Raw genomic sequence first — 144,179 nt, 5'->3', positions numbered from 1 at the left:
TGGTGCTACTTTGAAGCACAAGTGTGGTAAAAGGATAGTAACATTGTCCCTTCTCTCTTTTTCTCTCATTTTTTTATTTGGGCCTTTTCTCTTTTTTGCCTCTTTTTATTTGGGCTTCTTTGGCCTCTTTTTTTTCATCCGGAGACTCATCCCGACTTATGGGGGAATCATAGTCTCCATCATTCTTTCCTCATTGGGACAATGTTCAGATAATGATGATCATCACACTTTTATTTTTCTTACAACTCAATACTTAGAACAAAATATGACTCTATATGAATGCCTCTGGCGGTGTACCGGGCAATGCAATATGACAATGATGGAGTGTGTCATGATGAACTAGATGGTGGAAAGTTGCATGGCAATATATCTCGGAATGGCTATGGAAATGCCATAATAGGTAGGTATGGTGGCTGTTTTTAGGAAGGTATATGGTAGGTGTATGATACCGGCGAAAAGTGCGCGATATTAGAGAGTCTAGCAAAGGTGGAAGGGTGAGAGTGCGTATAATCCATGGACTCAACATTAGTCATAAAGAACTCATATACTTATTGCAAAAATCTAGAAGTTATCAAAGCAAAGTATTACGCGCATGCTCCTAGGGGGATAGGTTGGTAGGAAAAGACCATCGCTCGTCCCCGACCGCCACTCATAAGGAAGACAATCAATAAATAAATCATGCTCCGACTTCATCACATAATGGTTCACCATACGTGCATGCTACGGGAATCACAAACTTTAACACAAGTATTATTTAAATTCAGAACTACTCAACTAGCATGACTTTAATATTATCACCTCCATATCTCAAAACAATTATCATGCTTCAATATTTTCTTAGTATTCAACACACTCAAAAGAAAGTTTCACAAATCTTGAATACGAAGCATATTATTATTAAGCAAATTACCATGCTATTAAGAGACTCTCAAAATAATTTAAGTGAAGGATGAGAGATCAATAGTTTCTTTAAAACAAATCCACCACCGTGCTCTAAAAGATCTAAGTGAAGCACATAGACCAAAATTATAGCGCTCAAAAGATATAAGTGAAGCACATAGAGCAAAACTACATGGCTCAAAAGATATAAGTGAAGCACATAGAGTATTCTATCAAATTTTAATTCATGTATGGCTCTCTCAAAAGGTGTGTACAGAAAGGATGATTGTGGCATACTAAGACACAAAGACACAAATAATACAAGACGCTCCGAGCAAAACACATATCATGTTGGTGAATAAAAATATAGCTCCAAGTTAATTACCAATGGAATTGGACGAAAGAGGGGATGCCTTCCGGGGCATCCCCAAGCTTTGACTTCTTGGTGTCCTTGGATTATCTTGGGGGTGTCATGGGCATCCCATGCTTAGGCTCTTGCCACTCCTTGTTCCATGATCCATCAAAAGAATTCACCCAAAACTTGAAAACTTCACAACACAGAACTCAAAATAGAAAACTCGTGAGCTCCGTTAGCGAAAGAAAACAAAAGACCACTTCAAGTTACTGTAATGAACTAATTCTTTATTTATATTGGTGTTAAACCTACTCTATTCCAACTTCTCTATTGATTATAAACTATTTTACTAGCCATAGATTCATCAAAATAAGTAAACAACACATGAAAAACAGAATCTGTCAAAAACAGAACGGTCTGTAGTAATCTGTAGCTAGCGCAAGATCTGGAACCCCAAAAATTCTAAATAAATTGATGGACGTGAGAAATTTATCTATTAATTATCTCCAAAAAGAATTAACTAAATAGCACTCTTCAAATAAAAATGACAGCAGTTCTCGTGAGCGCTAAAGTTTCTATTTTTTACAGCAAGTTCAACAAGACTTTCCCCAAGTCTTCCCAGCGGTTCTACTTGGCACAAACACTAATTAAACAAAAAAAACGAAACCAAAATAGAGGATAAATAATTTATTTATTACTAAGCAGGAGCAAAAAGAAATGAGTAAAAATAAAATTGGGTTGCCTGCCAACAAGCGCTATCGTTTAACGCCCCTAGCTAGGCATAAAATCGTGGATAGATCTAGGTATTGCCATCTTTGGTAGGCAATCCATAAGTGGCTCTCATGATAGTTTCATATGGTAATTTTATTTTATTTCTAGGAAAGTGTTCCATGCCCTTTTTTTAATGGAAATTGAAATCTAATATTCCCTTCCTTCATATCAATAATCGCACCAACCGTTCTAAGGAATGGTCTACCAAGAATAATAGGGCAAGAAGGATTGCAATCTATATCAAGAACAATGAAATCTACGGGCACATAATTCCTATTTGCAACAATAATAACATCATTAAACCTTCCCATAGGTTTCTTAATAGTGGAATCCTCAAGATACAAGTTTAGAGAGCAATCATCAAAATTACGGAAATCTAGCAAATCACACAAAGTCTTGGGAATAGTAGAGACACTAGCACCCAAATGACACAAAGCATAAAATTCATGATCTTTAATTTTAATTTTAATAGTTGGTTCCCACTAATCATAGAGTTTTCTAGGGATAGAAACAAGGAAATACAATCAATTAAAGAACAACTTTCATAATTAAATTCCTTGAAATCCAATATAGTGGGTTTAGCAACATCTAGATTTTTATTTCTTTCAATGCCACTTTCATCAATTTCATCATTAAGATCTAAATACTCCAAATTTTTAGAATGCCTTCTAGGTAAAGGAAGATCATATTCAGTTTCATCAAGATTCATATTCCAAAATAAAGATTTAATAGGGGACACATCAATAACTTTTAGATCTTCATCTTGATTTTCATAGGAATCCGGTTTAGCAGCCATCTTATTAACTAAGGTGGCTTGCATATCCGAAATTTCAGCAGTCATCTTTTCTAGACGAGCAATTTGGGATCTTATAACATCAAATTCTTTAGACATATCATCTAGCTCTTTATTCATATAACTCATAAAACTTTTTTGTTCCTTAAGCTCGTTTCTAAAGAAATTACTACACTCAAATTGCAAAACCATAAACTTCCTGACGTTGGTTTCGATCTCCTCTAACCTTTTAAGGTGAAGATCACCAAATCTCGGTTGAGCCATCGCGACAAACAAGCAAACTAGCACACAAGCAAACAAGAGCAAGCGGGCATAAGAGGCAAATAGCGAGGGAGGATAGAGAGAGAGAGAGGGCGAATAAAATGGCAAGGGTGAATTGGGGGGAGAGGAAAACGAGAGGCAAATGGAAAATAATGTAATGTGAGAGATAGGGATTGTGATCGGTACTTGGTATGTTGACTTTTTGCGTAGACTCTCCGGCAACGGCGCCAGAAATCCTTATTGCTACGTCTTGAGCTTGCGTTGGTTTTCCCCGAAGACGAAGGGATGATGCAGCAGAGTAGCGTAAGTATTTCCCTCAGTTTTTGAGAACCAAGGTATCAATCTAGTAGGAGGCCACGCTCAAGTCCCTCGTACCTGCACAAAACGATAGCTACTCGCAACCAACGCGATTAGGGGTTGTCAATCCCTTCACGGTCACCTACGAGAGTGAGATCTGATAGATATAATATTTTTGGTATTTTTGGTATAAAGATGCAAAGTAAAAGGTAAAGGAAAAGTAAAAAGCAAAGCAAGATTAAAGTAATGGAGATTGATATGGTGAGAATAGACCCGGGGGCCATAGGTTTCACTAGTGGCTTCTCTCAAGAGCATAAGTATTCTATGGTGGGTGAACAAATTACTCTTGAGCAATTGACAGAATTGAGCATAGTTATGAGAATATCTAGGCATGATCATGTATATAGGCATCACGTCCGTGACAAGTAGATCGAAACGGTTCTGCATCTACTACTATTACTCCACTCATCGACCGCTATCCAGCATCCATCTAGAGTATTAAGTTAAAAACAGAGTAACGCCTTAAGCAAGATGACATGATGTAGAGAGATAGATTCATGCAATATGAAATAAACCCCATCTTGTTATCCTCGATGGCAACGATGCAATACGTGCCTTGCTGCCCCTTCTGTCACTGGAAAGGACACCGCAAGATCGAACCCAAAGCTAAGCACTTCTCCCATGGCAAGAACTACCAATCTAGTTGGCCAAACCAAACAGATAATTCAAAGAGACTTGCAAAGATAAACAATCATACATAAAAGAATTCAGAGAAGATTCAAATATTATTCATAGATAGACTTGATCATAAACCCACAATTCATCGGTCTCAACAAACACACCGCAAAAAGAAGATTACATCGAATAGATCTCCACAAGAGAGGGGGAGAACTTTGTATTGAGATTCAAAGAGAGAGAAGAAGCCATCTAGCTACTAACTATGGACCTGAAGGTCTGAGGTAAACTACTCACACTTCATCGAAGAGGCTATGATGATGTAGAAGCCCTCCGTGATGACGGCCCTCTTCCGGCGGAGCTTCGGAACAGGCCCCAAGATGGGACCTCGTGGATACAGAAAGTTGCGGCGGTGGAATTATGTTTTTGGCTCCTGTTCTGATCGTTTGGGGTACGTAGGTATATATAGGAGGAAGGAGTACGCCGGAGGAGCACCGAGGGGCCCATAAGGCAGGGGGCGCCCCCACCCTTGTGACCGCCTCTTTTGTTCCGTGGAGCAGGGTCCAAGTCTCCTGGATCACGTTCGGTGAGAAAATCACGTTCCCGAAGGTTTTATTCCGTTTGGACTCCGTTTGATATTCCATTTCTTCGAACCACTGAAATAGGGAAAAACAGCAATTCTGGGCTGGGCCTCCGATTAATAGGTTAGTCCCAAAAATAATATAAATGTGGGAAATAAAGCCCAATATAGTCCAAAACAATAGATAATATAGCATGGAGCAATCAAAAATTATAGATACGTTGGAGACGTATCAGGAAGATATGAGAAGGTGTTCCCCAACTACTGCCCTTTGGCCCTCAAGTCCAATATGAGGTCTTGGCTGATGCACCTACCAGAAAATTCCATTTTGTCATGGGCTGACCCGTGCCACGAGTTCATTGGAGCCTTCACCGGCGGTCAACAGGAACCCGATAGGCCCACCGATTTGCAGATTCTCCAGCAGAAAGAAGGAGAAACTGTCCGTAAGTATTTACAGAGACTCAGAAAAGTTCATAGGAGTAGCCCAAATATCCATCCGGCAGCTGAAATAGTTGCCTTCCAGTCCAATGTGAGCAACCGTCGTATCCGTTCCAAGATGAACATGCGGTTGCCCAAGACTGTGAAGGAGCTTTACACACTAGTGGATCAGTGCGCTCAGATGGAGGAGGGAAGGAAGTTACCTGGAGAGGAAGATTGCACTAATGTTGATTCAGAGGATGAGGATGAATCAACAAGTCTAAAAAAGAGTAATAAGCGCAATAAGAAGCAGAGATGTTAAGCAGTGATGACTGCTGACGGTTCTGGTACACCTAGTACCGGCAAGAAGGCCAAAGCTAAGGCCCCTGGCAAGGAAGCTGTCGTGTGCACTGACTGTCGGGAAGCCACTGCCGCTGAGAAAGCCAGGAAGGGTGATGGCCCGTACTGCAAGATTCATCAGACCAAGGGCCATGAGCTTCAAGAGTGTTACCAAGTTGAACAGCTTGTCAAGAAGCAGAAAGCAGAGTATGAGAAGCGAGATAAGGAAAAAGGTCAAAATGTTGCTGGTGGTAAGAGCCAAGGTTGTGAAGTAAACCGCCCCAGCAAGCCCTTTCAGGACCAAGGAAAGACCGCCAGAGGTTGGGAGAAAGAAACTTGTGATGATGAGAGTAATGGAGGTGATCAAGAGGATACCAGTGAGCAGGAGTTTCAATAGGCCACAGATTCCCTGCGCATTGACGGAGGTGCGTCTCTGCATGCTTCTCACCACGAGCTCAAACGGTGGCCGCGAGAACTCAATGCCGTGGAGCTAGCACTAGAGGCCTGGAAGCCACTCATATGGTCCCGTACACCCATCATCTTCGACAAGGAGGACCATCCTAGCCGAACCACTATGGTAGGATGTTTGCCATTGTTGATCTCTCCAATAGTCCGCAACCTCAAGGTCACAATGATGCTGGTGGACGGCAGGGCCGGGTAGAATCTGATTTCCCCGGCAGTCATCAGCAAGCTTCAGATAGGAGAAGAAGAGCTAGAGGTTACCGGCATGTTTCAAGGAGTTAATCCCGGCAGGAGCCATCCCAAGGGAAAGATCACATTGTCGGTAACGTTTGGGGGAGAAGTAAACTACTTGACTGATAGGATTGTGTTTGATGTGCTTGACCTCCCATACAATGGGATTCTTGGACGCCCGGCTCTGGATAAGTTCATGGGGCATCCCACTATGCTTACAACACATTGAAGATGCCTGGGCCACTGGCAGTCATCACTATCCCATCAGATGAGTAGGATGCAATCATTTGTATGGACAAGATGTACCGGGACACGGTCATGGCAGATGCAGCGGCCGCCCCCGCCAAGGAAAGTAAAGGGAAGAAGAGAGACTATCGAGACTCCGGCAAAGAGTCCAGGAAGCATGCCCCCACTGAGTCACGACACCCATTGACGACGTGCCGGAGTGTTCTAACAACAAGAGATCCAGGGTCGCTGCACCCGAAGTGAAGAAGGTCCCAGCAGGGCTGGCTGGCATTGATGGTACTTCTACTATCAGCGCCACCCTCAATAACAAATAGGAAAGCGCGCTCGTTGCCTTCCTGCGGGCGAATGTCGATGTGTTTTCCTGGCAACCATCTGATATCCCTAGTGTTCCCAGGGAGGTAATCGAGCACCACCTTATTGTCTGCCCGACCTATCAAGCAGAAAGTCCGGAAGCAGGCCTTGGAGAGGCAGCAGTTTATTGCAGAAGAGATCAAGAAACTTGAGGCAGCTGGTTTGGTCAGAGGATTACTGCACCCCACGTGGCTGGCAAATCTTGTGGTATTCTGGAGCGCTAAGGGGAAGTGGAGGCTTTGCATAGATTTCACAGATCTCAACAAGGCTTGACCGAAAGGCCCATTTCCCTTGCCGCGCATCGACCAGATCGTGGATTCCAGTTCAGGTTGTGATTTTCCCTCCTTTCTGGACGCATACTCTGGGTATCACCAAATCTTCATGTCCAAGGAAGATTAAGAGAAGACATCATTTATCACTCCTTGTGGTACGTACTACTTTGTCTGCATGCCATTCAGATTAAAGAGTGTCGGGTCTACTTTCGCAAGGGTATTACAGATTGGTTTTGAGCCACAGTTGCATAGAAACATAGAAGCCTACATGCATCATATCGTGATCAAGACCAAAGATAAGGCCACCCTTATTCAGGATTTGGAGGAAACATTTGCCAATCTACGCAAGATCAATTTGAGACTCAACCCGGAGAAGTGTGTATTTGGTGTTCCCTCTGGCTAGCTGCTTGGTTTCTTTGTATCCGATCGCGGGATTGAAGCCAACCCCGACAAGATCAAGGCCATCGAGCAGATCCAAGCGCCAAGGACAGTTAAGGATGTGAGGCAGTTGATAGGATGTGTTGTCGTGCTAAGCAGATTCATTTCCAAGTCTGCCGAGCGCGCCCTAGCGTTCTTCAAAATTTTGAAGAAGGCCAACCCTATGAAGTGGACCCCAGAAGAAGATGCAACTTTGCAAGAGTTGAAAGCTTATTTGTCCTCTATACCTACCTTGTTTGCTCCCAAACCCCAGGAGCCGTTGTTGCTATACTTGGCAGCGACCAACCAAGTGGTCAGTGCAGCCCTGGTAGCACAGCGGGAAGTGGATGAGGCAGAAAGTGAGCAGAGATTGGGAGAGTCAAAGAAGGATCATAACAGCAATGAGCACAGCAACGAGAGCAACCCCAAGGTCGCAGAAAGGAAGAAAGTGGTGCAGCGCCCAGTGTACTTCGTCAACTCCTTGTTATAGGGGGCTAGATCTAGGTACTCTGGCGTGCAGAATCTTTGGTCTCATCATGGCCTCAAGGAAACATTACCACTACTTCCAAGCCCATGAGATCACGGTTGTTACTCGTTTTCCGTTGCAAAGGATACTCCGAAATGCTAAGGCTACCGGCAGAATAGTGGAGTGGGCTTTGGAGTTATCCAGCTTTGGTTTGATGTTTGAGAGCACATCAACTATTCAGAGTAGGGCATTGGCAGAGTTTATTCCAGAATTGATACCAACCCCTGATGAGGAGGTGATAGAGACGGTTATCCCAGGCAAGGAATCGCCCCAAGAATGGATTATGTATTTTGATGGTGATTTTTCCCTACAAGGTGCAGGAGCTGACGTGCTTCTTGTCGCCCCCTCCGGGGAGCACTTGAAGTACGTCGTCCAAATGCATTTTTCCCGGGAAGAAGCAACCAACAATACAACTGAGTATGAAGGGCTGCTTGCCGGGCTCAGGATTGCAGCCAAATTGGGAAATAAGAACCTGATCATTTGGGGAGATTCACAGCTTGTGGTGAGACAAGTCATCAAGTATTATCAAAGTCCATTGATGGAGGTATACGTCGATGAACTGAGCAGATTGGAGTAACGCTTTGATGGATTACAAATAGAGCACGTACCCTGTGTGGAAAACAACATAGCTGATCATCTGCCAAAGGGTGTTGTGCAAAAGCTTCATGTGGAACCTGGAACTTTTGTTCTCCATATCACTGAACCCTCCGTCTCCCCAACAACAATGGCCTGGAAGAGGAAAAAGTTGGATACCAGAAAGCCTCTCCCAGTAGAGCTGTCCATTCCTGGCAGTTTCCCTACCGGAAACAACTCCTCACAGCCTGCCGAACCACCCCCCTCCAGCCAAGCCTACGGACCCCGCGAATGAGGCTGGTGCTCCCACAATAGAGGAGGTGCCGCTAGTCCTTGTTGCCGATCCCCAGGCTCCAACTTGGGCAAGGAACATTGTCCACTTTATCCAAACTGGAGAGCTTCCCGGCGACCAAGAGAAAGCTGAGAGAGTAGCCCGAAGGGCCAGTATGTATCAGTTTGTCGATGACTCTCTGTACAGAAGGAGGCCCAATGGTGTGAAATTGAAGTGTGTCTGTCAGGAAGAAGAAAAGGAACAGCTGGCTGAGATTCACAGAGGAATGTGCGGCTCCCACATTGGATCAAGGGAATTAGTTGGGAAAGTGTTCCAGCCAGGATTCTATTGGCCGACAGCCCTCCAAGATGCGGTCGAGCTAGTCACGACATGTGAAGCCTGTCAGTTCCATTCCAAGAAAACACACCTGCCTGCCCAAGCTCTTCAAACAATCCTTCTATCATGGCCATTTTTGGTTTTGGGGCTTGATATCCTCATCCCCTTCCCCCAAGGAATCGGGGGCTTTGAATTCTTGTTCATTACCATCGACAAGTTTACGAAGTGGCCGAAAGTGACTACCGTGAGAAAGGTGACTGCTCAGTCAGCTATCAAGTTCATGAAAGAATTGGTGTGTCGTTTTGGAGTTTCGGCAAGGATCATCACGACAACGGAACCTAGTTCATGTGCCACGTCCTCAGATGCAAGTTCTCATTCGCCTCTGTGGCACACCCCCGGAGCAATGGACAAGCTGAGAGGGCGAACGCTGAAGTGCTACGTGGACTCAAGACAAGAACTTCTGATATGTTGCAGAAGCATGGCAGGCGGTGGATCGAGGAGCTGCCAGTAGTTCTCTGGTCCCTCAAAACAATAGAAAATCTAGCTACCGGGCAGACGCCCTTCTCCCTGGTATACGTGGCAGAAGCAGTTATCCCCATGTAACTCATTTATGGGTCGCCTTGAGTGTGCCTATGATGAAGTAGCGCTAGATCTGCACCAGCGTGACAAAGCTATGCTACTCGAGGAGAACCATCTCTCAGATGCTACGCGTCCTGCACGCTACCAGCAAGCCATGCATTGCTATCAAAGCCGCAGGGTTCATGCCCGGTGTTTTGAGGAAGGTGACCTTGTCCTTAGGCACGTTAAGTCCGCCAAGGGTACATACAAGTTTTCACCGAAGTGGGAAGGCCCTTACCGTGTAGTATAAGTCACCAGACCTGGTGCAGTCCATCTAGAGACTAGAGATGGCACTCAGATGCAGAACTCATGGAATACTGAGCATCTCCACAAGTTCTACCCATAAGGCGCGGCTGTCGAGCCCTGTCCGGCAGCCACCCTTTTGTGCAGGCCTTGCGTCTGCTACATGTAACCCCTTATACAAAGCCGGGGTGATGACCCTGTGCAAGAGGAAATAAAGAAGCGCTGTGGGGGGGCCCCGACCGAGATTGCATGCATGCATGATCATTCCAAGATCACTTCATAAGCATTTCATGACAATTTTCATATGCATATAGATAGGATCACATCCTGCATTCATTCTCATCTACATGAAGTTGCAGGTTCCAGCCGCAAACTTGGCTTCGACAAGGAGTGAGAAGATTGCCCGGCAATGCGATCCCCGGCGAACCAAGTAGATAAGTTCCACCTCCTTTCCATTAGTGTTCTGTAAAGCTATAACTTTGCATGAGAAAACCTGGCCTCTCTTTTGAGACTTAGGTCCTCCCATCCATGACTCAAACATTGCTTCGGTCAGGATGGTCGCAGTGGCCTTTGGTAAAAAGGAGTTGGCGGGGGGCTGGTCCCTCTATCTGTTCCCCGATAGACATGCTCTCCGGCAGACAAGAAGGGTACCGGCAAGATAGCCTGCCGGGGAAAAGCTCATTTATTTGTATTTAAGAGGCATCTCACCTTTGCATGGACATACACATGCCGGGTTCCCGACAAGGTTCATCTTTTTCATTAATATGCTGACACAAGTACAAGTATTACAGAACACAGACATGGACTGGAGAGGTTACATTATTTGAATTAAAATTTGGTAATCGCCTACAGATTTAAGATTGAAAAAAGATAAGTGCCCCGTAATGCCTTTGCCCCTGTCCATCCCCTACAGGAAGAGGTTGAAGAGGCCGGCACCGGACACAGCTGGGGTTTGGCGCCTCCCCAGGATTAGGATGGAGCCGCTCCCCAGCAGGGAGGAGGAAACCGGAGGGCAGGCATGGATGGTGACGCTACCGGAGGACCAGATGGGGGAGGCGGAGTCACCGACAAAGACGACTCTTCGGAACGATCGTCCGTGTTCTTGACGCGTCGTGGGTTGCCGCTGCTGTCTACATCACTACCACCCGAAGACCCTGGCGCGACCATCAAGTCGGACGCCAAGCTCTCTGGGTCTACCCACAGAGAGCATGGTCTACCATAGGAGCCCTGACGTTAGAAATCACTGCATATCCCAGAGACATGTATGAAAGCAAGGAGCCCTCGTGCACGACGAAAGGACGGCGCCCAGGAGGACTTAGATTCGCCCCTTCTAATGACGAATCTCCTCCATGGCTCCTCCCAGCGCCGTGAAGGGAAGAAGAATAGGGAGCCATTGACTACCATGCGCCATGCCCACCTCGATCCATGACATTATGTCGTTCGCGTCCCCTCCCACTGAAGTCAAGGCCACAGGCGACCCGGCGGCAAGGGCGCCTGGGTTGCCACTCCCAGGGTCGTCGTCGCACCGCCCGAGTCCCCCTTTCAGATCTAGGGAAGGCTTCGAGATGGAGCCCGGGAGCTGGCCCCAAGCCTCTCCCATGACATGATCGGAGGAAGCAGAAGATAAGTAGAGGAGGAAGGCGAAGATGAACAACTTTGCCCACCTCCGCCCCTCCCTTTTATAGGCGGTGCGAGGAGGGTGGCTGCTCCATCAACGGGCGACCACCGCCCTCCTCCACCAATTCAAGTTGACCGAGCCCTCACCATGATGCTCTCCCGTGCCATGCGCCTCCGTTACCTACCCCACGCGATGCATGCAGCATACGTGGTCAAGGATAGGAGCATGGTGAGAAGAGTGAATTGGTCATTTCTACCCCATGCGTTAAAGTCATTCATAGGCCGTTACTGGAGCGGCCCCACCACTATTGGCTTTACACGACGCGCGGAGAAACCGGAAACCGGCCCAGAATCAAAGCTAGTGAAGAAGCAAAGAATACTTCAAGAGACTAGCCTATTCAACAACCCTCGCCTATGCACTTATTAGGCCATACCCCAACGTCGCTCAGCTGCGCGTTTGGGGCAGGCCCGGGGACTTCTGTCAGTGCAACAAACCTGGGTCTGTTGCCCAGACTATGCACAGGCGTGGGAAGTTCGAAGGACCAACATGAAGATTAGAGGGACCAAATACGAGCCAAGGAAGCCTCCCTTGCCGGGCAGGCGAGCCCGGCAAGGGGCGAGGCCACCCCCAGAAGTAGACAACCGAGGTGCCCCGGCAGGACCTGCCGGGGCTCACAGCGGCAAAACCGCCTCACCAACCACTCCACCATGACCCACGTCGTTGATCAATGTGGTGTCAAGCCGCAAAGTGATTAAGTGGCAGCCATGCACCACATGGAAGCCATTTCCTACATGAGAAACACAAAGATGACACCCGTCCTGCAACATGTCAAGAGAACAGACGCGGAGTGGGCGAGATAGCCCGGCAAGCCTTGCCGGGCAAGCAACGATGTGACGTTAAGCGGTGCATTAAATGCGCCATGTCTGGCCATAGTGTTAGGTATGATAACACTGTTTGCTATCTTATCAATGCATAATGACTATTTTTCCACCATGGTTACCCCTTGATCTATAAAATGAGGCCCATGGAAACTGTAGAAAGGGTTAGAAGGATGGCTAACTCACACCCCCGTACATGCATAGATGCTGCTGCCTGAGGCAACCGTTGCCGGGCAAGTGTACTGCACACCACGACCACCTTTTCCACCGTCAATCCACCAAAGCAGGAGTAGGGTTTTACGCCTCGCGGCGGCCCGAACCTAGGAAAATTGCCCATGTGATCTCTGTCGCGCTATCCCACGCTGGTATGCTCTTTGTGCAACGTGTCGCCCCCCTGCCGAGCCAGCAAGTGACCTCCTGGTCCCATAGGTGGTCGTGGTTTCCCATGACACCAAGTAAGGGAATGACCCGGAGCCAAGGAAGACTCGGTGGTTGTTTCCAACTCAGAGGGAGTACGAGGGTTTACTGGTTTGGTTGTAGTGTGAGGTTGCCCTCATCGGAGAATAACAGGAGGTCTGGGTGAGTACGGGGATGGCCAGGCCAGTGATGGCAGTAGGGTTGGCCGGTGAGGCCTGTGCGGCAGCACAACCGTCCATGGGAGGCAGGAGCAGTCGGCACGACCATCGCTTGTTTGAGCGGCTGGAGCAAGAACACCAGAGGTTGAAGAAGCACGGCGATCGTTGGATGGACATCGTATGGTCACCACAGCTAGAATCATTTATATTGACTAAGTTGACAAAGCCCTACGTCCGCGTCAACTTAGTAGGCCCACAAGTAAGCCTCCAAATATGGTGGGTCCCAACTAGCAGGGGGAGTATTCATTTTTTGTATGTAATAAGGAGGCACATCCTTGCGTGCGAAGTTATAGCTGGTGGGTCTAAGCTGTAAGTGGGGGAACGTTTTTTCGTGAAGTACAGAGGCCCTTCCGATGGGTCCCCGCTATCAGGTGGAGGAATCATTATTTTGCGTGTAATAAGGAGTCATTTCCTACTCGCAAAAAATGAGACACTTCCTTGCGTGTGCCTAGACCCAACTGTCAGCCTCTCCACATACATTCCTATTCCGATGGATGTGGTTCGTTGACCACGTCGCGCCGACAGCACCAAGGAGGTGGATGACGCCGAGGCCAAGTAAGGGAACGACCCGGAGGCGAGGAAGACTCGACAGTTGATTTCCGCGTGAAGGGGGTACGAGGGTTTACTGGTTCGGCTGCTGTGTGAGGCTGCCATGGCTGGAGACTAATAGGAGGTGAGGGAGTCCTGGATTAGGGGGTCTCCGGACAGCCGGACTATATCCTGTGGCCGGACTCTTGGACTATGAAGATACAAGATTGAAGACTTTGTCCCGTGTCCGGATTGAACTCTACTTGGCGTGGAAGGCAAGCTAGGCAATACAGATATGTATATCTCCTCCTTTGTAACCGACCTTGTGTAACCCTAGCCCACTCCAGTGTCTATATAAACCAGAGGGTTTAGTCCGTAGGACAACATACAATCATACCATAGGCTACCTTCTAGGGTTTAGCCTCTCCGATCTCGTGGTAGATCAACTCTTGTAATACCCATATCATCAAGAATAAATCAAGCATGACATAGGGTTTTACCTCCATCAAGAGGGCACGAACCTGGGTAAAACATCGTGTCCCCTGCCTCCTGTTACCATCCGCCTTAGACGCACATTTTGGGACCCCCTACCCGAGATCCGCCGGTTTTGACACCGACATTGGTGCTTTAATTGAGATTTCCCCTCTGTCATCGTCGTTAGGCTTGATGGCTCCTACGATCATCGATAGCGATGCAGTCCAGGGTGAGAGTTTTCTCCTCGGATAGATCTTTGTGTTCGGAGGCTTCGCACTGCGGGCCAACTCGCTTGGACATATGGAGCAAATCGAAAGTTACGCCCCTGGCCACCAGGTCAGGTTTGGAAGCTTAAACTACACGGCCGATATCCACGGAGACTTGATCTTCGCTGGATTCGAGCCCCTGCCTTGTGCGTAACATGGTCACGATGGGTACGATTTAGCTCTACCATCGGACAGTGTTCAGGAGATCGCACGGCAGCCGCTCCGACCCTCAATTCGGAGCCAGTTGCGTCGTCCATGGACGGGTGGATGGACCCTGCCACGGAGGCCTTATCCTCAGCGGCGATCGAGCCGAACATCAACCTTACCCTGCACGAGAGCCGTGTTATCAAACTGTCGGATCCTTCTCCGGCCATGGACTCCGAACCGCGTGCGCCCGTTCCTAGCGAATCGGATTGGGCACTGATCATGGAGTTTACCTCCACGGATATTTTTCAGCACTCGCCCTTTGGCGACATACTAAACTCATTAAGGTCTCTCTCCTTGTCAGGAGGATCCTGGCCGAACTATGTCCGGCAGGATTGGGATGCGGATGACGAAGAAATTCGCTACCCACCCACCACCCACTTAGTAGCCACTGTCGACGATTTAACCGACATGCTCGACTTCGACTCCCAAGACATCGACGGTATGGACGACAATGCGGGAGACGAAGAGGAACCACTGCCCACAGGACACTAGACAGCCACCTCATCATACGATATATACATGGTAGACCCACCCAAAGAAGGCAATGGTGACGAGACAGCGGAGGATGACCCCTCCAAGAAGCAACCCAAGCGCCGACGTCAGCGGCGCCGCTCTAAGTCCCGCCAAAGCAAAAGTGGTGATACCGGCACAGGAGATAATAGCACTCCGGATAGTGCCGAAGATGGCAATAATCCCCTCCAGCACGATTTAGGGCAGGAGGGTGGAGAGGCCAGCCCTCCTGAGAGAGCGACAGATGAGGAGGATCATAATTACATGCCTTCCTCTAAAGACGAGGCAAGCCTCGACGATGACGAATTCGTCATGCCAGAGGATCCCGTCGAACAAGAGCGCTTCAAGCGCCGGCTTATAGCCATAGCAAATAGCCTTAAGAAGAAGCAGCGCCAGCTTCAAGCTGATCAAGATCTTCTAGCTGATAGATGGACTGAAGTCCTAGTGGCCGAGGAATATAAACTCGAACGCCCCTCCAAGAGTTACCCAAAATGCAGGTTGCTACCCCGACTGGAGGAAGAAGCGTATGACGCGGCTGAGCAACCACCTCGTGGCCGCGATAGAGAGGTATTCAAGCCAAAAGCTTAGCCTGCACCCCGACTCCATTCAAATAAAAAGGCATCAGGAAATATGCCAGACCTACGAGACGTATTGGAGGAAAAAAAGCAAATCACGCAAGGTCGATCTACGGATCGTGGGGGCGCGCCACTACGCGAGACGATAATCGTCACACCGGATACAGTAAAAGTAAATCCGGCCGGGCCGAGCATAGCGGGCAAGACTCATTGGAGCTGCATCGCAATATAGCCCAGTACAGAGACGCCGCACACCCCTTATGCTTCACAGACGAAATAATGGATCATCAAATCCCAGAAGGTTTCAAACCCGTAAATATAGAATCATACGATGGCACAACAGATCCTGCGGTATGGATCGAGGATTTCCTCCTGCATATCCACATGGCACGCCGTGATGATCTACACGCCATTAAATACCTCCCACTCAAACTAAAAGGACCAGCTCGGCATTGGCTCAAGAGCCTGCCAGCAGAGTCCATTGGCTGTTGGGAAGATATGGAAGCCACATTCCTCGATAACTTTTAGGGCACTTATGTGCGACCACCAGATGCCGATGACTTGAGCCACATAATTCAGCAGCCAGAGGAATCGGCCAGGCAATTCTGGACACAGTTCCTAACAAAGAATAATCAAATCGTCGACACTCCGGATGCAGAGGCCCTAGCATCTTTCAAGCACAACATCCGCGACGAGTGGCTAGCCCGGCACCTTGGTCAGGAAAACCCGAAATCTATGGCAGCCCTCACGACACTCATAGCCCGCTTTTGTGCGGGAGAAGACAACTGGCTGGCTCACAGTAATAACATATCAAAGAATGATGGTACTTCGGATACCAAGGACGGCAATAGCAGGTCACGTTGCAACAAACATAAGCGCCGCATTAACAGTGATAATGCTGAGGATACGGCAGTCGATGCCGGATTCAAAGGCTCTAAACCCGGTCAGCGGAAAAAGCCATTCAAATGAAGCACTCTGGCCCGTCCAGTTTGGACCGTATACTCGATCGCTCGTGTCAAATACACGGCACCCCAGACAAGCCAGCCAACCACACCAATAGGGATTGTTGGGTGTTCAAGCAGGCCGGCAAGTTAATTGCCGAAAACAAAGATAAGGGTCCACATAGCGATGACGAGGAAGAGCCCCGGCAGCCGAACACCGGAGGATAGAAGAGGTTCCCCCCACAAGTGCTGACGGTGAACATGATATATGCAACCCACATCCCCATGAGCGAGCAGAAGCGTGCGCTCAGGGACATGTATGCATTGGAGCCAGTCGCCCCAAAGTTCAACCCATGGTCCTCCTATCCGATCACCTTCGATCGCAGGGACCACCCCACTAGTATCCGTCATGGCGGATTTGCCGCACTGGTCCTAGACCTAATCATTGACGGATTTCACACCACTCTAGTCCTTATGGATGGCGGTAGCAGTCTGAACCTGCTTTATAAGGACACAATGCGCAAAATGTGTATAGACCCCTCAAGGATCAAACCCACAAAAACGACCTTTAAAGGCGTCATACTAGGTGTAGAGGCCCATTGCACAGGCTCATTCACACTGGAAGTGGTCTTCGTATCCCCGGATAAGTTCCGAAGCAAAGAGTTAATCTTCGATATATTCCCGTTCCACAGTGGTTATCATGCACTGCTCGGGCGAACCGCATTTGCGAGATTCAATGCGGAACCACATTATGCATACCTCAAGCTCAAAATGCCAGGACCTCGGGGGGTCATTACAGTTAATGGAAACACAGAGCGCTCTCTCCGAACGGAGGAGCACACTGCGGCCCTCGCAGCGGAAGCGCAAAGCAGCATCTTAAAGCATTTAAGGACCTGGACACCTTCAAGCGCGCCCGGAGTAATCGGCAACAGGACCGCTTGGCACATTCTGAGCTCGCATAGCAATGCGGCCCCCACCCTGGTCCCAGCCAAATGGCGAAGTCCGTGCCACGAGTACATAAATACGCATTAAAAATAGTTGGGTTTTCCCGGCTCCCATGTTTGGAACCTTACAATCCGCTATATCGGCTAAGGTAGCACTGGGAGAACTACTACGATTGTGCCCCGGTTCTGCTAGGCTAAGCACCTTAGTAGAGAAAAGCTAAAACTGACTATCATGATAAGGCGAGAGACTGGTCGCTGTTCGAGAGGTTTCGAGTCCCTAAAGGCTTATGCCGCTTAGAGCGAGGAGTCGACCCTGTCTGGCTTAAGGCGTGTATCGCGCCCCGAATTCAGCCTTCCGAATACTAGGGGCTTCGTTGAAATTTAAAATTATAGAATTCTATTGCTAAGTGTGTAACACCCTCGATGCGACTATAGCTCCCACGTGTCGAGCCATGACTTAGAGACATAATCGCATTGAAGGCATATGTCGCAAGTTAGGCAATCTTCACAACATCCCATGTAATATAAATAATAAATGGGAGATAACATAGTTGGCTTACACTTGCCACGTCAATCATGAACATGAATAACATTACATCATCCAAACACTCATGGCCCGACTACGGCGCCAAAATAAAAGAGAACCCAACATGTGACAACGGTCCCAATCACCCCCAACTGGGCACCACTACTGATCATCGGGACAGGAAACATAGTAATGTTGAGAGTCCTCGTCGAACTCCCACTTGAGCTCACACGCGTCTCCTGGAGCGGAATCATCAGGCCCTGCATCTGGTGTAATAGTAATCTGTGAGCCACAGGGACTCAGCAATCTCGCACCCTCGCGATCAAGACTTTTTAAGCTTATATGTAAGGCAAGGTAAAATATGAGTGGAGCTGCGGCAAGCGACTAGCAAGTATGGTGGCTAACTTATTCGCAAAGGAGAGCGAGAAGACGAGGCAAAGCGCGAGCGAGAAACTAGAGAGCAACCTGCGCAAACATTACTCCAACACCATGTCCACTTCCCGGACACCGCCGAGAAGAGGCCATCACGGTAACACACTCAGTTGATTCATTTTTAATTAATTAAGGTTCAAGTTATCTACAACCGGACATTAACAAATTCCCATCTGCCCATAACCACGGGCACGGCTTTCTAAAGTTCAATCCCTGCAGGGGAGTCCCAACTTAGCCCATGACAAGCTCTCACGGTCAACGAAGGAATAGACCTCCTCCCAAGATGTTCCGATCAGACTCGGTATCTCGGTAATTCAAGACAACTCCGACAATGGTAAAACAAGTCCAGCAACACCGCCCGCTGTGCCGACAAATCCCGATAGGAGCTGCACATATCTCGTTCTCAGAGCACACCGGATAAGCTAAGCGTACGGGAGCCAACGTAACCCAAGTTTCCAAGGGACGGCCCCGCACGGTGCTCTAGGTTGGACCAACACTCAGAGGAGCACTGGCCCGGGGGGGTTAAAATAAGATGACCCTTGAGTCCGTGAAACCCAAGGGAAAAGGCTAGGTGGCAAATGGTAAAACCAAGGTTGGGCATTGCTGGAGGAGTTTTATTCAAGGCGGACTGTCAAGAGGTTGCCATTATAACCCAACCGCGTAAGGAACGCAAAATCCGGGAACATAACACCGATATGACGGAAACTAGGGCGGTAAGAGTGGAACAAAACACTAGGCGAGAGGCTGAGCCTTCCACCCTTTACCAAGTATATAGATGCATTAATATAACAAAGTAATATAATGATATCCCAACAAGTAAATAAATGTTCCAACAAGGAACGGGCTCCAATCTTCACCTGCAACTAGCAACGCTATAAGAGGGGCTGAGCAAAGCGGTAACATAGCCAATCAACGGTTTGCTAGGACAAGGTGGGTTAGAGGTTTGACATGGCAATTTGGGAGGCTTGCAAGCAAGTGGTAGGCATTGTAGCATTGGCATAGCAAAAGAGCGAGCAAAACTAGCATAGCAAAGATAGTAGTGATTTCGAGGGTATGATCATCTTGCCTGCACAGTTGTCAGAGTTGACTGGATCCTCAAAAGCAAACTCAACGGGCTCCTCATTAGCAAACTCGTCTCCCGGCTCTACCCAAACAAGACAAACAAGCAACAAGGATACAATTAACCACGTGCAAACTCAAACAACACGATGCAAAGATGATATGTTATGCGGGATGCGATGCGGGATGCAAAATGCAAGATATGACAGGAAATGCATGAACCTGGCCTCAACTTGGAAATACAAGTGTGCCACTGGAAAGATGAGATGAAATCGCTTGAAAACAATATAAAGATCGCCGGAATCGGAGTTACGGTTTGGAAATGGCAAGCGATTCGAAAATGACACCGGTCTGCGATTTACAGCAAGTTGGCATCTAAATGCAATGAGATGAACATGCTACAGCACCCAAACATGACAACAAAATACATGGAAGGGATGCACACAAGATGCTTAACAAAATTCTAGCACTGAGCTACGGCAAATCATCCATTAACAGGTTCAAACAAGCATGGCAAAAATGCATATGACAAACAGATCTCAGACTTAGTGAAATTAACACTTGTCTGGAATTTCAGATCAGGTAGCCCTCTTCGGAGCCACAAAACTACATGCTACAGGATCTGAACATGTCAAAGTAAAGCATGGCATGGAGCTACTCAAAGAGCTTAACAAAAGTCCCTTAGCGACCTTGAGCCAAAAGGGATCAGAAACTACAATTCCAAGCATGTGAACATAGCAAAAACATAATCAGTTTTCATACTTAGTGAAAACTGGCACATGCTGAAATATAACTCAAGTAGGCATGTCTACGAGCTCGATGCACTCACTATGGTGCAATTCATGGCAAGACAAGAATACACCCATAAAGAAGGCACAAAATACAAGATAGACATGGCAAGAGCAATAGCATAGCATGCACGGATCAACTATAACATCACCGGCAAAATTGCAAACAAGTTGACAATCTGCCCAGATTCACAAAGTAGCAAAAGTAGAGCTCGATTGACTCAAGCTACGGTGCTCCATAATTGCAAACAAAGGTATGGATGGATAGAGCACTACAATATTAACAAAATTCCCTTACTTATCATCCTCAAAAGAGGCACGGATCACTAGGAAACAACAAGAACATATGGCATCATGAGATAAACAGCTGCAGGACTTGGTGAAATTACTAAGTCCCTGAAAACAGAATTAGCAAGTGCACCACTTTGCAAGCTTGCACAAGTCACCACACACATCCTAAAAATTCATGGGTTGGACCTCTGGAGAGATGAAAAAACCCTTAACAAAACACATGTAGAACTCACGGGCATAGCATGCACACATTAATCATGGAAAAAATGACAAAAGTGCTAAACGGAGTAGCAGAGCTGATAATTAACTCAAGTAGCCCTCTTCTAACAGCATTTCGGGCATCAAGATGAGCTCAAATGAAAATTATGCAATGGAATGAAATGATGTACTATTTGAGATGAACATTTTTATATGCTATATGCACAAATCGGAGCTACGTATGCAAAGTTACGGAGCCGAGAACATGGCAACTTGTACTGAAATTTCTGGAACTTAGAAAAAAAACGAAGTCAACCTAAAATTTCAGATCTGGATCGCACGCTTCCCGAGGTGGATCCGGGCTCGCCGGCGGGCTGGTCGGCGACGATGGACGGTGGTGGACGGAGTTGGAGGGAGGAGGAGGCCGGGGCGGTGCCAGCTTGCGGGGCGGCGCCGGCTTGCGGGGCGGCGAAGTGGAGCGGCGAGGCGGCGGAGGGAGCTCGCCGTCCTCGGGTGAGCACGCGGCGGGGCGAAGGAGCTCCAGGCAGCCGGCGTTGTCTGCGGCGGCGCCGGATGGGAGGAGGACGGCGGCGGGGTCGCGAGGCGTCGGGGGCGAGGAGGCGGGCGGCGCTACGAGGGCGGCGGCGACCGGGCGACTTCGGGCCCTCGGGGGCCCCGGCTGGGCTCGCGGGCCGGCGGGGATGCGCGGCATGTGGGCGCCCGGTCGGGCGATTCCCGGGGCGCCACGTGGCGGCGTACGGCGGGGCGGACAAAGTCCGGCGGCGGGATTTTTTCCCGGCGGCACGGGGACGATTTCTAGGGTTTGAGAGGGAGGAGATCCGCGAATTTCGGGAGGGATCTATTTATAGGCATAGAGGGAGCTAGGACAGTCTAAATGAGGTGCGGTTTTTGGCCACGCGATCGTGATCGAACGCTCTAGATGATAGAGCAGAGTTAGGTGGGTTTTGGGCCAAATTGGAGGGGTGTTGGGCTGCAACACACACGAGGCCTTTTCTGTCCCTCGGTTAACCGTTGGAGTATGAAACGAAGTCCAAATGATACGAAACTTGACAGGCGGTCTACTGGTAGTAAACCAAGGCCGCTTGGCAAGTCTCGGTACAATCCGGAAAGGTTTAATCCCCACACACGAAAGAAAGCTAGAAATGGCCACCGGAGGAGAACGGAGTGCCGGAATGCAAAACGGACAACGGGGAAAATGCTCGAATGCATGAGATGAACACGTATGCCAATGCAATGCACATGATGACATGATATGAAATGCATGACAACGACAACAACACACGGAGACAAAACCCAAACCCGAGGAAATAAATATAACTTAACGCCGGAAACGGCAAGAGTTGGAGTACAAATAGGGAAAGTTATATCCGGGGTGTTACAACACTCCACCACTACGAAAGGATCTCGTCCCAAGATCTAGGACTGAAAGAACGCCAGGAACTCAGAACGGAGGTGATCCTCGCATTCCCAGGTAGCTTCATGGTCGGAATGGTGTGACCACTTGACTTTGTGAAATTTGATTGACTTGTTGCGAGTCTTGCGTTCAGTCTCTTCAAGAATAGCAACTGGGTGCTCACGATAAGAGAGATCTTCTTGGAGCCCAATGTCCTCGAAGTTGACGGTGCGGTCAGGAGTCTTGAAGCACTTTCGAAGCTGAGAGACATGTAACACATCATGAACATTTGCAAAGTTTGAAGGAAGCTCGAGTTGATAGGCGAGGTCGCCTCTCTTGCTGACAATCTTGAAAGGTCCCACGTATCTAGGGGCAAGCTTCCCTTTGATACCGAAGCGACGAGTACCTTTCATAGGAGAGACGCGGAGGTAAACATGATCTCCGATCTCAAAAGCCAAATCACGATGCTTACTATCATAGTAGCTCTTCTGGCGGGATTGGGCTGCTTTGTGGTTATCACGAATGACTTTGCACATTTCTTCTGCTTCTGTGATTAAGTCATTACCCAAAAGCTGACGTTCGCCGGTTTCAGACCAGTTGAGAGGGGTACGACACTTCCTGCCATACAGAATTTCAAATGGGGCCTTGCCCGAACTTGCATGAAAACTGTTGTTGTAGGCGAATTCAGCATAAGGAAGACAATCCTCCCACTTCATGCCGGAGGAGATCACACAAGCCCTGAGCATATCTTCAAGAATCTGGTTGACACGCTCGACTTGACCGCTTGTTTGAGGATGGAAAGCTGTGCTCAAGCGGATGTTAGTGCCCATGGCCTTCTGAAAAGAATCCCAAAACTTCGAGGTAAAGATGCTGCCACGGTCTGAAGAGATCCCTTGAGGAATACCGTGCAGAGAGACAATACGAGAGGTATAGAGTTCCGCCAATTGAGCTGCAGTGATTGACTCTTTGATAGGCAGAAAGTGAGCCACTTTGGTGAGTTTGTCGATGACAATGAATATAGCATCATTGCCACGCTTGGGCTTTGGAAACCCAGTCACGAAGTCCATTTTAATGTGGTCAAACTTCCATTCTGGAATGGCAAGAGGTTGGAGGAGACCAGCTGGCCTTTGGTGTTCTGCCTTCACTCTTCTGCAGACATCACATTCATTCACGAATTGAGCGATCTCTCGCTTCATTCGAGTCCACCAATAAGCTTGCTTAAGGTCCTGATACATCTTCGTGCTCCCAGGGTGGATGGAGAGGAGAGAATTGTGAGCCTCGTTCACGATCACTTCACGGAGGTCAGCTTTGGGTACAACAATACGATCCTCGAAGAAGAGAGTGTCCTTGTCATCAAGGCGATAGCACTTGTACTTGGACTGACTCTTGGCAATCCCAATCTTCATCTTTTTCACCATAGCATCAAGAAGCTGGGCTTGGCGAATCTGGTCTTCCAAGGTAGGAGAGACTTGAAGGTTGGCGAGGAAACCTTGAGGAACAACTTGCATATTAAGTTTGCGGAAAGCTTCACAAAGCTCGGGTTGATAAGGCTTAAGAATCAGACTGTTGCAGTAGGCTTTCCTGCTCAAAGCGTCAGCAATCACATTGGCCTTGCCTGGAGTATACTCGATACTCGGATTATACTCTTGAATCATTTCGACCCATCGAGTTTGCCTGAGGTTGAGATTAGGCTGAGTGAAGATGTACTTGAGACTCTTGTGATCAGTGAAAATGTCCACTTTTCTTCCTAATAGAAGATGTCTCCAAGTCAAAAGAGCATGCACAACTGCCGCCAACTCGAGATCATGAGTGGGGTAGTTCTTCTCATTAGGCTTCAACTGGCGAGAGGTATAAGCAACAACTTTCTTCTCTTGCATCAATACTGCGCCAAGACCTTGGAGAGAGGCATCACAAAAGACCTCGTACGGCTTGGATTCATCAGGCGGAGTCAGAACTAGAGCAGTGGTCAATTTTTCTTTCAAAGTGTTGAAAGAAATATCACACTCCGGAGACCAAACGTACTTGACGTGCTTCTGAAGAAGATTAGAGAGAGGCTTCGCGATCTTAGAAAAGTTTTCAATGAATCTTCGGCAATAGCTTGCAAGACCGAGAAAACTGCGGAGTTGCTTCACATTCTGAGGAAGTTCCCAATTCACAATTGCAGACACCTTCTCAGGATTCACGGCAATGCCCTTGGCTGAGATGATATGACCAAGATAAAGAACCTCATCGAGCCAAAACTCACACTTGGAGAACTTGGCGTAGAACTGATGTTCCCTGAGCTTATCAAGAACCAAAGGCAAGTGCTTGGCATGATCTTCCTTGTTCTTCGAGAAAACTAGAATATCGTCGAGATAGACCAAAACGAAGTCATTGGTGTAGGCGTTGAAGATGAAGTTCATCATGCGAGAGAACGTCGGAGGAGCGTTGGCGAGGCCAAAAGACATGACAGTGTATTCATATGAACCAAAGCTTGTTCTGAATGCTGTCTTGGGAATATCTTCTTCACGAATGCGAATCTGGTGATAACCCATACGGAGATCAAGCTTGGAGAATACTTGGGCACCTTTGAGTTGTTTGAAGAGCTCATTGATGTTGGGAAGTGGATATTTGTTCTTGATGGTCTTCTTGTTCACTGGACGGTAATCAACACAAAGTCGGTCCGTTCCATCCTTCTTCTTTACAAAAAGAACACCACAACCCCACGGAGAAGACCCATTTTCTCTTGAATATCGAGTTGCTTCTTCAGCTCCTTCAACTCTTCAGGTCCGAGCTTGTAAGGACGCTTGCACACAGGTTCCGTGCCAGGCTCAAGATCAATAACGAATTCAACTGGCCGGTGCAGAGGCATTCCTGGGAGCTCTTCTGGAAAGACGTCTTGATATTCACAAACGACTGGAATTTATGAGATAGCATCGAGTTCACCCTTCTCATTGAGAGAAAACAGACGGATGGTATCGTCATTCCCGGCAAAGACAATTACATCCTCAAACGAATGAGTTAATTAAATCTGCCTGGCTGCACAATCAAGCTGAGCCTTGTGCTTAGAAAGCCAATCCATCCCGTGAATAAGATCAATATCCGAGTTACCAAGAACCATTGGAGAAGCCAGAAACTTGAAATCACCCATCATGATAGAAACATCCAGGACTATTGAAGTAGCCCTCATAGACTTAGCCGGAGAAACCACTCCCATAGGTTTACCCAACATTTGTGAAACAAAGTCATGCTTGGAAACAAATGATCTTGACATGAAACAATGCGATGCACCAGTGTCAAAAAGAACTTTTGCTGGAAAAGAGTTAACTGGAAAGTTACCCATGATGACATCTGACGAGTCCTCTGCCTGAGCTGCATTCATCATGTTAACCTTGGCGTGCTTGGGGTTATGCTTGACCACAGCTGTACTTGCCGATCTGACAGGAGGAGGAGGAAGAAGACGCCTCTGGTTGAAACACTTGTTGGCATAGTGACCCTTCTGTTGGCACTTGTTGCACGTGACCTCTGAAAGCGGACGGTGATACGGAGCACTCGATCTTGGAGCTTGAGACGAAGTCTTGTTCTGAAAGCCAGGGTTGGGTGGGTGGGAAGAACCACTTCCACCTTTGCTCTTCTGCTGATACGGCTGACGGAACGGAGGAGGAGGAAGCCAATACTTCTGCTGCTTGGCCACTTCAGTAGAGGAAGAAGGAGTAACATCTCTGACTCGCTTCTTGGAAGCATCACACCTCAACTGAGCAGCCTCTTGCTTCAGTTGCATGTTGTAGAACTCATCGTACCTCAAGGGCTCAAAGAGAACAAGAGCTAACTGAATATCTTCTCTGAGACCACCCCTGAACTGATATATCATGCTCTTCTCATTAGGCACGTCCTGCTTGGCAAAGCGGGCGAGCTTCTGAAACAACTTGTTGTAGTCATAGACAGACAAAGAGCCTTGCTTCAAATTGCGGAATTCCTCACGCTTGCTTTCAACCACGCTCTGGGGAATATGATGAGCTCGAAAATCTCGACGGAAATCATCCCAAGTGATAACACGTCCACCTCTGGAGTCCTTGTACTGCTGGAACCATTCTGCAGCTTGATCTTTGAGTTGGAAGGAAGCGAACTTGACAAAGTCCTCAGGCCTGACGTTACTGCACTCGAAATGCTTGCACAGATCCACAAGCCAATCGTCAGCATCGGTTGCCTCAACACAATTGCTAAAAGTCTTTGGCCGGTTAGCAAGGAACTGGTTGAGTATAGCAAAGTGACTCTGATTGCTGCCTTGATTCCCTTGGTTGCCTTGATTGCGCTCTTGAAGAATTTGCATGATCAACTTTTGCAGGAATATCGTTAACTGGAAGGTTACCCATGATGACATCTGATGAATCCTCTGCCTGTGCTGCGTTCATCAAGTTGACCTTGGCATGCTTGGGGTTATGCTTGACCACAGCTGTACTTGCCGATCTGACATGAGGAGGAGGAGGAAGACGCCTCTAGTTGAAACACTTGTTGGCATAGTGACCCTTCTGTTGGCACTTGTTGCACGTGACCTCTGAAAGCGGACGGTGATACGGAGCACTAGATCTTGGAGCTTGAGACGAAGTCTTGTTCTGAAAGCCAGGGTTGGGTGGGTGGGAAGATCCACTGCCACCTTTGCTCTTCTGCTGATACGGCTGACAAAATGGAGGAGGAGGAAGCCAATACTTCTGCTGCTTGGCCACATGAGTAGAGGAAGAAGGAGTAACATCTCTGACTCGCTTCTTGGAAGCATCACACCTCAGTTGAGCAGCCTCTTGCTTAAATGCCATGTTGTAGAACTCATCGTACCTCAAGGGCTCAAAGAGAACAAGAGCTAGCTGAATTTCTTCTCTGAGACCACCCCGGAACTGGTATATCATGCTCTTCTCATCAGGTACGTCCTGCTTAGCAAAGCGGGCGAGCTTCTGGAACAACTTTTTGTAGTCATAGACAGACAAAGAGCCTTGCTTCAGATTGCGGAATTCCTCACGCTTGCTTTCAACCACGCTCTGAGGGATATGATGAGCTCTGAAATCTCGACGGAATTCATCCCAAGTGATAACAGGTCCACCTCTGGAATCCTTGTACTGCTGGAACCATTCTGCAGCTTGATCTTTGAGTTGGAAGGAAGCGAACTTGACAAAGTCCTCAGGCCTGACGTTACTGCACTCGAAATGCTTGCACAGATCCACGAGCCAATCGTCAGCATCGGTTGCCTCAACACAATTGCTGAAAGTCTTTGGCCCATTAGCAAGGAAATGGTTGAGTGTAGCAAAGTGATTCTGATTGTTGCCTTGATTCCCTTGGTTGCCTTGATTGCGCTCTTGAAGAATTTGCATGATCAACTGTGTGTTTGCATTGGTTGCGGCCATCATAGCTTGCCATGCCTCTGGAGGAAGTGGAGGTGGTGGCGGATCAGGATTCCGAGTCGTGCGCGTTGGAGGAGCCATCCTGGAGAGTTTGACCACCATTAGCACATTGACAGACAAATATTGAAGCTGAATCCAACAGAATGAAAATTGCAACATATAGTCTTCACATCCGAACAAAATGACCGAATGCATTTCTCTTGAAATGGTCACATATCCATAAATTGAGAAGCCACGTAGAATTAAGGTGGATAAATAAATCAACAAGGTACGGATCAAGAACGAATAATCGGTAAGAAATCCCAATCTCAAACCAATATCCGTGGAAGAAAAACTAGAGCTACAAGAATTCCCACCTATGAAACTCCCGAACCTTTCCGGTTATGCAATCAGGTGCTGGGGATACAGGGGAAGCATAATATCTCACCCAAACTAGCAAATCCTACATCCAGCTGTATCCATCCTTCAACACATAACCAAGAAACCTTCGGAAACCATCTACCTCAACCTTCGAAAAGCATCCATTATACAAGTTATGGTGATACTCCCGAACTCCCGCCCCAGTACTGGGTGGCGTCGAGGTTATCTCACCAACAAACTGCATAAAAGAGATTTTCGATGTCGGCGTACTAAACTCAGGTATTCCAGAACTGCAATGATAAAATTATGATGACAACACCTCAGAGGTCAACTCCACGGGACACTTCCACTAAACCCCTGACAGGAGGCACCAAGACAATGTTCTCATCATAAAACCATCGGAACGATTCCAAGATACCCGCGTGATCCTAAAATGTTTTTAGTGAAATTTGAGAAGAGAAGAGTCAAAACTCTACATCAGGATGCCTTACCAGAGCGATGAGGAGACTGGGAAGTAAAAAGAATTCCTAATCTCTCCGATATATAATTCCTAAATACTCAAAACATTTTTCTAGACACAACTCGGCCGCTAAAAACGATCAAGCAATGGGGCTCCTAAGGTCGGGGAAGGCTCTGATTACCAACTTGTAACACCCTCGATGCGACTATATCTCCCACGTGTCGAGGCACGACTTAGAGACATAATCGCATTGAAGGCATATGTCGGAAGTTAGGCAATCTTGGAATCGTTGTCTTACACTCGCCACGTCAATCAAGTACATAAATATCATTACATCATCCAAACACTCATGGCCCGATTACAGCGCCAAAATAAAAGATAACCCAGCAAGTGACACGGTCCTGATCACCTCCAACTGGGACCACTACTGATCATTGGGAAAGGAAACATAGTAATGTTGAGAGTCTTCGTTGAACTCCCACTTGAGCTCAAGCGCGTCTCCTGGAGCGGAATCATCAGGCCCTGCATCTGGTGTAATAGTAATCTATGAGCCACAGGGACTCAGCAATCTCGCACCCTCGCGATCAAGACTATTTAAGCTTATAGGTAAGGCAAGGTAAAATATGAGTGGAGCTGCGGCAAGCGACTAGCAAGTATGGTGGCTAACTTATTCGCAAAGGAGAGCAAGAAGACGAGGCAAAGCGCGAGCGAGAAACTAGAGAGCAACCTGCCCAAACATTACTCCAACACCATGTCCACTTCCCGGACACCACCGAGAAGAGGCCATCACGGTAACACACTCAGTTGATTCATTTTTAATTAATTAAGGTTCAAGTTATCTACAACCGGACATTAACAAATTCCCATCTGCCCATAACCGCGGGCACGGCTTTCGAAAGTTCAATCCCTGCAGGGGAGTCCCAACTTAGCCCATGACAAGCTCTCACGGTCAACAAAGGAATAGACCTCCTCCCAAGATGTTCCGATCAGACTCGGTATCTCGGTAATTCAAGACAACTCCGACAATGGTAAAACAAGTCCAGCAACACCGCCCGCTGTGCCGACAAATCCCGATAGGAGCTGCACATATCTCGTTCTCAGGGCACACCGGATAAGCTAAGTGTACAGGAGCCAACGTAACCCAAGTTGCCAAGGGACGGCCCCGCACGGTGCTCTAGGTTGGACCAACACTCAGAGGAGCACTGGCCCGGGGGGGGGGGGTTAAAATAAGATGACCCTTGAGTCCGCGAAACCCAAGGGAAAAGGCTAGGTGGCAAATGGTAAAACCAAGGTTGGGCATTGCTGGAGGAGTTTTATTCAAGGCGGACTGTCAAGGGGTTCCCATTATAACCCAACCGCGTAAGGAACGCAAAATCCGGGAACATAACACCGATATGACGGAAACTAGGGCGGCAAGAGTGGAACAAAACACTAGGCGAGAGGCCGAGCCTTCCACCCTTTACCAAGTATATAGATGCATTAAGATAACAAAGTAATATAATGATATCCCAACAAGTAAATAAATGTTCCAACAAGGAATGGGCTCCAATCTTCACCTGCAACTAGCAACGCTATAAGAGGGGCTGAGCAAAGCGGTAACATAGCCAATCAACAGTTTGCTAGGACAAGGTGGGTTAGAGGTTTGACATGGCAATTTGGGAGGCTTGCAAGCAAGTGGTAGGCATCGTAGCATTGGAATAGCAAAAGAGCGAGCAAAACTAGCATAGCAAAGATAGTAGTGATTTCGAGGGTATGATCATCTTGCCTGCACAGTTGTCAGAGTTGACTAGATCCTCAAAAGCAAACTCAACGGGCTCCTCGTTAGCAAACTTGTCTCCCGGCTCTACCCAAACAAGACAAACAAGCAACAAGGATACAATCAACCACATGCAAACTCAAACAACACGATGCAAAGATGATATGCTATGCGGGATGCGAAGTGGGATGCAAAATGCAAGATATGACAGGAAATGCATGAACCTGGCCTCAACATGGAAATCCAAGTGTGCCACTGGAAAGATGAGATGAAATCGCTTGAAAACGATATAAAGAACGCCAGAATCGGAGTTACGGTTTGGAAATGGCAAGCGATTCAAAAATGACACTAGTCTGCGATTTACAGCAAGTAGGCATCTAAATGCAATGAGATGAACATGCTACAACACCCGAACATGACAACAAAATACATGGCGGGGATGCACACAAGATGCTTAACAAAAGTCTAGCACTGAGCTACGGCCAAATCATCCATTAACAGGTTCAAACAAGCATGGCAAAAATGCATATGACAAACAGATCTCAGACTTAGTGAAATTAACACTTGTCTGGAATTTCAGATCAGGTAGCCCTCTTCGGAGCCACAAAACTACATGCTACAGGATCTGAACATGTCAAAGTAAAGCATGGCATGGAGCTACTCAAAGATATTAACAAAAGTCCCTTAGTGACCTTGAGCCAAAAGGGATCAGAAAATACAATTGCAAGCATGTGAACATAGAAAAAAGATAATCAGTTTTCATACTTAGTGAAAACTGGCACATGCTGAAATATAACTCAAGTAGGCATGTTTACGAGCTCGATGCACTCACTGCGGTGCAAGTCAAGGCAAGACAAGCATACACCCATAAAGATGGCACAAAATGCAAGCTAGACATGGCAAGAGCAATAGCATAGCATGCACGGATCAACTACAACATCACCGGAAAAATTGCAAACAAGTTGACAATCTGCCCAGATTCACAAAGTAGCAAAAGTAGAGCTCGATTGACTCAAGCTAGGGTGCTCCATAATTGCAAACAAACGCACAGATGGATAGAGCACTACAATATTAACAAAACTCCCTTACTTATCATCCTCAAAAGGGGCACGGATCACTTGGAAACAACAAGAACATATGGCATCATGAGATAAACAGCTGCAGGACTTAGTGAAATTACTAAGTCCCTGAAAACAGAATTAGCAAGTGCACCACTTTGCAAGCTTGCACAAGTCACCACACACATCCTAAAAATGCATGGGTTGCACTTCTGGAGAGATGACAAAACCCTTAACAAAACACATGTAGAACTCACGGCCATAGCATGCACACATTAATCATGGCAAAAATGACAAAAGTGCTAAACGGAGTAGCAGATCTGATAATTAACTCAAGTAGCCCTCTTCTAACAGCATTTCGGGCATCAAGATGAGCTCAAATGAAAATGATGCAATGGAATGAAATGATGTGCTCTCTTAGTTGAACATTTTGATATGCTATATGCACAAATCGGAGCTACGGATGCAAAGTTACGGAGCCGAGAACATGACAACTTATACTGAAATTTCTGGGACTTGGAAAAAAAACGAAGTCAACCTAAAATTTCAGATCTGGATCGCACGCTTCCCAAGGTGGATCCGGGCTCGCTGGCGGGCTGGTCGGCGACGATGGACGATGGTGGCCGGAGTTGGAGGGAGGAGGAGGCCGGGGCGGCGCCGGCTTGCGGGGCGGCGAACTGGAGCGGCGAGGCGGCGGAGGGAGCTCGCCGGCCTCGGGCGAGCACGCGACGGGGCGAAGGAGCTCCGGGCAGCCGGCGTTGGCTACGGCAGCGCCAGACGGGAGGAGGACGGTGGCAGGGTCGCGAGGCGTCGGGGGCGAGGAGGCGGGCGGCGCTACGAGGGCGGCGGCGACCGGGCGACTTCGGGCCCTCGGGGGCCCCGGCTGGGCTCGCGGGCCAGCAGGGATGCGCGGCGATGTGTGCGCCCGGGCGGACGAATCCCGGGGTGCCACGTGGCGGCGGGCGGCGTGGCGGACAAAGTCCGGCGGCGGGATTTTTGTCCGGCGGCGCGGGGACGATTTCTAGGGTTTGAGAGGGAGGAGATCCGCGAATTTCGGGAGGGATCTATTTATAGGCATAGAGGGAGCTAGGAGAGTCCAAATGAGGTGCGGTTTTCGGCCACGTGATCGTGATCGAACGCTCTAGATGATGGAGCAGAGTTAGGTGGGTTTTGGGCCAAATTGGAGGGGTGTTGGGCTGCAACACACACGAGGCCTTTTCGGTCCCTCGGTTAACCGTTGGAGTATCAAACGAAGTCCAAATGATACGAAACTTGACAGGCGGTCTACCGGTAGTAAACCAAGGCCGCTTGGCAAGTCTCGGTCCAATCCAGAAATGTTTAATCCCCACACACGAAAGAAATCTAGAAATGGCCACCGGAGGAGAACGGAGCGCCGGAATGCAAAACGGACAATGGGGAAAATGCTCGAATGCATGAGACGAACACGTATGCCAATGCAATGCACATGATGACATGATATGAAATGCATGAAAACGACAACAACACACAGAGACAAAACCCGAACGCGAGGAAATAAATATAACTTAACGCCGGAAACGGCAAGAGTTGGAGTACAAATAGGGAAAGTTATATCCGGGGTGTTACAAAGTGAGAGTGATAACGCATTATAGTCTGATTGCCTTGTTCATTGTGCTGAGCACCTCCGTCAAAGGACCCAACAATGGGAACAAGAGTTCTCAGGTTTATCTCGAACACCCCAGCACTCGTGGCGTGGGGGCAGAAGCCGACGACTAGCCATCTCTCAGATTTGATAAACAACCGAACAGAAGGTAATATTTGAAATTCAAACAAGCGTTGCATAGCGCATATGAACAAGTTTTCATAAATACAGGATTACACGAGAGAATTTACTCGAATATTATATCTTTCGTACACTCGTCCGCTACGAGACGAGCACCCTTCAGGACACCCTCATAGTACATCTCGGGGTGGCGATGCTCCTTGCCCTCCGGCGGCCCTTCCTTAATCAGCTTCACGGCGTCCAGCTTGGCCCATTGCACCTTCACATGGGCGAAAGCCCGGCGTGCACCTCCGACGCAGACGGACCGCTTGATGACTTCCAGCCGTGGGCAGGCATCCACAAGCCGCCTCACCAGGCCGAAGTAGCTGTTGGGAAGAGCGTCACCAGGCCACATCCGGACTATAAAGCCCTTCATGGCCTGTTCGGTCGCCTTGTGCAGCTCGACCAGTTGCTTCAGCTGGTCGCTCAGAGGCACCGGGTGTTCGGTCCCAGTATACTAATACCAGAACAACTTCTCCGTTGAGCTTCCCTCCTTGGCCTGGTAAAACTATGCGGCATCCGACACGCTGCGGGGCAAATCTGCGACTGCTCCTAGAGAGCTCTGGATTCAGGTAAGTAACAGGTTATTTACTTTCACATGCTTGCTTTTCATATAGAATGCCTTACCCGCCGCTATCTTCTTCATCGCATCAATCTCCTGGAGGGCCTTTTGGGCTTCGGCCTTGGCATTCTTTGCGCTCTCAAGGGCCGCGGCAAGCTCGGACTCTCGCGTCTTCAAGTCAAGCTCCAACGCCTCGTGCTTCATCACGAGAGCGTGGAGCTCTTACTGCACCTCGCCCACCCGTGCCTCATGCCTTTCCCGCTCGGTGCGCTCCTTGTCCGCTTTGTTTTCAGCCTCGGATAGCACTTGCCTCAGGGTCACCACCTCGGTCGTGGTCCCTGGCAAATTTACGATGATCCTATCATTTTGCAATCACATTCTCTTTATACATATCCATAGACTAGGTATTACTTACATTTGTTCTCCTCGAGCTGCCTCTTGGCAAGGCCGAGCTCGTCCTTGGACCCTTTAAGGTCTTGCTTCAGTGCGGCGACCTCCGCAATTAGTGCGGCAGAGGCCAGCAGCGAAGCCTGCATACGCATATTGACATACTTATATTGGACTCCTACGATATTGTTTGATCCTCCGTTTGGCTTTTCTTTGTGAACTCCGAACAAAGCATCAGGGGCTACTTTCTATGCGGTAATATTTTTCCCCATATTTCAAAAACTTACCTCAAAGCCTGTTAGAAGGCTGGCACAAGCTTCAGTCAGTCCGCTCTTGGCGGACTGAACCTTTTGGACCACCGCACTCGTAATAGTGCGGTGCTCTTCGTCGATGGAAGCGCTATGAAGTGCTCCCAGCAGATTGTCTGGTGCCTCTGGATGGACAGAGGTCACCGGCACAGGCGTCTTGCCCCTTATGGAAGGAGGCCGCTGGGGGTTCCGGCGCGGTGTTCGGCTGAGGGACAAACTCGGAGCCCTCGGGAGCCTTGCTCCCTCTGCTCCCGGAGTCCGGAAGGTTGCCTTGAGGCGCCTCCGGGACTGTCTCCCCTCGACCCGGTGCCTCTTGAGACAATACCTCGGCGTTGTCCGTAGGCCAAGGGGATGTGGCGGTCGGAAGTGGATCACTATCCATATCCGACGAGCCCAGGGAGCCGTCCGATGATACGTCGATACGGGCTCGTGGCGGTCTGCATAGTCATAATTCGGCGTTAGGAGAGGCAGTGCGACAAAGGTATGCTATGAGTTACTCTGGCATCCAAATACTTACGACTTTGCCAGGGGCTTGTCCCTGAGCAGCCACTCGCCTTTGCCTTCGGCGGCGGTGGTGGAGTAGTCCGGAAGGAGAGTCCTTCCCTTCTTGGACCCTTCGCCCCCCCCCCCCCGGTTGGGGCGGCCTTCCTTTTCTTGTCTCCCCCGACTGGAGGGGGAGCATCTTCATCTTCCTCCTCATCTTCGGGGGAGGAGTGCGTTGCAGAGTTATCGGACGATGAGTGTGATAACACCTGGCGTCGGGAACTCTTTCAGGTTCCCTTGGCCTTCTTGGTCTTCTCCGGCACCTTGTAAGGAGCCGAATTCAGCATCTCCGTCAGGAGAGCGTCCGCAGTGTCTTCGGACAGAGGGGCCGGACAGTTAATCTGCCCCGACGTCTCCACCCAGTCCTGTCAAAGGCATGGAGCTCAGAACCCGCACATGGGGAAATAAATATCCTACCGGATGTATAGAACTCACCGAATGCGCTTGGCGCTTCGTTCTTAGCCCGCGGTCCTCGGTGAGGGAGGGAGGGACCTCGGCGCCCTTGAACAGCACCTTCCAGACGTCCTTGTGCATCGTGTCAAAGAGCCCGCTCAGAGTCTGGTGCTGGGCCGGGTCAAACTCCCACAAGTTGAAGTCTCGTTGTTGGCACGAGAGGATCCGGCGGATGAGCATGACCTGGACTATGTTGACAAGCTTGAGCTTGTTGCCGGCCATATTCCGGATACATTTCTGGAGTCCGTCCAGCTCTACCGACGAACCCCAGGACAGGCCATTCTCTTTCCAGGAGGTGAGCCGTGTGGGGATTCCGGATCAAAACTTGGGGGCAGCCACACATTTGGCGTCGCGCGGCTCGGTGATGTAGAACCACGCCGATTTGCCACCCCTTTATGCTCTCCAAGAAGGAGCCTTCGAGCCATATAACATTGGGCATCTTGCCCACCATGGCTCCGCCGCATACTGCTTGTTGGCCTCCCACCACCCTCGGCATGATATTAAAGGTCTTTAACCACAGGCCGAAGTGGGGCCGGATGCGGAGGAAAGCCTCACACACGATGATGAACGCCGAAATGTTGAGGATGAAGTTCGGAGCCAGATCATGGAAGTCCAGCCCGTAGTAGAACATGAGACCACGGACGAAGGGATGGAGGGGAAACCCCAGTCCGCGGAGGAAAGTGGTGGAGGAAGACTACCCACTCGTGAGGTTCAAGGTAGGAATGTTCTGCCTCGCGGCGGGCAGCCGATGTGCGATGTTCACGGCTAAGTATCCGGCTCTGCACAACTTCTTGATGTGTCCCTCCGTAATGGAGGAAGCCATCTATTTGCCTCCCACTCTAGACATGATTGGAGAAGGTTGAGGGGAAGGATGTGGACTTGGGCGTGGGAGCTCGAATGCGCAAGAATGGATGAGCAAGGAGGAAGAAGGTGAGGGTAGAAAAGGTGAGACCTTGTCCCTTTATAAGGGTGGACTAAACTATGCACCTCCACTAGCCTGGTAAAACTCTCTTATCCACCAAGCGTCGTAATTGATGGCGCGGTTGGTTTACCCACGTCCGTATTGATGAGAATCACATAATAAGGGGAACACGATCTCTGCTTTGACAAGACGTGTCAAGAAACTACCTCGCGTCATGTGCGGGGCTAGTTAAAGAAAACCGGTTCAAATAATCATCGAGGCATGGCATTATGTCATGTTGCCTAAATGTGTCAGCAGATTAGATTTGTGGAAATATTATTCTCTCTACAGTGGTATGTGGAACTTATTTTGCAGGGTCGGACACTATCCTTTATTTGAACTCTTCTGTGGTATATCTGGAGGAGGAACCCGCCTTGCAATGCCGAAGACAACACTGCGCGCCTGACTCATTGTCATTGAAGCCTGATTCAGGGGCTACTGAGGGAGTCCTGGATTAGGGGGTCTCCGGACAGCCAGACTATATCCTGTGGCCGGACTGTTGGACTATGAAGATACAAGATTGAAGACTTCGTCCCGTGTCCGGATGGGACTCTACTTGGCGTGGAAGGCAAGCTAGGCAATACGGATATGTATATCTCCTCCTTTGTAACCGACCTTGTGTAACCCTAGCCCCCTCTAGTGTCTATATAAACCGGAGGGTTTAGTCCATAGGATAACATACAATCACACCATAGGCTAGCTTCTAGGGTTTAGCCTCTCCGATCTCGTGGTAGATCAACTCTTGTAATACCCATATCATCAAGAATAAATCAAGCAGGACGTAGGGTTTTACCTCCATCAAGAGGGCCCGAACCTGGGTAAAACATCGTGTCCCCTGCCTCCTGTTACCATCCGCCTTAGACGCACAGTTCAGGACCCCCTACCCGAGATCCTCCGGTTTTGACACCGACAGGAGGTCTGGGAGACTACATGGATGGCCAGGCCAGTGATGGGAGTAGGGTGGGGTGGTGAGGCCTACGCGGCAGCACAGCCCGCCATGAGAAGCAGGAGCAGGCGCCATGGCCAGCGCTGGTTTGGGCGGCTGGAGCAAGAAGACCAGAGGTTGAAGAAGAACGATGGTCATTGGATGGACATTGTACAATCACCGCAGCTAGAATCATTTATATTGACTAAGTTGACAAAGCCCTGTGTCCGCGTCAACTTAGTAGGCCCAGAAGTCAGCCTCCAAATATGGTGGGTCCCACCTAGCAGGGGGAGTATTCATTTTTTAGTGCGTAATAAGGAGGCACTTGCTTGCGTGTGAAGATATAGCTGGTTGGTCCAAGTTTAAGCGGGGGGAACATTTTTGTGCAAAATGCAGAGGCCCTTCTGGTGGTTCCCCACTATCAGGTGGAGGAATCATTATTTTGCACGTAATAAGGAGTCACTTCGTACTCGCAAAAAGGAGACACTTCCTTGCATGTAGCTGTGGACCCAGCTATCAGCCTCTCCATGTACAGTCCTGTTCCGATGGATGTCATTCATTGACCATGTCAGGCCAAGACTACCAAGGCGGCAGATGACGACGAGGCGGAGTAAGGGAATGACCTAGAGCCAAGGAAGACCCGATAGTTGTTTCCCACACGGAGTGGGTACGGGGGTTTAGTGGTTCGGCTGCAATGTGAGGCTGCCATCGCCGGAGAAAAGTAGGAGGTGTGGGTGAGTAGAGGGATGGCTAGGCCAAGGATGCAAGTAGGATGGGGCTATGAGGCCTACCCGGTAGCACAACCAGCCACGGGAGGTGGGTGCAGGCACTTGTGCCGGTGCTGGTTTGGGCAGCTGGAGCAGGAAGATCGGAGACCGAAGAAGCACGATTGTCGTTGGGACATCTAACGGTGTGACGCTGGTAGAGTCGATTGTTGACTAAGTTTCTTTTTTTTGAGAAACCTTGTGTATGCATGAACTTAGTAGGCTGCTACTTCTTGAGCTTGCATTGATTTTTCCCTTGAAGAGGAAAGGGTGCTATAGAAAAGTAGAAATAAGTATTTCCCTCAGTTAAGAACCAATGTATCAATCCATTAGGAGGCACAAGAAAGTCTCCAATCTATGCATCTGCACAAACTAACAAACACTTACACACAATGTGAAAAAGGGGTTGTCAATCCCTTCACGGTCATCAACAAGAGTGAGATCTACAAGAGATAGGTATAAAAGATAAATAAAAGAGCGACCTAAGTTAATATAAATAAATTGCAGCAAGGTATTTTTAGGTTTTTTGGTTTATAGATCTGAAAATATGTGATGGAAAATAGACCCGGTGCCATAGGTTTCACTAGAGGCTTCTCTCCTGAAGGAAAACATACAGTGGGTAAACAAATTACTGTCGAACAATTGATAAAAAAGCGCAAAGTTATGAAGATATCTAAAGAAATGATCATGAATATAGGCATCACGTCCATGACAAATGGACCGACTCCTGCCTGCATCTACTACTATTACTCCACACATCGACCGCTATCCAGCATGCATATAGAGTATTAAGTTCATAATAACGGAGTAACACCTTAAGTAAGATGACATGATGTAGAGGGATAGACTCAAGGAATATGATGAAACCCCCATGTTTTCATCCTTGATGGCGACATGCAATACGTGTCTCGCTACCCCTACTATGTCACTGGGTGAGGATACCGCAAGATTGAACCCAAAATTAAGCACCTCTCCCGTTGCAAGAAAAACTAATCTAGTTGGCCAAACCAAACCGATAATTACAAGAGAAATATAGAGATATTTAATCATGCATAAGAGAGTTCAGATAAGACCCAAATAGTATTCATAGATAATCCGATCATAAATCCACAATTCATCGGATATCGACAAACACACCGCAAAAGAATATTACATAGGATAGAACTCCAAGAACATTGATGGTCTCCAACGTATCTACAATTTTTGATTGTTCCATGCTATTATATTATCTATTTTGTATGTTTTATATGCATTAATATGCTATTTAATATTATTATTCGGACTAACTTATTAACCTAGAGCCCAGTGCCAGTTTCTCTTTTTCCTTGTTTTTGACTTTTATAGAAATGGAATATCAAATGGATTCCAAACCGAATAAAACTTTACGATGATTTTTCTTGGACCAGTAGACATCCACGGAGCTAGGAGGCCAAGTCAAAAGAGTGCCGAGGACTCCACAAGTCTCCAGGGCGTGGCCTAGGGGGTGCCCCTGGCTTGTGGGCCCCTCGGGAGTCCACTGACCTCCCTTTGAGTTCTATACATCCTCAAATATTCCATTATCAATAGAAGTGTCCACCAAAATACTTTCCTGCCACCGTAGCCTTCTATTCCCATGAGATCCCATCTTGAGGCCTTTATCGGCATCCTGCCGGAGGCGGATTCGATCACGTAGGGCATCTACATCAACTCTATTGCCCTTCCAATGAAGCGTGAGTAGTTTACCACATATCTATGGGTCCATATCTAGTAGCTGGATGGCTTCTTCTCTCTCTTTGATTCTCAGTACCATGTTCTCCTCGGTGTCCTTGGAGATCTATCCGGTGTAATCTTCTTTTGCTGTGTGTTTGTCAAGATCAATGAATTGTGGATTTATGATCAGCTTATCTATGAATATTATTTGAATCTTCTCTGAACTCTTATATGCATGATTTGATATCTTTGTATTTCTCTTCGAATTATCGGTTTGGTTTGGCCACCTAGATTGGTTTTTCTTGCAATGGGAGAGGTGCTTAGTTTTGGGTTCAATCTTGCGTGATTTCACCCAGTGACAAAGTAGGGGTAGCGAGACACGTATTGCTTGTTGCCATCAAGGGTAAGAAGATGCGGTTTTCATCATATTGCTTGATTTTATCCCTCTACATCATGTCATCTCACTTAAGGCATTACTCCGTTATTTATGAACTTAATACTCTAGATGCTTGTTGGATAGCGGTCGATGTGTGGAGTAATAGTAGTAGATGTAGGGAGGAGTCGGTCTACTTGACACAGACATGATGCCTATATTCATATTCATTGCCTTGTATATTGTCATAACTTTGCGCTTCTCTATTAATTACTCGACAGTAATTTATTCACCACCGTATTAGTTGCCTTCAAGAGAGAAGCCTCTAGTGAAACCTATGGCCCTCGGGTATATTTTCCTTCATATATTTTCAGATCTATATACCAAAAATACCTTGCTGTAATTTATTTACTTTTATGTTTTAGTAATCTTATCTATCTCTATCAGATCTCACCTTCGCAAGTGACCGTGAAGGGATTGACAACCCCTTTTTTGTGTTGGGTGCAAGTGTTTGATTGTTTGTGTAGGTGCATATATTGGGGACTTGCGTGTTTCTACTACTGGATTGTTACCTTGGTTCTTAACTTAGGGAAATACTTATCTCTACTTTGCTACATCACCCTTTCCTCTTCAAGGGAAAAAGCAACGCAAGCTCAAGAAGTAGCAGGAAGAATTTTTGGCGCCATTGTCGAGGACATCTACATGAAGCTTACCAAGTACCCATCATAAAATCTCATCACTTGCATTACATTATTTGCCATTTGCCTCTCATTTTCCACTCCCCCACTTCTAAAACGTTTTCAAAAAAATACAAAAAGATTTTCCTTTTTATTCGCCCTTCTTTCGTTCGTATTTTCGTTTGCCTTTTGTTTGCTCGTTTGCTAGATCAGTTTGTTGCCACCAAGTCTGAATCTGAGGAGATTTTAATAGAAAAAGATAGTAGTAGTCTTGAGGAAAATTTTGACGACTTTGCTAATAATGATCCTCATGAAGATCCTACTATCATGCATACTAAAAAACTCCGCATAGGTAGCGACAATATTATTGGAAAAGGCATTATTCAAGATTTCTTTACTTGTGCTGGTACGCTACCTACGTTAGGAGGATCTATTCTTCATAAAATCAATAGTCTAGCGGATGCATAACTTTGCTCATAATTGAACTCGAAAGACAGTTTGTTCAGATGCACCCTTGCATACAAAGGATTTTTTTCTAGAGTTCTGAAATATCCAGCATTCTTCTGTTAAGAAACTTGCCACTATATTTTTAGCCCATGAGTTTTGATTTATCATGAAAGAGGCTAGCAAAATTTTTGCTCATTACAAAGTAAATGGTGGTTGTCCTTGTATAGAGGAGATCTTTTTTAATCAACAAGAAATAATGAGACTGCAATCTCCCGATTTTGTTGCCTATAAGAAAATTTGAGAAAAAGAGTCCCTAGCGAGGTCTTGATTGATAAGATTTCTGAAGTTAATGATAATTTTGCTATACAAATCAATGGATTAGGGTTCATATTAAGAGATAGGCTTATGACTTTCCACCAATGGAAAGCTTACAATGATGAGTTGATTATAAATTATAGGGGCCCGAAGGAGGAACCCATTCCTCCCGCACTCGATATTAGGGATCCTTATCCTATTAAATTTAGACATTTTGATTATCTTTGCTTACTGCAAAGGAAACTTGCCACTGAAAGAAGGGGGTATGAGATGAGCGTGGATGATCTCCCTTACTATTATGACAATACCTAGATCTATGTTTTATGCCTAGGTAGGGGCGTTAAACAATAGCGCTTGTTGGGACGCAACCCAATTTTATTTTTTGTTCTTGTTTTTTGGCTCCGTTTTCAATAATTTTTCATCTAGCCTCTTGTTAGATGTGTTTTTATGTTATAATTAGTGTTCGGGCCAAGTAAGACCTTTGGGATGGCTTATAGTGTAGTTAATTTGATCTTGCTGAAAAACAGAAACTTTTGCGCCACGTAAAACAATTTTACAAAATCACAGAAGCATGCTTTTGATCTTAACTTTTTACACAAGATTTATATAAAAATTGCCCAGGGTGTCCTAATTTTTAATAATTTTTGGAGTTACATAAGTATACGAAGTTTATAGACTGCTACAGACTGTTCTGTTTTTGACACATTCTATTTTCTATGTGTTGTTTGCTTATTTTAATGAATCTATGGGTAGTATCGGTGGTATGAACCATGGAGAAGTTGGAATACAGTAGATATTACACCAATATAAATAAAGAATGAGTTCACAACAATACCAAAAAGTGGTGATTTATTTTCTTATACTAACGGATCTCATGAGTTTGCTGTTGAGTTTTGTGTTGTGAAGTTTTCAAGTATTAGGTAAAGATTTGATGGACGACGGAATAAGGAGTGGCAAGAGCCTAAGCTTGGGGATGCCCAAGGCACCCCATGGTAATATTCAAGGACAACCAAGCACCTAAGCTTGGGGATTCCCAAGGCACCCGAAGGTAATATTCAAGGACAACCAAGCATCTAAGCTTGGGGATGCCCCCGATGGCATCCCCTCTTTCGTCTTCGTCTATCGGTAAATTTACTTGAGGCTATATTTTTACTCTCCACATGATATGTGTTTTTCTTGGAGCATCTCATATGATATGAGTATTTGATTTTTAGTTTGCCACAATAATCCTTGTTGTAGACACATTTTGAGAGGGACACGCATGAATCGTGAATTTATTAGAACACTCTATGTGCTTCACTTATATCTTTTGAGCTAGGCAATTTTGCTCGAGTGCTTCACTTATATCTTTTTAGAGCACGACGATGGCTTCATTTTATAGAAATTGTTGAACTATCATGCATCACTTATATTATTTTGAGAGTCTTTCTAAACAGCATGGTAATTTTCTTTGGTTATTAATTTAGTCCTAATATGATGGGCATCCAAGAGGGATATAATAAAAGTGCGTTGAATACTTTGTGAAGTTTGATTCCTTATGATTGTTTTGAGATATAAATATGGTGATATAAGAGTGATGCTAGTGAGTAATTGTGGATTGGTAGAAATACTTGTGTTAAAGTTTCTTATTCACGTAGCATGCACGTATGGTGAACCGCTATGTGATGAAGTCGGAGCATGATTTATTTATTGATTGTCTTCCTTATGAGTGGCAGTCGGGGACAAGCTATGGTCTTTACCTACCAATCTATCCCCTAGGGGAATGCGCGTAATACTTTGTTTCAATGACTACTAGATTTTTGCAATAAGTACGTGAATTCTTTATGACTAATGCTAAGCCCATGGATTATACGCACTCTCACCATTCCACCATTGCTATCCTCTCTAGTACCACGCAAATTTCGTCGGTGCATTACACCCACCATATACCTTCCTCAAAATAGCCACCATACCTACCTATTATGGCATTTCCATAGCCATTCCAAGATATATTGCCATGCAACTTCCATAGTTTTGTTTTATTATACCACGATCCATCATTGTCATATTGCTTTGCATGATCGTAAGAGCTAGCATGATGTTTTCATGGCTTGTCCATTTTTTGATGTCATTTTCTACGCTAGACCATTGCACTTCCCGGTACACCGCCGGAGGCATTCATATAGAGTCATATTTTGTTCTAAGTATCGAGTTGTAATTCTTGAGTTGTAAGTAAATAAAAGTGTGATGATCATCATTATTAGAGGATTGTCCCATGTGAGGAAAGGATAATGCAAGCTATGGTCCCCTCACAATTTGGATTAGTCGCCGGACTATACAAAAATAAAAGAGGCCAAAGAAGCCCACCAAAAAAATGAGAGAAAAGAGAGAAGGGACAATGTTACTATCCTTTTTCCACACTTGTGCTTCAAAGTACCACCATGATATTCATGATAGAGAGTCTCCTATGTTGTCAATTTCATATACTAGTGGGAATTTTCTGTTATATAACTTGGCTTGTATATGCAATGATGGGCTTCCTCAAATTTCCCTAGGTCTTCGTGAGCAAGCGAGTTGGATGCACACCCACTTAGTTTCTTTTTGAGCGTTTATGAACTTATAGCTCTAGTGCATCAGTTGCATGTCAATCCCTACTCAGTCACATTGATAATTATTGATGGGCATCTCCATAGCCCAATTATACTCCTAGTTGATGTGAGACTGTCTCCTTCTTTTTGTCTTCTCCACAACCACCATATTCTATTCCAGTTATAGTACTTTATTCATGGCTCACACTCATGTATTGCATGGAAGTTGAAAAAGTTTGAGAACATCAAAAGTATGTAACAATTTCTTGGATTTCCATCGGGGTTGTGCATGATTTAATACTTCGTGTCATGAAGATGGAGCATAGAGAGACTATATGATTTTGTAGGGATAACTTTCTTTGGCAATGTTATTTTGAGAATACATGGTTGCTTCATTACTATGCTTGATGTGTCATTGTTTTTATCTCAATATTAAACTTTTTCTTTGAATCTTATGCATCTGAACATTCATGCCACAATAAACAAAATTACATGGATATATATGTTAGGTAGCATTGCACATCAAAAATTCCATGCTTTTCATTTACCTACTCGAGGGCGAGTAGGAATTAAGCTTGGGGATGCTTGATACGTCTCCAACGTATCTATAATTTTTTATTGTTCCATGATATTATATTATCTATTTTGGATGTTTTATATGCATTAATATGCTATTTTATATTATTTTTGGGACTAACTTATTAACATAGAGCCCAGTGCCAGTTTTTGTTTTTTTCCTTGTTTTTGAGTTTTAGAGAAAAGGAATATCAAATGGAGTCCAAACGGAATAAAACTTTATGGTGATTGTTCTTGGACCAGAAGACATCCACAGAGCTTGGAGGCCAAGTCAGAAGAGTCCCGAGGACTCCACAAGCCTCCAGGGCGCGCCCTAGGGGGGCGCCCCCTGGCTTATGGGCCCCTCGGGAGTCCACCGACCTCCATCTGAGTTTTATAAATCCTCAAATATTCCATTATCAATAGAAGCTTACACCAAAATACTTGTCCGCCGCTGTAACCTTCTGTTCCCTTGAGATCCCATCTTGGGGCCTTTTTCGGCATCCGGCCGGAGGGGGATTCCATCACGGAGGGCATCTACATCAACTCAATTGCCCTTTCGATGAAGCGCGAGTAGTTTACGAAAGACCTACGGTTCCATAGCTAGTAGCTAGATGGCTTCTTCTCTCTCTTTGATTCTCAATACCATGTTCTCCTTGATGTCCTTGGAGATCTATCTGATGTATTCTTCTTTTGTGGTGTGTTTGTCGACATTGATGAATTGTGGATTTATGATCAGCTTATCTATGAATATTATTTGAATGTTCTCTAATTCTTATATGCATGATTTGATATCTTTGTATTTCTCTTAGTATTATCGGTTTGGTTTGGCCAACTAGATTGGTTTTCTTGCAATTGGAGAGGTGCTTAGTTTTGGGTTCAATCTTGCGTGATTTCACCTAGTGACAAAGTAGGGGTAGCAAGACACGTATTGTATTGTTGTCATCAAGGGTAAAAAGATGGGGTTTTCATCATATTGCTTGAGATATCCCTCTACATCATGTCATCTTACTTAAGGCGTTACTCCGTTCTTTATGAACTTAATACTGCATGTTGGATAGCGGTCAATGTGTGGAGTAATAGTAGTAGATCCAGGCAGGAGTCACTACAAAAAAAAGACACATCAGTGACATTTTGGGCCAAAAAAAATTTTTTGTCATGCTTATGACAATTCTATGATGATAATTGTGACAAAACCTCGTACCATCTAGATGTGGTAGGATCCTACTTCCATGAGAAAAAATCATGACAGAAAATGGGCCTTTTTGTCCTGGGTAGGCCAGAGACGCAGCTGCATGACATTCTTTGGGTTGTCCATGAAGGAAAAAACCGTGGTAGAAGCAAGGGCGAGGAAAATATCAGGGAGTTCTCGGTTATGGCGGGTGGTCGGGGCCGAGCGATGCACGGTGGTTTGCGCGTTTCTCTCATACACGTACGCGCGTGTGTGTGAGGTGTTGCCCTCTAACTGAACCCGAGCGAGGTGTTCTCCTACTGAACCCAAGCGATTGCACTGCAGGCTACGCGTTACTAAACCCGAGGGATCGATCCCTAGCTATTAACTGAACCCGGTTGAGCGATTCCTTCGCTACTGCTGCTAACTGAAGCCGATCGAACCTGCTGCCTCTTGATGAACAGTGAGCATTGTTGGGGGGGGTGGATGACTAGTTCCCAGTGGGCGTTGGATGAGCAGGACCTCGTGGTAGTAGAGGCCGGTGCCGCTAGATGAACAAGACCCTGATTGAGCCGGTTGGGGGTGTATGTACTAGACCTCGTGGAGTGTTGGATGAACAGGACCCCGTGGAGGGCTGGTTGCATAGTAGCCGGTGGAGGGTTGGATGAACAGTATCCCGTGGAGGGGTGGTTGAATAGGACCCTATGGAGAGGTCTGGTTTAACAGTAGCCGGTGGAGGAGTGGTGGAGGCTGGATGAACAGGAGCCCGTGGATGAACAGTCGCAGGTGAAGGCTGGAGGAGGTCGATGATGGATGAACAGTAGCACGGGGAGGCTGGAGGAGGTTGATGGTGGAGATGAACAGTAGCCCATGGAGTCCCGTTTTGCGGTACGCCACACCCCTCCCGATGAATAGGACCCCCCTTTTCGACCGTAGCGCTCCAACAGAAGTCCGTTTCCTCCGTTTTGCGGTACGCCACACCCCTCCCGATCGATAGGACCCTGTTTCAACCGTAGGCACTCGAATACAAGTCTGTTTCCTCCATTTTGCGGTATGCCAAACCCCTCCCGATGGACAGGATCCTGTTTCGGCTGTGGCCAGCCGAACAAAAGGCCGTTTCCTCCGTTCTGCGGTACACTAGGCCTCGTTTCAATCAGTTGTTCCATCCAAGCCAGTTGACTCCCGATGAACATGACGACGCAATTTCTCCGTTCCAACCCACCCGGTTGGCTACTGATGAATAGTACTCTGTTGCTGCCTGATGTAGGGTAGGAACCCTATAGGCCGATCTTTCACGAAAGGAGCGGATCCCGTCCAAGAACGTGAAGAACACGAGGGGAAAACGAAGGAAAACACAAGAGGAAACACGAGAGAATCACTCAACCAACAAGAATAGATCACACATGTGCTAGATCCTCGAATACATACGAGAAGATACACGATCCACGGAAAACTAAGGACGATACAAAGGGTAGCTGGTTCTTCTCCGTGAGGAGGTCTTGAATCCACAAGGGGATCTTCCTGTAAAGGGGTCTTGAATCCAAGGTGGATCTTCTCCGAAGAGGGGCCGCAATCTCTCTTAAGGAGTAGATCTGATATGGATGAGCGAAGCTGTATCTCACAAATGAGCTAACACAATGCTAACCCTCAAATGGTGGAGGTGGAGGAGTATATATAGTCTAGGGCCACAAAGGGGTAAGTGAGGGCGAAGGGATACATGGGCTCGGCCAGATACACTGTGCACAGACAGGCGTTGGACATCCGACGGGTACCGGACGTCTGGTGGCTCACGAGGGTCCGGTCGTCCGGTACTTGTCGGACGTCCGGCGTTTTGGATCGGTTGACGTGGCACCGGATTTCTGGAGACAGTCGGACGTCTGGTCACTGGAGTGTGTCGAACGTCTGCGACTTGTCGGACGTCCGCTCGTTTGGCTCGGGTGCGGGATTGCCGGTCGTCCGGTCTAGGCCGGTTGTCCGGTGGGTCTTCACGCGTCGGACGTCCGGTCCCGACCGGTCGTCCGGTGGCTGGAGCTTCTTCCGTAGCTCTTCTTCTTGTTCCTCGCGCTTGGTGTCCTCGCCTTCTTGTCCATGGTCTTCCTCTTGGTTCCTGGTCATGCATAGCACACATGTTTGAGGTAGTAGCCATGTCTCACGTACGGAAAGTGATGGTTTGAAGAGGAGCAAGTTCACCTTGTGTCCAATGGTGTATAGATGAGGTCTCGTCTTATGTTCTCTTAGGGCTTGGAGGGTAGTCAGAGTGTACATGGGGATGAACGTGGGATGCTCCGCATCATCTCCCCCCTTGGGAAAGATCCGACCTCGGATCGTGATCCTCATCACCATGGAAACGGTAGTCGTGGACGGACTTGTAGTTGGACGGAGTGGAAGACGTTGCGCAATCCAAGTACTCCAAGGTGTCGCCTGAGTGGTATACATGCAAAAAGAGCAAACACAAACGACACTCGGAAGTACAATGGTTAAAGCACACAAAGTGTCCATCATGTAAGAATGAGTCCGTGCAACAAGATTGATCATGACAAGGTGCATGAAGCTTATCCAAAAGATATGGAAATGTATGCACAACATTCATGGTAGCAAAAGCAAGAATATGATGAATGCAACCACGGTGCAAAATGATGTCATAGTGAGACGGTTTATCAATAGCATGAATATGGCAATGGATGCTCAAGATGAGTATGTGATCATGCAATTGATGATAGGCAATATGATCATGATGTATGAATATGCCATCAAGAAAGATCACAACAAATTTGCTAAGGAAATGCACAAGCTCATATATCATGGATGACATGGGAATACAAGATGCAACAAGGCAATCGTAATGGGAGTCAATCCATGCATGAGATGCAAATTTGTCATGTGTGTAAGATGTCCAATGAGCATGACAAGTGTGAGCACAATCGACAAATATGGAGGTGTTGGTGTACCAATGCTCGATGTCGTGGCATGAGTGGAGGTTCGAAGGTGCATCCAATAAGTCCTCAATGCGAAGGTCCATAGAGCCAATCTTCAATGTCGGTCCTCCATCCAATAGGTGCAACATGTAGACAAGAAGAAGGAGACAACAATGAAAGAATGACCCATCCATTATGCGTATTTGAGGATGGCTCAAATGGAAGGAGTTCACTTTTAGGAGATCCTCGCAAATGTTCGTGTTGCACATCGTGTATGCCTTCACATGACCAAATTGTGTCATGACGGTATCGCCTTGTAAATCCTTTAACATGAAAGAACATGACAAACACTCGGAAAAACAAATGAGGTTAGCGGAAAACCTATCATTCGTGCGGTAAAATACCCAACAAGTGGACGCATCATGCTCATCATAAGAAAGGACAAGGGAGTATTTCATAGTATGGAGGCATATGATGTGAGAACAACCAAATAGAATAGGCGCAAGCAAGCAAGCATGCATCACAAGTAAAGTGTCCAAGTCTCCATGATCAATAAGCATAGATGCAACAATTGGAGGCGAGCGGAAATGAACAAGATGTATCATGTGAGAGGCATGAACATATATGTCATCAACCCAAGAAAGCAAGCAAGAGTGTAACATGGGTGATGCGACAAAGCAAGCAATCATATGAATCAAGGCAAGCAAGCTAGTAGTGCGAAGATGCAACATACTAGAAGGAATCATGTTAAGTATTTCATATCGGCAAATGGTAGTCATGAATAATGCACAAGACACAACACAAGCATGAAGGCAAGATATGAGCAAAATAACATCAATAGCATGATGCACATGATAAACATGGCAATAGCAACAAGGATTTCCACCAAGCATGCAAATACACATACAAGTAGCATAATGGTGAATCTTGGGTCGATGCAAGCAAGGGTCACAATTGCATGGCAAATGCATAGAAGCAAGCATAGCATGCAAAGTGAACACGGTAAAATGAGCAAGAAGCGACAAGAGGTATATAGCACATAGCCGTGTGAGAGTCAAGTGAGAGAGATGCGCATAGGCGTTGCGCTAAGAGAATGGTGGGAAGGATAGTTCACGGGATCCCAAGTCGTCTTTGCTCTCAAGAGCTCATTTCATCAACTCTTGGGATTGAGAGGTTGACGAGTATACATGAGTACCTACACAAAATAAGGACAAAAGGAAAATTGTGTTTGCGTGGTAGATGTACACATCATCCATCATGATGCGCACGTGCTTGTGTTTGTTAGCACAAAATAGCCAATGCTCAAATAAACGAGATGTGTGATATAGAAACATGTCATCCATCATGATAGGTTTGTTCTTATGTATAGCATAATGGAGACTCAAATTGTGTAATGCATCACAAGAAATACGTAGAGCATTGTTATTCATGGAATGCATATGGTGCAAGCAATTATGAGAATCATGCAATGTGTGGAATGCATCAAAATCTGCTAATATGTATGAGGAAACTATGGGGGTCTCCTCATGAGTATTAATGTAAACATCACATGGAGAATATTGACAACATTCAAAACAATGCATATTTGGAGCAATGTGATCATGGCATGGCATAGTAGATTAATTGTGCAAATCATGTAAAGGAAGCATGGCAATATCATCACATGAAAAACAAAAGCCAATGACCATCATCTCATCATCTATGCCATAAGTGCAAATGGGATTGATGTTAATGGGGCATGCATAGTTACTATGTTGAGATGGAAAAGATGCAATATGGGAGATCTCACTCATAGCATATGACAAGTTTAATGGATTGTCAAACATGATGTGACCAATAGAATTTTCACATGATATCCTATAGAGCATAGCATCACAACTAGGCAAATCAACATGCTCATCATCATATTTATCATAAATAGGTGAGTCATGACATGAAGAAGTCGCACTAGCATGAAGCATGGGAATAGGTGGATCAACATCATGCAAGCAATCATTGGTGAGATAGTCCACTAGTGGGACAAGAGAAGCACCATCACCTATGTTAACTATGGAGCATTGCTCACGTGTTGTAGGTGAGGTGTCAAAGACCAAGTCGTGGTCATCTTCATCGTGATGGAACCATGTGGGTGGTGCATCTTCTTCCACCATGGCCATCGTTGTCTCCACTGGAGGTATGGACTCGTCAAGGATAGGAATGTCGTCATGTAGGAGACCTAGCACCAAAGAAGAAGACACACTAGGAGTATAGGTTAAGTCGTTAGAAATCAAAGTGGCCTCACATGCCGTGTCAACTACCTCGCTCACTAAGTGTTGTGGCTCACTCACTCCCTCTCGGATGCTCTCACTCATATGGTTGGTGGAGTCACTCAAATGGCTCTCAACCTCACATAGGATGTGTGGCATGCTCTCAAGTGTGGGGCTAGTGGTGGTCACACTCATCCTCTCATAGGAAATGCTCTCAATGTCACGTGTGGTGGAGTCACTCATGTCACTCATGTGGTGGTGGCTCTCCTCACATGGCAATTGGGGCATCTCGTCACATGTCGTTGTCGGAGAGATGTTGGTGCAAATGTCTCCATGCTCAATCATGTCGTGGTCGTAGCCGTGGATGAAGGCCGAAGATGGCACATCATCACTCTCGTCGAAGACCAAAGATAAGGCCTCATGAGCGGTCTCGTAGCTTGACTCGGAGTATGAGTCCAATATTGGCGCCGTCTTCATGTTGTTGAAGAGGTTCGTGCTCGTCGCCGTGGTCAAAGAGGATGGCCCTTGCTCGACCTTCTTGTCGCCGTCTTGTTGTTGGAGGCCCATATGATGTGGCACCTCGTAGCTCGTCTCCATGACCAAAGGAAATTTACCATGCTCGGACATCTTCCTTGGGGGGCTTCCGAAGATGGAAGTGTCACCCTCGCTCGTAGGTGGTCGCCTTGGACTTGATGAAGTCGTTGTAGGCGTACTTGTGGGAAGTGGGCGAAGATGCCGTACGTCCAAAGGTGAAGATGCCTTCATAGCACTTGGCAAAGATGCCGAAGTGGTTGGTGTAGCCGTAGCTCCGTCTTGGTGGTGCTCGTCTCGCAGTCTTTTCTTGTGCTCATGAAGTTTGGACTTGGCGTGAAGTAGGTCTTGTTGGGACTTGTAGGAAGGCGCTTGTGGAGCATCATCATGATGATGGTGACATTGTCGTGCTTGAGCTCGTAGTAGATGTCGTTCGTCGTCATCTTGCACATCTTGCTTGTAGGTTAATTGCCCTTCATGACGAGGTGGATCACGAACGTGATGGTGGTCGCCATGGAGATGTGCACGTGGACGTCTTGCGCTTCTGTCGCTTGGGCACTCCGAAGAGGATCGATGTGCTTGCCGCCGCCTTGAAGATGACGAAGGGGAAGTAGACTTGATCAAGGCCCGAATCTCGTCCATCCTTGCATCTTGCTCCTCCTTTTGTACGGAAAGCTTGTTGTCGATGTAGTCCCTTTTCCTCGCTTCGGAGTGACGAATGTCGATGGAGAGGTTCTCGATGCACTCTTGTAGTCTTGATTATGCGCCTTGCATTTGTCGTTGTAGATCGAAGATTGACGCTTTGGTGATGTAGTTGTTCACGTCGTCATTGTTGTGGAAGACCGGAGATGAAATGCCTTGCCTATCCATCACAAGATCCGAGCCAATATGAGTGGAGAAATAGAAGAACGAATACCAAATGTACCTTGACCGAAGTTGAAAGTGGATCAATGATCACTCCAATGTGGACAAGGAAATAGCACAATTGGTACCAATTCTTGTCAGTTTCTCACACCTACACAATTATGGCTTATGGTGGAGCTCGATGAGGATAGTGGCACAGAACTTTAATGCAAAATGTTAGCAAGAGTCAATAATGTTGAAAGAGATTCACAAATAAGCAAGTGAAACAAGTAGACCAATAGCAATATGTGGCACGCGGAAACACACACATGGATAGATAAATGGGGTCGTGCAACCAAGGATGAGCACAAAATGTGGAATCCACAGAAAACGCTCGTGTTGCACAACTCAAGAGAGACGCTAGCACGATTGCTCAATAGGCGGATATGACACTTGTGCACAACCTATAAGATGCAAAATGTATGAACTTTCTATCCCAAGTATGCTATGTATATGATGTTCCGGTGGTACGATCCAAGATGATCGGATATGACAATCTTATGCAATGTTGTATGATGCTATGGCACTTGCCTACAAGCTCTTCGTCCATTCTTTTTTCTTTTGCTTAAAAGCTTATTTTTTATATATATCCACTTTGCGAAATGCACAAACCAAGATAGTAATTGTGTATATGCGGGAACAAACTTGAGGCACACGTGATGATATGATACCAATATGATATGGTATGTATGCAATGTATGGTGTAGATCACTAATGTGCACAAGTAACGTTGCCGGCAATACTCAAATGGCTAGTCTCAATAGGCGAGTAACACAAAATGGGCTAGGGGTTATCAATGCAATGGCAAGGGAATATACGATGGAGGTGTACCACGATACCAAGATCATATGGAGATTACCGTCCGTGTCGATGATGAGTTGCGGTGATCTTGATGGAGATACCAAGATGATGGAGACTCGTCCCTAAGTAGCCGAAACACCTTAGGAAACGGAAAAACCGCGAACTCAAAATCTCAAATGTCAAATGGTGGTAGCGGAATGCGGTGGTGTTGCACTAGGCAATGCGGAAGTGGAGGTTATGGTGGTGTACTATACACGGTGTCGGAGTTGGAAGCACGGTCCCTAAGTAGCCGAAACACCTTAGGAGACACAACTCACAACACAAACAAATTTGGGTTCAGTTGAGGTGGCGGGAGTGTATGGTGGTCAAGGTTATGCGGAAGTGGTGGTGTTGGTTGATGTAGAAGCAACCGTCCCTAAGTAGCCTAGACACCATAGGAGACTCGAATCACTCCTCAAGAAACCACTAATGCTACGGGGAACAAAATTGGTTAGGTTGCGGAAGTCGGTGGTGGTGTAGCATAGGATGTGGTGTAAGCCCTAGGCAAAGATGCCAAAGTTCCAAAACTTTGATGGAGTCAAATGATTTTGGTGGTATTTTTGTGGGAAGGAGGATGTCAACAGCTTTTCAACGAGCTAAATAACGCGAAAATCGGAGTTCAGATGAATTATTTATGGCCGAAACAAAAATCAGCCGAAGGTGATATTTACAGGTAGCGGACGTCCGGAAAAAACGGTCGTCCGGTCACCGGACGTCTGGTCGGGTCGGAAATCCGCTGATTCTGCTCGGGTTAGGGGATTTCGGTCGTCCGGTAAGGTTGGAAGTCCGGTGGTTTCTGCGGCTCCGGACGTCCGGTAAGGTGACGGTCGTCCGGTGTATCGAGGTCAACTCCAGATCCGAGATTCGGGACGTGAATTTGGGTGGAATTTGGGGATTTTGTGGTCAAAATTGATGAGATTTCGTGGATGAAAGATGGGGAAACTTGGGGAGATGCTAGATCCACTTGAAACCAAGCAAATCCATGGATCAAAATCTACAAAACATCATCAAACCAACAAATCACAAAAAAATAAAATTGGGGCTATTTTTGGTGAGGATTTTCGAATTTAGGACGAAAACAAGCAAAAGTAGGCAAGAAAATGGCGGGCGAGGCTCCGAAATCGTGATCAACATGGCTCATGATACCAAGATGATGTAGGGTAGGAACCCTATAGGCCGATCTTTCACGAAAGGAGCGGATCCCGTCGAAGAACGCGAATAACACGAGGGGAAAATGAGGGAAAACACAAGAGGAAACACGAGAGAACCACTCAAAAAACAGTTATAGATCACACATGTGCTAGATCCTCGAATACATAAGAGAAGATACATGATCCACGGACAACTAAGGGCGATACAAAGGGTAGCCGGTTCTTCTCCGTGAGGAGGTCTTGAATCCACAAGGGGATCTTCTCGTAAAGGGGTCTTGAATCCAAGGTGGATCTTCTTCGAAGAGAGGCCGCAGTCTCTCTTAAGGAGTAGATCCGATATGGATGAGCGAAGCTGTATCTCACAAATGAGCTAACACAACGCTAACCCTCAAATGGTGGAGGTGGAGGAGTATATATAGTCTAGGGCCACGAAGGGGTAAGTGAGGGCGAAGGGATACATGGGCTCGGGCAGATACACTATGCACAGACACGCGTCGGACGTCCGACGGGTACCGGACGTCCGGTGGCTCACGAGGGTCCGGTCGTCCGGTACTTGTCGGACGTCCGGCACTTTGGCTCGGTTGACGTGGCACCGGATTTCCGGAGACGGTCGGATGTCCGGTCGCTGGAGTGTGTCGAACGTCCGGGACTTGTCGAACGTCCGCTCGTTTGGCTCGGGTGCGGGATTGCCGGTCATCTGGTCCGGGCCGGTCGTCCGGTGGGTCTTCAAGCGTCAGACGTCCGGTCCCGACCGGTCGTCCGGTGGCTGGAGCTTCTTCCGTAGCTCTTCTTCTTGTTCCTCGCGCTTGGTGTCCTCTCTTTCTTGTCCATGGTCTTCCTCTTGGTTCCTGGTCATGCATAGCACACATGGTTGAGGTAGTAGCCATGTCTCACGTATAGAAAGTGATGGTTCGAAGAGGAGCGAGTTCACCTTGTGTCCAATGGTGTATAGATGAGGTCTCGTCTTATGTTCTCTTAGGGCTTGGAGAGTAGTCGGAGTGTACATGGGGATGAACGTGGGATGCTCCGCATCACAGCCTCTCCATGTACACGAGCCATGGCTGTATCACTACTAGGGAAAAGCCTACCAGCAGCGAGGGTTTTGGGCCTCTCAGTAGCGCGGGCACCGGCGCTACTAACAAGGCGCTACAGCTAACGTATAGCAGTAGCGCCGGTTGTCCCACGCTACTGCTATACATGAATAGCTGTAGCGCTCTTTGGGAAAGTGCGCTACTGATATTATCTATAGCGCTGTTTGCTGGGACGCGCTACTGACAATGCGGCGCTACTGCTAAATTTCCCCCCTCGCTACTACTAGTTTATTTATTAGTTTTTTTCTTGCATATTTGTTTTGTATTTGTTTTGTATTTGAATAGGCTTTATACAATAATCTTTAGCATATCATACACATACAAATGTAATCATAGCATATACATACAATTAGTCTCATCAAATCATGTCATCATCATAATCATCATCCAACACAAAGTGGTCTCTCGTCATCATCTCGAAAATAGCGATACAAGTCTCGAATGATATGCAAATACATCGTCATCCATCTAAACAATGATATACGTGAGAAGAGATATCACTTTGAGAACATGAGTTCGTATCCCTCTTTCGCATTAGCGTGAACCTCTAAACTAACTACTGCATGTCGCTCGGAAACCGGAAGGGCCTGACACTCCGGCCACTTGTCATATATATACTCCTGGCATAGCACTTCTTCGCCATCTATGATCTATGCACCTGCATCATCACATGAGTCGATGATATGCAACATATATAGTTGAGCAACAGAAAGAGACAAACTTGGCAAAAATAAAAACAACATATCATAAGCATAAATAACAAAGTTCATCGTACCCCAAAATGCCCTAACTAGAGTGATTTTCGCTAGTCGAGGAGGAGGACAGTTTAATTACATCACAAATAAAGTTTCACCGTGCATAACTCAAAGTTTTGTCATACAGAAGGTGTGGACTAAACGGACACATTGTCATATATCGACAATCACTCCAACATGTCGTTCCATCCATCCAAGTCAGGGAGATAGTCCCCGAGCCTAGTGAAAGGCTTCAGGTCGAGAAGCTGAGAGGCTATCCATGTTTGGACGTCTTCCCGCGACATTTGTCCTTCTCCGTAGAACATCCCTATTTTTCCGACGACCTCCTTCATGATGATTTGGGAAAGTTCGCGCTGGATGTTATAGAACTCAGCTCGAAGTCGATGATCCTCGATATCTCCTATGTCCTTTGCCCATTGCAGAATATGGGCATCGCCGAAAGAAGGTGCCATGCGAAGGTTCTGGTGATCCCGTCTGTACTCCAGCATGTGGTGTAGGACATAGAATCCATCATTAAGAGAATCGTCCAGTTGCTGGATGCAACAGAAGTTGGTCTTATGGCCGAAGGCGACCCTGTCGCCCCTCATCTTCTTGTCCCTGACCTCTCCACCCAGTGATTGGTAGTGATACATAGCACTGTTGAGAACATCCTTGATGTGGGTGTAATCCTTTTTGTGAATGTTCTTCGACGTGTCCAAGTAAAGAGTGTGGCAGAATCGGGGGTAGAGGATGATGAGGACGGCGCGCCCGCCGCTGCGCAAATTAAGTAGCCTCCACCGTGCAAATGAATGATTGAAATCGAAGGAAGGATAGCAGCGCGGATGACTTACACGGGATGATAAGGCATGAGAATCGCCCCCTTGTCCTTATTGGTGAGCATGAAACTGACGATGTAATCCCTCGCATATTCACGGTGATTTGCGCAGACTCCCAAGAAGCCCTCGTGCATGTAGTATGGGTCAGCAACACATATATGAGATATCTGCTCAACCCCGATAATGTAGTTCATGTGCAATGCATAAAGGCGGACAAACCTAAAATCCAGCTTCTTCACGTGAAACATGTCGAATATGTAATCGAATCGGAGGAAGAACTTATCCGCGGGGAAGCTGTCGACGTACGACATTTGCCGCGGAACCTTAACCATGTAGAGTGGGTATCCTGGATCTTTCGAGGCGATGAGGTCTTTCTCTACCCGCAGCACATCGTCATGAAGTCTCTTTAGATCACCGAATCTAGCCCGTAGCACTGTTGCAGGTACGATTGGTTGACCGGGGATATGCCATTTATCCGCACCGGGGATATCTATACGGTCCTGAAGCCGAGGCTGCTGAGGCGGCTGGATCATAGAAACAGCTTTTTTGCCTTTCCTCGCTCTCTTCCTAAACTTCTTTACTACCGGAAGGTCATCCATAATATGTTGAGACGCCAATTCAGGCACCAACTCATGACGCTCAAACCCTGAGGAGGCGCCAGTATAGACATACTGTTTAGCAGCGCCATCGTCGTCCTCATCCTTATCCATGGCGACGTCATCAGCGACTAATGGAGCCTCCTCCTTACCCCGTCCGCTATCACCCAACCCGACACCCGACGATAATTGGGTGGGTGGGGTGTTGATGTTCAAACCTTGTTGAGGCTGCGTGCTCGTGGGTGTGCTCCCGGACGCCTCCAGACGAAGTAGACTCTCTGTCCACAACAGGACCCACCAAGCAATGCAACAATCACCAAGCCGCCGCGGTGTCTCGTCGTCATCCCCCAGTAGTATTGGAGGAGGCAAATTCTCGTGGCCCGATTTGACACTGGCCACGGAAACCTTGAAGACGTTCGGGGGGATCGGCCGGCTGTGGAACAATGGTTCCTTCGGCTCCATTATCGTCGCCTTCCCCACGTCCACCTTCTGGTCGAGTATCCACCGGTTGTTGTTTCAATATGTTCAACGCCCGGTTGAATGGAGTGTCCCACTTGGGCCTCGCCAATGCCTCAGACGGCGAGTCGCTTTCGGCCGCAATCCTGTGCTGCTCTCTCTGCAAAAGGCACAACGATTGTTTACAAATATGACTAACGTGTGCAGTCGAATTGATGAGAAACTAAAATTACCAGCAGTCTCATGAACTCTGTAATGACCGGTGTTGTCTCGTAAACCTTTTTCACTGGGTCCCAACGTTGTCGGGCCCTCAGGACGTCACGCTCCTGTGGGACGGTGAACTCCGCCAAGGGGTCTGGGATGCCCAGACTCGCGGCTTCCGCGTCCTCCTTGGCCCATTTGGACCTCTTTCCGCCGTAACCACGGCTTCTGAGGTGGTGGCTCCCAATGTTCCTCTCTTGAAGCCCCTTCATGTACTTAGACTTTTTTTGGCATCTTCGGCCTCGCAAGCCTCCTTGAATATTTGAAACTGCTCTTCCGTGATTGTCGGATTATCCTTTACAATCTCGGAGTAGGGTTCCTTCTTGTCGATGATCCTTGCTTTCACTCAATTTTTCTAGGCGGCCAAAGCGTCGCTAAACTTGGTCATGGCGTGTTTGTTTATCTTCTTCATTGCCGGGTCCTCATCTGGATCTTTATAATCCTTCTCATTCCGGCCCGGGAACAAGAATATCTGGTGAAACTTCTTTAGGAGGGAGCTCCTCATATTTTCTATCTTCTTTAGTTTCTCACCGTTGATGGTGGCGGTTGTCCGTACGATGCAGCCTATTTGATTGCCGTAGCATCGACGCGCTTCCTCGGGCGCCGTTGGCTCAAAATTGTCGTCGTCCACCTCCGTGACCACCACTCTAGTAGTCCTGAGTTTGTTAGGAACCCGTTGCCTCTTTGCTTTCGGTTCTACACCAGCTCCGCTCCCCGAGGCAGCGCCGGTCTCAGTCTCAGCGCCGATCTCGATGCCGGTCTGAGTCTGAGCGCCGGTCTTAGTCTCAGCACCGGTCAGCCTGTCGGTCTCAGTCCCCGATGCCATCGGTGGGCCCAGTAGTAACATCGGTTGATCATCTGCCGCCCGGTAGGCGTCGTCGCAATCACCAGAACCCTGTCCTTCATCATTGCAAGCCATGTTTCCTATGATTAAATCTAGTCAATTAATTCTAGACCTAATAAAATGAATAATGACATAAAAAAGGCCTATTGTTTTGCAGGAATGTTGACTCCTTCCTGGTGCGGCAAATCACGGGCACTCGATATGTCCTAGTTTGTAGCACAAGTCATGCCGAAATTCACGGAAAATTTCGGCATGAGCTTTGCTAAGAAGTGGACAAATCGAGAACCTGAAATTTGCTGGAAAAGAAATGAATCAACATTCCGGCAAAACATAGGCCACTAAGCATCATTCCCTGCAAACAGTGTCCAAATATACACGAGCAACCACATGTGCAAACAGTGTAGAAGAAAATTCAGTTAGCTACTAATAGAACAAAATTCAGTTAACTTTAGTGCTCTATAATGATGACAGGAAAAAAAATTCAGTTAACTACTAATTTCATTCATTTAGGTTATTCATTTAACATCACCTAATTAACCTACTGTACCAATACTACTAGTAGCACTACTAACCTAATTAACCTAGCAAAACTCTAGTGCCCTAACTGAAAAACATCTAATTAGCATCTAATTTTTTCTCGAAAATACAGAGAGAGATGAGTGAGGGGGAGGGGTGGGGGACGTACAGAGAGGGGAGAGACGGTGGTGGGGAGGTGCTCCGTGATGGAGGCAGGGGCGGAGAGGGCGGGCTCGGGCACAGGCAAGGGCGGTCCTGGGCGGGATCGGGCGGCGGTGAGGTGGAGGGCACCGACGGTGACGTGGAGGGCAGCCTTGGGCGGCGGCTGTGAGGCTGAGGGCGGCCTCGGGCGGTGGCGGTGAGGCTGAGGGCGGCCTCCGGCGGCGGCGGTGAGGCTGGGGGCGGCCTCGGGCGGCGGCGGTGAGGCTGAGGGCAGCCTCGGGGGGCGGCGGTGAGGCTGAGGGCGGCCTCGGGCAGCGGCGGTGAGGCTGAGGGCGGCCTCTCGCGGCGGCGATGAGGCTGAGGGCGGCCTCGGGCGGCGGCGGTGAGGAGACGACGACGAGGGCGAGGGACGATTTGGGGAAGAATTGGTGGCCGTGGGGCGGGGTGGGGGGAAACCGCTGTTTAAGTGAAACATAACGGTAGCCCGTTTCCGGAAACGCGCTATAGCTAAGTTAGCTATAGCGCGTTTACTGAAACGCGCTACTGCTATTCCTTTCTCCTTTTTTCCCTTTTTTCTTTTAGTTTTCTTTACATTTTATTTTTTCCCTTTCTCCTTTTTCTATTTCTTTCATTTTCATTTACTTTTCTACTAGTTTTTCACTTTATTTTATTTCCGTTAGCAGCAGCGCTTTACACGTAAGCGCGCTGCAGCTAAGGAGATTAGCAGTAGCGCTGGGCCATTATACGCGCTACTGCTAGGTTGCGCTAGCCATGTGCGCCCAGTTCAAACGTAGCAGCAGCGCTTTTCACTAGTACGCGCTACTGCTAAAGTCATAGCAGTAGCGCGGTTTATTTACGTGCGCTGCTACTAAGTAGCAGCAGCGCTTGATTTTGTACAGCGCTACTGGTAAAATTCTGTGCATACGCTTTTCCCTAGTAGTGTATGTATGCGTGAGTAGGTGTTCGAGACCCCGCCCGTATGTACGTATGTGGCCGTATTTACTTTCTTGCACCCTGGTTGTACCCTGGTTGTATGTACGTGTACATGCTACATGCACGCCTCTACTACGACACGTGCCCTTCCTTACTCGGCCACGGTTCATCCCTGTAGCCCGCAGACAGACCGATCAACCAGTATGTACATACATGTTCGTGACCAGAATGACACCGTTATGTATGCTTCGACCAGGTGGGTCCCGACTGTCAGGGAGGATAAGGAGGCACTTCCTTGCATTTGAAGATGTAGCTGGTGGGTCCTAGCGGTCAGGGGAAACATTTTTTTCACGGAATACGGTGGCCCGTCCAATGGGTCCCTGCTCTTAGGTGGAGGAATCATTATTTTGCATGTAATAAGGTTACACTTCCTTGATGCGGCCGTGGACCCAGTTGTCAGCCTCTCCACGTACAGTACTCTTCCGATGGAAGTCGTTCTTTGACCACATTGACCACACTGCGCCGAGAGCACCAAGGCGGTGGACGATGGCGAGGCCTAGGAAGGGGACTACGCGGAGCCTCGGAAGATGCGATAGTGGATGCCCACGCGGATAGGAGTATGAGGGTTCACTAGTTCGGTTGTGGTGTTAGGCTATCGTCGCCGCAGAATAACAGGGTGTGTGGGTGAGTAGAGGGATGGCCTGGCCAGCGGTAGGAGTAGTAGGGGGCGGTGATGCCTCCGCTGCAGCACAGCCGGCCACGGGAGGCAGGAGCACATGGCATGACCGGCGCTGGTGCGGGCGGCTGAAGCAAGAAGACCAGAGGTTGAAGAAGCAGTACGGCCGTTGGATGGACATCGTACGGTCACTGGAGCTAAAATCATTCCTATTGACTAAGTTGACAAAGCGCTCCATCCGAGTGAACTTAGTAGGCCCTCAAGTCAACCTCCCACTATGGTGGGTCCCAGCTAGCAGGGGGAGTATTCATTTTTTGTGCGTAGTAAGGAGGCACTTCCTTGCGTGCGAAGATATAGCTGGTGGGTCCGACATGTCATTGGGAGTATTCATTCTTTTTGGCGTAATAAGGAGGTACTTGCTTGCGTGCGGCCATGGACCATGTGGGTCCCAACTGTCAGCTTCTCCATGTAAGTCCCTCTTCCAATGTTGTCGTTTGTTGACAACGTTGACCACGCCGTGCCGAGAACACCAGCGCAATAGACGACGATGGGACCAAGGAAGGGAATGACTCGAAGGCAACGGAGCCAGAATTGTGGAGGGATGTGGGTGAGTAGACGTATGTCCTAGCCATCGGAGGGAGTAGTTGGGGGTGGTGAGGCCTACGCGGCAGCATTGTCTGCCAAAGGAGGTGGGAGCAGGCCATCCCGCCAGTGCTGGATTTGGCGGCTGGAGCAATAAGATCCGAGATTGAAGAAACACAATGATCGTTGGGTTGACATCCAACGGTTACGTCTGCTAGAATCATTTGTTGACATATATAATAAGTAAAAAAATCTTGCATACGCGCCAACTTAATAGGCCCACAAGTTGGACCATTCCCTATTTTTTAATAATTTATAGCTCATTGCAACTTCTTATGCAATTTCTTACAGTCCGTTTTTTTTGCCAGGGCCAGGGTTAAAAATTTAAACAAAATTTCGCATATTCCTGTGGTTTCCAAACTATTTTTAATACCGAAATGTCGAGCCAGATTTAAAGCACTTTGAAGATATATTTAAAGTAGTTAAAGCCTAGTGAAATTGGAATATGAAAATGTCAAAAAATTCAGAATTTATAAAGTAATTGCCAATTTGTCATCTGTTTTTTATATTTACATCCCATTTCGTATTACTTTCAAGATTTGCAGGCGTCTTGAAAGAGTTGTAGCCCATCAGGGCATAGAAAAATCAGTAGGCCTGGATTGGGTATTCTTCAGAAAAAATAAACTGGGCTCATTTTCACAAAGATATAATAGCTAGGCTGGTTGTAACACCCTCGATGCGACTATATCTCCCACGTGTCGAGGCACGACTTAGAGGCATAATCGCATTGAAGGCATATGTCGGAAGTTAGGCAATCTTCACAACATCCCATGTAATATATATGTAATAAAAGGGGAGATAACATAGTTGGCTTACACTCGCCATGTCAATCATGTACATAAATAACATTACATCATCCAAACACTCATGGCCTGACTACGGCACCAAAATAAAAGATAACCCAACAAGGGACACAGACCCGATCACCCCCAACTGGGCACCACTACTAATCATCAGGAAAAGAAACATAGTAACGTTGAGAGTCTTTGTCGAACTCCCACTTGAGCTCAAGCGCGTCTCCTCGAGCGGAATCATCAGGCCCTACATCTGATGTAATAGTAATCTGTGAGCCATAGGGACTCAGCAATCTCGCACCCTCGCGATCAAGACTATTTAAGCTTATAGGTAAGGCAAGGTACAAATATATGTGGAGCTGCAGCAAGCGACTAGCAAAAATATGGTGGCTAACTGTTCACAAAAGAGAGCGAGAAGAGGAGACAAAGCGCGAGCGAGAAACTAGAGAACAACATGCGCAAGCATTACTCCAACACCGTGTCCACTTCCCGGATTCCGCCGAGAAGAGGCCATCACGGTAACGCACTCAGTTGATTCATTTTAATTAAGTTGAGGTTAAAGTTATCTACAACCGGACATTAACAAATTCCCATCTGCCCATAACCACGGGCACGGCTTTCGAAAGTTCAAATCCCTGCAGGGGAGTCCCAACTTAGCCCATGACAAGCTCTCACGGTCAACGAAGGAATAGACCTCCTCCCAAGACGTTCCGATCAGACTCGCTATCTCGGTTCTTCAAGACACTTCGACAGGTTAAAACAAGACCAGCAACACCGCCCGAATGTGCCGACAAATCCCAATAGGAGCTGCACATATCTCGTTCTCAGGGCACACTCAGATTGTCTTAGGTACGGGTAGACCATCCCAGAGTTGCCCCTGGTGGCCACCGGCAGCTGACAGGTGGACCAACACTCAGAGGAGCACTGGCCCCGGGGGGGGGGGGGGGGTTTAAAATAAGATGACCCTCAGGCTCCGGAAACCCAAGGGAAAAAGAGGCTAGGTGGCAAATGGTAAAACCAAGGTTGGGCATTGCTGGAAAAGCTTTAATCAAGGCGAACTATCAAGGGGTTCCCATTATAACCCAACCGCGTAAGGAACGCAAAATCCGGGAACATAACACTGATATGACGGAAACTAGGGCGGCAAGAGTGGAACAAAACACTAGGCGAGAGGCCGAGCCTTCCACCCTTTACCAAGTATATAGATGCATTAAGATAACAAGATAATATAATGATATCCGAACAAGTAAATAAATGTTCCCAACAAGGAACAACCTCCAATCTTCACCTGCAACTAGCAATGCTATAAGAGGGGCTGAGCAAAGCGGTAACATAGCCAATCAATGGTTTTCTAGGACATGGTGGGTTAGAGGTTTTGACATGGCAATTTGGGAGGCTTGAAAGCAAGTGGTAGGCATCGTAGCATTGGCATAGCAAAAGAGCGAGCAATCTAGCATAGCAAAGATAGTAGTGATTTCGAGGGTAAGATCATCTTGCCTGCACAGTTGTCCGAGTTGACTGGATCCTTGAAAGCAAACTCAACGGGCTCCTCGTTAGGGAACTCGAATCCCTGCTCTACCCAAACAATACAAACAAGCAACAAGGACACAATCAACCACGTGCAAGGATCAAACAATATGATGCAAGGATGGTATGCTATGCGAGATGCATATGCATGATTTGACAGGAAATGCATGATCCTGGCCTCAACTTGGGAATCCAAGTGTGCCATTGGAAATATGAAATGAAATCGCTTGAAAACAATATAAAGAATGCCGAAATCGGAGTTACGGTTTGGAAATCGCAAGCGATTCAAATATGGCACCGGTCTGCGATTTAAAGCAAGTAGCCATCTAAATGCAACGAAATGAACATGCTACAGCACCCAAACATGACAACAAAATACATGGAAGGGATGAATTCATGATGCTTAACAAAAATGTTGCACTGAGCTACGGCCAATTCATCCATTAACAGGTTCAAACAAGCATGGCAAAAATGCATATGGCAAACAGATTTCAGACTTAGTGAAATTAACACTTGTCTGTAATTTCAGATTAGGTAGCACACTTCGGAGCAACAAAACTACATGCTACAAGACCTGAACGTGGCAAAGTAAAGCATATCATGGAGCTACTCAAAGAGCTTAACAAAAGTCCCTTAGTTTCCTTGAGCCAAAAGGGATCAGAAAATACAATTGCAAGCATGTGAACATGGCAAAAACATAAACAGATCACAGACTTAGTGAAAACTGGAGCATGCTGAAACATATATCAAGTAGGCATGTTTACGAGCTCGATGCACTCACTACGGTGCAAGTCATGATAAGCTAAGTATTCATCCATCAAGAATACACAAAATTCAAGCTAGACATGGCAGGAACAATAGCATAGCATGCACGGATCAACTACAACATCATCGGCAAAATTGCAAACAAGTTGACAATCTGCCCAGATTCACAAAGTAGCAAAAATAGAGCTCGATTGACTCAAGCTAGGGTGCTCCATAATTGCAAACAAAGACATGGATGGATAGAGCACTATAATATTAACAAAACATCCTTACTGATCATCCTCAAAAGAGGCACGGATCACTAGGAAACAACATGAACATATGGCCATCTGAGATAAATAGATCAAGGACTTAGTGGAATTGCTAAGTCCCTGAAATCAGAATTACCAAGTGCCTGACTTGGCAAGCTTGTGCTAGTCACCACACACATCACAAAAATACATGGGTTGCACCTCTGGAAAGATGACAAAAACCCTTAACAAAACATATGTAGAAGTCATGGGCATATCATGCACACAATAATCATGGCAAAAATGACAAAAAGCTAAATGGAGCAGCAGATCTGACAAATATCTCAAGTAGCCCTCTTCTAACAGCATTTCGGGCATCAAGATGAACTCAAATGAAAATGATGCAATGGAATGAAATGATGTACTCTCTGAGATGAACATTTTGATATGCTATATGCCCAAATCGGATCTACGGATGCAAAGTTACGGCAGGTCAAAGTATGCAACATGAATCTGAGAGAGGGGGAGAAAGTCAGCCCTCGGGTTAGGGTTTCGGATCGGATCTGGATCGGGGGCACGTGGATCGAGGTGGCCGGACTCTCGCCGGAGTTCGCGGGGAGGCGCCTGCCGGAGCTCACCGGAGGAGCGGAGGGCGGTGGGGTTGCCGGAGCTCGGTCGCTCGCGCGTGGCGGCACCGGCCGGCGGGAGCGGCGCGGCGCGGCCCGGCCGGAGCTCGGGCGCCGAGCCTCGCCGGAAATGGCGGCGCGGCGGAGGAGCAAACCGCGGGGCGGCGGCGCGAGGTTGGGGATGAGGCGGCGCGGCGCGGATCCGGCTCGGCCCGGATGGACGGCGGGAGGGCCGGCTTCGGGCTCTCAGGCCCGCGGCGGCGAAGTGGGCGCCGGTTGCCACTTGGGGACCGGAGAGTGGCTAGACGCGGAGTGTCCGGCCCGGGGCGGACATTGTCCGTCGGCGGCGGGGGTTTTTTTACGGTTGGACGGGGAGAGATCCGGATTTGGAATGGGAGAGGTATATATAGGCATAGAGGGAGCTAGGAGAGTCCAAATGAGGTGCGGTTTGCGGCCACGCGATCGTGATCAAACGCTCTAGATGATAGAAGGCGTTTAGGTTGGTTTTGGGCCAAATTGGAGTGGTGTTGGGCTGCAACACACACGAGGTCTTTTCGGTCCCTCGGTTAGCCGTTGGAGTATCAAACGAAGTCCAAATGATACGAAACTTGACAGGTGGTCTACCGGTAGTAAACCAAGGCCACTTGGCAAGTCTCAGTCCAATCCGGAAATGTTTAATCCCCACACACTAAAGAAAGCTAGAAATGACCACCGGAGGAGAACGAAGCACCGGAATGCAAAACGGACAACGGGGAAAATGCTCAAATGCATGAGATGAACACGTATGCAAATGCAATGCACATGATGACATGATATGAGATGCATGACAACGACAACAACACACGGAGACAAAAACCGGAACCCGAGAAAATAAAATAACTTAACGCCGGAAACGACAAGAGTTGGAGTACAAATTGGGAAAGTTACATCCGGGGTGTTACAACACTCCACCACTACGAAAGGATCTCGTCCCGAGATCTAGGACTGAAAGAACACCGGGTACTCAGAACGGAGGTGATCCTCGCGTTTCCAGGTAGCTTCATGGTCGGAATGGTGTGACCACTTGACTTTGAGAAATTTGATTGACTTGTTGCGAGTCTTGTGTTCAGTCTCTTCAAGAATAGCGACTGGGTGCTCACGATAGGAGAGATCTTCTTGGATCTCAATGTCCTCGAAGTTGACGGTGCGGTCAGGAGTCTTGAAGCACTTTCGAAGCTGAGAGACATGGAACACGTCATGAACATTTGCAAAGTTTGAAGGAAGCTCGAGTTGATAGGTGAGGTCGCCTCTCTTGCTGACTATCTTGAAAGGTCCGACGTATCTCGGGGCAAGCTTCCCTTTGATACCGAAGCGACGAGTGCCTTTCATAGTAGAGACGTGGAGGTAAACATGATCTCTGATCTCGAAAGCCAAATCATGGTGCTTACTATCATAGTAGCTCTTCTGGCGGGATTGGGCTGCTTTGAGGTTATCTCGAATGACTTTGCACATTTCCTCTGCCTCTGTGATTAAGTCATTACCCAAAAGCTGACGTTCACCGATTTCAGACCAGTTGAGAGGGGTACAGCACTTCCTGCCATACAGAATTTCAAATGGGGCCTTGCCTGAACTTTCTTGAAAACTGTTGTTGTAGGAGAATTCAGCATAAGGAAGACAATCCTCCCACTTCATGCCAAAGGAGATCACACAAGCCCTGAGCATATCTTCAAGAATCTGGTTGACACGCTCGACTTGACCGCTAGTTTGAGGATGGAAAGCTGTGCTGAAGCGGATGTTAGTGCCCATGGCCTTCTGAAAAGAATCCCGAAACTTGGAGGTAAAGATGTTGCCATGGTCTCAAGAGATCACTTGTGGAATACCGTGCAGAGAGACAATCCGAGAGGTATAGAGTTCCGCCAATTGAGCTGCAGTGATTGACTCTTTGATAGGCAGAAAGTGAGCCACTTTAGTGAGTTTGTCGATGACAACGAATATAGCATCATTGCCACGCTTGGACTTTGGAAACCCAGTCACGAAGTCCATTTCAATGTGGTCAAACTTCTATTCTGGAATGGCAAGAGGTTGGAGGAGACCCGCTGGCCTTTGGTGTTCTGCCTTCACTCTTCTGCAGACATCACATTCATTCACGAACTGAGCGATCTCGTGCTTCATTCGAGTCCACCAATAAGCCTGCTTAAGGTCCTGATACATCTTCGTGCTCCTAGGGTGGATGGAGAGGAGAGAATTGTGAGCCTCGTTCATGATCACTTTACGGAGGTCACCTTTGGGTACAACAATACGATCCTCAAAGAAGAGAGTATCCTTGTCATCAAGGCGGTAGCACTTGTACTTGGGTTGACTCTTAGCAATCCCAATCTTCACCTTTTTCACCATAGCATCAAGAAGTTGGGCTTGGCGAATCTGGTCTTCCAAGGTAGGAGAGACTTGAAGGTTGGCGAGGAAACCTTGAGGAACAATTTGCAGATTAAGTTTGCGGAAAGCTTCACAAAGCTCGGGTTGATAAGGCTTAAGAATCAGACTGTTGCAATAAGCCTTTCTGCTCAATGCGTCAGTAATCACATTGGCCTTGCCTGGAGTATACTCGATACTCGGATTATACTCTTGAATCATTTCGACCCATCGAGTTTGCCTGAGGTTGAGATTAGGCTGAGTGAAGATGTACTTGAGACTCTTGTGATCAGTGAAAATGTCCACTTTTCTTCCCGATAAGAGATGCCTCCAAGTCAAAAGAGCATGCACAACTGCCGCCAACTCGAGATCATGAGTGGGGTAGTTCTTCTCATTAGGCTTCAACTGGCGAGAGGTATAAGCAACAACTTTCTTCTCTTGCATCAATACTGTGCCAAGACCTTGGAGAGAGGCATCACAAAAGACCTCGAACGGCTTGGATTCATCAGGCGGAGTCAGAACTGGAGCAGTGATCAATTTCTCTTTCAAAGTGTTGAAAGCAATGGGACACTCCGGAGACCAAACATACTTGACGTGCTTCTGGAGAAGATTAGAGAGAGGCTTCGCGATCTTAGAAAAGTTTTCAACGAATCTTCGGCAATAGCTTGCGAGACCGAGGAAGCTACGGAGTTGCCTCACATTCTGAGGAGGTTCCCAATTCACAATTGCAGACACCTTCTCAGGATTCACGGCAATGCCCTTGGCAGAGATGATATGACCAAGATAAAGAACCTCATCGAGCCAAAATTCACACTTGGAGAACTTGGCGTAGAACTTATGTTCCCTGAGCTTATCGAGTACCAAACGCAAGTGCTTGGCATGATCTTCCTTGTTCTTCGAGAAAACTAGAATGTCGTCGAGATAGACCAAAACGAAGTCATTGGTGTAGGCGTTGAAGCTGAAATTCATCATGCGAGAGAACGTCGGAGGAGCGTTGACGAGGCCAAAAGACATGACAGTGTACTCATATGAACCATAGCTTGTCCTGAAAGCCGTCTTGGGAATATCTTGCTCACGGATTCGAATCTGACGATAACCCATATGGAGATCAAGCTTGGAGAATACTTGGGCACCTTTGAGTTGTTCGAACAGCTCGTTGATGTTGGGAAGTGGGTATTTGTTCTTGATGGTCTTCTTGTTTAATGGACGGTAATCAACACAAAGTCGGTCCGTTCCATCCTTCTTCTTCACAAAAAGAACACCACAACCCCACGGAGAAGAACTAGGCCGGATGAGACCCATTTTCTCTTGAATATCGAGTTGCTTCTTCAGCTCCTTCAACTCTTCAGGTCCGAGCTTGTAAGGACGTTTGCACACAGGTTCCGTGCCAGGCTCAAGATCAATAACGAATTCAACTGGCCGGTGCGGAGGCATTCCTGGAAGCTCTTCTGAAAAGACATCTTGATATTCACAAACAACTGGAATTTGCGAGATAGCATCCAGTTCACCCTTCTCATTGAGGGAAAACAGACAGATGGTATTATCCCGAGCAGCAAAGACAATAACATCCTCATACGAATGAGTCAATTGAATCTGCCTTGCTGCACAATCAAGATGAGCCTTGTGCTTAGAAAGCCAATCCATTCCGAGAATAAGATCAATATCCGAGTCACCAAGAACCGTAGGAGAAGATAGAGACTTCTAGTCACCCAAAGTGATAGTAACATCTGGAGCAATGGAGTTAGCATGCATGCGCCTACCAGGAGAGACAACTTCTAATGGACTAGGCAAAATTTGCAAAGCCAAACCATGCTTAGATGAAAACGGTCTCGAGATGAAACAATGCGATGCACCCGTGTCAAAAAGAACGTTTGCAGGAATATCGTTAACTGGAAGGTTACCCATGATGACATCTGATGAATCGTCTACCTGAGCTGCGTTCATCAAGTTGACCTTGTCATGCTTGGGGTTATGCTTGACCTCAGCTGTACTTGCCGATCTGACAGGAGGAGGAGGAAGACGCCTCTGGTTGAAACACTTGTTGGCATAGTGACCCTTCTGTTGGCACTTGTTGCACGTGACCTCTGAAAGCGGACGGTGATACGGAGCACTCGATCTTGGAGCTTGAGACGAAGTCTTGTTCTGAAAGCCAGGGTTGGGTGGGTGGGAAGATCCACTGCCACCTTTGCTCTTCTGATGATACGGCTAATGAAACGGAGGTGGAGGAAGCCAATACTTTGCTGCTTGGCCACTTGAGTAGAGGAAGAAGGAGTAACATCTCTGACTCGCTTCTTGGAAGCATCACACCTCAGTTGAGCAGCCTCTTGCTTCAATGCCATGTTGTAGAACTCATCGTACCTCAAGGGCTCAAAGAGAACAGGAGCTAGCTGAATTTCTTCTCTGAGACCACCCCTGAACTGGTATATCATGCTCTTCTCATCAGGTACGTCCTTCTTAGCAAAGCGGGCGAGCTTCTGGAACAACTTGTTGTAGTCATAGACAGACAAAGAGCCTTGCTTCAGATTGCGGAATTCCTCACGCTTGCTTTCAACCACGCTCTGAGGGATATGATGAGCTCTGAAATCTCGACGGAATTCATCACAAGTGATAACACGTCCACCTCTAGAATCCTTGTACTACTGGAACCATTCTGCAGCTTGATCTTTGAGTTGGAAGGAAGCGAACTTGACAAAGTCCTCAGGCCTGACATTACTGCACTCGAAATGCTTGCACAGACTAGTTAAATTCCTGTTGGAAGCCCATCTGCTTGAGATCTTCATCACCGTAGAGGTGAGACAATACAGCCCAAGTGCAGTCAAAAACTTCATGCAAGTAGTAATGGTTCTTCTTCATATTGTTTTGCGTGATCTTCTTATTCTGAAGAATTGAACCAAATTGACGCTTGACCCACTTGTGGTTGCGATCAACCTTCTGATGAAGACTGAGGAGAAGCTCATGATCAGTCATCACACGCGGAGAAGTGGCTTGAGGATATTTCTTTGAATCATTTGCGGCATAATCATGTGTGGCAGAGTCACCATTGGTGGAATATGATGCAGCTTTACAAAACTTTTCATCCAATGGACGAGTGCCTTCATCAATGACAACAGCTTTTCCCTTCTCATCAGCTGAGGAAATAGTCCTTTTGAGGACTTCAATATGCGGCAAGTAGATGAGATAATTTTGACAGTAAGCCTAATAGTTGATTGAAGACCTTGATCTGATGAATCTCATAATCCAGGGAGCGTAAGGCTTCAACTCAAAGGGTGATAGAGCTACATTGGATAAAGTCCTCGTGAAGAAATCGTGGTAAGTGATAGGAATACCATGGATGATATTGAACATCAGATTCTTCATGATGCCAAAAACTTCTTCGTCATTAGAGTTGTGGCCCTTGGTTGGATTGAGGGTTCTGGTCAATATTCTGTAGATCGTCCGTGGCACATAGAGCAATTTCTTCACTAGGAACGTGGTACTTGGAGCTTGTCCTGGCTTCAAAGCTTCATCAGGACTTGCATCAGATGATTTGAAAGTTTAGGTTCATCATAGATGCGCACTTCACCTTCAGTGGGAGGACTGACTGGAACGGCATGAAGCAATTCAGAGGCTGGTGCTTTGTAGTGAGTGTTTCAGTCATCCAGTCCAATACCCATGAATTCACATCTTCAGCATTTCCTATGATGTGCAGTGTGGAGAACAATTTAAGAATAAGTTCTTCATTCCAATCACAGATGTCGGTGCAGAAGTTGACCAACCTAGCATCATGAAGAACACTGAGGACTAGGGTGAAGCACAGAAGAGACTCCATATCCAAATGAGGAATTTGCTCATGGTCAAAGATCTTGTCCTTATCAAACAACAGTGAGGAATAGAAGTTTATCTGGCTAGCAGTCCAAAAACGCTTGCGACCAAGTCAAGCAGAGTCATAAGGATTGTAGTCAGTGAAGAAATGATTCTCAGCAAAGAAGTCATCAGCCTTCAACTTCTGCTTCTTGGTGTGAGGATTCTGTGGCTTGGGATGAAGATATGCAGTTGATGTCTTCATAGCCTCTTGATGTATAGCCTCTGGAGCCACATGCTGAGGAATTTCAGGAGCAGTTTCATCAGCTGCAGCCTTGGCCTCCATTTCTTCAGCACTAGTGGTTGGAACTTCTTTTGGAACAGAAGGAAGTGAAGCTTGACGTCCTACAGAGCCCGTATGAATTTTGTCAGTTTGAACTCGGGACTAAGGAATCTGATGCAGTGGAGTGGTCAAAGGTGAATTGGGGCTTCTTCATAAATTTCTTCAATGCCCGCATCTTAGCTATGAACTGAGGCATAGGCGATGATATCAGTGGGGTTGAAGGGATATCATCCACTTCAATTTCTTCATCCAACTACTTTGAAGAAGCAGCAGAAGGATTTTCTTCATCCATGTCATCAGGTATGACATATTCTTCACCAAAGGGAACAATCTCCCTTGATGCCATGCTTGATATTGGAACAACATCTATTGAGTTTCCATAGGAGTTCGTCAAAGTCTTCACTTTCCTTGGAGCTGAAGACTCTGAGGTTGCAGATGCTTTCCTTTCCTTCACAGCTGCCTTCTCTGCTACTTTGGTCTTCTTCGCTTCTGATGCAGAAGGAAGGTTGGTACTTGTCATCTGAGGTGACTTGGTAGGAGGAGCAGATGAAATTGGTTCAGTTTCTTCAGGCGCAACTGATGCAGTTTCCCTGGCATGTTTAGTGTCCTCAGGCGTAGTAGCATATGCTTGAACTAACCTGGCTTGATCTTTAGGCGCAATAGTGGAGGTTGCCCTAGCAGTTTTTTTAGTGGCTGGAATTTCTTCAGCAGCCCTGGTACTTCCAGAATCATCAACAGCTTGATTGTCATCAGTTGTGCCTGCATGTTCTTCAGTAGGCTGAGCATATGCTTCAGCCTCAGAAATTTCATGTTGCGATGAAGCTACAACATTTGATGTAAATCCCTTTGCCATTTTGACGAATCTGACTTTTGTTCCTAGCCAATCTGCATGATAAGTGTCAAATTCAATACTAAGTGCTTTGACCTCAGTCTGCATAGTCACAAGTTCATCAAGAGTCATCTTCACGATATTTTTCTTCAGAAAATGCTCCTTCTTGTACCGAGCTTTCTTCAGTTGCCTGGCCTTCTCAAATTTCCATTTTTCTTCACCAATAAAGGCCGTCAACATATGACTTTGGCTAGGTGTGAGATTGAAGTCAGGCATAGGAGTGTTAGGGTCCTTGTGCCAGAGATCTATGAAGTCAAGTATCAACTCTGGATCCAGCATCAGTGGCACATTGCTGCCTTTGGCTATAGCAGCCCTTTGAAGTCTATCTCTGATGATTTTAGCTAGTTCTTCATCAACAGCTTTGTCTTCACTAGACGGTACTTGAAAGGCTACCTGCTTCCTGTGAGGACTTGGCCTTGTGCCTCATTCAACAGCGGCCTTTTCTTCAGTAATGTTGGGCCAATTGAGGATTTTGGAGGAGCTGAAGAAATTGCAGATGCTCTTGAAGCAAAAGAGATTCCTGTTGTCCTTTGGCATGTGGCAATATGCACTGGTGATGAGCACTTTGTAGTTGCTGAGGATTTTGTAGCTGAGGGAGTAGGAGCTGCTTTTGATGTGGTTGCTTGAGGAATAGGCCGTGAGGGCTTTGAAGAGCTTGTCCGTGAGGGCATTGTAGTTGAGGAACTTGACTTTACAGCTGGTTTCTTAGGCATGGCCTTCTTTGGTTTGCTAGCAGACGCCTTACTGGCAGCTCCAGCAAAATCTTCGCTGAATTTCTTCACTGCTTCTTTGGCCATTTTGGCCAGCTTAGCTTGGCGCTTAGCCCATTCCTTGGGAAATTCATCACCTCTTCAGATGCTAGAGGGATCAGCTTTTTGTCCTGGAGCCAATGGAGGTCTTGGGCATGGAGGATGAACTGCAAATTTCTTCATGTACTTTGGAGTCACATATTTGCACTCCCTCCATTCTCATGCCCGTCTCTTCTCTATCCTCTGAATGCACACTTTTACCTCATTCTTCGTCTCCTTGCCATGAATTGCTTCATCAGGAGTGCAGTACCCTGCATAGATATCATCAAGGATCTCGAAAGCAGTATTCAGTTCTGGTCTGTTGCCTCCCCTCTAATATCTTTTGCCAACAACCATTTTCTTCAACTAAGGATTTTGAACAATGGAATTCTCTGATGAGGTATGCAATTTGTCTTCAAGGAACGCTGCAATTTGTTAAGTTGATGAGAACCTAGAGATTCAGCAGCGGACATGTGTACCTGTGAAGAGAGTATAGGTGCGAAGAATTTGGAGAGGTCATATGCGTTCTCAGAAGTTTTTCAAAAGAAACAAGTTTGAGGAATTTCACCAGGGGTGTCTTAAGGAATTTCACTAAGCGTTCTTGACTTCGGTTCCAGAGTTGTATAGATTGAAAATCCACATGGTTGAGGAATCTTGAGGAAAAACGTTGCTTAGAGAAACAGATAAAGAGCTGATGCAATTGTACTGCTTAAGGATGTGGATGCTAAAGAAGAAACACATTTTGAAGATTTTGCGGAAATCATCAGAATCAACAATGGCAGTAAAAATAGATTTTACTTAGCGTTGACAAAGAACACGATGAACTGAGATAAGAAGTTGAGAAGCTCGTCCGTTCAGATCTTCCACGCCCTAAGTTGGCGGCGGAAGATAGCTACGGCTGCGGTGGAGTGAAGATTTCCGTGGCTGGCGCGAGTACGACAATGAGGTTGAGGCAGTGAAGCTCTTCCTCACCGGCGACGATGAAGTAGAGGTGGCGCTAGGTCAGAGAGCTCGAGCGAGGAGAGTGAGGTCGAGCTGGATAAATGAGGTCAGAGGAGGGTGAGAGGTATATATAGCCGAGATGAAAAACCGTTCATCCAAAGAAAATGGACGAACGTGCCCCTGACCCTTCTCATCCTAGCGACATGTGTCAACCACGTACTGAGAAGTGGAGATCGTGCTAGATCGTGGGTGAGTATTTTGATGTTATCATGGGATGCAGAACGGTTTGAGCGGTAGAAGCCGGAAATTGAGATATGAAAATTTTAATGTTTCGTTCACAAATTCTTCAGTTAACAAGGACACAGTGAAGATTTTAAACGGGTTTCAAATAGAACGCACATGAAGAATTTGTGCACAGACTAGGTTCAGTTTAGCATAAAGGGTGAAGGGTCCAATCACATTCACTTAGTAGAAAAGTCAACTTGAAAAAATAGCAATAAGTGAATGTTATAGAGGACTTGAAAACTCATATCTATATAGTAAATGAAGAAATGAGTCAGAAATAGTGAATACTTCGCAAAGTTGAAGAATTCGAACAACTGGGGAACTTCAAAAATGAAGAAAAACTCAAATTTAAGATTTTCAACTTTTGTTGGTGGCGTGACCCATCGTATAAGAATAATGATTTCAGACACTGCGTACAATTGTCGTAGGGCTCTGAAAATCAAATTCTTCATTAATTTCTTCACACATAGAGGGTTAGTCTTCATTGATTGGAGAAAAATGTTACTTCGTGTGTCGCACATCTAAGTCATCAATTTGCATAAGTGTTAGGATGTGTGTCCTTTTCAAAGAACATTCGAAGATTCTAAGATATTTAGCTCACACTGCAACTTGCTAAATCTCTTCGCATCCAAGGGCTTTCTGAATATGTCGGCTAGCTGTTCTTAAATCTTCACGTGCTCAATAGAGATGTCACCCTTGAACACATGATCACGAAGAAAATGATGACGAATCTGGAAGTGCTTTGTCTTCGAGTGCTGAACTGGGTTATGAGCAATCTTGATGGCACTCTCATTGTCACAGAAGAGTGGCACATTCTTCACATTGATGGCATAGTCCTTTTGGGTATGCTTCATCCATTGAAATTGAGCACAGCACGAACTAGCAGCAATGTACTCAGCTTCAGTAGTAGGGAGTGATACGCAATTCTGCTTCTTCGAGTACCAGCATAATAAGGATCGTCCGAGGAAATGGCATGTGGCTGATGTTGACTTGCGATCAAATGGATCACCAGCATAGTCAGAGTCAGAATATCCAATGAGATCAAAAGGCGAGCCCTTGGGATACCATAATCCAAGTGTTGGAGTGTGTGCTAGATATCGAAGAATATGCCTCACATCCTTATGGTGTGATTCCTTTGGTGTAGCTTGAAAACGGGCACACATGCAAACACTAAGCATAATATCTGGCCTAGATGCACATAGATACAATAAAGAGCCAATCATGGAGCAGTATACCTTTTGATCAAAGTCTATACCATTTTCATCAATGCATAGATGGCCATTTGTGAGCATAGGGATTTTGACGCCTTTGTAATCCTGCTCGCTGAATTTCTCCAATACATCGTTGAGGTATTTCTCTTGAGATCTGAAGATGTTGTTGCACTATTGATGAATTTGAAGACCTAAGAAGAATTTCAATTCTACCATCATAGACATTTGATATTCCTCACTCATCATATAAGAAAATTCGTCACTTTAACGTTGGTCAGTGCAGCCAAAGATAATATCATCGACATATATTTGGCACACGAATAATTCATCATCATAGGTTTTGGTGAAAAGAGTTGGGTCAAGTGAATAGGGTTTGAAGCCTTTCTTCATGAGGAATTCCTTCAAAGTATCATACCACGCTTGAGAGGCCTGCTTGAGGCCAGAAGCACGGAGGCGTCTTGTATTCATCAAGCATAGTGCGAGCCATCTCAACAAGAGTCATGTTCTTGTGCTCCACGACGCCATTTTTCTGAGTAGTATAAGGATTAGATAATTTGTGAGTAATACCAAGTTCATCAAATAGTCATCAATACCAGTATTCTTGAACTCAGTCCCATTGTCACTTCTAATGTGCTTGATCTTCACAATGAAGTTTGTTGAAGCCCTCAAGGAAAATCGTTTGAAGACTTCCTGCACTTCAGTTTCACAAGTGATGATATGCACCCATGTGCAACGAGAATAGTCATCAACAATAACAAAGCCATATAAATATGCAGCATTAGTGAATGTGGCATAATGAGTAGGGCCAAAGAGATCCATGTGAAGCCATTCAAATGGACAAGTGGTACTCAAGATAGTCTTTGAGGGATGCTTGGATTTGGTCATCTTTCCAGCTTCACAAGATCCACATAGAAGGTCCTTGAGGAATTTGACACCCTCAATGCCAATGACGTGCTTCTTCTTCGCGAGTGTGTGCATGTTTCTCATGCCAGCATGACCTAGTCGTCGATGCCATAAACAACCTTCTGAAGTTTTTGCTAGTAAACACGTGGCAGGTTGTGGTCCTTTAGAGAAATCAACAATATACAAGTCTCCTCTCCTAAAGCCTTCCATGATCACAACACAACGATACTTGCCAAAGAAAACAACCATATCAAGATCACAAAGCATTGAGACAAACATGAGGTTGAATCCTAAGGACTCGAGAAGCATGACTTTGTCCATGTGTCGATCCTTTGGTCCAATACCTTGATTTTTCCTTTTTCAGCATAGGTGATTTGCTTCAGATGCGACGGAGATAAAGCAGTGTCCATCAATAAGTTCTTCTCACCAGTCATGTCATTTTTACATTCACTATTGAGGACCCACTCAGTGGCTTTGGGTTGATCAGCATGTAGATGAATTTGTGCATCTTGTGAACTCATATACTTTATCAGTGAAGAATATGACATCAAATTCATCAGACTGAATTTCATCAAAAAGTACAACAGAAATAGCAGTATAAAGATGTGAGAAATTAATATTCATTACTTCATGATTAGCTTGCGTCCTTTCAAACATATTCAGGTCTCCAGCAAATTCTTCATACATTTAAGTTCGTCTGGAGACCTGACCCTGCATAAGAGATTAGTTCTTTTTCTTCACCACCCACATCTAGAGGGGTGGCAAAGAGTTCATCATTCTGCGAGCTCCATAAGAGAAAGGTGGCATAGAAGCTAGTCCACTTCGTCTCAAAGAAGAGGGGTTAGATTAAGCATATGAATAAGCAGAGAAATTCTTCGAGGACTTATGAACATAATGATTTTAAGAATAATGCACATATTCATAGCCCTTAGGCTTTCCCTGCGAAAGAGAAGTGTTAGCACGATGATGTTCATATGAGGATTTGGATCCATATGAGGAATTTGATCCACGTGAGGTATTTGGTCCATATGAGGACTTGGATCCATATGAAGAATTTGATCTGGGTTCCTATTCTTCACACGTGGTGTCATGATGACATTCACCTGAAGATTTTCAAGGCACCTATTGGGAACCCAAATTTTCTTCATAGGGGGGGCGTTCCTGCAGTTAGTTTCAACATATCTAGCAAATACTTCACCATTCTAATTTTTGAACAGTTTATGGTTGGAGTCAAATGACTCATCAGAAGAATATGAAGATTCGCATGTAAACCAGATAAAGTGGCTGGATCTGCGGGAGGTCCTTTTGTAGAAACCCATGAGGTTTTGGGATACTGCTCAGGTTTCTAGTAGGTCCCATTAGCATTGAGTTTCCTCTCAAAGGCAATACCCTCTTTCCTAGGGTTCCCATTGAGGATATGCTTTTTAAGCACATCATAAAGAGCCTGATGACCTTTGAGGCTTTTGTACATGCCTGTCACATACAATTCCTTCAACCTGCATTGTCAGTGATACTAGTGGTATCCTCAGATGAGGAATTTGTGATAACAGAGAAAGTTGAAGAATTTGCGGCAATAGCAGCATTTGAACTTTCAGGTGAAGATTTAGCAGATTCATGTTCAAATGCATTTGAAACATGGTGGAGTTAATTCAACCTGAGCGGAACTGATATGTTGAGCAAGCAATGAATCACATTCCTTCTGAAGATCTTCATAACTCACCCTTAGCTTCTCAAGATCTTGCTTTCTTTGAAGAAATTCCTAAGATTTAGAGAGTGTTATGATGACTCTGAAGGTTGTCAATCTTGGTCTGAAGTCTCTAAAGATTTTCAGTCAAAGTTTGAGTTTGATCCATTTCTTCACCCAACAGGTCATCGCTTTTGTCTAGCATATTTTGAACCTTTTCACAAGCCTTTTGTTGCTTTGCAGCAATATTAGCAATTTTAGAATAGTTGGGCTTGAGATTTTCATCAGATTCGTCCTCACTTGATTCAGAGGAGGGGTATTTTAGTACCTTGGCACCTTTTTCCATGAAGCAATAGGTGGGAGCGTAGTCATCATCTCGTCGTCGACAGTGTTGGGGAAGTCATTTTCCTCGGAGTTGAAGATGGACTTGCTGACAAAAGCAATTGCGAGGACTAGGTTCGCCACACCAGATTATGAGTCCTTAGATGCCTCCTCTTCCTCATTTTCCTCAGATTCAACTTCAGAGTCCATCTCCTTGCCAATGAATGCCCGAGCCTTTTTGGAGCTGCTCTTCTTGTGAGATGAAGACTTCGAAGATTTTGATGATGAGGACTTTGGAGATTTCTTCTTCTTCTTTGAGTCATCAGAACTGTAATCCTTGTATTTCTTCTTCTTTGATTCCTTCTCCCATTGAGGACAGTCAGTAATGTAGTGTCTAGGTTTCTTGCATTTGTGGCAAGTTCTCTTCTTGTAGTCACGGGATCAGGAATCTGATCTCATGTCATCACCTCTTGAGGATTTACCAAAGCGACCATGCCTTGAAAACTTCTGGAATTTCCTCACGAGCATTGCTAGCTCTTAACTCAGTTGTTCAGGATCACCAAGGCTGCTACCAGAATCCTCTCCTTCAGATTCAGAGACTGCCTTGGCCTTTAGCACGCGTGATCTACCATAGCTCGGTCCATAGAGATATCTCTTCTCAGCAAGTTTGAACTCACGAGTATTTAGCCTCTCGAGGATATCTGCAGGATCAAGTGACTTGTAGTCTCCATGTTCTTGTATCATTAGTGCAAGAGTGTCGAATGAGGAATCAAGCGATCTCAGCAATTTCTTCACCACCTCATGGTCGGTGATGTCAGTGGAACCAAGTGCTTGAAGCTCATTTGAGATGTCAGTGAGGCGATCGAAGCTTTGCTGAACATTTTCATTGTCGAGTCTTTTGAAGTGGTTGAAGAGATTATGAAGAACGTCAACTTGAGAGTCATGTTGGGTTGAGACTCCTTCATTAACATTGGATAGCCTATCCCAGATAAGCTTAGCTGTCTCCAAAGCACTCACTCTGCCATACTGCCGTTTTCTTAGATGGCCACATGTGATATTCTTTGCTTGAGAGTCGAGTTGCTTGAATCTCTTCACATCAACAACGTTAATTATAGGAGTGACGGAGGGAACACCATTTTCCACAACGTACCAGGGATCGTTGTCAATTGCCTCAAGATGCATTCACATCTTATTCTTCCAGTAGGGGTAATCCGTCCCATCGAATGTAGGACATCCATCCAAGACCTTGATCATGCCTGCAGTCGACATAACTAAAACTTAAGGTGGTTAAACCAAAATCACACAGAACAAGGGACTACCTTGCTCTGATACCAATTGAAAGTGCATTATATATACTAGAGGGGGTGAATAGGCGATTTTTATAAATTCGTCACTGAGGAATTTCTAGGCGAGGAAGTTCCTAAGCAACGAACTACTTACAAGCAGAATAAGTACTCAGATGCATGCATAACAGAGCAGAAGCACATTCATCATGATGAAATGAAAACAAGCACATAGTACAAGTAGCGTGTAAACAGGATAAGTAGGCTGAAGACAAACTTTCTGAAGAAATAGGATTGAGGAAATTCAGAAAGTGTTCAGTCAAAGTATTCAAATAGTAACAATCAAATAATTAAACACAAGAATGAGGAAATGAAAGGGTTGAGGAAATAGAACCAGTAGCTTGGTGAAGACGATGATTTGGTAGACCAGTTCCAACTGTTGTGATAGTCGTGCGTCTGGTTGGAGTAGCTAGGTATTTAAACCTGAGGACACACAGTCCTGGACACACAGTAGTACATCTCCTTGAGCGAAGATCACACAGACCTCTCCCAATCACTTGGGGTAAGTCCTCAGGTGACTTCCAAACCTTCCCGGAATCAGTCACTCGGAGATCCACAATTTCCTCTTGGATGCTCTAGACCATGACGCCTAACCGTCTGGAGGATGCTCAGTCCTCAAAGGTAACAAGCATCGGTTCCACACAGGAAGAATATCTTCAGTGATGCTCAATCACTTTGGGTTGTAGGTGTTTGGGTTTGGGTTTACCTCACTTGATGATTTTCGCTCAAAGTCCTCGGAGGATGGGATGCTCTCAATGATAAGTGTCAGTTTCTTGCGGAGTGGCCAACTAACTAGTGGTTGTAGGGGGTGGCTATTTATGCCCTAGGGAGTAGCCCGACATGATAAGACATAAATGCCCTTGAATGATATGACCGTTAGGTGGGTAGATATTTTGGAAGAGCTGGCACGTAGCACAATAATGGTCAGATATCTCAGTATGATATTCCTCAGGGCTATCATATTCCTCACTTGTAGGCAATCCGCACTAGCGAATTCCTAACTCCTCAATCAGTAAAAATTCCTCAGAGAACAAAATATCTTCGTCTCTGTCACTGAAGAAATTGACTAAACTGTATGAGATTTCCAATGGCTTCACTCGAAAGGATTGGGTAGGTGTAGGATTTTGAGATGAGCATCACTTGGAAACTTTTCCTTAGTTTTACCTCGAACCCCTTGATCAGTATATTGTTTCCTATGACTCAAGAAGGAGAAAATGGAACTATAAATAAAAGTATTCACGCTTCATATTCCTCTGATGAATATCAAGCCTTCATGGTCACACCAATTACTTCACATTCAAAGTCTTCAAGAAAACTAAAGTCTTCAGCTGAAGACATTCATTTCTAGGGGTCGACTTTCATCGTACATATCAAACTCCTCATAGACTTATAGACCTGTGTACACTCACAAACTCATTAGTCCCTTTACATATAAGTCTTCAATACACCAGAATCATTAAGGGGCACTAGATGCACTTACAATTTTGTGTCAAACTTTGACCATGTATTTAACTAGTAAAATGTTATGCATGTCACAAAAAATCATATCAGTGGATTCGTATTTGAACATAGTTTTTCATGGTATAGTTTTTTTTGACATGAATTGACACTTCGTTCGTTAAATTTACGGTCAAATTTTTACACTAAATACGAAGGGGACCAATAAACCAGGACCGAGGTTTGTATACAGGTCAATAAAAAATCATCAACCAAGGTAGTAGTAAACAATGAGTGCTCGAAGATTTTTTCCAAAAGTACTCAATAATGGCTCGTTTTCCTCAAGAAAATTGTGTTTAGGAACGTATTAATTGGAGTGCATGCGTAAGGAACAAAAGACCAGAACTTTGGCACGCATTGGTGAGTTTTCTCTTAATTCTTGCATGCAATGTATTAATGAAGCTTGAAATATGAACATGTCAATGGAGGGAGTTGAAGCCTCATGCATGCATGCAACACTCACACGTACACATGCATGCATGCAACACACACACATCCATGCGACACACAACACATGACGCAACACACACGCTCACATTCAAGTGCTCAACCTACTCCCTCCGTCTGTGAAAGACTATACATATAGAGATTTACACATTGACCAAGAGGAACTGTAACTCCATGGAAAAATTAACGCCCAAAAGTAGCAGACTTATGTGTGCATGCGACCATTGAGAGAAGAAGATTAAATGAAGGTTGTTGCATGCTATAATTAAGGATAGACATGCAGCCTATAGCTAGAGCACAAGTTGCTGCATTAGGGTTAAGTGCACAGGAAGTGTAGATATACACTCTTTGTTGGAAAATTTTCTAATGCTAGATGTACAATTTCTCACGGACTGAAGGAGTACACGTGCATGCACTCACATACATAGCCAGGGTGGTTCACTCGCAAGGGTTGGACTCCTTTTACGCCCGTGTAAAGTTTTGTTTAACTGATTTCTTTGTTCTGCCAACTGACAGGTGGGATACTGAAACCAGGTGCCAATTTAAATTGTCAACAAAGTGCCACGTCGACTATGTGGCCCGTCAGCAAGGGCAATACGATGCTCTACAGTGAGTTAGTGACCGTATAATCACCGCAAAACTATATAGTGACCGTAATGAGTGTAGTATGAAGTCCAGTGACCGTATTGTTGCATGCATTGACCGCTAGTGTATTTATCTCATTTCAAATTAAGCCATATTAACTAGAAAGGACGCAGTATGGACTACTACTTTGATGTGACCCATCAACTCAGAGAACGAGGAGAAGCTTGCTTACTATGCCCTCTCCCTCGCCCACGCATGGTGGCTCACAGGATGAGGAGAAGCTTGCTTAATACGTACACCTACGCCCTCTCCCTGGCCCACGTGTGCGGTGGCTCGCAGGACGGGGAGAGGTTTTTGACTACAGAGGCCTCTCCCTCGCCCTCGCCACCGCGATGGACATGCAACAATTCATTCGGTGTTAGATTGCTAGAAGCATATTGTACTATAGTATCATCATTGTTGGACCTTCTGAAGAGGCGAAGAGCCAAGTGCAAGGTTCATAGGACTATGAACTATTGAAACTCCCGAAGAGGAAAAGTGCCAAGCACAAGGTTTATAGGAGTTGTTTTCCTAGAACTAAAACTATATCGAATGATCGCTATTGTATGATGCCGCCACATCACCTATAGCCAAAGCTGTGCCACCTTTTTTCTCACAAAGCGTGTTGGAGGCTGTGAAACAGCCACACAAGTTGCACATACACATAACACATTTACTAGTAATAAATTCTAAAGGAAAAATGCCACTGTCGGTGTCAAAACCGGCGGATCTCGGGTAGGGGGTCCCGAACTGTGTGTCTAGGCTGGATGGTAACAGGAGGCAAGGGACACGAAGTTTTACCCAGGTTCGGGCCCTCTCGATGGAGATAAAACCCTACGTCCTGCTTGATTAATATTGATGATATGGGTAGTACAAGAGTAGATCTACCACGAGATCAGAGAGGCTAAACCCTAGAAGCTAGCGTATGGTATGATTGTTGATGTGTATGTTGTCCTATGGACTAAAACCCTCTGGTTTATATAGACACCGGAGAGGATTAGGGTTACATAGAGTCGGTTACAATGGTAGGAGATCTGGACATCCGTATCGCCAAGCTTGCCTTCCACGCCAAGGAAAGTCCCTTCCAGACACGGGACGGAGTCTTCAATCTTGTATCTTCATAGTCCAAGAGTCCGGCTGAAGGTATAGTTCGGCTATCCGAACACCCCATAATCCAGGACTCCCTAAGTAGCCCCTAAACCAGGCTTCAATGACGAAGAGTCCGGCGCGCAGATTGTCTTCGGCATTGCAAGGCGGGTTCCTCCTCCAAGTACTTCATAGAAGATTTTGAACACAAAGATAGTGTCCGGCTCTGCAAAATAAGTTTCCACATATTGCCATAGAGAGAATAATATTTACACAAATCTAATCTGCTGACGTACTCCGTAGTGTGACATCACACCACGGCCAAGCTTTTATTCAAACCGTTTTACTGTCCCATCTTAGCGCGTTATGCGAGGCGGTTTCCTTGGCACGTCTTGTTAAAGCAGAGATCGTGTCCCCTTATTCCAGGATTCTCATCAATACGGGCATGGGTAACCCAATCGCGCCATTGATTACGGCGCTTGGAGATAAGCGAGTTTTACCTGGTTGGTGGGGACACGTAGTTGCGTCCACCCATATAAGGGGATAAGGATCCACCTTTTCACCCACGCCTTCTTCCTCCTTTGCCTATCCATTCTTGCGCACTCGAGCTCCAGCGCCCAAGTCCGCACTACCACCTCAACCTTCTCCAGTCATGTCTGGAGCGGGAGGCAAGTGGATGGTCTCCTCCGTCACGGAGGGACACATCAAAAAGCTGAGGAAGGCCGGATATCTGGCTAGCGACATCACGCACCGGCTTCCCGAAAAGGGGCAGCTCATCCCCACTCCTAGGCCCCATGAGAGGGTGGTATTCCTCCCCCATTTCCTCCATGGACTGGGCTTCCCTTTCCATCCATTTGTCCGGGGGCTCATGTTCTACTATGGCCTGCATTTCCACGATCTGGCCCCGAACTTCGTCCTCAACATCTCGACATTCATCGTCGTGTGCGAGGCGTTCCTCCGCATCCGCCCCCATTTCGGCCTATGGCTTAAGTCTTTCAACGTCAAGCCAAAGGTGGTGCGCGACAGCTAGGCAGAGTGCGGCGGTGCCATGGTTGGCAAGATGGCCAACGTCCTGTGGCTCGAGGGCTCCTTTGTGGAGAACCTACAGGGGTGGCAATCATGGTGGTTTTACGTCACTGAGCCGCGCGACACCGAATGGGTCGCACCCCCTAAGTTTTGATCCGGCCCCCCTATGCGGCTCACCTCCTGGAAGGAGACAGGCCTGTCTTGGGGTAAAAACGGAGAGCTGACCGGACTCCAAACATGCATCCAAACCCTGGTGGACAAGAAGCTCAAGCTTGTCAACGTAGTCCAGGTTATGCTCATCCGCCTGATCCTCCCGTGTCAACGACGGGCCTTCAATCTGTGGGAGTTTGACCCGACGCAGCATCAAACTCTAAACAGGCTCTTCGACACGATGTATGAAGATGCCTGGAGGATGCTTTTGAAGGGCGCCGAGGCTCCCACATCAGCTACCGAGGATCGCGGATTCAGTGCGCAGCGTCACGCGCTCGTGGTAAGCTATTTTTTCCCTATACAGGGTATCAGTTTTCCATAGTTTGACTCTATGCGGGATCTAAACTCCCTTACCTTTGACAGGATTGGCAGGTGACTTCCGGACAGATCAACTGTCTGGCCCCTTTGCCCGACGGCCCAGCGGATGCTCGCTTGGCGAGGCTATTGGTTCCGGCGCCCTATGTGGTGCCGGAGAAGAAGGCCGCAAAAAAGGCCACGGGGACTCGAAAGAGTGCCCGGCGCCTGGAGGTGTCGGATTCACCATCCGACGAATCCAAGACGCACTCCTCCCAAGAAGATGAGGAGGGGGAAGAAGAGACCCCTCCCCCTCCAGCGGGGGAAGGGAAGAAAAGGAAGGCCGCCCCAACTAGGGAGGCTGAAGGGTCCAAGAAGGGGAAAACCCTTTCTCCGGATTACTCCACCGACGCCGATGACGGAGAGGAGTGGGCGCCCAGGGCCAAGCCCCTGGCGAAATCGTAAGTATCCGGATACCAAAGTAATTGATAGTATTAGTTTATTACACAGCTTTCCCTTATGTCGAATGTGTTTATGCAGCCCACCCAAAGACCGGCTTGACACGTCATCGAACGGCTCACTGGATTCGTCGGACGTGAACTCACTTCCGACGGCTTCCTCCCCCCGCCCTACGGACGACATCGAAGTGTTGTTCCAACAGGTTCCAATCCGGGAGGAGGTGGTCCTGGAGGCGCCGCGAGGCGACCTCCCGGACTCCAGGAGTAAGGGGGATGAAACCCCCCAGGGCTCCAAGTCCGGCTCTAGGCCGGACACCGCTCCGGAACCTTCAAAGGTTCCGGAGTCCGGCGGGGGACCTCCTTCCAAGAGGAGCAAGTCCACCGTGCCGGCGGCCTCCATCCAACTGGAGGCGCCAGACAATATGCTGGAGGCGCTCCAAGGAGCATCCATCGACGAGGAGCACCGCGCTATTATGAGTGCGGTGGTCCAGAAGGTTTAGTCCGCAAAAAACGGACTGACTGAAGCTTGTACTTGCCTTTTGACAGGCTTCGAGGTAAGTAAAGAAAGTGTAAATAATAGTACCGCATAGACAGTAGCCCCTGATGCTCTGTTTGGCGTTCAGGAAGAAAAGACGAATAGAGGATCAAATAGAATTCGCAGGAGTCTAACAAAAATGAGTCAATATGCATGTGCAGGCTACCCTGCTTGCGTCCGCCGCACTGACTGCGGAAGTGGGCACGCTAAAGCAGGACCTCGAAAGGTCCGAGCAAGAGCTCGAGCGTGCCAAGAAGCAGCTCGAGGACAATGAAGGTAAGAAATACCTTGTTAAAAATATATATATATAAAAGGTGCAATTGCGAAAAATGACAGGATTATCATGGCTATTGTAGGGGCCATGTCTGAGGTGGCGACCCTTAAGCAAGCGCTGGGGGAGGCCGAGAAGAATTCGGCCTCGGAGCGCACCGAGCGGGAGAAGTATGAGGCCGAGGTTGGCAAGGTGTGGAAAGATCTCTAGGCTCTCATAGAAAAACATGAGAGTTTGGAGCGTGACTCGAAGACGCAAGCGTCCGAGCTTGCGGTGGCTATTGAAAATGCCAAATCTGCCAAGGCCGAATCCCAGAAGACCCTCCAGGAGTTGGATGAGGTGAAGAACATAGCAGCGGGTAAGGCATTCTTTGTGCAAAGCAAACACATAAACGTGAGTTACCTGTTACTTACCTGAATCCGGAGCTCTCCAGGAGTGTTCGCAGATCTTCCCTGGAGTGTATCCGATGCCGCCGCATTCTATCGAGCCGAGGAGGGCATCTCGATGGAGAAGGTGTTCTGGTCTCAATACACTGAGGCCGGACACCCCGTGCCCCTGAGTGACCAGCTAAAGCAACTGGTCGAGCTCCACAAGGCGGCCGAACAGGCCATGAAGGCCCTCGTAGTTCGGCTGTGGCCCGGAGAGGCTCAGCCTGGGAGCTATTTCGGGCTGGTGCAGCGGCTGGTGGAGGCCTGTCCAAGGCTTGAAGTCATCAAGCGCTCCGTCTGCATTGAAGGTGCCTGTAGGGCCCTTGCCCGTGCTAAGGTGCACTAGGGCAAGTTGGATGCTGAGAAGCTTGTGAAGGACGGGCCACCGCCGGGGAAAGAGCATCGCAAGCCCTAGAATTATTATAAGGATGTTCCGAAGGGTGCCCGCCTTGTGGCGGATGAATGTACTATGGATGTAATTTTCGAGTAAAACTCGCTCGTTTTGTTCCGTGCGCTGAAAACTTGTTCATATGCGCTGAGCAATGCTGCTTGAATTTAAAATATTACCTTCTGTGCGGCTGTTTATCAATACTGAGAGATGGCGAGTCGTCGGCTTCTGCGCCCTTGCCGCTAGTGCTGGGGTGTTCGGGGATAAACCTGGGCGCTCTTTTTCCCATATTTGGGTCCTTCGAGGGAGGCGCTAAGCCCAACGAATGAGGCAATTGGAGTATAATGCGTGAACACTCTCACTTAGCCATAGAATTCTATAATTTTAAATTTCGACGAAGCCCCTAGTATTCGGAAGACCGATTTTGGGGCGCTATCCACGCCTTGGCCGGACAGAGCCGGCTCCTCGACCTAAGCGGCATAAGTCTTTAGGGACTCGAAAAAACCTCTCGAACAGCGACCAGCTCTCGCTTCATCATGACAGTCAGTTTATACTTTCTCCACTGAGGTGCTCGACCCAGCTCAACCGGGGCACAATCGCAGTGGTTCTCCTTGTGCTACCTTAGCCGATATAGCGGAACGTAAGGCACCAAAAGATAGGAGCCGAGTAAACCCAACTATTGACCCAAGACATGATTCGGAGCCGATGCATATAATGCTAGAAGTTCGGGGTGCCGCACTTGTTAAAGTGTTCGGACTTCTCACACCATATTGAGGGGTACTAAAGCCCCTGTCATATTTTGGCCGTACCAACGTGTACGGGTGCAACATGTCGTTAAGGAACATAAAAAAAAGGTAATGCAAAAAATAGACAAAAGCTATGCATTATTAAAATGGCTGCGATCAAAGCAGAACGATACAAGTAATGCGATAAACGAAAAGTTGGACTATTTAACATGTCTGCTCCAGGGGCAAGCTGCGGAATAGTATGCGAAACAGGTATACTGCTCGTGATAGAGACCACCTGTGATTTCCGTAATGCGGCATGGCTTGTCTGCTTCCCTGGTCCTAAGGTTGCCACGCCAAAGCTTAGTCATGCTACAATACGTTAAGCATGTGTTTGGTTCATTTCCAGACTTGTGTCTTGCCACACTTTTCTAGCTACATGGTCCACATGTCATAGACTCAAAATTTTACTAATCTTGCCACACTTGTGGTGGCCAATTTTTTAGCCACACTTTTTGTGGCAGACAACCTTTGCCTAAACTTAGTTGTCGCAAAGTTAGTCATGAACCAAACATGCATTAGATCTGATAATGGAGCGAAGTCCGTGTGTGCAACGCCACAAGCTACAGATTAGTACTACTAGTACTTTACGTCCAGTGCCATATTGCATAGTTCCCAATGTGGCGCCAGGCTTTTCTAGCTCCTCGGGCTTAATTGGAAGGCACTAGTTTAAAGATGGTAGCTGATGAGGAAGAAAGAAGCGAGGTGTGGCTAGGGCATACATACTACTCTAGTACGCGAGCCACGAGATGATGGGAGGGAAAACGTTCACATGGCTGGGCTATCTAGTGCACCCAGATTATGGTGCGACACGTCCGTAGGACTTCAAACGTCAAACTACCAGTGTACAATATTGGCTCATAGCGAGGTTAATATTTTAAAAAAAGGCCGCCGTGCACTCGGCTGGGATCGAACCCACAAAACGAGCTATACACTCCCGCAACCACTAGTAGTACAACACAACCTAGAATCGCCTTTTGTTGCTAGTACATTATTACAAGAAACCACTGCCAAGAAACTACCACTTTCCAACCAAGCCTATCAAGAAACCACTACTCTACAAAAATTAGCAAAAACATACCAAAATTGTCTTAATACACCGCAATAAACTACGAAGTGCCATTATAGGCACGTTTAAACCCATGTCGCCCCTTAAGTCAACACTGTATATTTGATTTGTGGGACCTACATGTCAGTCTGGACAAAAATCCCCGAGTCACCTCCTACCTCCGACCTGTCCACCTAGTCATCCTTGGCCATTGGAGGCAGCTACCGCCGCCGGCAGAAGCCGAGGTAAAAAGCGCCGATGGCACGGATCCCATCGTGCGGCAGCGCGGATGCCAGCTCCGCTTTGCGCTCGCCTCCGCTAGCTAGCCAAGCTAGCACACACCCTGCTAGATGCATCCAACTGCTTGTCTGCAAGGTTTCCTAGCAAGGTTGGCATGGCATGCGGCGGCTTGCTCACGCGTGCCGCGCTAAGGCCAGCCATCTAGCTTGAGCGAAGGCCAGTGCGGCCGATTCTTCGCACATGAGCCACGCTTTGGCCAGCCAGAAAACCCAGGTGGAGGCCAGCACAGCGTCCAGCCCGTCCGGCAGAGCGGCGGCCAGCTCGCTCATCATTGGTGCAAGTGACGAACATGCATACGAACTATTTGAAGTAGAGGATAGATGCTCAGATGTGGGTCCCTCGTGTCTTAACAGTCAACAAAATGGTCAAATAGACGGTGTTGGTTTAAGGTGCCTCGTCAGCACGGACTTGTGGGCTAACCCTATCATAAATGGGTTTAAACGAGCCTAATGAACACTAGGTAGTAGTTTTTTGGGGCAGATTAAGAAATTTTGGGTATGTTTTTGCTATTTTTTGTATAGTAGTTTCTTCCTATGGCTTGTCGAAAGTGGTAGTTTTTTGTTAAATACTCTACATATTGTAAGTAGGAGTGGAAGTTAAGCTTTAGAAGCCAATAAGCACGGCTAGTCACATATTGCCTATGTGTATGTAATTCAAACTAAATATCGACCATGAGTGACTAATATCTTGATGGGAAACTCGAAACTATGGAAATACTAGCAATGTGCACATGTGTTGCAACGGATCATAAGTATAATAATACTTATTCACAAACTTTATAGAAAACACTCTAATTTTGATATACATATATAACTGATAATATATTATGCTTCCGTCAGAATATATTCCTCGGGCTGTTTTGATGAGGTGAGCGAGGGATGTGGTTGATTTTAAGATACTAAGGGGTTTTCTGCAAATTGGAGTAGAGAAGAGGGATGTTGTTGCGAAAAGGCAACAACTTACCTCATAGTCGTTAGATGTAGATCTAATGGTCAGAAATGACAAATGTCACCATCATCACCAACTATGTCTTTTATAGGAGTATAAGTATGTAAATACAAACATATTATTGATACTTGTTTCCATAAACTTAGATCTACGTTTTATTCAATGGTTGAGCATGTGGGGCCTTAGCACAATGGCTTCCCAAATGTGAAAAACAAAGCTTTTCCCGTTACCGATAAGCAGGGGGTGACGGCGCCGCACTTTTGGCTCTCTCTAGTCCTCATAGTCATACTAGGTGGTCTACAGACGTGTAGTTGTATTCTTTTTCATGTATCGTGTTCGTCGTACTACCACGATTGTTTATGAATAGATGGTAAGTTATTCATGAGAAAACCTTGGTTGAGTGTGTGTGCGAGAGAGAGAGATAGCGTGCGTGTGTGTGTGTGTGTGATATGGAGAGACTAAGGCAATGATAAGAGATTCTTTGTGTGTCTATGTGTGTGGAGGATAGAGAGAGACATGTGCATGGGGTTTGTGTTGTGTAACATGGAGACACATAGACATAATGAGAGAGTAAGTGTGTGAGATGCACATGTGGACATGGGGAGAGATCTGTGAGTTAGAGAGATGGATAATTTTGGTGCACATGTGAGTTAGAGAGAGAGGGGGGAATATATATACCTAGAGCTAGAGAGAATATTCAAGGGTGTGTGTCTTAAAAGAAGGATCCAGATAGTTGGGTGTGTGTGTGTGTTTATCTCTGTGTCTGTGTGTGTGTGAAAGGGAGTATGTGTATGTGGAGAAGAGATACCACTAATGATGTAAACCTAGTAGGGAAGGGGGAATGGTGTGACATGTGTGTCCAGGAGAGAGAAAGGCATGTGTAGTGGTGGGATAGCATGGGTGCAGGCGGGGAGTAGACTATTTGGAAGAGACATCGAGTGTGTGTGAGAGAGGGTGGGAGAGAGAGAGAGTGAGTGAGGGAGAGAGAGAGAGAGGAAGAGAGGGGGAGAGAGAGGGGGTCATTTGTGTGCGGAACTGGTGTATAGATAGGGAGACAAGGCTGATGTTGTTCGAAACTGGCCTATGTACTAAGGGAGTCCTGGACTAAGGGGTCCTCGGGCGTCCGGCCTATTATCCTTTGGGCCGGACTGATGGGCTGTGAAGACGTGAAGGCCGAAGATTGCACCGTGTCCGGATTGGACTCTACTTGGCATGGAAGGCAAGCTTGGTGACCGAAGATTCCTTCTTATGTAACCGACTCCATGTAAACCCTAGATACCCTCGGTGTCTATACAAACCGAAGGGGATAGTCCGGAAAGGATATCACATATACTCATTACCATACCCACATAGGCTAGACTTCTAGGGTTTAGCCATTACGATCTCATGGTAGATCAACTCTTGTAATACTCATATTCATCAATATCAATCAAGCAGGACGTAGGGTTTTACCTCCATAGAGAGGGCCCGAACCTGGGTAAACATCGTGTCCCCCGTCTCCTATTACCATCGATCCTAGATGCACAGTTCGGGGCCCCCTACCAGAGATCCGCTGGTTTTGACACCGACATGTACGGCAACGCAAGGAAAGCGACTCATCGTGTGCGTGATAGAGGCTTCATGAGAGATCTAGAATAATGGTGGATAGAACAACGTGCGGGATTGAGATTGATGATACGCTAGGGAGCTATGGATAGAGTCACGACATATATGTACATAGGGAAGGATCTGCGTCGGATCCGCATGTTGGAGAGATAGAAAGAGGAGAGTGGTGCACAAGGAGACAAAGGCTGCTTGTGTGTAGTGGGGGTGGTGAGTGAGGTGTGTATAAATTAATGTGAGAGGGAGATAGAGAGATGGTGGAGACTGTGCGAGAACCACATAACTAGGGAGACAGAAGTTTAGGGGTGATGTTTTGTGTGTATGGGAAAGATACACTACTATATAGTGTGTGTGCTTGGGAAAGAGAGATGCTGGGAGACCTAGAGAGTGGGGGAAGAGATGTGTGCGTGCCCGAGTAGTGGTGGACCCCGTACAACAGTAGAACACTTAATTTCGGCCGCCAAAATATTTCAAACTTCCTCCTCACATCGAAATATCTCGCGCCCGAAATTTTATCCCTGTGAAATCCTGTTTTACCCCTGCCACATGAACGGAAAAGGCTGATTTGGTAACTCAATATTTTACCCCTCTTTGCCCCCAACATTCTTCCCCATAGCCCCTCCCCTTCCCATCCCTGCCTCCTCCCCCCACCCCAAGCCACCGAATTTAGTCATCCGCTCTAGTGGTGGACCCCACACCCCACCGGATCTACCTTTCGCACCATGGAACCCCTAACTGCCAACTCACCACTTCACCGGAGCCGCTTAAGAGACTGGCTTGTCCATCACTCTAGATCTTCTTGACCGCCATCATGGTCCACCGCACCGGATCTGCATCATCGGCGCCGTCGTCCACTACAATGTCGGCCCTTCACTGACTCCCTCATCCGGTACATCGTTAGCCCTTCATACAAGACCTCGTCCGCCGCAACAGATCCGCCTCACTGAAAGCACTGTACACCGCATGGGATGTGCTTCGCTGATGAGTTCGTCCATATTCAACTCCACTGGCCCTGATTTACTGATGTCGCAACCTCATTGGATAATTTTGATTTGTAGTCCTTCATTTTTTCTGTTTTTATCATGGAATTGTTCACTTACCACATTCAACTTTCTTGTATGTCGACAGGCGCTGCAACCGAAGCACCGGAGCCGCTTCAGCAATGGTGACAGCCGACCCAAACTCAACCGCAACACGAGCACCATCGATGGTACTTAGCTTTCACATATGACAATGATGCCCATACACTGCCGAGAATCAGGTACTAGTATCCAACGGTCGGCGCCTACGTTCGCTTTCTTAGCATAAGCACTGCACCTTCGAATTTCTTTAGGGCATCATTCAATTTTTCATGGACACGTTATTCTTCTTGAACCTGTAGGTCCATACGGGTGGCAGCGAACATGTTACATATGCTAAATTATAAACCACTACACATATAGTTACAATGCTCTTGTTTTGTCCTAAGTATTACTATACTTCCTAGATATCACCAGGCCCGTTGATGAGCGAGGCCAAATTGGCCGACTGCACAGGGCCCCCAGTCTAGCAACATGTGTGTACTATGTGAAAAAGAGATGGCCCGATAAGAAACACACTCCCAGGTAGTCCATTCAACACTTCGAACTGAGAATCATCCAAAAACATGCACGCACGCAACCCCTGTAGCTTGTCTGTTTCCTTCCCTTACTCCCGATTACGATTAGCATCTGAATCCCGATTGCATGCACTCGAACAGGCAGCAGGTCCACGACAACAGAGGTATCTAGTAGGGCGACGGCAGCAGAGGGAAGATGCCAAGCCAGATTTAGACATGCGTACATGGCCACCGACCGGCCACGCCCCAGGATGCATCATCCATTGGCAGCGTAAGTCATTTGTTGGCAAAGCCCTATTTTATTTTGCTAGTGTAGGCTACTTTCTTGTTAAACGAAACTTTCATAGCTACTTTCTGTCTTTTTTTATTTTCTTAGATACAAAGGGCTATAATTCATAGATTGTATCTTGATTCAGATTACTTTCTATTTTATAAAACAAAAAAATCATGCATCCTAGAAGGAAGTATGATTCCGGTGCTCCAAAGCGAATGAAGAAACAAAAACTAAAAGTAGATGCTCGATCCCAAATGGGTGCTCTAGATAAATTTGTTGTGAAAGAATCTTAAAGGAATTCTAAAAACCTAACTCCAATGCTAATATTGATGATGCACATGGTGGTGATCTATTAGAGGGTATTTTGATTTTCGTCCCGGGCCCCCAAATTTCTAGAGACGGACCTGGATATCACTGCCTACTATTTTACTTCTTGCATGCTATATTTATGATAATGGTGTTGTTCTGACGCCACCTGTTGGTTACAATTATTATACTGGACTGCTTCTATGTTCTCTATGCTTAATTGCACATCAACAAACTAGCTTGTGGTTCCGATGCTTTTTGTTCATTTTAACCTACATTTTCTGATTCTAGCTATTACAACACTGCTCCAAGCCTCTGTTCATTACTTTTTTGTGTGTTCTTGATCTTCCCAAGTTGCATGAGTAATTTTATGCTTCTATGAATTAAGGAGTTGCTAGCCTCATCAAGAAAAATATTTTTTCTTTTGGGGATGGCACCTCGAACAAGCATAAAATAGAATGAATCATATATATTATCATGTGAGGACACACCCATCTTTCATTAGTTTAGATTAACTATTGATGATCAATTCGAACAAGTGCATGTGATTAAAATTAGATTTACCTAAATAGAGGGGAAAGAATAAAGTACAATGACTCGATTTGCAACCACATGATGCTGACGGGAACTGGATCCTCAAACATAGAGAAGGAAAGTCACGATGCTATAGTGCTAGCCTAGTGTAGAACGAAGAAGGGAAGTTAGGGATTGTTAGTAGGTAGTTAGCAGACTGTTTACGTTTGGTATTTACTATCGATATAAATAATTTAAATTAATTTTGTTTCACCATGAATTTGTTTGTATGTACAGAGTTGATCATCGGTTTGCAAATTAATCTAAAACGTTTTAGCCATAATCATATCGATAGAAAGAAGGGAAGTTAGTGTATTGTAGCTTCTCTAAATTTTCATCTCAATGTTAGAGGATCCAGTTCCATGCCGACGATATCTTCAAAGAACATTGCAACAACAGCGAGGCTTCACAGCAACATATGATAAGCCAGTGTGTTTTAGTACATGTGAAATGTAATGCGTGTGGGCTTCTTTCTTCTCTTGTGCCCTCAACCTGTAATCCTACAGAATTACAAATAGTTCAGTTTTCTACTTTGCTATATTGCTTGATTCGAATGCTTGTTTGTTACTTGTTAGGCTATACCTGAGTTGGCCAATATGTCAGCAGTTCCTACTGTACTATCGTAAACATATGCATGTCTAATTTATTTAACTCCTTAATTTTTCTTATGAACTTCATCACAAGACTGTCTTCGTAGTTTATATGAGGCCACACAGTTTAAGTGCTTTCTCAGATTATTTCAATTGCTTATATGATCGGGAAACTTAAATATAGCTATGGTACACTGGCTTTCATCTAACCATTTTAATTTGTTTTCAGCTGATGCTGCTTTGAACCATTTAAATATAGATTGCCATGCTCCGCAATAATTCGTATGTCATTTACCATGTAAGCTTACTGCCTGGATCGAGAAACTATATCTTACTTATGTCCAGCGGAAACCTTTCAAGATGTCGTTCACACTAGGACACAATGTACAACCCCATAACTATTTGTGGAAGCAGTGCGCCATCCATGCTACTAGATGTTAGCAGTTCAGAGGCAACACCATTGGAGAGAAGTCTGAAAAGAGATATTATAGTTCTTGAGGTTCTACTAGAGGTTGAAAGAGATGGTGTGGCTGCCATGAATGAGGTAATCTTGATCTTTAGGCTAGAAATTATGCAATTAGTTTCACGCATTATACAAGAAAACGAATAATTGGAGGAGGTAAGAATGTTGCATTTGAATACGGAGGAGGTACTATTGCTTCTGCTATTTGAAGCCCAGGGGAATCCAAGTTCTTCTTTAGATACTAGTTGAAATTATCATTAGATTAGTATACTTGCATGTTATGTCATGCCTCTGAATGAATTATGTTGTAAGACCACATATTTGTTGTCCATGTGTTGTAATGATCTGAATTTTTTAGGCGAGGTAATCCTCGGTACTTGTATGATGGACATAAGATGAACTGTTTTTCATGTGAGCAGATTATATTGGATGAAATAACTGTTTGACGCAAATTGTATCCATCCTACTGAATTCTAAGATCACAAAATTTCTAAATCATATTCATATATAAAGGTGGAATAAATCTTTGTTGTGGTTTTGAAGAAATAAATAACAAAACATAGAATGATGTATGGATATTCATAATCAAATACAAATTGGATTTGAATTTAGTTTCTAGGGCCCAGGGTAAACGTGAATGCTAATTCTCCCAAATTTTGAATGAAGCAGCAAAACACCCACTCTCTTTTGTTGGATCCCCAAAGCCAGTGTTTGCGAGATGAAATTACTGCCTACTCTTGACACTTTACATCCTAATCGTCCCGATTTCCACTTCTGTCGATAGGGGTAGAGTAACTTCAATCATACGTGACACGACCGCCTGTCTCCCAATTCAGACACGGTGGGCGCCAAACATGGGCGAAAAACACACATTTGATTCAAACTCGTCCAAAAGACCTCTCTCTCTCTCTCTCCCTCCATTTTCCCATTAATACATGTGGGTGGAAAAACAAACTCTCCTCGGTCGAAATTGATGGAGGAAAATATTATAAATAGGGGCATGTGTGTAACTTCACTAAGACGTGACACAACCGCCCTACCTGTCAGCCCCATTCATACACCATGGGCGGCAAAACACCCTCTCCTCGCCCAAAATCGCTCTTGGCAAATATTGAGGAGATGCGAGATTACCGTTCTATCCCCAACCGATAGGATGTACGAAATTTAAACGGGGGCTAAGTTCACAACTTTCCCACATTTCAAACAAGTGTGTCCCAAAGTTTGAGATCTCCTCCCCCTCCATTTCCCCATTCATACACCGTCAGCGCCAAAACAACCTCCCCACACCGGCTAGCCTCCTCCATCTGCCACACCATCCTCCACCTTGCCGGAACCGCTACCCCTACCCCGTCGTCCACTGCAAGAGATCGACATCTCTTATCCATGGATCCGGACCGGGATCCTTTCGTCGTGTCCTCTAGCTTCATCGGCGCCATCGCCCACCTTGCTATTGACGCTCCTATGACCGCCTCATCCATGGCAATGGGACTTATCCCCCGATGTCGCCGTCTCAAGTCTTCTTTCGCACCACCGATAGCCATCGCACCCGCACCACCCTCAATGTATTAGCAAAGGCCTACATGGCGTCGCAAGAGAGGTGGTACTCTTTCATATCTGCTTAAGTTATTGATCTCACCTGAAAAAATATCATAACTTGTCCATTGTACTTTTCTTGTCCATACCAAATCGTAGTGGCTACTTGAAAGCAAACATTGGTTGCAAAGTAGCCTTTGTCCGGTTTGCACCTTCAGATCCGCCATGGCATGGTCGATATACACGTAAAGATTATGGTTTTCCCCTTTATATTCACTACCATCATCGTAGGTGCTTCGTGTCTTGCTAGCACTACTCCTCAAGACCTCAACCCATCAAGCAAAACAACATGCCACTCATAATTCCAAAGCTTAGTTGTTGAAATATGAATCTGATATGATGCTCATATTACTAAAATAGAAAACGTTTAATGGGTCAACTAATGTTTCTATATTCATTTCGAAAAGCATGTGCGCCACATATAGAGAGACAGCAGGGATTTGCATTTCTCTGTGCACTTTGCTTCATCATGGGTGGGCAACACACATTGTATTATCTAAAATATCCTTGCTCTTTGTTGTCATGTTCCTCCTTTGTTCTTCTTAATAAGTATATTACTTCCTCCATTCCTAAACTACCTTGGGTGAGTGCATGTGTTGTGGTTGCATGTGTTTGTACCGGGTGTTGTTCATTGTTGCTTTGTTTATAAAGCAGGGTGAAAGCCTTTTCCAGTAAAACATAAGTCTTTTTAGATATTCCAATAAGAACTACATATAGATTTATATAGACATATTTTAGAGTGTATATGCACTCATTTTTCTCCGTATGTAGTCCACATTTGAATCTTTAAGAGACTTATAGTTAGGAATGCAGGGAGTAGTATAGTATGTTCCTTATCAGGAAGTAGAGGAGGGACATTTGCAGTCGAGAGGTCTATTGGGTCGCTTCAGATGGATGTTTTCAACTATTCTAGATGGTCTGTCATAATATCCAGGAAATGTTGGGAGCTATGTCGTCTTTGAGAGTAGTCTAGACTAATAGTAACAGTACTGTGCCTGCAGTTGAATAGAGCTGCCCCTTTTGGGTCTGAAGCCTTTCTAGGAGTACTGGCAATACAAGCCCAGATGTCCTAGCTACTTCCACTTTGCTGATTTTACTCGTGATGCTTAGTGTTTTCCCCTTTTATCTACACTACTATGATCTGCGTAGGTGCTTTCTGTCGTACTAGCAGTACTGCAGCCTTTAAGCCAAACAACACAACGCTCATAATTCCAAAGCTTAGTTGTTCAAATATGATTGTGATATGATAATGATATTAGTTAACACACACACATTTAATTGGTTAGCTAAAGGTCCCACTTGAGTTTCCAAATGCATGTCGCGACATATAGAGAGACAACAGGAATTGCATTTTGTCAGGACCCCGATCCTAAGTCACACCGATCTAGCATGTAACACGTCATATAACTTTGCGGCCTCATGCACGGTATCCCCACGGGTGCCTCCTTACCAGGCCCGGGACCGTTTGCGCCTTTTGGCTCATGTATATGATAGTGTGGCTAGCATCCATATGACAGAGAACCAGGGCTGACATGACTAGTCATAAACCAAAGGTGGCCCTAACTTACAGGAACATGCATACATGACCCAGCAACGAATGTGTCGATAATCAACATATGAACCCAAGTCATAGCAAGCTACAAGGACTTAAAGGAACAACGCGTGACAATTCCCCGAAGGGACAGACACAGGTACAAAGAAGGACACATGCCGGCCAGCCTAAGTGTTCCGGATCAGTAGCAAGCTACCATGGCTCAGTGTAAGCACTAGGAGACATTTCCCCATAAGAGAGGCTACCAAGAATAAACAACTAGATTGTCGGATCCCACACATACCAAGCGTTTCAAAAACATACACACATTATGCTTGATATGTGCAAATACAACATGACATCACAACAAAACTCTACGACTCAAAGTATTTATTCAGAAGGCTCCGAAGAGTCATACATAGTAAGAATTACAATCATGGGTCACATGCCCAACAAACAGAGCATACAGGCATGTAAGTGCATCTAGTGCCCCTTAGTGATTTTGGTGTATTGAAGACTTATAGGTTAAGCGACTGATGCGTTTGAGAGTGTACACAGGTCTATAAGTCTACGAGGAGTTTGATATTTACAGTGAAAGTCGACCCCTAAAAATGAAGTTCTTCAACTGAAGACTTTGGATTTCTGAAGACTTTCTGAAGACTTTGAAAGTGAAGAAATTGGTGTGACCTTGAAGACTAGGTATTCATTCGAGGAACATGGAGCGTGAAGACTTTTGTTTTCATAGTTTCATTTTATCTTTCCTGAGTCATAGGAAACACCTACTGTTAAAGGGGTCAAGGAAATACTAAGGAAAAATTTCCATGTGATGGTCAACTCAAAATCCTACACCTACCAATCCCTTCGAGTGAAGCCATTGGAAATCTCATATAGTTCAGTCATATTCTTCAGTGATAGAGATGAAGTTCTTCTGGTCTCTGAGAAATTTGTTCTAACTGGGGAGTTAGGAATTTGCCAGTGCAGATTGCCGACATCGTGAGGAACATGATAGCCCTGAGGAATTTGATAATCAAAATTCTGACTGTTGCTGTGTTATGCGCCAGCTATCCCAAAATATCAACCCACCTAACGGTCATATCATTGAAGGTCATTTATGTCTTATCATGTCTGGCTGCTCCCTAGGCTATAAATAGCCGCCCCCTACAAACACTAGCTGGTTGGCTGCTCTGAGAGAAACTGACACTTGTCATTTGAGAGCATCCCATCCTCCGAGGACTTTGAGTGAAAATCATCAAGTGAGGAAAACCCAAACCCGAACACCTACAAACCCAAAGTGATTGATCATCACTTAAGAGATTGATCCTGGGTGGATCCGACGCTTGTTACCTTTGAAGACTGTGAATCTTCCAGACGGTTAAGCGTCATCGTCCAAAGCATCCAAGAGGAAATTATGGATCACCGAGTGACCGAGTCTGTGATGGTTTGGAAGTCACCTGAAGACTTATGACGAGTGATTGGGCGAGGTCTGTGTGACCTTAGCTCAAGGGGAATACGGTGAGGACTAAGTGTCCTGAGCTGTGTGTTCAGGACTGGGTGTCCGGGACTGTGTGTCCTCAGGTTTAAATACCTAGCCACCCTAACCAGACATACAACTGTCACAGCAATTGGAACTGGTCTACCAAATCATTGTCTTCACCAAGCTACCTGGTTCCATTTCCTCATTTCTGTGGTGCGTGCTTGTTCATATCTGTTTCAAGACTTTGACTGAAGACTTTCTCTATTTCCTCAGTTCAATTTCTTCAGCATGTTTGTCTTATCCTGTGTTATCCTGTGTTTACGCTTTCTGTACTCTGTTCTTGTTTTCATTTCATCATGAAGACCATGCTCATGCATTGTTATGTTTACTTATGAGTACTTATTCCGCTGCAAGTAGTTCTTCAATCAGGAATTTCCTCACCCTGAAATTCCTCAGTGAAGAATTCATAAAGAACGCCTATTCACCCCCCTCTAGTCGATATAACACACTTTCAATTGGTATCAGAGCAAGGTACTCCCTTGTTTTGTGTGATTTTGGTTTAACCGCTTGGAGTTTCAGTTATGTCGACCACAGGAATGAAGACTGTGACATGCCCCATCTTTGACGGTCATGATTATCCCAAGTGGAAGGCCATGATGAAGAAGCGCCTCATGGCGATGAACAACGAACTTTGGATCGTCACCGAGATTGGTCTTCCTGATCTATGCAGGATGGCGGAGGCTCATGACATTTGCAACTACACACTACTGAACCTCACAGCAAAGGACATCATCTGCTCCAGCTTGTCACAAAATTAGTTCAGGAACGTTATGCATCTCAGCCATGCAAAACTCATCTAGGACCGACTCTCTGAGGTCTATGAAGGTCATCGATCTCACCATGAACCCTGGTTCGAAGAATCCATGGAATCATGCAAGCTTATAACTTTCGATCCAGAATCATGATCCTCTGCACCATGTCTTATGGCAAAAGGTGCCAAGGTAACTGATTGCTACTTATATGAGTCAAGTGGTGATGAATTTGGACCCAGTTATGTCAAACTTGCTTCCCTTGCCACTAAACAACAAAGAGCTTTGGAAAAAGTTCAATAAATGCTGGATAAAAGCGATGATATGTTGGGTGAAGAAATGGACCAGTCGAAAGCTTTGGCTGATAGTCTTCAGAGACTTCAGCCTAAGTTTGACACCCTTCAAGCTCATCATAACACTCTCCTATCTGATCATGAGAAGCTTTCTTATGAATTTCTTCAAAGAAAGCAAGATCTTGAGCAGTCAAGAGTGAGTTATGAAGATGTTAAAAAGGAGCGCGATTCATTACTTGCTCAACAGATCACCGCTACTCCGGATGAATTTGTTCCTCCATGTTTGAAGTGCATTGAACGTGAAACTGCTAATTCTTCACCCGAATGCTCAAATACTTCCATTGCTGCAAATTCCTCAACTGTCTCTGCTATCACTAATTCCTCATTTGAGGACATTGCTAGTATCACTGATGATGCAGGGCTGAAGGAATTGTATATGACAGGCATGTACAAAAGCCTCAAAGGGCATCAGGCTCTTTGTTATGTGCTTAAAAAGCAGATCCTCAACAGGAAACCTATGAAAGAGGGTATTGCCTTTGAGAGGAAACTCAATGCTGATGGGATCTACTGGAAACCTGAGTAGTATCCCAAAACCTCATGGGTTGCTGCAATGGGACCTTCAGTGGATCCATCTACTTTATCTGGCTTTACATGTGAATCTTCATATTCTTCTGATGAGTCATTTGACTCTAACTATAAACTGTTCAAAAATCAGAACGGTCAAGTATTTGCTAGATATGTTGGCACTAACTGCAGGAACGGTCCTCCTATGAAGAAAATCTGGGTTCCCAAAAGGTGCCGTGAAAATCTTCAGGTGAATGTCATCATGACACCACCTGTGAAGAATAGGAACCCCAGATCAAATTCTTCATATGGATCCAAGTCCTCATGCGGACCAAACTTCTCACATGGATCAAATTCCTCAAAAGGATCAAAGTCTTCATATGAATATCAACATGCTAACTCGTCTGTTTCGCAGGGAAGAAGTAAGGATTATGGATATGTTCATTATTCTTCAAATCATTATGTTCATAAGTCCTCGAAGAATTTCTCTGCTTACTCTTATGCTTACCCTAACCCCTCTTATGTGAAACGAAGTGGATTGGCCTCTATGCCACCCTTCTCTTGTGGAGCTCACAGAATGATGAACTCTTTGCCACCCCTTCAGATGTGGGTGGTAAAGAAAAGGAACTAATCTCTTATGCAGGGTAAGGTCTCCATACGAACTTAATCGTATGATGAATTTGCTAGAGACCTGAATTTGCTTGAAAGGACGCAAGCTAATCATTAAGAAATGAATTCTCATTTCTAACGTCCTCATACTGCTTTATCTGTTCTATTGCTTGATGAAATTGATAACATATTATTCACTGATGAAGTATATGAGTTCGTAAGTTGCACTAATTCATCTACAAGATGATCAACCCAAAGCCACTGAGTGGGTCCTCGATAATGGATGTACAAATCACATGACTGGTGACAGGAGCCTATTGATGGACTCGGCTTTATCTCCATCACACCTGAAGCATATCATCTACGCTGAAAAAGGCCAAAGCAAGGTATTGGGTCTAGGTAAGGTTGCAATCTCAAAGGATCGACACATGGACAAAGTCCTGCTTGTCGAGTCCTTAAGGTTCAACCTCATGTCTGTCTCAATGCTTTGTTATCTTCATATGGTTGTTGTCTTTGGCAAGTATCGTTGTGTTGTGATCATGGAAGATGACAATTCCAAAGTCTTCGAAGGCTTTAGGAGAGGAGATTTGTATATTGTCGATTTCTCTACAGGACCACAACCTGCTACATGTCTACTTGCAAAAGCTTCAGAAGGCTGGCTATGGCATCGACGACTTGGTCATGCTGGCATGAGGAATCTGCACACGCTCGCGAAGAAGCATGTCATTAGCATTGAAAATGTCAAATTCCTCAAGGATCACTTATGCGGAGCCTCTGAAGCTGGAAAGATGACCAAGGCCAAGCATCGAGAAAAGACTATCATGACTACTACTCGACCATTTGAATTGCTTCACATGGATCTCTTTGGCACTGCTCACTATGCCACATTTACTAATGCTGCATCTTTATATGGCTTTGTCATTGTTGATGATTATTCTCGATATACATGGGTCCATTTTATCACTTAGAAAACTGAAGTGTAGGAAGTCTTCAAACGATTTTCCTGGAGGACTTCAACCAAGTTTGGTGTGAAGATCAAGCACATCAGAAGTGATAATGGAACTGAGTTCAAGAACACTGGCCTTGATGACTATCTTGATGAACTTGGTATTACTCATGAGTTATCTGCTCCTTATACTCCTCACCAAAATGGGGTCGTGGAGCGCAAGAACATGACTCTTGTTGAGATGGCCCGCACTATGCTTGATGAGTACAAGACGCCTCCTCACTTCTGGCCTGAGGCAATTGATACTACTTGTCACATCATCAACAGGGTATATCTTCACAAATTCTTCAAGAAGACAACATATGAACTTCTCACTGACAAGAAACCCATTGTGAGTTATTTCAAAGTCTTCGATGCTAAATGTTGGATTAGAGATCCTCATCACAGTTCTAAATTTGCATCAAAAGCACATGAAGGTTTTACGCTCGGTTATGGTAAGGACTCGCACACCTACAGAGTCTTCAACACCTGTCATCACAAGGTTGTTGAAACTGTAGATGTGCGGTTCAATGAGACTAACGGCTCGCAAAGAGAGCACCTACCTCCCGTGTTAGATGAAATACCTCCTGAGGAATATTTTAAGTTCAAGTCTACTGAGGATGTCATTCCTACTGAAGAATCTGCTGAAGAAGTCATTCTAGAACATGAAAAACGTCATGCTGATGCACCTGAAGAAAATGGTGCTGAAGAAAATACTGATCAAATTCCTTAACGACCACATGCTCACCCTCGCGTTGCAAATGAAGTGCAAATTGAGAAAATCATCAGCAACATCAACATTCCAGGTCCTCTTACACGCTCAAGAGCTTCACATTTATCTAAATTTTGTGGGCACTTTCTTTCGTCTCTATCACAGAGCCCACTAAGGTAGATGAAGCATTTCTGGAGCTTGAGTGGATTCAAGCTATGCAACAGGAATTACATCAATTCAAGCTCAACAACGTCTGGGAACTGGTCAAACGTCCAGATCCTCGCAAGCACAATTTCATCGGCACAAAGTGGATCTACTGCAACAAGCAAGATGAAAATGGCCTTGTGGTGAGGAATAAGGCACGGCTTGTAGCTCAAGGCTACACACAGATTGAAGGAATTGATTTCGATGGAAATTTCGTACCTGTTGCTAGACTTGAAGCTATTCGCATATTAATTGCTTATGCTAACCATCATGATATCATCTTATATCAAATGGATGTGAAAAGTGCATTCCTCAATGGTAAGCTTGAGGAAGAAGTATATGTTGCTCAACCCCCAAGTTTTGAAGATCCAAAGCATCCTGACAAAGTCTTCAGACTCAATAAAGCCCTCTATGGCCTCAACCAGGCCCCACGGGTGTGGTCTGATACTTTGAAGGAATTCCTCATGAAGAAAGGCGTCAAACCCGGTTCACTTGACCCAACTCTTTTCACTAAATCTTATGATGGTGAATTGTTTGTGTGCCAAATATATGTTGATGATATTATCTTTGGCTGTACTGACCAACATTATACTGATGAATTTGGTTATATGATGAGGGAGGAATATGAAATGTCTATGATGGGAGAATTGAAATTCTTCTTAGGTCTTCAAAATCGTCAACAACGCAATGACATATTCATATATCAGGAGAAATACCTCAAGGATGTACTGAGGAAATTCGGCATGCAAGATTGCAAAGGAGTCAAAATCCCTATGCCCACAAATGGTCATCTATGCACTGATGAAAATGGTATTGACTTTGATCAAAAGGTATACCACTCCATGATTGATTCTTTATTGTACTTATGTGCATCTAGGCCAGATATTATGCTTAGTGTTTGCATGTGTGCTTGATTTCAAGCTACACCAAAGGAATCACACCATAAGGCTATGAAGCATATTCTTCGATGTCTAGCTCACACACCAACACTTGGATTGTGGTACCCCAAGGGCTCGGCTCTTGATCTCATTGGATTTTCATACTCTGACTATGCCGGTGATCGTGTGCACCGCAAGTCAACATCTGGCACATGCCATTTCCTCGGACGATCCTTGGTCTGTTGGTCCTCGAAGAAACAGAACTGCGTATCACTGTCTACAGCTGAAGCTGAGTACATTGCTGCTGGTTCTTGTTGTGCTCAACTACTATGGATGAAGCAAACTGTCAAGGACTACGGCGTCAACGTGAAGAATGTACCACTCTACTATGACAATGAGAGTGCCATCAAGATTGCTCACAACCTAGTTCAGCACTCAAAGACAAAGCACATTCAGATTCGTCTTCATTTTCTTCATGATCATTTGTTGAAGGGCGACATCTCTATTGAGCATATGAAGACTGAAGAACAGCTAGCCGATATCTTCAATAAGCCCTTGGATGAGAAGAGATTTAGAAAGTTGCGGTGTGAGCTAAATATCCTAGAATCTTCGAATGTTCTTTGAAAAGGACACTCATCCTAACACTTATGCAAAATTGATGACTTAGATGTGCAACACATGAAGAAACATTTTTCTTCAATCAATGAAGAATAACACTCTAAGTGTGAAGAAATTAACGAAGAATTTGATTCTCAGAATCCTACGACAATTGTACGCAGTGTGTGAAATCATCATTCTTATACGGTGGGTCACACCACCACAACATATTGAAAATCTTCAATTGAGTTTTTCCTCAGTTCTTTGAAATTCCTTAGTTGTTTTTCAACTTGCATTGTCTTCACCATTTTCGTCATTTTTCTTTGTTGGCTATATATATATATATATATATGAGTTTGTGTCCTCTACAACATTCACTTATAGCTATTTCTTCATATTGTCTTTTCTGCTAAGTGAATGTGATCGGACCCTTCCCCCTCTATGCTATACTCAACCCAATCTATTCACATATTCTTCATGTGCGTTCTATTTGAAACTCGTTCAAAATCTTCATTGTGTCCTTGTTAGCTGAAGAATTTGCGAATGGAACTATTAACTTATCCTATCTAAATTTTCGGCTTTGCCGCTCAAACCGTTCCACATCCCACAACAACACTTATCTATTCACCCACGATCCCACACGATCTCCACTTCTCAGTACGTGGGTGACACATGTCAAGAGAATGAGAAGGGTCAGGGGCACGTTCGTCCAATTTCTTCGGGCGAGTAGTTTTTTCACTGTGGCTATAAATACCCCTTCCCTTCCTCACTTAACTTTTACTCCGCTCGTTCTCACTCTAGCTCGAGCTTCTCAAACCCTAGCGCTGCTGCTACTTCGTCGTCGCTGGTGAGGAAGAGATTCACTGCCTCGACCTCGTCATCGTCGTACTCGCGCCGACTGCGGATTTCTTCACCCCGCCGCCGCCGTAGCTGTCTTCCTCTGCCAAGTTAGGGTGTGGAATATCTGAACTGACTAACTTCACCTCTACACCTCTCAGTTCATCGTGTTCTTTGACCAGGGTAATTAAAAGTTACTTTTACTACCCTCCTTGATTCGGCAAATTTCTACAAAATCTTGAAAGGTGTTTTGATGTAGGGTGAAACCCTAGATGGCCGATCTTTCACGAAAGGAGCGGATCCCAAAGAGAAACACGAAGAACACAAGGGGAAAAACGAGAGGAAAACACGAGAGAATCACTCAAACCAACAAGATTCAATTAGACATGTGCTAGATCCTCGAAACACAAAGAGATACACGATGATCCAAGGTCAACAAAGGACGATACACGGTAACCGGTTCTTCTCCGTGAGGAGGTCTTGAATCCACGGGGGGATCTTCCCTTAGAAAGGGGGCTTGAATCCAAGGGGATCTTCTCCGAAGAGGCCGCGGTCTCTCGCAAGGAGGAGATCCGATATGGATGAGCGTAGCTCTATCTCTCAAATGAGCTATCACAACGCTAACCCTAGCTAGGATGAATGGGGGGTCTATTTATAGTCTAAGTGCAAAAAGGGCGAAGTGAAGGGGTACATGGGCCTCGGGCCCAAATCTGGACGCAGCCAGGTACCGGACATCCGCTGGGGACCGGTCGTCCATTGTCTCAGGAGCTGTCGGACGTCCGGTGGCTTCCGGTCGTCCGCTGGTTCTGCTCTGTGATGGGGGCGCCGGACGTCCGGGGGCTTCAGACTTCCGCTGATGTTGCCTCGGGTGCTGGTGCGCCGGTCCTCCGGTCCGGACCGGATGTCTGCTCGTTCGCTTCGGGTGTAGGGGCACCGGTCGTCCGGTCTGGGCCGGACGTCCGCTGGTTGGAGCTCGGCTGACGCTTCAGGCGCCGGACGTCCGGTCCTGGCCGGTCGTCCGGTGGCTGGGAAATTTCCTGCAGCTCTTCTTCTCCGTCTTCTCGTCCATCTTCCTCTTCTTCTTGTCCTTGCTCCTTAGATTCTCCATTGTACCTGAGTATGCACAATGTATCCATATGAGGTAGTAGCCATGCTTCATGTGCATCGGAGTGGAATTGTGAGAGGAGAGATGTCACCTCGGTTTCAAGGGCTCTTGCGCGTGATCGAGTCATGGGCCCGGTAGGCACTTGGTGAGACGATGGTAGGTCCATGCGGATGACCTTGAGATGCTCCGCATCATCTCCCCTCCCTTGGGGAAGATCCGTCCTCGGATCAAAATCTTCAACACCATGGAAAGGAGAGAGATCTTTGACGTTGAAGATGTCGCTCACGTTGTACTTGTCACGTGGAAGGTCGATCTTGTAAGCATTGTCGTTGTAGCGTGCAAGCACCTTGAAGGGTCCATCCGCTCGTGGATGAATCTTGGATTTGCGTTCTTGTGGGAAGCGGTCCTTGCAAAGGTGTAGCCACACTTGATCACCAATGTTGAAGACCATAGGTTGTTTGTTCAAGTTGAGCTTAGTCGCGAGGCGTTGAACTTGGCGCTCGATGGTGTTTCTTGTATCTTCATGCATCTTCTTGAGATGTGTAACACGTGCACTTGCATCCAAATTGATTCGCTTTTGGAGTGGTAGAGGAAGAATATCCAATGGTGACAAAGGGTTGAATCCGTAGACGACCTCGAAAGGGGACTTGCCGGTTGTTGAGTGTCTTGCTCGGTTGTATGCGAACTCGGCGATTGGTAGACACTCCTCCCACTCCTTGATGTTCTTCTTGATGAGTACTCGAAGTAGAGCGGAGAGTGTGCGGTTTGTCACCTCCGTTTGGCCGTCGGTTTGAGGATGGTATGCCATGGAGAAGAGTAGCTTGATTCCGAGCTTGGCACATATAGTCTTCCAAAAGTAGCTAAGGAAATTGACGTCGCGGTCCGAGACGATAGTCTTTGGCACTCCATGAAGGTGCAAGATTTCCCTACAAAACAAATTTGCAATATGTGAAGCATCATCTATCTTGTTGCAAGGAATGAAATGAGCCATTTTGGAGAAACGGTCCACGACAACAAAAACGGAATCCTTTCCATTTCGAGTTCTAGGCAAACCAAGCACAAAGTCCATGCTAATATCTTCCCATGGTTGATATGGAATTGGAAGTGGCATATAGAGGCCATGAGATTGGGCTTTAGACTTAGCTTTGCGACATATAGAACAACGGTTCGTGAAGCGATTGACGTCGCGATGCATCTTGGGCCAAAAGTAGTACTTGGAGAGCGTAGCAAATGTTTTGTCTCGTCAAAAGTGTCCCATGAGTCCGCCTCCATGAGATTCCTGCAAAAGCAACAAACGAAGAGAGGACTCGGGGATGCAAAGTTTGTTAGCTCTCATAAGATATCCATCTTTGATGTAGTATCAATCCCAAGAAGTATGCATCAAACACTTGGCATAAGGTATGGCGAATGTAGGATCATGTTCATACAAGTCTGTGATATGCTCAAAACCAATGACATTCAACTCAAGGTTAGTGACAAGCATGCATATACGAGAAAGCGCATCCGCCACAACATTTTCTTTACCCTTAATGTACTTGATGACATAAGGAAAAGACTCAATGAATTCACTCCATTTAGCATGACGCTTGTTCAACTTAGTTTGACCCTTAAGGTATTTAAGTGTTTCATGGTCGGTATGGATGATGAACTCATGTGGGCGAAGGTAATGTTCCCATTCATGCAAAACTCGCACTAAAGCATATAGCTCTTTGTCATAGATGGGGTAATTGAGTTGCGCTCCGGATAGTTTCTCACTAAAGTAAGCTATGGGGCGCTTCTCTTGCGTTAACACGCCTCCTATGCCATTACCGCTAGCATCGCAATGAATCTCAAAAGGCTTGTCGAAGTTGGGTAAGGCAAGCACGGGAGCATGAGTAAGCAAATTCTTAAGCTCATTGAAAGCAATATCTTGAGATTGTCCCCAAACAGAAGGCACGTTCTTCTTGCTCAAAGCATGCAAAGGTGAAGCAATGGTGCTAAAATCCTTCACAAATCGGTGGTAGAAACCGGCTAAACCAAGAAAACTATGCACTTGTTGCAAATTGGTTGGTTGGGGCCAAGTTTTAATAGCATTGATCTTAGATTCATCAACATGAACACCCTTAGAAGATACAACAAAGCCTAAGAAAACGAGCTTATCAACACCAAAAAGGCATTTCTCCATATTAGCATTGAGACGCTCTTTCCTAAGAGTTTGCAAAATGGTGCGGACATGGGTGACATGCTCTTGGATAGATTTGCTAAACACAAGAATGTCATTGAAGTAAACCACAACAAATATACCAATGTAAGGGCGAAAGACATGGTTCATAAGGCGCATAAAAGTGCCCGGTGCTTCCGAGAGACCCATAGGCATGACTAACCACTCATACAAACCAAACTTGGTTTTGAAGGCGGTTTTCCATTCATCACCCTCTTGTATGCGGATTTGATAGTAACCACTCTTAAGATCAATTTTGGAAAATATAGTGGCACCGCTAAGTTCATCAAGCATATCATCAAGGCGTGGAATGGGGTACCTATATCTAACGGTGATAGCATTGATAGGTCTACAATCGGAACACATGCGAAAGCTACCGTCACGTTTCGGCACAAGAATGACCGGTATGGCACAAGGACTCAAACTTTCACGCACATGACCATAGTCTATGAGATGCTTTACATGCCTTTGTATTTCTTTGGTTTCTTCGGGGTTGACGCGGTATGGAGCTTTGTTGGGAAGCGGCGCTCCGGAGATGAGATCAATTCGGTGCTTGATGCCTCGTAGTGGAGGGAGACTCGGAGGTAGCTCATCAGGGAAAACATCTTGGAATTCCTGCAATAGAGAAAATAACACCAAAGGTAGATCATGAGAGTTGTTAGTGTTTGTGACCTCGTCCTTGCACAATAGGACATTGTGTAGGACACTTGTTGGGTTCTCACACACTTCTCTCATCTCACGTTTGGTGGCAAAGAGGACTAGGTTTTTCTTGTCGCTCATCGTGGAGTCACTCAATTTGGGCTTGTGGCGCTCACTCTCTTTTTGGTGGATTGCTCTCTCACTATTTTCTCCATGATGGGTGGCTTGCTTGTCGGCTATCACTTGGCATGGAGACATCGGACGTAGCACGAACTCTTTTCCTTTCATCTTGAAGCTATAGTGATTTGTACGCCCATTGTGAATGACACCTCGGTCAAATTTTCATGGCCGTCCAAGAAGGAGGTGGCAAACGGTCATCGGAAGGACATCACATTCCAGCGTGTCTTCATAGGCGCCGATCTTGAAAGAGACTTGTACTCTATGCTCTACTTGTATGGTGCCGGTGTTGCTTAGCCATTGAACCTTGTAGGGGTGAGGGTGCTTCATCTTGACCAATTGGAGCTTGGAGCATAGTTCTTCACTTGCTAAGTTGTGGCAACTCCCTCCATCGTTGATGACCTTGACGGAGCGTCCATTGATGCCGGCCTTTGAGTGGAATATGGTGCATCTTTGTTCTTCTTCTTGTTGATGTTAGAGAGTCAAGACTTTTGAGACAACAAGTGCGGGACATGAGTCTTCATCACAAAAGACTTGTTCTTCTTCATTGTTCACTTGGCGGTGCATGGCCACTTGCTCAAGGGCTTCCATTTCTCCTTCACTCATGGAATCATAAGTGCCATCATCGTTGAAGATCATTGTGCGTTTGTTGGTGCGCTCGAAGGACTTGTGGCCTCGGCCGCCGCATGTGAAGCATTTGATAGAACTTGTTTTGATGGTCTCATCGGTTGGAGTAGATGATCATGAAGCTTTCTTGAAGTTGCTTGTAGTAGGAGGACGACTTGAGCTTGTCGAAGCTTTCTTGTAACTTGACTTGTCGCCGTTGCTTGTAGAAGGCGTGGTTGAGGTCGAAGGTGTTGGACTCGTCGAAGCTAGATTGTTGGAGAGGCCATAGGACTTGGATGAGAACTTGGCATACTTGAAGTCGTCTTGTACTTGCCGTTCCGCTTTGGTAGCTTGATGCACTAGTTCGATGAGGTTCGAGTAAGGTTGGAAGTCGGCGATCTTCTTGATAGGATGATTGAGTCCATTCAAGAACCGTGCAATAGTTTGCTCATCATCTTCCGTCACATTGGCTCTTGTCATGGCAATCTCCATTTACTTGTAGTACTCTTCAACGCTCTTGGTTCCTTGCTTGAGTTGTTGGAGTTTCTTGAAGAGGTCGTAGTTGTAGTAGGTAGGCACGAAGCGTGCTCTCATGACATCCTTCATTTGTTCCGAAGTAGTGATGGGTGGATCACCTCTTGCCTCGCGGCGCTCAATGACTTGTTCCCACCAAATGAGGACATAATCTTGGAACTCAAGGGATGCCATCGCGATCTTCTTCTCTTCTTCATAATTGTGCAAACGGAAGATCTTGTCAATCTTCAATGCCCATGAAAGGTATTCTTCGGGATCGTTGCTTCCATTGAACTTGGGCATGGTGAACTTGAGCTTGCCGTAGCGTTGCTCTTCATTATGTTGGGGTCGGGAATTGTGACGCCTATGTTGTAGATGATTGGCCAACTTGTGGTACACTTAACACAGAGGGTTATCAACCTCGTGTTTCTCTTCCCATGGAGGATTCCCATTGTTTTCATGCTCTTGGTGAACTTGATGGTCTTGGCGAGCTTGATGGGGAGCTTGTCTATCTTGACGAGGCGCTTGTCTATCTTGACGAGGAGCTTGTTGACGCACACGTCTTTGGTACATTCTTTCTTGAGCTTCATCGCGAAGTGCTTCTCGATGTAGTCGAGATTGTCGGCCTCGGTCGGCTACGGCACGACATGATTCATGAAGGGCCCGTTGCGCTTCAAGTGCTTGAGCTGCACGTAGTTGTTGTTGTTGGCATTCCGCCTCGACGTCTTGTGCATCTTGATGTAGTCGCGCTCGCTCCTCTTGTTCGTGTTGACGTTGGCGATGCCGTTCTTGAGCTAGCGCAAATGCTTCTTCGGCTTGACGTTGTCGATGTTCTTGAGAGTCGTTGTCTCGGAGTGGGTTGAGGTTTGCTTGACGCTCGTTGCGCGTGGCTCGTCAAAGAGTATTCGATGTCGGTGTACTTGAACCGGAGATGGTGTCGTCGGAGTGTCGACTTGAACGGCTCCTTCTTGAAGTGGAATAAGAGCGGTTGAGCAACAAAGCGCGAATCTCGTCCATCCTTGCGTCATTCTCTTGCTTGTGATTGTCGAGCTTGTTGTCAAAGTAGTCCCTTGTATGTTGCTCGGAAAGTCGCAAGTCGACGGCAAGGTTGTCGATGCGTTCACTCATAGCTTGTTGCTCTTGATGCAAAGCACGTTGTGCACCAAAGAGGTGACTCTTGGTGACGAAGGAGTTCATGACGTCGTCTTGCTCCATGAAGAGTGGGTTGGTAGAAGTACTTGGCCTATCCATCATTCCAAGACAAGTGTGAGTGGAAGAAAGGGAAGAACCAATATCAAATGTACCTTGACCGATGTTGACAATGGATCAAAGATGACTCCAATGTGTAACAAGGAAATAGCACAATTGGTACCAATTCTTGTCGGTTCTCACACCTACACAAGTAAAAGCTTTGGTGGAGCTTGGTTAGGATGGTGGCACAATTTTTAATATGAATGTAAGTAAGATTCAATAATGTTGGAAAAGATTCGCAAGATGAAATGTAACAAGTAGGCCAAGCATATACGGTACACGGAAACACACACACAAAAAGATAAGTGGGGTTGGGCAACCAAGGGTGAGCCAAAATGTGGAATCCACAAAAATGCTCTTGTTGCGCAACACTAGAGAGACGCTAGCACGATTGCACGATAAGCGGATACAAGAACTTGTGCACAACCTACTTAGCAAAAATGCAACGGCTTCTATCCCAAATATGTTTTATGCAAGGTGTTGGTATGATATGATCCAAGATGATCGAGTATGACAATCTTAATGTTGTATGATGCTATGGTTCTTGCTTAAAAGCTCTCTGCTTATCTTTCCTCTTTGCTTAAAAGCTTGGTTGGCTCTTTGATGTTTGAGTTCTTTTCGTATGCGACGCTTGACGAACCAAGATAGCAAGTGAGTATGCGATGACAACTTTGTGACACAAGAGATGATAACAATATAATCAACAATGATGCACGTATGTATGCTATGGGGATGTATGATCACTAAAGTGCACAAGTCTCGTTGCCGGCAATACTCAATGGCTAGTCTCGATGGGTAAGCAACGCAAAGGAGTCAGGCGATGATGGCTAACAATGAGATGGCAAGAATGATATGTCCAATCCCAAGATGAGGTTACCGGTCTTGCTTCCGGTATGGTGTCAAAATGGTGGCACGAATACCATGTCGTAGTCGAGGTGGTCGTTGTTGATGACCGGTGTTGATGACGCGTCCGTGGCAAAAATGAGCGGCGGTGGTGTCGATGTCGAACCGTACCTAGATAGCCGAAACACAAAAGGATACGGTGCCGCAACTCAAATTCTCAAAGCCAAAGGCGACCAAAATCGTCGGAGTAGGTGGCGGTGAGGTGGTGGTGTGGGTTGGGATAATTTCAAAGATTTTGGAAAGTCGGGGGTGGTGTAGCGGATGAATGGTGGAAGTAGCAGTCGTCCGGTAGTGGACGGATGTCCGGTCACCGGTCGTCCGGTAACGTCGGACGTCCGGTGCTTCCTGGGTCGCCGGACGTCCGGTGATGTGCCGGTCGTCCGGTGGTCGGCGTCAACGTGAGATACTAGATCCGGGAGGTGATTTTGGGGGGAATATGGGGGATTTGGGAGGGATTTCGAGGTGGAGATGGTGGGGGAAGGCTAGATCTACTTGCAATGCAACAAATTTACGGATCAAAACCAACAAAACATCATCAAAACTCACAAAACACAAGAAAAATTTTGGGGCTATTTTGTGGGGATTTTCGGATTAGGACGAAAAACAACAAAATCAAGCTAGAAAAATGAAGAAGGGGCTCCGAAATCGTGATCAACCTTGCTCATGATACCTAGATGATGTAGGGTGAAACCCTAGATGGCCGATCTTTCACGAAAGGAGCGGATCCCAAAGAGAAACACGAAGAACACGAGGGAAAAAACGAGGGGAAAACACGAGAGAATCACTCAAACCAACAAGATTCGATTACACATGTGCTAGATCCTCGAAACACAAAGAGATACATGATGATCCAAGGTCAATAAAGGACAATACACGATAACCGGTTCTTCTCCGTGAGGAGGTCTTGAATCCACGGGGGGATCTTCCCTTAGAAAGGGGGCTTGAATCCAAGGGGATCTTCTCTGAAGAGGCCGCGGTCTCTCGCAAGGAGGAGATCCGATATGGATGAGCGTAGCTCTATCTCTCAAATGAGCTATCACAACGCTAACCCTAGATAGGATGAATGGGGGTCTATTTATAGTCTAAGTGCAAAAAGGGAGAAGTGAAGGGGTACATGGGCCTCGGGCCCAAATCTGGACGCAGCCAGGTACCGGACGTCCACTGGGGACCGGTCGTCCGGTGTCTCAGGAGCTGCCGGACATCCGGTGGCTTCTGGTCGTCCGCTGGTTCTGCTCTGTGATGGGGGCGCGGGACATCCGGGGGCTCCGGACTTCCGCTGATGTTGCTTCGGGTGCTGGTGCGCCGGTCGTCCGGTCCGGACCGGACGTCCGCTCGTTCGCTTCGGGTGCAGGGGCACCGGTCTTCCGGTCTGGGCCGGACGTCCGCTGGCTGGAGCTCGGCTGACGCTTCAGGCACCGGACGTCCGGTCCCGGCCGGTCGTCCGGTGGCTGGGAAATTTCCTGCAGCTCTTCTTCTTCTCCGTCTTCTCGTCCATCTTCCTATTCTTCTTGTCCTTGCTCCTTAGATTCTCCATTGTACCTGAGTATGCATAATGTATCCATATGAGGTAGTAGCCATGCTTCATGTGCATCGGAGTGGAATTGTGAGAGGAGAGATGTCACCTCGGTTTCAAGGGCTCTTGCGCGTGATCGAGTCATGGGCCCGGTAGGCACTTGGTGAGACGATGGTAGGTCCATGGGGATGACCTTGAGATGCTCCGCATCATGTTTATTCTTCAAATTCGTCACACACTGAACACCTCACATGTCATTTGTTCTTGATTCATTTCTCTAAGCTATGTTTTTCTTCAAGATTCCTCAATTGTGTGGATTTTTGATCTCTACAACTATGGAACCTAAGACAAAGAACGCTTAGTGAAATTCTTCCAGACCCATGTGGTCAAATTCCTCAAACTTGTTCTTTTTCAAAAAACCGCTGAGAATGCATATGACCTCTCCATATTCCTCACAACAATACTCTATTCACAGGTACTCATGTCAGCTAATGAATCACTAGGTTCTCATCAACCTAACTCATTTGGAGCGTTCCTCGAAGAAAAGTTGCAAACATCTTCAGAGAATTCCATTGTTCAAATTCCTCATCTAAAGAAAATGGCTGATGGAACGAAGCCACAGAAAGGAGGAAAAAGGCTTGAGGTCAACATAGCATTTGAAAGCCTGATGATATTTAGGCCGGGTACTGCACACCCCTGAGGACGACAAAAATTAGTGCAAGGTGCGCATTCAAAAGATTGAGATGAGATGGGCAAGAGAGTGGAGGGAGTACAGGTATGTTACTCCAAGTACATGAAGAAATTCGCTCTCAATCCTCCATCCCCAAGACCTCCATTGGCACCTGGCCAAGAAGCAGATCCCACCAGCCTCAAGCACGGTGAGGATTATCCTGATGAATGGGCCAAGCGCCAGGCCAAGCTAGCCCAAGTATCTAAGGAAGCAGTGAGGAAATTTAATGAAGATTCTGCTGCTACTGCTACCACTGCTGAGGCCTCTACAGGCAAGCCAAAGAAGGCCATGCCAGAGAAGCCTGCTCACAAGCCAAGGGCTTCACCCTCAATGCCCTCATGGCCAAGTTCCTCAGCAATGCCCTCACGGCCAGACTCTTCAAAGCCCTCACGACCAACTCCTCATGCTGCTCCCAAGTCCTCAGCTCCTCTGCCAAAGTCCTCAGCTGCTCCGACCAAATCCTCGGCACCTGCGCATCTCGCCACGTGCCAAAGAATGACAGGCATCTCTATTGCCTCAGGAGCTTCTGCTAGTTCCTCAGCTGCACCAAATTCCTCAATAGTCCCCTCTCTGCTGAAGAAAAAGGCCACTGCTGGACGAGGTTCTCGCCCAAGTCCTCACAAGAGGCAAGTCGCCTTCCAAGTACCGTTCGATGAAGACGAAGCTGATGATGATGAACTTGTAGAAATCATCAAAGATAGGCAAGTCAGGGCCGCTAGAGCCAAGGGCACAAGTGTGCCGTTGCTTTTGGATCCAAAGTTGATCCTTGAGTACATTGATCTATGGCACAAGGACCCCAATACTCCTATACCTGATTTCAAGTTGACTCCTGCCAAAGTCATATGTTGAATCACTTCATTCAGGAAGAAAAGTGGAAGTTTGAGAAGGCCAGGCAGATCAAGAAAGGGCAGTACAAGAAGGAGCGCTTCCTGAAGAAGAACGTTGCCTCTATGACGACTGAAGAACATGTCACAATTCAATCAGAGATCAAGAAACTCAATGATGAATTTGACGCATACCGTGCTGACTGGCTTGGAGCCAAAGTCAGGTTTGTGAAATTGACTGCCAGGGCAACCACTAGTGTTGTTCCTGAAGAAAGTGAAGACATCAGGGAAACTGCATCAGTTGCGCCTGAAGAAATTCAACCAAATTCCTATGCTCCTCCTGCGCCTACACCAACTCCGATCCTTCCATCTGCACCACATGTGAAGAAGACCAAGGCTGTAGAGCGTGCAGAAGTGAAGAAAAGGAAGGCATCAACTTCATCAGATTCTTCAGCCCCGAAGAAGATGAAGCCATTGACTAGCTCATTGACAACCCAATTGATGTTGTTCCTATCTCAACCATGACATCAAAGGACCTTGTTCCTTTTGATGAAGACTATATGATTCCAAGTGAATCTGATGAAGAGAATCCTTCTGCTGCTTCGTCAGAGCAGTTGGATGAAGAAATTGAAGTGGATGAAAACCCTTAAACCCCAATTATCTCATCGCACATGCCTCAGTTCACTGTTGAAGAGGCCGACGTTGAAGAAATGGATGAAGAAGTCGATGTAGACATTGGATGCACCACGCCAGTGCTGAATGATGACTTTCGGGAAAGTAAGCACCCCAATTCTCCTTTGTTCACTCCTCTGCAACAAATTCCTCAGTCCCAAGTGACTACTAAAGTTCAAATTGGATCGGAAGAACCTCGTGCAACTCCGTCCATCCATGAAGAAATTCTAGCCACTAGTGCTGATGAAAATGTAAATGAAGAATTGAAGTCCCAGGCTGTCACTGAAGAAGTACCTGAAATTCCTCAGCATGTGGAACCTGAGATCGAGATCCCTGAGGTTGTGAAGCAATTGACTGACACACCTCACACCAAGCCAAAGGATCCCTTTTCGAAGAAACAAAAATTCAAGGCTGATGACTTCATTGGCGAGCATGTATTCTTCACTGACTACAACCCTTATGACTCTGCTCGTCTAAGGAGGAAGCGTTTCTGGACTACAAGCCAGACCAACTTCTATTCTTCACTGCTTTTCAACAAGGACAAAATCTTCTACCATGAGCATATTCCTCATGTGGACATGGAATCATTGCCTTGTTTCACTCCTCTGCTCGGTGTGCTTCATGACGCAGGCCTCCTCAACTTTTGCTCTGACATTATTGATTGGAATGAAGAGCTCATTCTTCACTTCTATGCGACACTGCACATCACCGGTGATCCTAAAGACATCAACACCTGGGTCTTGGACTTGATGACCGATAATACTCATTATAAGGCACTGTCCTCTGAATTTCTTCACGCCCTGCCCATCAGTCCACCCAGTGAAGGAGCTCGCTGCTTGTACCAAGAACCTGAACTCACTGCTCATTACATGGAAGTGTTAATGAAGCCTCTAAAGCACGGTCAAGCCCCAAGGACCAAATTCCTCGTAAAGGACTTACTCTATGTGCCCAAAACAGTCTATCGCATTCTGACGAGGTCAATGAGTCCCATCAAAGTCCACGACTCATCTGATGAGGAAATTGTTGCCATCATGAAGAATCTGCTATTCAACATCATTCATAGCATTCGTATCAATTATTATGATTTCTTCATGAGGACTCTGGCAAATGTTGCACTCTCCCCGTTTGAGTTGAAGCCTTATGCTCCTTGGATTATGAGATTCCTCAGAACAAGGTCTTCACTCAACTACCAGGCTGATTTTCAGAATCACCTCAGCTACCTGCCCCCGATTGAAGTCCTCAAGCAGACTTATACCTCAGCTGATGAAAAGGGCAAGGCACCTCTGGTCATTGATGAAGGCATTCATCCATTGGATGGTCAGTGTTGCAAAGCTGCATCTTACTCCACCAATAATGACTCTGCCACTCATGATTCTGCTGCCAATGCACCCAAGTCTACTCCTCAAGCCATAGCTCCACGTGTGATGACTGACCATGAGCTACTTCTTAGTCTTCACCAGAAAGTGGATCGAAACCATAAATGGGTTAAGAATCAGTTTTGTTCTATTCTTCACAACATGACTGCTACTCATAATGTAGTGAAGAAAAACCATTACTACCTCCATGAATTTTTCGGTCGCACCTAGGCTGTCCTATCACATCTGTATAGTGAAGAAGATCTGAAGAAAATGGGTCTCAAGGAAGATTTTGACCAGCTTAAGAAATTCAAGAAGGTCAAGGTTCCTTCTTTGGTGACTAGCTTATATTCTTCATCATGTGAAACCGGCGAGTATGAAGACTTGGACGACACTGCGACATGCCCTACAACGACAAACGACCCCAACAACGCTGGTGCTCCTCCATCAACTTGATATTCTTCAGGGCGTTAGTCCTCATTTTCAACCCTTTTGGTCATTAGATGACAAAGGGGGAGAAATTTGAGTTGATCTTCAAGCGGGTCTACCTATATGGACGTTTTTTTCTCTAAGTTACAACTCTCGTTCTTTTGAAGACTTTGCTGGATCGAGTTGTAATCTTAAACTCTATGGTGGCCAGATACTTTTGTTGTGTTTTTCTACATGCTTATTCCTCATTAATGTTAATGCACGCATGCTAAACTACATCAGTCACCATATTTCATCATGCATTTCAAAATCTTCATATTATATGTTAAATGCGCATATGAATTACATGATATAGGAGGAGATCTCCATGATACTACTCTTCAAAGTGTGCATTGCCTCAAAAGCAAATTCCGCACTATGCACATCTTCTGGGGAGTTCTTCTATATATTGCAATCAAATTCGTCAATTCCAGTATTTACACTTCATATGTTTATCCCCGTTGAAAACTTGACCTATATTGTCATCAATCAGCAAAATGGGGGAGATTGTAAGTGCATCTAGTGCCCCTTAGTGATTTTGGTGTATTGAAGACTTATAGGTTAAGGGACTGATGCGTTTCTGAGTATACACATGTCTATAAGTCTATGAAGAGTTTGATATTTACAGTGAATGTCGACCCCTAAAAATGAAGTTCTTCGACTGAAGACTTTGGATTTCTGAAGACTTTCTGAAGACTTTGAAAGTGAATAAATTGGTGTGACCTTGAAGACTTGGTATTCATTCGAGGAACATGGAGCGTGAAGACTTTTGTTTTCGTAGTTTCATTTTCCCTTTCTTAAGTCATAGGAAACACCGTACTGTCAAAGGGGGTCGAGGAAATAGTAAGGAAAAATTTCCATGCGATGCTCAATTCAAAATCCTACACCTACCAATCCCTTCAAGTGAAGCCATTAGAAATCTCATACAGTTCAGTCATATTCTTTAGTGACAGAGACGAAGTTCTTCTGGTCTGTCAGGAATTTGTTCTGACTGAGGAGTTAGGAATTCGCTAGTGCAGATTGCCTACACCATGAGGAACATGATAGCCCTGAGGAATTTGATACTAAAAATTCCGACCGGTGCTGTGCTATGCGCTAGCTGTCCCAAAATATCTACCCACCTAACGGTCATATCATTGAAGGGCATTTATGTCTTATCATGTTGGCTGCTCCCAAGGCTATAAATAGCCGCCCCCTACAACCACTAGATGGTTGGCTGCTTCGAGAAAAACTGACACTTGTCATTTGAGAGCATCCCATCCTCCGAGGACTTTGAGTGAAAATCATCAAGTGAGGAAAACCCAAACCCAAACACCTACAAACCCAAAGTGATTAAGCATCACTAAAGAGATTGATCATGCGTGGATCCGACGCCTGTTACATTTGAAGACTGTGCATCTTCTAGACGGTTAGGCGTCATTGTCTAGAGCATCCAAGAGGAAATTGTGGATCGCCGAGTGACCGAGTCTGTGAAGGTTTGGAAGTCACCTAAAGACTTACCACGAGTGGTTGGGTGAGGACTGCGTGACCTTAGCTCATGGGGAATACGGTGAGCACTAAGTGTCCTGAGCTGGGTGTTCGGGACTGTGTGTCCTCAAGTTTAAATACCTAGCCACCCTAACCAGACGTACAACTGTCACAACAGTTGGAACTGGTCTACCAAATCATTGTCACAACAGTTGGAACTAGTTCCATTTCCTCAACCCTTCCATTTCCTCATTTCTGTGTTGTCTGCTTGTTCATATCTGTTTGAAGACTTTGACTGAAGACTTTCTCTATTTCCCGAGTTCATTTTCTTCAGCCTGTTTGTCTTATCCTTGTTTACGCTTTCTATACTCTGTGCTTGTTTTCATTTCATCATGAAGACCATGCTCATGCATTGTTGTGTTTACTTATTAGTACTTATTCTGATGCAAGTAGTTCTTCACTCAGGAATTTCCTCACATTGAAATTTCTCAATGAAGAATTCATAAAAATCGCCTATTCACCCCCCTCTAGTCGATATAACACACTTTCAAGGCAACAAAAGCATAACATGTCTGAGTATAGACAACTACAAATGAAAAAGGCTGAGAAGCCTCATTATCTACAAGACCCTCCCAAGCGTACAAGATCGTAGCTGAGGTAACAAGCTAAACTTCGAAGTCCATGCAGAACTACAAGTGAGACTGAAGTCTCCTCTGTAAAACATAAATTAAGCAAATGTGAGTACAAACGTACCCAAAAAGACTTACCTCACAACTAGCTACATATGCATCAGCATCAACAAAAGGGGTGGTGGAGTTTAACTGCAGCAAGCCAGCTTTGACTCATGTCTATCCTGTACTACGACTGCTGGTAACTCTTTTGAGGTGGCGCACACAAGTCCACATATTCACCATATCAATACACCACTATGGATCCACTCCCATCTCCCTATGAGAAGGCCATCCATAGAACTCACACTTATCTTGCACATTTTAGAGTATCCACTTTCACTTATCTATGAACTTCATAAGCAACCCAGTAGTCCATTACCGCGGATGCGGCTATTCGAATAGATCCTGTTAACTATGGAGGGGTGTACTACTTCACACATGCTCTCACCACTTACCGCCATGTACATGGCATGTATCTCGGCAACCTTCAAGCGGAAGCTTGGCGAGGGTGTCAACCACGACCTGACTAACCACGCAAGACTCTAGTCTAGGTTTATCGCCTATTCGGGTTCCATCAGAAAGGGAGTTCGGCCGAGGTTTCCATCACGGCCCCAAACGATGTGAGCAGGGTTCCCAAGTGTAATGCCCTCGATGCGGCTATATCTCCCACGTGTCAAAGCACGACTTAGAGGCATGACCGCATTGAAAGCAATGTCGCAAGTGAGGTAATCTTCACACAACCCATGTAATACATAAGGGAAAGAGATACATAGTTGGCTTACAATCGCCACTTCACACAAATACATGAATAAAGCATTACATCATCCAGATACAATCAAGGTCTGACTACGGAACCAAAATAACAGAAGAACCCCAAATGCGACACGGTCCCCGATTGACCCCAACTGGGCTCCACTACTGATCAACTAGAACGAAACAACACAAAGGACAAGATCTTCGTCGAGCTCATCCTTGAGCTTGGTTGCGTCACCTGCTCTATAACATCGGCACCTGTAAACTGGTTTTGGAAGTATCTATGAGGCATAGGGACTCAGCAATCTCGCACCCTCGCAATCAAGACTATTTAAGCTTATGGGTAAGGTAAAGGTATGAGGTGGAGCTGCAGCAAGCGACTAGCATATATGGTGGCTAACCTATTCGCAAAAGAGAGCGAGGAGAGAAGGCAAAAGCACGGTCAAACAACTATGATCAAGAAGTGATCCTAGAACAACCTACATCAAGCATAACTCCAACACCGTGTTCACTTCCCGGACTCCGCCGGAAAGAGACCATCACGGTTACACACGCGATTGATTCATTTTAATTAAGTTAAGGTTCAAGTTATCTACAACCGGACATTAACAAATTCCCATCTGCCCATAACCGCGGGCATGGCTTTCGAAAGTTCAAAACCCTGCAGGGGTGTCCCAACTTAGCCCATGACAAGCTCTCACGGTCAACGAAGGAATAGACCTCCTCCCGAGACGTTCCGATCAGACTCGGTATCCCAGTTCTACAAGACACTTTGACAAGTTAAAACAAATCCAGCAACACCGCCCGAATGTGCCGACAAATCCCGATAGGAGCTGCACATATCTCTTTCTCAGGGCACACTCAGATGAGACTAGCTATGAGTAAAACCAACCCTCAAGTTTCCCCGAGGTGGCCCCACAGGCAGCTCAATTCGGACCAACACTCAGAGGAGCACTGGCCCGGGGGTGGGGGGTTAGAATAAAGATGACCCTTGAGTCTGCAGAACCCAAGGGAAGGTGGTAGGTTGTTAGTGCAAATGGTAAAACCAAGGATGGGCATTGCTGGAGGAGTTTAATTCAAGGCGAACTGTCAAGGGGTTCCCATTATTACCCAACCGCGTAAGGAACGCAAAATCCGGGAACATAAACCCGATATGACGGAAACTAGGGCGGCAAGAGTGGAACAAAACACCAGGCATAAGGCTGAGCCTTCCACCCTTTACCAAGTATATAGATGCATTAATTAAATAAGAGATATTGTGATATCCCAACAAGTAAACATGTTCCAACAAGGAACAACATCTCCATGTTCCAACAAGGAACAAACTTCAATCTTCACCTGCAACTAACAACACTATAAGAGGGGCTGAGCAAAGCGGTAACATAGCCAAACAATGGTTTGCTAGGACAAGGTGGGTTAGAGGCTTGGTTCAACAATATGGGAGGCATGATAAGCAAGTGGCAGGTATCGCAGCATAGGCATAGCAAAAGAGCGACCATCTAGCAAGCAAAGATAGAAGTGATTTTGAAGGTATGGTCATCTTGCCTGAAATCCTGCAAGGAATAAGAACGAGTCCATGAGGAAGACAAACAGACGTAGTCGAACGGTTCCTCACAAACGCGACGTTAACGGAACCAACCCGAAGAAGCAACACCGGAAAAGAGCAAACAACCTAGTAAACAACCATGACATGAACATGGCATGATGCACAATCAAGTATGATGCGTGTCCGGTTTAATGATAAATGACATGGCAAAATGCACAAGCAATACTACAAATTAAGTGGAGCTCAATATGCAACGGAGTTGCATATTGAGGAAAACACCACTTGACTTATTTAGTTCAATCTTGTTTATGTACCCAACAATACTAAATGTTGTTAAACATGGCCAGAGGGTGAAACAAAGAAAACTACCTATCTAGTCAAGTTTAAATGAGGCTGGAAACAACGAACAACAATTCCGGAAACTCCTCATATGCATATATTAGGTTTGGTACTGTTCTGCCCTAAACATAATTTTAGAGTTGTTAAGCATGCAAAATAAGGCCACCATGTTAAACTAGGCAAAATTCTACCCCATTTACATATAAAGTTTATTAAATTCAGAGTTATGGTTATTTAGTTATGAATTAAACATTTTAGCATGGCATAGGAGTAAATTAATGCGAACAACATTTTAACATTTTAAACATGGATGAAAATGACATATTATGATACTAGACAAAATTCTAAGCAAGTTTCATATTAAGTTTGTTTTAATCCGATGCACGGTTATTTACTTGTGAGCAAATTAAAACGCACAGACTGGAAAAAAAACCTACACGGGCTGAAACTGGATCTGGCAAGGGTTGCTCACATTGGGACAAGCCCATCTGACCCTGGGGCGCATGGCGCGGGGCGGGCAGGCCGCGGAGGAGGCTGGGCTCTCCTGGCACTGGCGTAAAACTAGGCCTCGCATTGCCCGGCTGGCCCACGCGCGGAGGCGAACTGTGCTGGGGTCACCGTCCTCCTCTGCTCGATGCAGAGGCAGAACCAGGCATGGTGGCGCCCGCCGGTGAAGTGGAACGATGGCGCAGCAGGGAAGAGCTCCGGCGAGGTCGGGTATGGATGGATCCGGCCTTGGGGCATCGGATCTGACGACGAGGATGGTCAGGGGGACGAGCGGCGAAGGTGGTGGACTCCGGCGAAGGTCAACGAGGCGAGGGCGAGTGGAACTTCATCTGCGATGGCGCCCTGCACGGGAAAGAGAGAGAGAGACGTGAGGGAGAGGGAGGACAGAGGAAAGGAGAGAGACGGATCTAGCCTGGGATCACCGGCGGCGGCTCCGGGTCGCCGGAGTTCATCCCGGCGCGGTGCGAGGCGATTCCAGCGACGGGCACGAGCGGGAGGGAGCATCAGGCTCTCTCGACCCTGGTCAGGGATGGCGGCGGCACGGTGCGGGCGCCTCGGCCCAGAATGGCCTGGGGCGGGCCTCGGATGGGCCTGGCAGGGACCGAGGCGATGTGGGGCGCGAGGAGGCGACGTGGCGGCTTCCCGTTGGCTGCGGGTGTCCTTCGTGGTGGCGGCTGGCCACCAGGATGGTGCCAAGTGGCAGGGACTAGGTGGCCGATGGTGGAAAAAGAGGAGAGGAGGTGGGAGGCGGCTGGCTGATGATTGGGGGCGCGTATTTCAAGGAGAAGGAAGGAGAAGGCCCAAAATGGCATGGAGGGGGTCTATATAAGGTAAGGGGGCTAGGGTTAGGGGGTTTGAGGCTGTTTCGAAGCCGTTCGATCTCGATCGGACGACCCAGAACGGAGGGGGTTAGATAGGTGGGCTAGTGGGCTGTGCTAGAGAGAGATGGACTAAGAAGAGAGGAGAGCAAGGCCCGGCAACAGTTTTCGGAGACCGAAAACGTCCGACACTAGACCGACTATACTGCCGCTATAGTTATTCGTTGGGGCAACAGACGATCTCCGAATGCGATGAAACTTGACAGGCGGTCTATCCACACTATAATAAGACCACACGTCAACTTTCATCCCATTCTGAGAATATCTTCCGTCCACTTAAAAAAAATACTATTTCGGAACTACCGCGGGTGCGTGCAAGTGTGGTTGGGCTCAGAACGGACAACAGACGGAACTGGGGGAACCCGGACGGATGCAAGTTTTGAAAACATGATGCAATGCACATGATGACATGGCAAGATAAAACACGCAAGCAAATGACATGGCAACGATGGCGAATAACTGGAGGACACCTGGCACATCGGTCTCGGGGCGTTACAACACTCCACCACTACGAGAGGATCTCGTCCCGAGATCTAGAATGGCACCGGAGGGAAAACGGAAAGAAAGAGAAGAGGTAAATCTAAGTTGCTTCTTTGACAAACGAGTGAGATCAAAGAACCTTGAAAAGGTAAAGAAAATTGAAAGAAGAAAGCAACGGAGAAGAAAAAAGTTGCAAACACTCCGTTAGAAAAGAGGAACAAGGATCATTATGGAAAACTTGTAGGTTGACGGACATAAGAAAAGGGTTTCAATGGACAATAAGTACATGCAAGCACTCCGGTTGAAACAAGATGTACAAGGAATGATAAAGATCAATTACGGCAACACTTCGGTTGGAAATGAAAGGAATTGAAGATGATCTTTGACAAAACGAGATGATGGGTTGAAAAGAGCAACATCACAATGCCTCCAGAAGAAAAAGAAAGAATGGAATGGTATGAACGGAGGTAAAAACAAGGTCTTGAGAAGGCACGCTTACGACAAATGCTAGAACGTAGTTGTTGGAAAACCAACAACTAAAAGAATAAGCTTGATATGGTCTTATGGAATACATCTCAAATTATGAGGTGACAACCTGCCACTCACGGGAGAAAGAATTGGATTGATATGAACGAGGAGACGAGAAACTATATCGCACCGGAAAGGATAAATGAAGAAATTGGATCATTTATAAGCACCATAGATAGCAACAATCCTTAGGGAAGGCTTTAGGTGAAATATAACCCAAGATAACTCCAATGAGGAAATTGGTGTATTTAAAATACCTCATTCTTAACAACAAGTGAATCATGAAACATGAACTCAAATTATCAAGAATGACATAATACCACCTCCAATGATACGGAAGAAAGAATTGCACTCTGGATAGCAAGATGAAGAAAACTTGAGCTTCTTAGCAAAGACTGTCGATGAACACTTCGAGAAGGAATTAAATCCTTGATGAATCCATCATGTAGAAACTCCATGAAGAACTCCGGTAAACAAAAGAATGCTCAAACGGAAGGCAAGAGAAGATGGAAACACAAGGTGAAACCTTGTAATGATTTAGATGGATCTCCGTGATAATTAGAGCTTGGAACTCCGGGAAAGGAAGATGAGCACTTGAAACCAAGAATAAGTATGATGAACCACTCCGGAAAACAGGAATTAAATAAACTCAATGAAACAAGAATAAGAATTACATTATGCGTATCCTTCACCAATTTAAAATTGATGACAAACAATGGATTTGGCATACTACTTATACTCGTAGAAAGGATTAAGATAGATATAGCACAAACTTGAGAAAGTCTTCAATGATCCGCCGGTAGGATTTGGAAACAACGAATAAATAGATATGATAACGAAAGAGAAGCACTCTTGAACAAACCACTGTAAGAATTGAAAAAGAACGAATAAAACATGAAGAAACACAGGGAAGGATTAGCAATTAAACGAAGATGCTTGAGAGAATTTAGATCCATGAGAATGAAGAGATTACGAGATAATTAGAGAATCCTTGATTTAAGCACCGGTATGATTTAGAGTATGAGAGCTGAAAGTTGGGAATGAGTGATATCCCGAAATTATGGCCTTTGGAGAATCAAACTGAAAAGACTCCTGAATTACTCCGGATGGGTGAAAAATAATTCTGACAATCGAAAACAATTATGAGAGGATGGCAACAATCTCAAATGATGAATCTTGAAGAGAAAAGAGCAAGGTTGAAAGAAGAATCTTCTTCGGTCTTCAAATGTTGAGAATACCGATGAGAAACACCACCATGAATTGTTGAGATACTCCGGGATGGAAAATTATAAAGGTTGAACCAATGATGAAAAGAATTTGAAAGATCTTGGAGAAGGCAATTGACTGATGATAACTCATTCTTACGTCAAACTTTGAAAATAAAATATGAGGATAGCTCCGGGAAGATTGGAAGAGTCAGGTAAGATCCTGGGAAAAGACCTGTGGGTTAGGGCCTACTCAAAAGAAACACTGTTGAAATGATTACTTGAAAAGGAGAATGCACCGCTTGAAATAAATGGCTTGAATGAGCGAACATACTCGAAAGATCTTGAATGAATGCAGAGTGAAAACACAAATCTCCGAGATATCTTGAGCACTCCGGAACAAATGAATAGCGAGAAATGAATGGTTATGAGGTGCACCGGCACGAGAAAAGCATTTAAAATACAGAAAAGAATATGATCAACACCGAAAGCTTGAATTGGATCCACCGTAGAAGAAAAAAGAACGAAGAATGATAAACTAGAAGCTCCGTTAGAATCTTCATGAGAAACACCGGATAAGAATATTGACTGAAAAGGAATGAACAGACTTCTCATCAATAAAAGGATACTTGAATAAGAAATCTGAGTCCTTGAAGAAAAAAGGGTGGGCGGGCGAGAAAACAAAGGCAGCTTGGGACGGATGAAACGAACACCATTGAGAAAGCTGAGATTGAATCCTGCGGATGTTGAAGTGATCGGATCCGTTTGAAGAGAAACACGCCGGTGTAGAAGGAATTTAGATGACAATCTCGATGATCAAGAAGGATTTGTATTCACATAGAAATATGAGAACACCGCTTAGGAAAGGTACGGGAACAACATTTGACTTCGAAGCAACTTGAATACCACAACTCAAAACAAAACAAGGATTGGCTTACAGAATAAGCCAGAACAAACATATGATAGAGATTTTGTCCGAAGTTTTCATGGTGGGGCCTACACGGGCTCGATCGTACGGCACCATCATGTACAAGGCAGTGCATATGACATACGAAGCGTCCCCGAGTCGGCATAGCCAAGGACTCTTTAAGACACAACAAGACCACTGTAAAACCGACCGTGAATAGGCGGACCACTAGACGTCGAACCCCAATTTCATATCATACATCTGTCGGAAAGATATCCTAAGAGCTACTTGAATTCCCACCTATGAAAGTCCCGAACCTTTCCGGTTATGCAATCAGGTGTTGGGGATATAGGGGAAGCATAATATGTCACCCAAACTAGCAAATCCTACATCCAGCTGTATCCATCCTTCAACACATAACCAAGAAACCTTCGAAAATCATCTACCTCAACCTTCGAAAAGCATCCGTTATACAAGTTATGGCAATACTCCCGAACTCCCGCCCCAGTACTGGGTGGCGTCGAGGTTATCTCACCAACGAACTGCATAAAAGTGATTTTCGATGTCGGCGTACTAAACTCAGGTATTCCAGAACTGCAACGATAAAATTATGACGACAACACCTCGGAGCTCAACTCCCCGGGACACTGCCACACTACCCCTGACAGGAGGCACCAAGACAATGTTCTCATCACAAAACCATCGAAACGATTCCAAGATACCCGCGTGATCCTAAATTTTTTTTAGTGAAATTTGAGAAGAGAAGAGTCAAAACTCTACGTCAGGATGCCTTACCAGAGTGATGAGGAGACTGGGAAGTAAAAAGAATTCCTATACTCTCCAATATATAATTCCTAAATGACTCAAAACATTTTTCTAGACTCAACAACGGCTGCTACAAATGATCAATCAGTGGGGGCTCCTAAGGTCAAGGAAGGCTCTGATACCAAATAGTAACGCCCTCGATGCGGCTATATCTCCCACGTGTCGAAGCACGACTTAGAGGCATAACCGCATTGAAAGCAATGTCGCAAGTGAGGTAAGCTTCACACAACCCATGTAATACATAAGGGAAAGAGATACATAGTTCGCTTACAATCGCCACTTCACACAAATACATGAATAAAGCATTACATCATCCAGATACAGTCAAGGTCCGACTACGGAACCAAAATAAAAGAAGAACCCCAAATGCGACACGGTCCTCGATCGACCCCAACTGGGCTCCACTACTGATCAACTAGAACAAAACAACACAAAGGACAAGATCTTCATCGAGCTCCTCCTTGATCTTGGTTGCGTCACCTGCTCTGTAACATCGGCACCTGCAAACTAGTTTTGGAAGTATCTATGAGCCACAGGGACACAACAATCTCGCACCCTCGCAATCAAGACTATTTAAGCTTATGGTTAAGGTAAAGGTATGAGGTGGAGCTGCAGCAAGCGACTAGCATATATGGTGGCTAACCTATTCGCAAAAGAGAGCGAGGAGAGAAGGCAAAAGCACGGTCTAACAACTATGATCAAGAAGTGATCCTAGAACAACCTACGTCAAGCATAACTCCAACACTGTGTTCACTTCCCGGACTCTGCCGGAAAGAGACCATCACGGTTACTCACGCGATTGATTCATTTTAATTAAGTTAAGGTTCAACATATCTACAACCGGACATTAACAAATTCCCATCTGCCCATAACCGCGGGCACGACTTTCAAAAGTTCAAAACCCTGCAGGGGTGTCCCAACTTAGCCCCTGACAAGCTCTCACGGTCAACAAAGGAATAGACCTCCTCCCGAGACATTCCGATCAGACTCGGTATCCCGGTTCTACAAGACACTTTGACAAGTTAAAACAAATCCAGCAACACCGCCTGAATGTGCCGACAAATCCTAATAGGAGCTGCACATATCTCTTTCTCAGGGCACACTCAGATGAGACTAGCTATGAGTAAAACCAACCCTCAAGTTTCCCCGAGGTGGCCCCGCAGGCAGCTCAGTTCGGACCAACACTCAGAGGAGCACTGGCCTGGGGGGTTAGAATAAAGATGACCCTTGAGTCTGCAGAACCCAAGGGAGGGTGGTAGGTTGTTAGTGCAAATGGTAAAACCAAGGTTGGGCATTGCTGGAGGAGTTTTATTCAAGGCGAACTGTCAAGGGGTTCCCATTATTACCCAACCGCGTAAGGAACGCAAAATCCGGGAACATAACACCGATATGACGGAAACTAGGGCGGCAAGAGTGGAACAAAACACCAGGCATAAGGCCGAGCCTTCCACCCTTTACCAAGTATATAGATGCATTAATTAAATAAGAGATATTGTGATATCCCAACAAGTAAACATGTTCCAACAAGGAACAACATCTCCATGTCCCAACAAGGAACAAACTTCAATCTTCACCTGCAACTAACAACGCTATAAGAGGGGCTGAGCAAAGCGGTAACATAGCCAAACAACGGTTTGCTAGGACAAGGTGGGTTAGAGGCTTGGTTCAACAATATGGGAGGCATGATAAGCAAGTGGTAGGTATCGCAGCATAGGCATAGCCAAAGAGCGAGCATCTAGCAAGCAAAGATAGAAGTGATTTCGAGGGTATGGTCATCTTGCCTGAAATCCTGCAAGGAAGAGGAACGAGTCCATGGGGAAGACAAACAGACATGGCCAAACGGTTCCTCACAAACGCGACGTTATCGGAACCAACCCGAAGAAGCAACACCGGAAAAGAGCAAACAACCTAGTAAACAACCACGACATGAACATGGCATGATGCACAATCAAGTATGATGCATGTCTGGTTTAATGATAAATGACATGGCAAAATGCACAAGCAATACTACAAATTAAGTGGAGCTCAATATGCAACGGAGTTGCATATTGAGGAAAACACCACATGACATATTTAGTTCAATCTTGTTTATGTACCCAACAATATTAAATGTTGTTAAACATGGCAAGAGGGTGAAGCAAAGAAAACTACCTATCTAGTCAAGTTTAAATGAGGCCAGAAACAACAAACAACAATTCCAGAAACTCCTCATATGCATATATTATTTTTGGTACTGTTCTGCCCTAAACATAATTTTAGAGTTGTTAAGCATGCAAAATAAGGCCACCATGTTAAACTAGGCAAAATTCTACCCCATTTACATATAAAGTTTATTAAATTCAGAGTTACGGTTATTTAGTTATGAATTAAATCATTTTAGCATGGTATAGGAGTAAATTAATGCAAACGACATTTTAACATTTTAAACATGGATGAAAATGACATATTATGATACTAGACAAAATTCTAAGCAAGTTTCATATTAAGTTTGTTTTAATCCGATGCACGGTTCTTTACTTGTGAGCAAATTAAAATAATGACATCCTCCTGTAATTATGCATGCATTGGAAAGAAAAAAACGCACAAACTAGAAAAAAAAGAGCTACACGGGCTAAAACTGGATCTGGCAATGGTTGCTCACATTGGGCCAAGCCCATCTGAGCCAACGGCGCATGGCGCGGTGCGGGTAGGCCGCGGAGGAGGCTGGGCCCTCCTGGCGCTGGCGCGGAACTCGGCCTCGCATGGCCCAGCTGTCCCACGCATGGAGGCGAATGGTGCTGGGGTCGCCGTCCTCCTCTGCTCGATGCAGCGGCAGAACCAGGCGCGGCGGCGCCCGCCAGCGATGTGGAACGATGGCGCGGCAGGGAAGAGCTCCGCGCGAGGTTAGGGATGGATGGATCCGGCCTTGGGGCATCGGATCTGACGACGGGGACGGTCAGGGGGACGAGCGGCGAAGGTGGTGGACTCCAGCGAAGGTCAACGAGGCGAGGGCGAGTGGAACTTCATCTGCGATGGCGCCCTGCGCGGGAGAGAGAGAGAGACGTGAGGGAGAGGGAGGAAAGAGGAAAGGAGAGAGACGGATCTGGCCTGGGGTCACTGGCGGTCGCTCCGGGTCGCTGGAGTTCATCCCGGCACGGTGCGAGGCGGTTCCAGCGACGGGCACGAGCTGGAGGGAGCATCGGGCTCTCTCGACCCTGGTCAGGCATGGCGGCGGCGCGGTGTGGGCGCCTCGGCCCAGAACGGCATGGGGCGGGCCTCGGATGGGCCTAGCACGGACCGAGGCGATGTGGGGCGCGGGGAGGCGACGTGGCGGCTTCCCGTTGGCTGCGGGCGTCCTGCGTGGTGGCGGCTGGCCACCAGGATGGTGCCAAGTGGCAGGGATGAGGTGGCCGGCGGTGGAAAAAGAGGAGAGGAGGTGGGAGGCGGCTGGCTAATGATTGGGGGCGCGGATTTCGAGGAGGAGGAAGGAGAAGGCCCAAAATGGCATGGAGGGGGTCTATATAAGGTAAGGGGCTAGGGTTAGGGGGTTTGAGGCCGTTTCGGAGCCGTTCAATCTCGATCGGACGACCCAGAGCGGAGGGGGTTAGATAGGTTGGCTAGTGGGCTGTGCTAGAGAGAGATGGACTAAGAAGAGAGGAGCGCGAGGCCCGGCAACAGTTTTTGGAGACCGAAAACGTCCGTCGTTAGACCGACTATACTCCCGCTATAGTTATCCGTTGGGGCAACAGACGATCTCCGAATGCAATGAAACTTGACAGGCGGTCTATCTACACTAAAAAAATACTATTTCAGACTTGCCGCGGGCGCGTGCAAGTGTGGTTGGGCTCAGAACGGACAACGGACGGAACTGGGGGAACCCGGACGGATGCAAGTTTTGAAAACATGATGCAATGCACATGATGACATGGCAAGATACAACACGCAAGCAAATGGCATGGCAACGATGGCGAATAACTGGAGGACACCTGGCACATCGTTCTCGGGGCGTTACACCAAGCCCACCATCCGTGTGCCACATGGTACACCGTGCCACTTCACCTAATCTTTCCCAAGCCCACCTGTACCGGGTGCCACTTGGTAGACTACGAGCACTACCTACAAACAACAAAAACTAGTTGCAACTCCTGGACAGAGGTCGAGGCGATTAATAAGTCGAGAGAGCTTGGAGTGCTCGGAGCCCAATGTGTGGTAGTAACTGTCTTGCATCACAAACACAGAACTCAGTTCCCGAGGACGGTTTCAAATGCTGCTAATGCGACACTACGATCAGAGACCCTTCGACGAAACTGTGTGCGATGTAATAATTGCAAACGATGGTGTAAAACACCATTAAAAATGTGCAAAATGTTCGCGATGGAGGATACATCAAACACGGTTCATATTTTAGTTGCATGTGTGATTCAAGGCATACGGTTTAGTTCAATTAACCATTTTCGATGAGGAGGAACAAAAGAAACGGGAAGCCAGATGAAGGTGTGTGCGATGTATAGCGTATGGTTCAATCAGATGAATTGTTTGTGATTAGGCAACACAATAGAAATGGTCAGCCAGATCAAGGTGTGTGATATGTACATCATATAGTTCACTCAGATGAACTGCTTGTGATTAGGCAACACAAAAGAAACAGTCAGCCAAATCAAGGTGTGTGTGATATACGACATGTGCTTCACTCGGATGAACTGTTTGCGTTGAGACAAGAGAACAAAAACTGTTCAATATAACAAATACCATAAATATTGCAAGGTTCAAATTCAAAGATTACAACGCCCAAATTCAAACATTACAAACCTCGTCATTTATGAAAAGGGATCAGCTGCTGACAAGTCATGTATGGGTTGACACAATGACTTCCTATTGCTTTGCCATATGCTCTTCCAACATGAAGTTTGGCATTTTTTTGAGGCACTTCCATTCCGCAGTACTTGCCGGTTCTGATAATCATACCATTGATCTTTCCTAATGAAATGCGTGTTCAACCTCAGTGCCCTCAGCACCTTTGCTCTGGCAAGAAAGAACCTCGCAAGTGTAATCTCCGGTAAGGTCCTTCGGTAGGAGGTCAAAGTAATATTTAAGAGATGCAGATCCAGGCATTCGATGTGATTCTCGTTATAAACATTATCCACCTCCAGGCCTATTATTATCTGCAAAAAAGAGAACGTGTTAGTGCCTACATGGAGTTTTGAACACTGCTACACGCCCATTTGGTTTGTGGGATTTGTAAAATGCACCAACGTGCCATCTTCGATCTGGCATGATTAACATGGGTATTTGATTACAATCTAGAAACATGTAGCCTTCTACACAAGAGGTTGGATTGGATGAAAAATTCCCTAAGAAAACTAGTACAGATGAATCCAAAGGAAAAATGCTTATGGACGATTGTAACCATATGAATGAAGCAACCAATATGGGGTGGGGGTGTATGTCCTAAAATCATCCAAAATTCCCTCAGAAATCGTAATACATTGTCATTGTAAACATGGGAAAAGGTGAAAAAAAACTGAACTCCCTTATGGTTAACATTTAACAGGATAGGAACTTCACCTCGGTATACAGCTTCGATAGGCACGGAAAGCATCACAGGCAACTGACAACTTGGTCCAGGTTGGGGCCGACAGATTCTAGTGCCAAGACCTTCACTGTGCCCAGAGTCTGGGTGAAGCTTCGCTAGATGACATACGAACATACATCTTCAAAACTAGAAATAACGTTGATATCAAGAAGGAGAGGTATATATGGCGATTGTTGTACCTGAAAATTGTAGTATTTGACAGACGAGTAGCCCACCACTTTCAATTTCGACGCAGAAATGACATTGATTCTTGTTGGACCTTGTTGTTCAACTACAAGTAATCTCTCAAGTGAAGGTGTGTCCTGGATGATCATATTGTGGTCCACCTTTTGTGATCTCTTGTTGCAGCACCAGGAACACACATAAATAGTCCGGAGAGTCCTGGAGGTGTGTGCAAGGTACTCGGCCAATTCATCGCCTGAAGACGAAGGAACTCGAGTGCAGTACAGCCGCAGAGCACGTGCTCCATGTCATCCTTTGGGATGCAGACGACGACGATCTCGAGGTGCTTCAGTCGTGGTAGAAAAAGAGCGGGAGCGTCATTAAGGGAGGATTGGAATTTCATGAACTTGGCGACGCACAGCGTTGGCGCGAAGCGGAGCGCGGACGTTGGCAGAAAGCGCATATGCCCATCATTATAACTTAGCTTCTTGAGCTGATCTATGGCAGGGGATCGGAACCACTCGTCAAGCTTGGCTCGGTCCTTGCCATTTGAACGGAACTTGCCCGTGATAAGGCCTTTGATTGGGCCATCATGACTGCCGAGGATCTGGGAGAACGCATCCAATCTTTGGCGATACCCATGGCAGATCTTGTGGACGTTGAGGATGTCGACAGGGGTGCAGAGCCATAAGGTGCGCCACCGCCGGGAAAGGGCGGCTGTCCTCGCCCGATATTTGATTGGGAGGAGGGATATGATGACTATCAACATATCATCGGGGAGGTTGTTGATGAAGTCTAGGCCTGCTGGAGTCGCTTGCGCTTCTTTCTCGGCCTCCCTCTGCTTGTTGGCAGCCTCGTTCTCCACCTCGTCAGTGGCGACAAAAACCTCCATATTCACAACCTTGCTCCGGTGCTTCAGCAGCCCCGGCGTCGCCACTCCCTCTGACGGGGCGCTTCGGCGGCATCCTCGTACACAGACGGTTTTGAGGACTCAGAGCGGCGTCGAGGATGCGGGCGGAGAGAGAGGAAGTGTGTGTGTGGCGAGGATGGGGGGTGCGGCCACTCGGCGGCGCCATTAATATAGACCAGTGGGAGCGAGCCGGGCGTCGGTCCAAGGCTATCTCGCTTCCCGGTGAGAACGACTGCTTAATCTCTAGTATGAACGAAATCTATGCTTAATTACTGAATTTTAGTTGCAAAAAATAGATAGTGCTATAGATTTTTAGCTGCATATTTTTACAAATCACAGTGTCTCTTGGCTTCACGCCGAAGTCTGGCTTTAACTGGCGTACCGTAATCTGAACCGTTTGCGTTGAAGAGATGCATAGATCCTGCGTTGAACAGCTTGTACGCTTCCCGGTGAGCCTATGCACCAGACTGCGCTCGCACGCCTCCCGTTTAGTCACGCAGCTATCCACATGCCACCTCCCATAGCCATTAAAAGCAAGACATGTGGCGTCACATGAATGGTTAATAGAACGCACACAATTTGAATTATACAAACATTTGAGATATTAAAGTGGCAGCTATTTTTTAAAAATGCCTTTGTTGGCTGTCATTATTCGAGTGCGCCTTCTCTCAAAATGGACACGAAAAATACCACAGCATGTCGGGTGCCCTTCCATGATAGCATGCCAAGTTTCATGAATTTCAAATGAGTTTTAGATTTACTAGAATTTAAAATCAAAGTCTCTCAACGTTTTGCCGGCAATCAACGGTGCCCTAGTGTTTGAAATTCATTCCCATTTGTTGCATGCACCCAAGGACACAAATTTTCTTTTTTAACCAATTTATATGCACTGGAGCATGTGCATGTAGTTCAAATTTGAATTATGCACATAAATGCATTGAAAACTCAGTTAATGCATTAAAATGTCGAAACGAACCCTAAAAAATCACAAAAATTGACACAACACTCCTATTGTTCTAGGTTGACACGAGAAAAAAATTGAAAGCAATAAGAGGTAATGGATATCGTTTCGTCCCCAAAGGTGGGATGTTCCCTATCGAAACCATCATGCTTGTTATGAGAAGCTCCGGTTGGTGAGAAGCATATAACCAAACCTGTCCTAAATGGGACAAAAAATTACCACGGCATGTTGATGCCGCTCCATCATACCATGCCAAGTCTCATGAACGTCAAACGAGTTTTGGATTTACTAGAATTTAAAAACAAGGTATCTCAATGTTTGCGGACGAGTGACGGTGGCACGGTGTTTGACATTCATTCCCATTTCTTGCATGGGACCTAAGCATGCACCCAAGGACAAAGATTTTATTTTTCAACCAATTTATATGCACTGGAGCATGTGCATGTAGTTCAAATTTGAATTATGCACATAAATGCATTGAAAACTCACTTATTGCATAAAAAATGTCCTAATGAACCCTGAAAAATCACAAAAAATAACACAATACTCCTCTTGTTCTATGTTGACACGAGAAATTTTTTGAAAGCAATAAGAGGCAATGGATATCATTTCGTCCTCAAAGGTGGGGCGTTCCCTACCGGAACCATCATGCTTGTTGTGAGAAGTTCTTGTTTGTGAGAAGCATATACCCAAACCTGCCCCAAATGGGACAAAAAATTTACCACAACATGTTGATGCGCTCCATGATAGCATTCCAAGTTTCAGGAATTTCAGACGAGTTTTGGATTTACTAGAATTTTAAAACCAGGTATCTCAATGTATGCGGCCGAGTGACGGTGGCAGGGTGTTTGACATTCATTCCCATTTCTTGCATGGGACCTAAGCATGCACCCAAGGACAAAGATTTGATTTTTCAACCAATTTATATGCACTGGAGCATGTGCATGTAGTTCAAATTTAAATTATGCACATAAATGCATTGAAAAACCCACTTAGTGAATAAAAATGTCCAAACGAACCCCAAAAAATCACAAAAAATAACACTACACTCCTTTTGTTCTATGTTGACACGAGAAAAATTTTAGAGGCAATGGATATCATTTCACCCCCAAAGTTGGTGCGTTCCCTACCGAAACCATCATGCTTTTTGTGAGAAGCCCTTGTTTGTGAGAAGCATATACCCAAACCTGCCCCAAATGGGACAAAAAATATACCACGACATGTTGATGCCGCTCCATGATAGCATGCTTGGTTTCATGAATTTCAGATGAGTTTTGGATTTACTAGAATTTAAAAACGAGGTATCTCAATGTTTGCGGCCGAGTGACAGTGGCAGGGAGTTTGACATTCATTCCCATTTCTTACATGGGACCTAAGCATGAACCCAAGGACAAAGATTTGATTTTTCAACCAATATATATATATATATATATATATATATATATATATATATATATATATTGGAGCATGTGCATGTAGTTCAAATTTGAATTATGCACATAAATACATTGAAAAGTCACATAATTCATAAAAATGTCCAAATGAACCCTAGAAAATCAAAAAAAATAACACAATACTCCTGTTGTTCTAGGTTGACACGAGAAAAAATTTGAAAGCAATAAGAGGTAATGGATATCGTTTCGTCCCAAAAGGTGGGATGTTCCCTATCGAAACCATCATACTTGTTGTGAGAAGCTCCGGTTGGTGAGAAGCATATACCCAAACCTGTCCTAAATGGGACAAAAAATTACCACGGCATGTTGATGCCGCTCCATCATAGCATGCCAAGTCTCATGAATGTCAGACGAGTTTTGGATTTACTAGAATTTAAAAACAATGTATCTCAATGTTTGCGGACGAGTGACGGTGGCACGGTGTTTGACATTCATTCCCATTTCTTGCATGGTACCTAAGCATGGACCCAAGGACAAAGATTTTATTTTTCAATCAATTTATATGCACTGGAGCATGTGCATGTAGTTCAAATTTGAATTATGCACATAAATGCATTGAAAACTCACTTATTGCATAAAAAATGTCCAAACGAACCCCGAAAAATCACAAAAAATAACACAATACTCCTCTTGTTCTATGTTGACACGAGAAAATGTTTGAAAGCAATAAGAGGCAATGGATATCGTTTCGTCCTCAAAGGTGGGGCGTTCCCTACCGAAACCATCATGCTTGTTGTGAGAAGCTCTGGTTTGTGAGAAGCATATACCCAAACCTGCCCCAAATGGGACAAAAATTTTACCATGACATGTTGATGCCGCTCCATGATAGCATGCCAAGTTTCATGAATTTCAGACGAGTTTTGGATTTGATAGAATTTAAAAACCAGGCATCTCAAAGTTTTGCTGGCAATCAACGGTGCACTGGTGTTTGAATTTCATTCCCATTTTTTGCATGGGACCTAAGCATGCACCCAAAGACACAGATTTGATTTTTAAACCAATTTATATGCACTGGAGCATGTGCATGTAGTTCAAATTTGAATCATGCATGTAAAGGCATTGAAAACTCACTTAATGCATAAAAATGTCCAAATGAACCCCGAAAAATAAAAAAAAATTACACAACACTCCTGTTGTTATATGTTGACACGAGAAAATTTCTGAAAGCAACAAGACACAATGGATATCGTTTCGTCCCCAAAGCTGGGGCGTTCCCTACCGGAACCATCATGCTTGTTGTGAGAAGTTCTTGTTTGTGAGAAGCATATACCCAAACCTGCCCCAAATGGGACAAAACTTTACCACAACATGTTGATGCGCTCCATGATAGCATTCCAAGTTTTAGGAATTTCAGATGAGTTTTGGATTTACTAGAATTTTAAAACCAGGTATCTCAATGTATGCGGCCGAGTGACGGTGGTAGGGTGTTTGACATTCATTCCCATTTCTTGCATGGGACCTAAGCATGCACCCAAGGACAAAGATTTGATTTTTCAACCAATTTATATGCACTGGAGCATGTGCATATAGTTCAAATTTAAATTATGCACATAAATGCATTGAAAACCCACTTAGTGAATAAAAATGTCCAAACGAACCCCAAAAAATCACAAAAAATAACACTACACTCCTTTTGTTCTATGTTGACACGAGAAAATTTTTGAAAGCAATAAGAGGCAATGGATATCATTTCACCCCCAAAGTTGGTGCGTTCCCTACCAAAACCATCATGCTTTTTGTGAGAAGCCCTTGTTTGTGAGAAGCATATACCCAAACCTGCCCCAAATGGGACAAAAAATATACCACGACATGTTGATGCCGCTCCATGATAGCATGCCAAGTTTCATGAATTTCAGATGAGTTTTGGATTCACTAGAATTTAAAAACGAGGTATCTCAATGTTTGCGGCCGAGTGACAGTGGCAGGGAGTTTGACATTCATTCCCATTTCTTACATGGGACCTAAGCATGCACCCAAGGACAAAGTTTGATTTTTCAACCAATATATATACACTGTAGCATGTGCATGTAGTTCAAATTTGAATTATGCACATAAATACCTTGAAAACTCACATAATTCATAAAAATGTCCAGACGAACCCTGGAAAATCAAAAAAATAACACAATACTCCTGTTGTTCTATGTTGACACGAGAAAAATTTGAAAGCAATAAGAGGCAATGGATATCATTTCATCCCAAAAGTTGGGGCGTTCCCTACTGAAACCATGACGCTTGTTGTGAGAAGCTCTGGTTTGTGAGAAGCATATACCCAAACCTGGCCCAAATGGGACAAAAATTTTACCACGACATGTTGATGTTGCTCCTAGATAGCATGTCAAGTTTCATGAATTTCAGACGAGTTTTGGATTTACTAGAATTTAAAAGCTAGGTATCTCAATGTTTGCGGTCGAGCGACAGTGGCAGGGTGTTGGACATTCATTCCCATTTCTAGCATGGGACCTAAGCATGCACCCAAGGAAAAAATATTTGATTTTTCAACCAATTTATATGCACCAGAGCATGTGCATGTAGTTCAAATTTGAATTTATGCACATAAATGCATTGAAAACTCAGTTAGTGCATAAAAATGTCCAAACGAACCCCGGAAAATCACAAGAAAAAACACAACACTCCTATTGTTCTACGTTGTCATGAGAAATAATTTGAAAACAATTAGAGGCAATAGATATCGTTTCGTCCCCAAAGATGTGGCGTTCCCTACCGAAACCATCATGCTTGTTGTGAGAAGCTCTGGTTTGTGAGAAGCATATACCCAAACCTGCCCCAAATGGGACAAAAAATTTACCATGCCATGTTGATGCCACTCCATGGTAGCATGCGAAGTTTCATGAATTTCAGATAAGTTTTGGATTTACTAGAATTTAAAAACCAAGTATCTCAATGTTTGCTGCCGAGTGACAGTGGCAGGGAGTTTGACATTCATTCCCATTTCTTGCATGGGACCTAAGCATGCACCCAAGGACAAAGATTTGATTTTTCAACCAATTTATGTGCACTGGAGCATGTGCATGTAGTTCAAATTTGAATTATGCACATAAATGCATTGAAAACTCACTGAATGCATAAAAATGTCCAAACGAACATTGAATAATTCCAATTCTTTTATGATCACTGCAGATAAATGGTCTAGCAATTCAAACACCGTCCATGGCTGCTGTGACCCCATTATGTAATTCAAATCATGACGAAAAATGAAGTAGATCCCACATAGTTCATTATCACCAACCGTGTGAGATGCAGCACAAAATATCTTGGAGCACCGTCGGAGTATAGTATGCATACGGCTTACGCGAGAAGGTGTGACAGCTACAGTCCACAACCCGCTCTGAATAAGGGACCGTGTCTGATGACACTTTGCTTGCCAGTTTTTTTCGCTAAAGCGATTCCAAATTTTCGGCTTCTGCGGAAATATCAACCTCCCCGCCCCCCCCTTACCAAAAGCCACATTTCCCCTGTTTCTGCCTTCCTTTCCAAGTTGAAACATTCACTCCTTGCTTGCAGGGTCGCCGCTTCCTCGCTGTCGACCCTCCTTCATGCTGCTCGGCCTGCCTATCCAGGCAGGTAATCCACACCCGACCCCCATCCTCCTCCTCCTCCTTCCACATCCCACATGCCCCAACCACCGGTGCGAGCGCGGCACCAACCACCAAAATCACTGACCCCTCCACCAAATAAGCTCCGACCTAAGCCATGGTGCACGCAGTGTAGCCAGGACCTCAAGGAGCATTTGGCAGCGGAGAAGCAAATCATGGCCGCACGGGAGTTGAGGTCGCAATGACTGCCATTCGTGCCGACCCCTAGATCTTGGAGGAGCACCTCACCGTCGAGGCCACCGTTGACGCCTCACGACCCGACGCAGCGACGCGGTTGGCTACTTTAAATGATAGTTCATGGCGTTTTCTCAGGGCCATCGTCGGTGCATTCGACGAAGACTATGAGGTGTTTTCTCAGTGTGCATGTGCTTACCTCATATCGAGAGCCAGCAGGTTGGTGCCCGGAGCGGCTCAGGCAACTCATCACTACAACGAGGGCAGCCACGATGTGGAGGTCTCACCCTCTTCCATGTCCAAGGAGCCAATCGCCATAGATATCTCCGACAATGGGGAGTAGCTTGTCTTATTAGCTCACTATAAGGACTCATGTTCAGTTTGCTAGCTACTGCCTTTCCTTAACAAATTCTAGTGAATTGTGCTATATACTTTTACCATGCAATCTTCTGCTATAGTGTATATGTTCTATATGTCGTGCAATGTGGTGTTCAGTTAACTACTTGCTTCAATTCAGCAAATGTGATGTTCAATTCTTCAGGGTGCAATATTGCCAAGTTGTTAAGCATGCTTGGCTTGGTTAA

This window comes from Triticum aestivum, chromosome 6A, assembly GCF_018294505.1.
Source record: "Triticum aestivum cultivar Chinese Spring chromosome 6A, IWGSC CS RefSeq v2.1, whole genome shotgun sequence".
NCBI lineage: Eukaryota > Viridiplantae > Streptophyta > Magnoliopsida > Poales > Poaceae > Triticum > Triticum aestivum.
Note: the sequence above shows the minus strand (reverse complement) of the source record.